The following is a 127,212-nucleotide window of genomic DNA, read 5'->3' on the forward strand; positions in this document are numbered from 1 at the left end:
GTTACTAAACTAAAATCTTTGTTTATCTAGTGTAAGTGTAATACAACATCAGACAAGCTTATGTTTTATTGTGTATGTATGGAAATGCTAATGAGTATGGAGTCCACATTTACTTTATTCTAACACTAGTCTCTTTGTTAATTTGTTATGTGTTAAAGCAGCTTCTCTTCAACACCCTTGACTTTGTCTCTGGTGTTATGGATTTGAAAGTTCTCTATGCTGAAATCACTTTCATAATGGAACTGCCTAGATAAGTATGGTTTTACAGATTTCAAAATCTGAAATGAATGTGAAGCTCCTCCACTCGTGCTTTTCTCTTGGTAGCTGAGTCTCTTTGGAGAAGGCTGGCCCTGTCCTGATCTGATTCTTCTGGTTAGATCTAGTACAGAAAGTGCTTTTTGATACTTGTTCGTTATGCTGCTTCTTAGGAGCCTGGGTTAGATCCTCTACTAGTATAACTCACGAACCAGTGGTCCTTGTCCATATCCTTACTTGACAAGCTTTATCTTGTTAGCTATACCTGATCCACTTAGCCTGAAAAGAGTCTTGCCCATTTCATTGTGGAGGATAAAGAGTCTTGCCCATTTCATTGTGTTACTGAGATGCTAATTCTAGTGTAAACCAGATTCTACATACACAGAGTGTCTTGTCATGGGGTGTTTTTCATTTTCTTGTAATACTGTTCCCAGGGAACTAGAGTTAGATCTTAGTTCTGCACTTCTACTGAAACTGCTACAGTCACTCTTTGTGACTAAGAAACCTTCAATGTCTTTAGTTAACTTGCAGAAAAGTCCCTGATTTAAAAAAAAAAAAAGAAAAAAGTGGAGTTGCTTAGAACTTGATGTCATTCTCATACTAGGGCTCAGAGTGAGGCCTGAGGGCCATGTAAAGGATCGTAGCTGCCATGGGATGTGTTTTTTCAAGGGTCTTAACACTTTTTCCTGTTAAAGTAGTAAAATGACTTTTGAATTGGGAGAACTGTTCCTTGACTAGAAATTCTTAAACTGTGAAACTTTTTTTAACTTAATGAACTGGGTCTGCTTGAATGATACAGATTCTCCTGTGAGTTCCTCTACCAACCTGCTGTTGCTTCTCCCTTTCCACTAGCCAGAAATATTCTTTTCTGTAGGTTGGGAAACTGTACTTACCAAATGTAATGATTTTCAGATCATGGCATTAAGTGTTGAATTTCCTGGCATTGTATATATGTACTGTTTATTCAGGTGGAAATAAAGAAAACTCTTTCTACCAGCTGTTACCAGTAGGGCTAGAATCAAGTGCTTGTGACCATAGGATGCAGTCACCCATTCTAGGCTTTTGCCTGGTCTAGTCATTGTTTGTTCCCTTGGAATAACTGAGCTGCTGTAAAGTTGTGGAATATTTTTTTTTCTGGGGTGTAGCTTACTTATCCATCTACTGTAAAGGTAATAGACTTATTAAAAATTTCATGAACCTTTTTACATTATTTAAAGGGCCTGTTTGTCTAGTCCTTGCTCATATTAGTGAAACTTCCTCAAATGAGAATCTGCTTTGACCTCATTAGTACAGTTGGGCACCATGTATCTGCTAGGTGGAAATCTAAAAAATCAAAAGTTCTGAGAATTACTTTCCCTTATATGAATTAGCTTAATGTAATTGAGAAACTGAAAAATGCATTACAGAATCACAGAATGGTAGGGGTTGGAAAGGACTTCTGGAGATAATCTAGTCCAACTCCCCTGCCACAGCTGGCTCATCTAGAGCAGGTTGGACAGGAACGCATCCAGGTGGGTTTTGAATATCTCCAGAGAAGATTCCACAGCCCCTCTGGACAGCCTGTTCCAGTGCTCTGTCATCTTCAAAGAAGTTTTTCTTCATGTTCAGATGGAACTTCCTGTGTCCCAGTTTGTGATAGTTGCTTCTTGTCCTGTTGCTGGGCATGACTGAAAAAAGCCCTGTTGTCTTGACACCTGCCTTTTAGATGTTTATAAGCATTAATGCAGTCCCCTCTCTGTCTTCTCTTGGCTTAAGACCCAGGTGTCACAGCCTTGTAAGACAGATACTCCAGTCCCCTGATCATCTTCATAGTCCTCTGCTGGACTCTCTTCAATAGCAGCTTGTTTTTCTTGAACTGGGGAGCCCAGAACTGGACACTACTGCAGATGCGGCCTCACCAGGGCACAGTAGAGAGGGATTATGACCTCTCTAGACCTGCTGGCCATGCTTTTTTTTTTTTTAAAGCACCTCAGGAGACCACTGGCCTTCTTGGCCACAAGGGCATATTGCTGGCTCATGGTCAACTTTTTGTCCACCAGGACTCCCAGGTTGTTCTGCAGAACTGCTTTCCAGTGGTCCCTAGGTGCAGGACCCTACACTTACCCTGACCCTGGTTGAACTGCATTAGGTTCTCTCTGCCCAACTCTAGCAATAGAAGCACTTAAATAATAAAAAAAAATAAACTAAAAAGTTAGTCCTGTGCCATTAAAATGCTGTAGTGGTAGGACTCATGTTACTCTATTACTGCTGAGCTAGCTTCTGTGATTCTGAGAAGCTGTGGCCTAGTTCTCAATAACATCTGATGAAATGAGCAAGATATGCTAAAGGACTTGTCTATCTCAGATGGAGTCTGGTCTTTCATTTTGCAGAGTGGTAGATAAATAGTAAAATATTTTTCTGTACTGATTTTTTTAACCTTTTTCTAGTTAAGCTTTATCAGAAGTAACTGAAGTTTTGCTGAATCCTGTTCCATGTGATGTTGCAGGTGTCGCTTTTTGACAAAGGAAGCAAATTTTCTTCTAAATTAGCTTTAAATATTTTTTTCACACAACTGTAAAAACTGGAAAAATGGGATGTGGTTAACTTGAATGGTGGAGTCTAACTTTGTAGTTAAAGTACAGTAACTGGCTCGTACAAAATAAATAAATGGTTTATACTTATGTGAGTATTTCTAATTAGTTGTTCAAATAAGGCTTGGAATAACCAAGCAAGTGGTTATCCAGTGGTGTAAGTAGAAACACCTTGCATGAGAGAGAAATGCTGTGTGTGATCTTTCGCTGCTTTTCACAATGTGTGATCTCTGCCTGTGCCAAAATAAGTACAGCTATTTGGCAAAGCAGAATTCCTCAATGCCCTACCAGTAGCAATTTACACCTTGCCTTACCCAGCTGCACCCGGGGCTGCAAAGTGCAAATGGAAAACGTGATCACTTCTGCTTGTGATGCAGGAGGTTGTAGAGCCCTGCACTGCTAAATGTGTGGGTTTACAGGAGAAATTACACTGGCTAGAAACAGAAATAAAATGTATCAAAGCTCTTTTTGACTCCTAAGGCACACTAATATTCCCTAATGGAATGTGTAGGGGCAACATCTTGCTGTTGATTAAAGCAGTAAGGTCCTTCAGTTGTTTATAGTTAAATGGTTGTTAGAGTAGTATTTTACCATTCAATTACCAAGTCACTTGTGTTTTGCAGTACTTTATTGTTCTGAGGTGGGGTGTGTGTGTGTGTATATATATATATAAAAAAAACTCTGAAATGTCTAGGATGCTTGTTTATGTTTTCTCAGTGTTCCCTCTTATTAGAGTACCACATGAAATACCTGTTACAGTCACAGTAAGTTTTAGATAATCTCAGCAAATCTGTACCAAAATGGTTCCGAAAGAGGCAAATAATACCAAAATATGGGAGCAGTGCTTTTTATTTTTTATTAAAAAAAATACATGAACTCTAGTGAGCCAGAGTGGAATTGTATTGGTGATGGTGTGCTATGCTTCAGCTTAAATTCACTGATACCAGGCACTTTAACCATCTTTGTTTCCTTGAATTTCAATGTAGACACACCTAAATAGGTGATATTAGAGGTGTCCTGTCCTGGTAACTAATCTGCTCCTTCTCTAGTACGCTTTTGTAGTTGGAGAAAAACACCTTTATGTCAAAAATCCTATGGGACAAAATTTTAATTCAAATTTGTCTCTATTTTAAATAAAGTGCGGAAGTGTCCTAATGGGTTGCGTAACTAACACTGGGGTAGTGGAATCTTGGGTTGAAATTAGTGCCTCAAAATACCTGATTGGATAGCTCTGAGCTTGCAGATGTGTCTGAGTGTTACTGACTCTCAGGTGGGTGGTGGAAAGATGGTTTGTAGTGCCTGGGCCTGTGCTGTGCCATCTGAACTGTGAACATTAATTGGGAACACCTTTCACCTGTGTAGGACTGCTACTTCATAGCAATGGATGGTCATCCAGGACTGTTGTTTTCTTAGTGGTGATGCCCTGATATATCTGAGAAGATGTTACACCAGCAAAAGTCTTTAATGTTGCCAGACATCCTTTCATTTCAACTCCTGAGGTGTAGATCCGCAAATCCTATGGTGTTGGCAAGGTCTGGTGCCCAGGATGCTCCTTCTGGAGCCATCTATAGCCTGATGTGTTTGTAATACAGGGAAGGCTGCACTTCCACTTCTTCCCTATGCACTTAGCAATCCTTCCCCATATGCTTTAACAGTAGTATCAGAAAAACAGCTCAATTACACGGCACCCTGATGTGACTGCATGCTGCTTTCTCTCACAGTCAGAAAGCCAGAGAAACTAATGAGTGGAGGAAAAATGGTGAAGGACAAGGAAAGAGGAAAAACTGTGTAAATAATTAAAAGAAATGGAGAGGAAAACACCAAAACACACAGAAGGAAATAGAAAAAGGAGATGGGTAAGGTTCTTGCACAAAACACAGTGCTAGTGTTTACTTCATAGGTCAGCACTGATAAGAAAGTAACTTCATTTCCCCATTTCAGATGTTTTGATGTTATATTTTTGGCTGCTGACTCCGAGGTAGTGCTGGCAGTTGTCCTTTAAGAGGACTTGAATGTGGACAGAGACCACTCTGGGGAATTTTCTTGTTCCATGTTGGCACTTGAGGGGAAAAGTGGAGGGAGTACTTTCAAATAGATTTCATCCATCACAATACCAGCCTTAAATAGAGAAATATTATGCAGGTAGGAAGGAATTGAGGTGCTAATGTAGTGTTTGCTTACATATTTTTTTAATTTACAATTTAATTTGGTTTATGCACCTGCACAGTAGGGAGAGAGATTCTTAAGTGGACAATGTCTAGCAAATGTAGTTGTGTCTGCTGGGTACAAGGGCTTCATGCAGTTCTCAGTATTAATCAAAGGTGTGTTAGAAGTTGCTGACCAGGTTTCTGGGTAATACAATGAAGGTGGCAAGCAAAGTTCCAGACCTGGTCCACAAGCACAAATTTGGTACATATTTTAATACACGTTTTTCTGGAGAGACGGGATGAGAATGGAGGGTTGCCCCCTCTGTAAAAAGAGCAGCTGGAATGTATGGAGCTGTTGGGTGGATGATGGGCTGCTTGAGAACAGTAAGGATCAAAGGAGATGGTACTGAGGGTGGCATGTTGGTGGACTGCGGACCGGCTACTCATGATGAAGGTTGATTAAATGTTTAGCAGCTCAGTGCTATCTATGGGTCACAGATCCTGATGCTTGGAGGAGAGTTTGGAAGGATAACATGATGGGATGCGAGTAATCCAGCAGATTTCAGGAAACTTTCTTGGTAGAGATACTGAATGGGCTAACCAAGGGTGTTGCACAAATGGATGTTCATCAACAACATTTTTTTAGGATTTGTGATAATGGCAGCCTTGGCTGTAATCATGACCATACAGTGGAGCTCAAGACCACAAAGGGAGTGAGAAAGGTAAGTCCTTGCGCTTCAGAGAGGAAACTTTGGCATAGTTGGGGAGCTGGTAAATGTGATGCCATGGGAGGCAGCTCTGAAAAGTCAAGGGACCATAGAAAAGCTGTCAGGTTTTTAAGGGGGACTTTCCCTGTGCAAGAGTGGCACATCCAAATAGGCAGACAAGTTGATGAACTGGGACACCAGTCAGGCTAAACGGGGAACACCTGACTGAACCTCCTTGCAAAACTGTAATGGTGGAAGCAAGAACAGATAATGGTGAAGGAGTTACTGGAAACATTGCCAAGGCTCACAGGGGATGGTGATGAGACACAGCTTGAGGAATCTCATGTTGCTCAAAACCTATGTTAACAGTAAGAGGCTGAACAAGGAACAAGGAGGCCTGTTGTTGAATGTGAGCACAGGTAGGGCTGAGGCCCCCATCTCGCTGACCCCTGTGCTTGGAGGTGAGATTCCAGCAAGTGAAGAACTACCAGCAATGGATGAGGATCAAGCCATGGATTCCTTCTGAGAACTTGATACATACAAATCTGAGAACAGCAGTGCTGTGTCTGGGGCTGCTGGAAAGAGCTGGCTGATGCCTTGAGAGTAGCAGGTCTCTGTGCTTTTTAGAGTGGGGTGAGGAGAGTCCACAACAACTGAAGCACTCTTTCAGTAAAAGCCAAGGAGGGCAATTTGGGTGAATTTCTCCCTGGCAAAATCCCTGAGTCTCCCTTGGAACAGAATTGCTTTTGTGTATTTCATGTGTCTAGAAAGGGTGCCATCATGCCTCACCAACCGTTTGCCTTCTGTGATAAAATGGTGGCATTTGTAGGCATGGGGATGGTAGAGGATGCCATGGCAACTTTAGTAAGGTGCTTAGCACTGGCTGCTGTGCTATTTTTGTGTAGTCTGGATGGGTGGACAGCTAGATGGGTAAAAGGCTTGTTGTGGGGCCTATTGTATTTAACATCTTTGTCAAGGACCTGGAGATTACAAGGACCCGACACTGGGGTGCAGTTGACAAGCTTCAGAAGGACTTGGGCAGGTTCAAGGAACAAGCCAGCATGAGCTTTTGGAAATCTAATAAGGACAAACATCCTGCCTCTGGGAAGGGAGGGCACCTTGCAAAAAGTCCAGACTGGGGAGTGCGTGTCTGTGCTGGAGCTCTGTGGGAAAGGCTGTGGGGATGGCAGGAGGCAGCAACCTGACACAACTGTAACAACAGTATGGCAGTAGCTTGGAAGAAGTGATCATTCTCTTTAATTTGGCACTCATTAGGGCTTTTCTAGACCACTTACTGTCCAGGTGTGTCATCCACCTTCACAATGTTGTGACAAAGTTGTTGGCGAGCTGGGGAGAGCTCAGGGGAAGGCCATCAAGGCTGGGCCTGGAGCACCTGTCCTGCAAGGAGAGGTTGAGGGAGCAGAACTCGTTTGACCTGGAGAAGGGAGGGCTTGCCCCCGTCTAAGGGAGGAGGCGAGAACGGGCATACTGAAAGGAGAGGGTCAGGCTCGGGATTTAAGAAGGCTGGTTCCACAGCGGTGAGCCCAGGTATGGCTGGACGGTGCGGGCCTGAGCCCCCCCAAGGTGCGGAGGGGAAGGCGGCAGCGCCGCGGCGGCGGAGCGCGGGGCGGGCTGGGGGCTGAGGCGGGCAGTGCCTGGGGGACTTCCAGCCCCGGCCGGCGGGCGGAGCAATCCCCCTTCGGGCCGCCTCGGGGGCGCGGACGGGAAGCGCCGCTGCCCCCCATCCCTGCCTCGCTGGGCGCGGGGCTCGGCCCGGCAGCTCGGAGGAAGAGGAAGTGGCCGCGGCCCCAGGCCGGCTGGGCTCGGAGCGGAGCTGCCCGGCGCCTCCCCGGGCTGCGCGGCACAAACTTTCTGCCGGGCGGCGGGGCCGTGTGGCGGCGGGGCGCTGCCCCGGCACCTCCCAGTGGCGGAGCCGAAGGGGGGAGCGGCCCCGGAGCGCGGCGGGCGGGCGGGCACGGGCGGCAGCCGGAGGAGGAGGAGGAAGCGCTGTCAGGGGGGCCGGCCGTCTCCGCCCGCCGGGCATCCTTCAGCACCGCCGGGCTGCTCTTCGCCCGCCGCCTGTCCCAGGTACCGCCGCGCACCCGCCCGGTCCGGCGGGCAAACTTGGTGAGGGGAGGGTGTCCGGGGGTCGCTGCTGGGCAGGGCCGGTGCGGCTGAGCGGGGAAAGCGGCTGCGGGGCTCTGACTCGTCCTGATCCTCCGGCTGCCGAAGTTGGGAGCGGGGCCCGGGCTGGCCGGCGTGCCCGGCTGCGGAGGGGCTGCTCCGGGCTTTCGCGGGGGCGGCGGGGGGAGGTACTCCCGCTCCCTTCCCTCCCGCCCTCTCCCCGAGCGCGATTTCGGTTTGTGCAGCGCCGGTAAACGGCCGCTCCGAGGAGGGGGCGGCGGTTCCCTCCCGCTCCGCTCGCCGAGGGGCCGGGGGAAGGCGGCGGGGCCGGCGGGTGGCGCCGTCCTGTCAGACGGTGAGGAGACACCCGGGGCTCCGGCGGGGCTTTCCGCGGCCGGGGCGGTTGCGGGGATCGGTAAGCGGCATCGCGGCGGTTCGCGTCCAGCCATCGGCGCGGTGAGGCAGAGCCGGGGAACGGGGAGGGAGCCCCGGGAGGAGCGGGGAGGGTGCCTGCCCCGCCGCCCCTCGCACGCCGGGCACCTGGGAGCGGCGGGACCGCGGCGTGCCATCGTGTGGTGGCCGGGGTTTGTGATTTTTACAGTTGTTTTCAAAGGCTGGGCTGGATATTGCCTTTCTAAGTCAGCGATACAGTTTCGGCACGTTTTTATGAGAGAATAAAGAGAGGGAGAGCGACCGTGGGTCAGCAGTTGTATATCCCAGTGTGGAGTAACCTCCCTCTCCTCTCGTTTGTCTAAATCCGTGTCGGAGTAACCGCTTCTCGCAGCCTGCCTGTTCCTGGAAAAGGGGAGTTTAGTTGGGTGGACTTCTGGAGCTTTTCGGTGATAGTTCCAACTCGGTCAGATCATTAATGGGAGACATTTGTTCTCCATTAGGACTGAGCATGTTTGGCTCCAGCTCCTTGCCAGCCCGGAGCGGGGGAAGGAGCTGAGCCGGGGGCAGGACGGGCAGCAGCCGTGGAGCCCCGCCGTGCCCTTGGGTGGCTGCTTGGGTGTAAAATAATAAAGAATTAACCATACCTGACCTCTAACACCTTCAGCCGAAGTTTGGAAGCTGTGGCGTGATTGTATAGTGCTTCTATTTTTATTCCCGTAAAAAAAAAAACAAACAACCTCAAATGTTTTTACTTCATTATTTAGTAGAATAATTAACGTTGTCAAGATACAGCTGATCTCTAGTTTACAAGGGGAAATCTTTTTGACATCTGCTTTTATGTTTTGTTTATAATGAATCCAGTCCATGTCAGCTTCTGGTATTGAATAACAAGTTACTGGCAGTACCCCTCTTTTTCACAATACTAGTGGTTGCATTTTTGTGTTTAATTTCTGTTTTTTTTTTCCTAAGAGAAGTCTCAGAATGAAGGGTTATTTTAGGAATCTAACTTAACCTCAAGTTCGTTACATTAGACAAGGGGCTTTCCACTGCTTGAATGCTGGCATTCCCCTGGTCTGAGAGAGAGAATGTTGTGTGAAATGAGTGTATACAGCTGTGATTAAATACCATGGGGAGTTCTGAGCTCTGGTACAGGGAAACGTAGATACCATATTGGGTATAATTAAGTGGCCTTAGAATCTGTGGTGCAAAAGCTGAAAAGCTGGAGCCGCAGCCTTACAAAGAATAAAGGTCAAAATCAATGAAGACTGTATTTAAAATAATTAAATAAAAAAGTCACGTAAGTGTTATTCCATCCCCCAACTTCATGTGAGATCCCACAGCTTCACACCTGGCTCCACTTTACCTTTTACTCTAAATGGGTTGGCCAGGGTTTTATTCCATGGCAAACTAGCAAGACAGTAAGCATAGGGCTGTCAAGTCTGTCTAGCTTTGTGTTTTACCGCAGTTTTACTCGCTGTCCTTGAAGCTACTGTGCATACATTGCAATATGCATCTGATTTTCATGCCTGTTTTGCTGTGGGTTCAGGGTGGTGTGGGATTAACCTTAAAGGAAAGTCGGATTCATATCTGACATTCCTATGCTTGGTTCTGTCGGGTCCACTCAGTCTTTAATTTGCAAGACAATAAATGTTAGCTGCTATAGTTTCCCCTTAAGTTCTTGAGAGTAGTTCTCTAGTCCTTTGCATCTCAGTAGTCTCCTGTCTTCTCTTGGAGACACCTTGCTTGAACATTTGCAGCGGTGGTATTTCAGGAGAAATTTTACCTGTGCTTTGTCCAGTGACATTAATACTTTGTTATCTTGACCAGAAATAGCATGCCTAAAAGTATTTTGTGGAAATAGGTGGTACTATCTGAATCTTTTACTGTACTGAAAAACAGCATCATGGTATCACCAAGTATCACATCTTCTGGATGAGCGTTGTAGGGTGATGTGGGTGAGGTAAGGAGCAAGGGTCTCTCTCCAACCTGCTGTTCCTCAGATTGCTCCCCCACACCAGCACAATGCTTGCCGTTCTTCTCCACTGATACTCTCTGATCCTGTTTGCTGTTCTTCCTCCCACCCTCTCGCTCACATTGCACCCACATCGCCAACCGGCTTTGTTTCCCTGCAGAGGGTTAAGAGCAGCTGGTGGGAGCCCCTGGTTAAGGGCAGGGAGCCCACAGAGGTATCCCAGGGACAGTGCCCTGTGTGTTACGCAGAGCAGCAGAGTTCATCCCAAGACTAGTGTTGTGAACACCATAATAAAAACAATAGCACCTAATAATATTTTGTTGAAATCACGTTATCAGTGTGGCGTGTTATTTGACATGCTGCATGCTAGTGCTGGGCCTGCTTCGTGACTTGTGTATAAGATCTATCAGGGTAATCTGTTCTAACTTTGCTGAATCTGTATCTTATTTACCCACGTATTATTTTTTTTCTTCTTAAAGTTTCCTATAGCTTAGCAAACTCTTGAGGCTAGACTAGCAATTGTCTTAATTGGCCAAATTATGTTTTCTTCCTTTTTTCCTGTAGGCAGTACGTTTTCTTGTCTCCCAGGGAGATGGTACCAAACCTAGTGCAATAGTTTGTTTTTTAATTCTAGCAGTTGGATCTGCAGTTCGTCATGACAGGTCTTCCAGAATTCTTGGTATGAGTCCAAATTAGTCCTGATTTGCGTTCCGCTTCTGTTTAGTTGTGGTGTCTCTGGCCTCTCTAACTAGGCTTGACTTCTGGCACATTTCACTTTATGCTGGTGTTTCTTGATCCGAGACTGTAGTTTCCTCTGCTGAGCTTTTTTTCCTGTCCCTTGAAAGCTCTCTGCTTATTCTACCTTTCCTTCTTTATTAGGTAATTCATCTCGCTGGGTCTGGAAACCTTCTTATGAATTCTCTTGTCACTTCCTTGGGTTACAAATTCTGCAGATACCCATATTGTAGTTTAAACGTGTTCCAGACCTCCCCTGCGCTTATGTCCCATAACTTTTCATTCCTGTTCATCTCACTAATGAGTTCCCTTAGTTTTTGAGATTTGCCTTTTGAAACTGAAAACCTTAATTGCAGATTTACTTGGGTTGCTCTACCGTTTAATTTAAATAAAATCACTCATAAAGAATAAATCTGGGATTATTCTTTCACCAGCCTTTCTATAAGCAGAGATTTAGCTATTAGTTGCAAGTCTAAAATCCTGATAGTGCTAGTTGAATTGGTTAAGTATATGGTGAAAGAAATGATCAGTTGTGACTTCCAGCAGTAGATAGGACTGATTTACAGTAATCGTTCTTTGTATTTTCAAAATAAATCTTGGAGGATCATTTAAATTAGTTACTTTAACAACTGATCCTTCCCCACAAATAAAAATTATTGTGGTGTTTATTTAGTATATGCTTACATAGTTATCTGTATGGTAGTACTCTTCAAAATTGATCAAGTAGGTGCATCTCAGTACAGAATTTCCCTCTTAATGAGTGTAATCTCGCAAAAATCCTATGTAGTGGTAAGCCAGAAAGGCAAAAATTTACTGAAAAGTAAAAAGTGGTTGTGTCCTACCTCAAACCAGGACACGGGGATATGTCAGGAGCATGGTTTTATTCTGAGAACCTATAAAGGACCATCCTAGCATACGATTCTTTCTTAGTTTACCTGTACATCCAGTTTGTCAGGTCTGTAGTTTTTAATCCTCTGCTTTGGTTATGCTTCTCTGCCTGATGTTTTCTTGCCTTGTTATTCCTCTTCTGCTTCATTGCTTTAACTGTGCTTGGACTTGGCCGTAATTTGCAGGTTCTCTCAGGGTTTGTTTAGAGCTGAATAGGGGACTAAACACTCTGCTGTTTTGCAGACTGGGAAGGATGCAGGAATTAAGTGACCACATGCCAGCAAGTGAACTGAGCTGAGCATGAAGTGCTTATTATTTTGAAAATGGAAAGGTCAGGATTGCAGGAGTGAGGGTTTAAGAAAATAAGTGCATCTCATTACTGCACAACAAATTTGAAGTCCTGTAATTATTTGTAAAAGCCTTCTAGCATCCCTGCGAGGCAGCTAAGTATTACCCGTGGAAGAAAGAACCAGGATGAAAGGACTTAACCAAAATCAAGAGAGAAAACCTATTAATGTATTGCAGTTATCTTGTTTTGCTGCTGCACTCTACAGTAAGAACACCATATTCCATAAATTTGTGAAAGGAACTTTAGCAGTAACAAATGATATGTATTTTAAAAAATAAATTAATTAATGATACAGCTTACAAAATGAGGTCACTACTTCTGGATAATAAATGCTTTAAATGAGTTAATGCAGGCAAGCTTGGTCTCACTAATTGTGCTTAAAAACAAGCTGGTAGTAGCGTAATGTGCCTGTACTGTATGTTTTCTTTTGGTGCCATTATAAATATTAAAATTACCTTGTTTCTATTTCAGGTGGCAGTATATTGCATTTACATGTGTATTCAAATTTTCAGTCTAATGCTTTATGCTTAGCAGTTGACTCCAGTACTATATGTATTTAAAATAATTGTTTAGGAAGTTCTTTTCAAATCATCCCTGTAAGCAGTCATTAACACTATGTTTTCCGTAACACTGATATAGTTGAAATAAATTGTTTAGCCAATATATACTTTGTTGATAAACATCCCTTATATTACGTAATCTGGTAATCTATTCAAGCTGCCATTAGCCATGTCGTTCTGTTACATTTCAGTGTAATTTTTATTATTATTCCTTGGAGATAAATTGTTATGGAGTTCCATGAAAGGAGTGGATGATGCATCAGAAAACTAGCTCCATTTGTTCCCAAAAAAGCCCCAAACAAGCAGAAGGCAGGGTTTTTTTCTTCTCTTCTTTGTGCCCTTTTCTTGCTGAAAAGAAATCTTGGGGCCTGAGCCGCTATTATCAAGAAAATAAGTTGTTATCTACATGATATTATTTTATGCTTATTCTTGTTTGCTAGTTCTGAACTTGTTGCATTTCATCTATTTGGAACACATGCTAATAAAGTGAGAAAGGAAACCCAAGCTGCAGAAGAGAGTATTTTAACAAAGCTTAGGTTCAGAGATGACGAGTTGAAAACTTGTCAGATCTCTAAAAGAACTATCAAAATTCCAATATTTTATTCAAGATACACTTGTTTTCGTGGATCATGGAGGTACTTAAGAATGGAAATACTGTTTTGTTCCCCCCCCCCCCCCCCCTGGGGGTCTTTAAAATGGAAAATCTTTTTTTTTCCCCCCCCCCCCCCTTGTTGAGCACAGTTTCTTGTAATTTTTTGTTTTTCATGGCAAAGGATAGTACTGGTTTCAATGAAAGTTGCACTGGGAAGGAGCGTTCAGGCGCAGGTTGGTTGCCTGCTGGGGTGCATTTCTGTCCTGTTCCTCCAGGCACTCCCCAGATCTTCTCCACCCTCTATGACATGATGAAGGACAGCAACGGGCAGGAGGAGATGGAGGCAAGAGGTTTATTCTGTGGTTTGCAAGTTGGGTGTTTGCTTGGGATGTACAAAACCTGGGTTAAATTTTTGAATTCAGTTTGCAGAAGCAAGCTGCTCGTTTCCTAACCAGTGGGGGCCTTTGCTGTCATTCTCAAGACAAATTTAGGAATTAGTTGACTGTAGGCTTTTCTGTTGTTCTGCAAGTCATCACAGCTTCCATTTTTCATGTTTTGCAAAATTAAAAAGAGATCTAGACTAAAAAAAAGTAATCTGTTGTTAGATCTGGGTTTCAGTTCTGGTTTTATCATCACATGGCTGAACAGAAGACCAATTTTAGAGATTATCAAGATCACAGAGCAGGTTTAAGATTAATTTGCAATCTAAGTGAGTTTGTGGACAGAATTAGTTTTTCCAGCATATGTAGCTGTAAGACCCCATGTAGCTAAATATTAATTTTTGTGATTAATATTTTTCATTAGGTGTTACTTTTTCTCTCACTCAAGGTATATTTCTTGTATGTATGGAATTAGTGAGTTGATAGTTAATTTTTACATTAATGAAAAAGAAAAAGTTTGTCTTAGAACTTACTGCAGAGCAAAAAATATTTGAAAATTTTCCAGTGTTTTTTAAGAATTGTTCTTTAATTTACTATAAAGTGAGTATTAGCAACATTTTGTTTTAATACTGAATAGTAGAATTCACATGTGGGTATAGACAGCCAGGATAAATATATGTACTACAGTAACCTTAAGCATCCATTATAGCAAAGCAATATGCCTGCTGAAAAAGGAGATTGAAGTGGGTTTAGGTTACTTTGAATGCATCAGTGATGAACACTTCTTGCAGCACTCTGATAACTTCAATGTAGAAAATTAAGAAGGTGAATAATGTCCTGTTGACAACTAGATTTGTAACTGAAAAGCAAGGAGTTATTTTCAGACGGGGATGTGAAAGACTCTGAGCAGCACTAACTTTGCTGCAAAGGAAAGGAAGGAAGAGAGTCATAACTAATGTTAAAGTCTTTGGAAAGGTTATAAAGCAGGCTGTCCCAGTGGAAATTTGTGGGATAACACTGAGCAGAACTTGGTGATTCAGTGATTACTTGTCATACACATCATCAGTGTCTTTGAGCAAACTTTAAGTGTTCGTACATCTCTGGAAGTTTTTAAATACATCTGTATTGAAGTAGGAACTTTATTTCTTAACATTTGTTTTCTACTGCAGCAGCACTTGTATCTTAATTCCCGTGGAAAAGACTTGGTGTTCTGAAACTTACTTGTCCTATGATGCCTCATTTTTATTCAAATGAAAGTATCCTTTTCCACATGTGTGCTTTAGTAACATAAATACAATTGTCTATACTTAATGAAATGTGGGGAAGTATTTATCCTCAAGGATGCCGCTTGAAGTTTTAGCCAAGCAGCAGGAAGGTGAAAGTCAGTCTTCCAGTAAGCAATCACTCAGTGAATTCATACAAAAAATGTATGTTTTCAGTCCAGCCCCAAGTGGGCAGGTATGTCCGTGGTGAATTAGCTGTGGGTTGGCACTGTTTGCAGAGATCACTGCGCGCATGGGCAGTGAGGGTGGACTGTTTTTCTCAAAAGGGCCGAGGAAATGTTTGCTAGAGAAGCACAGCACAGGGTTCGTGGCTGCCTCTGGAAGAGCAGTCTTGTATTTTCTAGCACTTTCACCCCAATTTACGAAAGAATGCAAAACTTGCCATGATGTGAAATACCGAGTCCCCAAGGCCTCCTTCTGCAGCCATCACTGTCTGAGGAGTCCTGTGGATTTGACATACTTTGTGTAACTAAGGGTTGCAGGCACTGCTGCTTAATGACCTCTGAAATGGAATTTTTTTCATTACAAAATGCCATTCTGTATACTTAAGATGTGTAAGAATTACTGGGCCATCGCTGAAACAAGAAATTTGAGACACTTGCTAACACATTGCTGTCTTAGTTCTTTACAGTATGCTAAAGCTTAAGCATACTGTTGGATGTGCTCCATTACAGACCATGGAAAGACTCACTGTATCTTGTTAGGCAGATTAATATACGATACACATTTAGATATTAAAATAAATAATATTTTTGATTTAAGCACAAGAAAGACGCATATGAAAGAATGATTCTCTTTTTTTTACCTAATAGTAGTAGTTGCCATTACAAAATAAATAATAGTATCATTTTGGGAAATAAAAATAGATCTTGAGGGTATTTACCTTAAGTGTCCCCTCTTCCCCTCCCCTCTCCTCCCCCCCATCCCTAAATTTAGCTTTCATTTATAGAAATTGTTAAAATAATGTAGTTTTACTTTTCTGCCAAAATAAGAAGGGAAGGTTGAGAGGGTGGTCAGGCACTGGAACAGCCTGCCAAGGGAGGTGGTGGAGTCACCGTCCCTGGAGGTATTTAAGAAACATGTAGACATGGCTCTTCAGGGCATGCTCTAGTGCCCAAGATTATTGGTTTGTGGGTGGGTGTGATGTGGTGGGGGTGTTGTGTTTTTTGTTTTGTTGGTGGTGGGGTTTTGTTTGTTTGTTTGTTTGGTTGGTTTTTTAAGGTTGGACTCGATGATCTCAGAGGTCCCTTCCAAACATGGTGATTCTGTGATTCTGTTACCTGTTGAATGTTCTCCAAATACTAAAAGTTCAGGAATGTGTATCATACATCAGCTATTTTCTTGATGCTGCGTCCTTTTAGCAAATGTTCTGTCTGCTTCCAGTTTCTGTGTGATTGGATATTTACTGTGGGATTTTTTTGAGGTTTAATGTGTTGGTCAGTCCTATTCTGGTGTATTTAGTACTGACTCTGTAATAAGGTGCAGGTGTGCACTTGCAGACTCTGCAGATGACGCGAAGTTGGGCTCCATTGCTGAGCCTGAAATAACTTCCAGCTCTCCCAGGGATGCGGGAGAATGGGCTGAGATTATTGCTGAGTAGCAGAAATGCAGTGGAATAGAACAAAGTTCTGGGATGAGCAAAGACCTCTGTTATAGGCTGGGAACACCTTAATTAGCCATGTTGGATAAAAATAAGAGAAATGGATTCTTTGGCTACTGAGAAGCTGACTGTAAACTCTGAATGTGATTTGGCTGTGCCTGATGATTTTAGGTGAAGTGGGCATGTTGTTTGCAGTAGAGACAGGGAAGCATTAATGTCATTTTAATAGACCTTGTTAAGATCTCATTTTGAGCATACGGTCACCTGTGTTCATATAGAGAACTGAAAACAGGAGTGATGCAAATGAGAGGGAGTGGGGTGATGGGGGGAGCAGAGATCCTGTTTGTAGGTGACAGGAAAGGACTTGAGCACATTGATCCTGGGAGAGCACAGGAAGGGACATGGTGACTTCATAAAAATGACCTCACAAGGAAATACAGGGGAGGGATAAAAATTACAGAAGTTAAAGCACAATGTAAGTGTAAATAAACTTCTACAATTAGATTCCAAATACATTGGGGCTGGAAATTTGACTAACTTTCCTAACCATTTGGGAAATGAAGCTGTGGCATAAGTTTATCAGCGTGTCTTTGGAGACAGGGAAACTGAACTAGTTTCTCATTCTCCGCTTAAGGTTCATTAACCGTCAAGGTAAAGGCAGCCCTAGTCTGTGACTGAAGTTTTTCAGGTGCTCGTTGGTGTCTGTCAGAGATTGCAGAGAGCCTGAACCACAGATCTTTATGATGCTTCACACAGAGCATTTACATTCCATGGATCCCGTGCCCAGGGTGGCCTGTGGGAGCCCTTCTTCATCACGGGGTGTTTATTCTGCATGTCCCTCCCCGCCGCATGAGTTTTTCCATGTAGGTGGAGGCAGGATGTTGGGTGGGTTGTAATGAAAAACCTCAGGTGCCTAGGTAGTGTGTCCTTTTATCTTCTCATGCTCACTGTTGGTTGAAATGATTTGCCTCAGTCCAACCAGTGTTGAAGAGGAATGAGAGGATACTCACCTGAGTATTTTCAACAAGCAATTCTTCCATTCTTTCATACTCAAACGAGCCATAAAGTGCAGGATATTGAGAAACATTTAATGTGTAGCAGAAATGGTTGTCAGGAGTAATCCTTTAAAACGTTGTGGACTGGCAGCTTATTAAAGTGAACTAGATTTATCTAGTCCAGTTCTGTGGTTGTGTGCCTCTTCTGGTTTGAAGATGGCTTCCATAAAGTGCTGTTATTTCCTGTGGATTACCTGAAAAAATGAGGTGGAAGGACGGGAGGTAGTTTTCTAACTGCTGGTAGTTCTCTGCAAACCTGCTTTTACCATTGAATTACCACTCTAGATATTAATTAGAATGTTACAGAAATCTGTGTAAAAGATAATACTATCTCCTCTCATAGTAATTGCATGTGCAGAAATTGTTACTAAGTTGTCAACCCAAGTTATTTTGCATTTTCAGGCACTTTTTATAATGAAATATGTCTTCCAGAGTATACCACTTAATACATGTGAAAGATGCAAAATACATGCATTAAACTGTCAATTTTCCAGTAAAATAATAGCATACCTGAGGGTTGATATGAGTGGTATATACTTAAGTTACTACCTGAGCGTTTATTTAATTATACAATTTCATATAGTTTGTAGGTAGCTTGTATTTTTAAAAGTAAAAATCACTGTAGTGTACTATTGTGTTGCATGAAACCGGAGAGGAAAAAAAAAAGCCCCAAATGAATGGTGTTTATTAATTTTTTCCCTTTTTCCTTTCCTTGTTTTTTTGTATCAGGAGCTGCTGAAATGGGTTGTGGATTGAACAAACTAGAGAAGCATGATGAAAAACGACCTGGTAATATCTATTCAACTTTGAAGAGGCCCCAGGTAGAAACCAAGATAGATGTTTGCTATGAATATCGATTCCTGGATTTCACAACACTAAATGATAGTAAGTACACAATATTTTTCTATAGATTTGCTTTTCTATTCAAATTAACATGTTAATTGTTCCGTCATGGTTTTTGAATAGCGTGTGTAATAGTAAAGTTTTAAAACATCTTCAGTTTCTTTGAGTAAATGCCTTCTCTTCAGTCATAATGCTGACATGCAGAGATCTGACAGAGAATTTTCTGTAAATTTTGAACCTTAGAGCTAATTGTAGGTTCTCAGATTTTTGGTTCTTGTACACCACATCCCCCCTCTTTTTGTTTTTTTTTGCTTACTCTAATATGGACTTTTTTCCTCCATAATTTGCATTTTATCTAGCTTTCATATGTTAAAGCAATTCAGGTCTGCCAGGTTTTTACTTTACTGCTCTTTTTTCTTTCTCCCCTTCTGGTCCCTGTGCTCCCTCAGGAGTATTTTGAGAGGTTAAAGTTAGTGTTTTCAGTTCTGCTAACTTACCTTAAATAGCTCTTGTGTGGGTACAAATACTTACAGGTGCACCCACGTGGGTGGAAACAGGATAGTGGGAGACCTGAAGATCTAAAACATCAAAGGCATGAAGGTCCAGTCTCATGTGGTTTTTACCTTTTTTTTTTTTTTTTTTCTTTCCCTATCTGAGATTCTGTAATAGTTATGCTTTAATTCCCATGACAATCCACAGATATTTCATTTCTTTCCTTTCCTGATTGACGTTGAGCATCTCTGCCAGTATTGCTCACACCGTCGCCTGTGCCCTCTTTCACTTCAAAATTAGCCTGTTCCACAAGCGATCACTCCTCACACCATTTGGAAATCCGAAGCTTGAGCAGAAGGCTGGGACCTGCTTCTTGCTATATATAAAACAACACGGTACCAAAATCTGTCGCCGCCGGCTGGCGGGGTGCCAGGTAGAGCCTCTCTGCTTTTGCCCTGCGGTGCGCTGCCACTTCTCTTGTTTTGCACGTCGGGTCAAAGGCAAAGCCAAGGCGGTACGTCTCTCACTGTGCCAGACAAAGAGCTGCTGGTGTGACACCTCTGGTGCAGTTCAGTATGCTCAGCCCAGAGTAAAGGGAATTTGTTGATTTTTTTTTTATTTTTTTTATTTATTTTTTTTTTTAAAGCTTGCTGCAATTGAACTTGAATTTAGAAAAAGGTGGAGGTTTGGAGTAGGCGGTTGGACAGGAGTGTGCTTTTGTAGGCAACGTGGGAGCTGAGAAATTTTGTCTTTGCAGACTTTTCTTTGTGCTACTCGTCATATTTGCGGATTCTTCTGTTGTTATACTAATTGGGATGCACTGCAGTTACTGAGAGCACCAAATGGAAGGGAGAAGATTTTTTTTTTTTCACATTTATGTATTGCAGTTGTTTCTACATTGATGTATTTTTATTTCAAAGTGAACTGTTTATGTAGTTCAATAGTTTGACAACTTTTACTGAGAGGTAAAAATTTTCTTGCTTGCTCTCTTTGGTTGCTGTTTACCTTTTGACATACACAGCTACAGTGATGTAAGGAAATATGCTCCCTTGTTATACATTTTTATTCATTTCCAAACTTGAGCCTTGCTGTCCAATGGAAGATAGTGTTTTTAATCACTTCTTTAAGTGCTGTATAAATAATGTGTCATTAGTGAATATGAATTAATAGTGAGAACACACAAGTATGGGCTTTTCTAGGATGCTCATTACTGTTCTGATTGCCTCACAAGCACTAGTGTGTGCATTCTCCTGGTATCTCAGGAAGTCTCATCTTTGTCTGGAGGAAGAATCAGTACATGCGATAGCAATGTGACTTGCCTCAGGCACAGAGGATGTCTGGCACAGAGCAAAAAATTAAACCCAGACTTTCCAAATCTGATTAAATGGATAGGTTTGGTATAAAGCATACTTGTACGTTTTTCTTACTCAGATTGCTTTATTATGATTTTAGGAGGCATGGCTTTAAAGAAACTGTGAGTAGTTTTATCAAATTCTTCAGTTTGCCAAAGAGTATAAACTATTCAGGTCCCATTGAGTTCTGCTTTGGCATGTTGTGTCCCCATCACTCCAGTCTCTTAAGATGCCAGTGGATATGGAGATGAGGAGGGGATGGAGTTGTTGTTCCTGCTCTTTTTCCTTAGTATCACCCACGACTGTGTCCTCTCAGGATTGGGAGGGCAAAGCACATTGTTAGGCAGCTCCCTCCCTATTCATGTCATTGGCTGTACGAAGGCTCATGTCCCACCATGTGTTTCCACGTTTTTCTCAATGGCGAGAGCATCACTGGTTCATTTATATTTTTGCTCAGAAGTAACCTCTGCAAATAACCCAAGTTGATGAGTGTTTCACCTACGCCCGCGTGGATTCAGAGGTTTCTAAAAATCAAATGCTCACAGCTGTGTAAAAAGAACGTTCGGATTGTGAAGTCTGTCTTCTGTGAATCTACTCTAGCCCTTTCAGTGTCTATATGTATCCTGACATCATTTTTTCCACAGGTTTTCTGCTTCATTAGGTTTTAGAATAAGCCATGCTAAATTATGAGTACTTGCAGAGTATTTTACTGTAGCCTTATTCTATGCCTTGTTTACAACAGTGGTGAGTCTGTCTGTGAAGTCCAGTACTCATTTTTCTCTGAGGCTTTTCCATAACTTTTACTGCTCTGATAACTATATCTCTTACGAGCATTTAATCTTAACTGCAAGAAGGGTGTGATTATCTCCATCTTGCAAGTGGGAGCTAATACACATGCTACTTACTGCCAGAAGTTTTCCAAGCCCTTAGTGTTTCTTCATGCATGCCGAAAGCTCTTGTTCACTTTAGATGTAAATGTGGATGCTGGTTGTATTTGTAGTTTGAAACTATATGTATTCTCAAATCTGATATCCAGATAATCAGAGATCACTTCCAGAATGTGGTGTATGTTTTAATTGCAGTTTCACAGGCAGCTAGGTGGACACAAGTTTTCTGCAGCTGTGTATGGGGAGATACTGCTCCCCTCTCGCGCTTCCTGTCAGCTCTATGCATGGATAACTCATGGATCTGGCAGAAGGCTACGCAGTCTTTTTGTTTCATTATCATCTGCCAGATTAGTGTCTTGTGGAAAGGTGTGAAGAATGCTGGAGCAGGTAGAAGTGGTGGGAATTTGCAATCAGGAGAAGAAAAAGGGCTGCCTTTAAATCAGCTCACACTCCTATGAACTCATTCCCTTAGCATCACTCTGTTGAAAACAGGGATGAAGTGCTGTCCTGATGGTCATTTCTCTGCTATGTTAGCCAGAAACTTAAATTTTTTTGCTCGCTCTCTTTGGTTTCTGTTTACCTTTTGACATACACAGCTACAGTGATGTAAGGAAATATGCTCCCTTGTTATACATTTTTATTCATTTCCAAACTTGAGCCTTGCTGTCCAATGGAAGATAGTGTTTTTAATCACTTCTTTAAGTGCTGTATAAATAATGCATAGATGCAAAAGACAGAATTAAGGTTGCAAGTGTAATCTTCATTCTGCCGTTTCCCAACAAAATCGACGTACTTGGAAGTAAAGTGTCTAGAGAAAGATTTCCCAAGCTCTCAAGAAAATCAGACTATGAAGAACCCATCAGCTTCCATCATGTGCCACAACACTGGTGATCTGCATGGTTTTTCAGAATTGAAGTGGTTAGATTTGCCACTGTCCTTTACTTCTTGAGCAGGTGTGATAGCTGATAGTAGTAAAGGTTTATTATCTAGTGTAGATTGGTACGTTGGGAATAAGGAGCACTTCGCTGAGGCATTTCAAAACCTCGAGGTGGGTATTCTTGGATTGAGTTGTTGGCTTTATAACGTCTGCTTATAAACCTTGTCTGTCTTGTTTGTGCTAAGGTGGCCTTTTCTAAGAAATCACAGTCTGTCTTCAATGTTTTCCCTGCAGGGACACCTCCCACTAGACCAGGTTTCTCAAAGCCCCATCCTTCCAGGGAAGGGGCATCCACAGCTTCTCTGGGCAATCTGTTCATCACCCTCACAGTAAATAATTTCTTCCTGATACCTGATCTAAATCTCCCCTCTTTCAGTTTAAAACCATTATGCCTTGTCCTATCATTACACTCCCTGATAAAGCATTCCTGGTGTACTCATCCAGCTCCTGAACTCTGCCAGCCTTGCTGTCATCTTCTAAGGCTCATTCCTTCACCGAGTTAATCTCACCTGTACGGTCCAGTATTGATCATCTCTATCTTCAGCCATTTTCTTCTGTCAGGTTTCTACCCCCAATCATTTCTTCTGCTGCTCCCTGAGTCACCCTGTCCTGACACTCCCAGTGGGGGCATGCAGTGGGTGCAGGTAAAGCCTTGGAGAGGGCGCAAGCTTTTAAAAAACATATTCTCAATAGCTTTATCTGCAGTTTGAATGTTCTTCTAGCTCTCTGCTGACTAATCCTCACTTCAGAGTTGCTCAACAGGCTGCCTTCTCACAGACTTTGAGACAATAAGTAATGTTAAGTGGCAATGATTGAATTTTATCACAATAAAAAATTTGAGGAGAGTAAAAGGCAGTAGCATTAGATTAAAGTTGCAGCAAACCTTTTGCAACTAAGCTAAAGAGACAAATCAAGTTCCATATATACTTCAGCTCTTTACCGCAAAAAACCACCAAACATCACCTAGAAGTAAAGAAATTGTTGTTTATTTTGCACCCTTCTCCGTATAAATAAAAGGAGCTGAATAATGGTTGTCTTGTGTCTCTCTCATCTCCAAGTTTTGTTGGAAATGAGGTAAATGGTGAGCCAACCTGTGGAGGATGTGTGCTGACAAATTAAATAGCCTTAGGTTAAAGCAACCATGTTTTCAACAGTGACTCTGTGGGGAAGCTCATTTGCTTTGTTATTTTGTTTGATAGAGAAATATTGCAATAATCTGCATTCCTTTCCTGGCTCTTACGTGATCTACTTATTTTGGAAAACTTCACTTGCAACGATAGGTCATACGGACAGTGAGCTCTCTCTCTTCTTCAGCCTTTATTTCTTTTTTTCCACCACTTTTCAGTTATGATGACCTTCTGAGAGAAACTGGGAATCTGGTAGTTATTTGTGCCTTTCCTTCTCCTCAGAATACTGTAGAGTTTTTTTGGTATTTTGACTTCTTTTTACTGACTTGATTGGCTGTTTTGTTTTTTTTTTTTTTGCTTTGCTTTACATTCCTATAGTAACTCATTGGCCTGATGAGTTACGACAGGTTTTGGCCTGGAATAAAGTTGGCACGAAACATATGCTAACCATGTGATGAGAATGAAATGGGGGTATAAATTTTTTTAAAATGGGAAAGGCTGTACTCTGAACAAGCCATTTGTGCTATAAAACCACTAAAATCCAGATGTTTTGACTGACGGAATGAAAAATAGCAATGCTTCACATGTCCCAAAGAAGTTCTTAAGTTATAATGTGAATACAAGGGCGTATGGTTTTTATCCTTACTGTCAAGAACTTGTCTCTTTAGTAAAAAAAAAATAAAATGAAGAAAAGTATTTAAAAAGTAAGGTTATTATTTATGTTCTAACATTTCCACCCCATTTTTTGCTTGAGTCTTCTAAGTGTGGTTGTCTAAGGACATGTATTTTGCCAGGATGGTACTCCTAGTATAACAAATTTACTACACACATAAAACCTTCTGATTTGAGGCATTTTTTGTATGTTTGTGTATATATATTTATATGCATGCGTATATATATAAAATTTCAAAGTATATCTATCTTTCAAGTTCTGACAAGCTTCTGGATACTATACGATAACATTTTGGAACCAGTTATACTGCTCAAAGGACATTTGTTACAGTCTTACTATAACTACTATGGCTGGGCTTTTGATTATTTTTTTTTTTTTTACACAAGGCACAATGTGTTAACAAACCTTTAAAAAAGACATTCTTATATTAGAATCAATAGTTAAAGAAGCATTTCAGTATGGACATATTCTTAATTTGGGATTAATTTTCAGTTATGTGTAGGCTTAAATTAATAAAACCCCCTTGATTTTCCCCTCAGAGCAGGGGAAAGAGGAAGTCTGATTGGAACTTGGGACTGCCGTGTGCTGGCAAGTGTGCGAGTTGAGGACAGAGAAGGCATTTTTCCTATAGCATATGTATGTCTTTTTTATCAGGAAGTTCTGGTTGCTACAGATCATAGTAATTTTTGTTGACTTCAGTGCTTACCGTCTCTCCCTATCAGTAATTTTTATATTACATTAAACAGTAATTTGTGCCTGGCTTCTGCTTTCTGTTTCTCTTCACCATGCACTTAAAAACAAACAACACATCAAAACCAAACAAAACCCCCCACTTCCCTGAGCAAACGGCTGCACAGCTGAAAAAAAGAACAAACCTTGCAACCCTACATTTGCAGGTGTTATTATTTGATTTAAGACTAGTAAAAGCAATTGTTTCCCCATTGGTGAAGTTATTTAATTTCCTGTTTTTATTTCTATAAGCAAAAGAATATAAATTAAATTAGCATTCGGGTTTTGTATTTCCAGTTGACCATGTCTGTTACCCTTATTTTGTCCTCTGGAGTGATGAAATAAAATTAGTAAGGCAAAATATTGTTAGGTTATTAATGTGATGTGATAGCTTGAACTACCCTGTGTATAGATCGTGTACAACAGACTAAAGCGTTGCTTCAGAGGGGATTTATTATGGAACGGGTTCACAGCAGAACGACGGTGAGCAGGAGAGGCCAATGGATTACTTCTGTGTAGCCCAGATTCTGCTAAGGCTTCCCCTTTGGTTAGGCTTTGTCCATGTGCATATCCTGTTCAATTTAGTTTGATTATATGCACATGAAAATATGCACATGATAAAAAGAATCAGCATAAGGGGTTTGCTGGATCTGGGCTTCCATCCTCTCCGTTAATGCAGACATGAAGAAATGAAATTTTTGGCTTCTCTTGGCATTTTGTTTCAAGTGAATTGCGGTCCGTAGTAATACGTAACCCTTCAGGACTTGCCACTGTAAGTCACAGCAAAATGAAATGTTCATGCTGCAGCTGTTTCTAAAAGTTATTTGTGTACTTGCAAAACTTGCAATTTGACGTAAAAGGAGCATTCCCTATGTTAATAGTTTAATAAATGCAATAAATTACATCATAAATGTAACTGCTTTAAAGAATTGTTAGGGATAATTTGAACTTCCCTACCATGGTTGGCTTTTTATTAAGGATGTGTAACCAAGTAAAATATGTTAGACATATTCTAATTACTAAATACAAGCTTTTCTATCCATAATTATTGTATCTAGATCCTTGTTATGATAGACTATGCGCACACATTCTCTCTTGTATATGTATAAGCATACCTATATCTGTACATATGTGTGTAATGCATACACACATGTATATATTGTATATGCATTTATATTATTGAGGATATGAACATTCAGTTTTTTGTGTTTTGCTTCATGTCTGTGCTGTACAACAGAAAGAACAAAGAGCTTTATCTAAAGTCCTGTTGTGACTGTGACAGAACTGGGAATAGGTCCTGAACAGTCCAGTGCTCTAGTGGCTAGATCATGGCCTTCAAAGCACTCTTCTCACTTAATCTAAAGCAAGAAGCTGGTCAATATTATGAACGAAATTTGCTAGCTTGTATCCTAACAGTTATATACCTGCAAAAAAGCTGTACCTTTCACATACTTTCAAATGGAAAAAAAAAATTATTGGTATTGCCAGTCTCCTCAAGAACCAACTGAACTGTGGCACTGCTATTTTGTGTTAGAATAATACATTACAGACTAGATGAAACCTTAGATGCAATATGGTACATGTATTAGAAGTCTCAAATATGTTTCAGGCTGGATATTAGGAAAATTTTTTTCACCAAAAGGGTTATCAGACATCAGAATGGGCTGCCCAGGGAGGTGGTTGAGGCACCATCCCTGGAGGTGTTCAAAAGACGGGTTGATGTAGTGCTGGGAGATATGGTTTAGTGATGGTGTTGCTTTTTGTTTGTTGTGTGGGTGTTTATTTTTGTCAAAATTAGGTTGATGGTTGGACAAGATGATCTTTAAGGTCCCTTCCCACCTAGAATATTCTGTGATTCTGTAAAGAGCACATGTATGTTGTGTTTGGAACGGTATTTTCAACTTGTGATTAGAAACATAGGTTTCTTCTGGATGCTTTTATGGGATCTCACCCCAATACATGTAGCGATGTAATAGTCACTTTTTTCTACATGGATTCTGCATATGTAGTTGGGCAATGGCTGTGTGTCAATGAAAAATGAACTAGGGAAGGATGTTTTCTATTTATGCATGTTCCACATTGTGAAAAAATATAGGTGCTGCAATAGTCGTCTTTTGTTAACATTCTTAGCCTGTACCAGTTATTAGACTGAATTCTTACACGGGCTGCGTACCGTACATCCCACACACATGAATGCTTTCTGTGATGCAAGTGAATTACAAATAGTTACAGATCTGTCTAAAAAGAGCTCTGAGCTTCCAAGAAATTCTTTCTTTCTATCAGCAAGCTAGGAATCACACATGATCTTTCTGAGTAGCCTTGTCTTTTCTTTTGCCCCTGGCTTTGCGCATTTTTCCGATCTTCATGTGGTTTTCATCCTCCTGATGCTGTGCAAGAGCCAAGGAGCCGGACTTGTCAGTCTACAAGGGCTGGTAGACAGGCATTTCTGATGGAATGGTGAAATTCTTCAAGCCACAGGGGCCCAATCCTGTTTTCTCAGAAACACAACTTCCCCTGTGTTTAACTGGAACAGGAGATCACACAGTGGCTTGTAATTTTAAATAATAAATATCTCATGGCTTTATTTTGGGAGAGAAGTGATTACGAGTCATCTCTCTAGTAATCTACTTAGTCTTATGACTTGGTACTACAAATTCCTTACCATCAGCCAGATAAAAGGTGATACACTGCAATATATTAATTTTAATGGAGTTCTTAGTAATTTACTTCATAAATAAGTGCTGTTGTTTGTCTAAAATTTCAGACAAATGGAAGGTTTAGAATTGAGTGGAGGATACCCTCTTTGAAAGAAGACAGGAATTGTTGGTGTCAGCTGCTCTTAACTATGAGAAGGTGGTTTTCTTCATCAATCTGAAAAGAAAACACTGAGTAGGCGTACCTTGATTGTGTGGGAATTTTTCTGTTTGCATTTATTTTTCTGATCTTCTTATATGAAGAATAATGAGTCTCTATTGTGATGGAAACAGTGTGGGCTTTTAGCTGTTTCTCATAACCTGTAAGAGTGTCTTGGTGGTCAGACCAAGGTTCCAGCTAACCCAGCAATGGCTGGTACCGGGCTGTGCGTATCCTGAGCCAGTCGTGTGCTGCAAGAGGAGAGCGACAGCCAGGCTGGAGCCATGGGATTCTGGGGAGTTTTTACACCGCATTAAATGCGTTTTGAGGGTTTTGCTTTGGATGACAGTTAGTGTGCTCCTGTATGCTGAACATCCCACTTCATGTTTTTCAAAGCAGCCTAAAGGAAAGGTATCTGAAAAATGTTTATTTTCTGGCTTGCAAGTCCTTCAGGGGGCCACTCTAGGAGATGCTGTTTTGTCCCAATGTCTGTCTCACGCAGATTGACTATAGCTTGTCATTGCCTCCGCCAGAGACACTTATAAAGAGATGTCACATGCAGAAACAAGTCCAATTTCTGTTCTACTTCTGTTCCAGGTTTGTTTTCTGTTCCTGCTTTTTCATACATACCGCTATTACACCTACTGCCTGATGATTTCTCCTGATGTTTTTGCCACTGGCAGAAATGAGCATCCTCCTGCAGCTGTGGCACACCTCAGATGAGCTGACTCTCTCCTGCTCCCTCCCCGCTTCTGTCTAAGGAGGACATGGACTGTGCTTTACTTTCTTGATTTTTCACTCTTCTGTGTGCTGTGCCCTATGTCTGCTGGAGGGTACTATGGGTGTGGGGCAAAAGATTGGCCTATGGTTGCCTCTCTGCACAGAGGATGGTGTGGTGGGTTGGTACATGCTGTTGTTACAAGCCACTGCCATGCCTTTGCCATCTGTGGATGAAATTTTGGGAGCAGAAACCTGCTCTCAGAGGTGTGGCTGTCGCCCTATGGAGTCCCATGATTGCAGTACCTGTTGGCCAGTGGCTAACCAGTTTGAGGAGGGAGGGCAAACTGCAGTGGACAAAGTCATGATCAAGGTCTGCAATGCCATCCTCCAAACCCTGTTCCAATCACTGCCCTTGTAGAGGGGCACAGCAGAGCTGAGTGTCTAGAAGTGAGGAGACTCACACTTCTCCTGGTGGCATTTGATCATTAACTCTTTTAGGTGGGCGTAGTTACTTTGTCTCTTCCCTGACTCTTGATGCCTGTTTTGACTTTTTCTTGATGTCAGCAGGTGCCTTTGGCTGCTGGCTCAATGGCCCTCAGGAAACCTAGCAGATTTAGGATGGAGTTTTTCATTATGGAAAAATGTAGCTGAAAAGTAGCAGAAAGAACACCATGCAGGAAGAGAGAGGGCTGAGGGTAAATATCTTGTGCCCTGCTCTTTTGAGAAGTGACAAAGGAGGGAGAATTGACAAAGGGAAGAGTGATAAAGTCTGTCCTTCTGCTCCCCTCCCTTGGGAGAGGAGAGACTTTTAAGGGCAAGAAAGGCGGGTAGTACAGGCTGATTAAGTTCTGCAATATGGAGATCAGCTCTCCCCTATTCTCAACAAGGAAACATGCATCTCTCCCTGGAAAGCATCTGTTCTTCCCTGCTTTCCTTTTAGCTTGCAGAGGAAATGGCCTGCCAGTCCTCTTCCTAGGCTTTTGGCTGAAGCACCCCGTTCAGAGCAGGACCGTGCCCTGTCAGCTGCTTGATAGGCTGTCAACACTCTGCTGACATGTCAGCTCATATGAAGCTCCAAAGGGTCTTCATAGCCAGAATCCTTCAATCCTAGAAACTGCCTCCACACTCTTTTCCACAAAAAATGCAGCAATCAAGATGTCTGTCAGCCTTGTGATGAGCTGTAACATCCCTAGCCCAGGCTCCCTGCCACAGCTTTCCTGCTGCTGTACCCCAGAAAATGTGAGCACTTTAGGCTTCTCTGCTGAAGAAGTGAAGGGGAAGGCACAGCTGCAGCTAAACAGCAACGGATGGGCAAAAGAGTTCAAGCAACGCCTTTGACAGCTTTTTTTCTCAGAGAAGACCAACATGACCCAAAAGTTATAAAGATGTGAAAAACAAAGGGAGGGAAAGTGGGTTTTGTAACTTCTGGAACAGGGACAAAGATAGGGAAAAAGGGTGATGGCGTGCTGATATGGCCTAGAAACAGTCCCCCAGTGGACCAGTGTGTCCAAGAGGATTAAATGGAGCAAAAACTAAACAGCAGAGGCCAGCTTGGACATCTGGCACAACACCTACAGCCATGGGGAGAAGACAAGAGCTGTGCACCCTGTCTGCAGGCTGTGTGCTGAAATAAGGAATAAAAGCAAGTCTGTACCCAACATCCTTCCAGTGAACACCACTCGATATGACGTGACTCATCCATGCTGTGGGCCCTCTGCAGAGGGTGACACACACAGCTGATAGGAGTTCCAGGAGCTGCTGGGTATTTGACCAGGTGACTTTTCATGAGTGCAGAAGGGAAGCACTCTGCCCTGATGGCCTCTGCCACCTACTGCTATGTCTTCCAGAGAGGTAGAAGCACCCTGGCCTGGACCGTGTGGCTGTAGGTGATAGGCCTTGAAGACCCCAAACACTGTGCGTGATGCCATTGTTGTGATGTTGGCCGCTGTGTTCCCTGGTGTTTGGACAGGGAAGGGGCTTCACAGCAGCATGAGAGGGTTGTGTTAGTGTGACACTTCATATGCTCTGATTACTTTGTCACCAGTGTAGATGTGGGCACTCATGCATGGTGGGAAGAGGAGATGAGGTCTTCAGAACAGAGAAGGCATCAAGAGACAGTTGAGCAGATAACATAGGAAAAGAGTGTCAAGGGACAGGAGGAGCTGAACACACAAACTGAAAAACCTTGAGGGTGATGGGTGACAGTAAAAATGAAGGGACACATATCATTTGACTTGTTAAATAAGAAGAGAAGACATGGCACTACATGAGTTTTGGGAGCTTTCCATTGCTGGAGGGATGCCTTTTTGTTGTGTTGATCTCAAAGAAGCCCAGCACGGACTGTGGCTGTTACTGTGACGAGATTTGCTATTGATTTCTGCCTGAATAGAACTTAGAGTACTGTGCATGGGACAGCACATGATCTTGTACTGAAGAAGACAACCTACATTTCTAGGTTCAGATCCATTTTGGGTCTTCCATGATAACTTGTTTTGTTTTTTGAATCTGAGAGTGACATGAAAAACCTCACCTGAGTTTGTTAGACTTACTTCTCATTACTGCACAAGGAAAGGTTACTGTAGACATTAAAATGCTATCATTTCTAGGAAAGATCAATATTCAATTTAAATTTTGTCTGAAGAATAACCAGGGAACATTTAGGTAGTTTAAATCTATCATGTCTATTGTGTGTGGAAACTGCAGGATTTTTCATTTCCTTTGCCCAGTTCTGTAAATAGATAGAATTGTTGCTTTAGCAACAAGCATAATTGTGACTGCAATTTAAATTAAGGTTATGAATATTGTACTCAGAAAAATAACGTGGTTTGCAAACCTTAATGATTGTGTCTCAAGTGTTAACTGTTCTTTAGGTTAGTCTTCTTACGGTGTTTGCATGGGTTTTGTGTGTCAACACCTGAACTGCATTTTCTTTACCTTGATTTCGTATAGAGAGAGGCATCAATCCTATGTCTGTGATAATGCATTATCTACATGAGACCTTTGTTTCTGTTTTGTTTTTCAGCGCCTGTGTGCATGTGCACAGATGATAGGCTCCCTAATAACTGTTCCGTCTGTACAAGATGGAAATGTATTGCCAAGCAAACCTCTCAAATTGGGACTGGTGTAATGCACCTTTTTGTATTAGTTCTCAGTTTAATACTGAGTGCTTCTGGCACCTGCTTGTAGGTTCATGGCCAGTCTGCCCCAATTTCAGAACTCTTCAATGTAATTTCATGGTGAAATACTGTTTGAACATTACTATTTTACAGCTGTAACATATTACAAAGCTGATAAAGATTGATCCAGGCCTCCAGATTGTGGCCTTCTCTTTAGTGATGAGGCAGGCTGGAAAAACGTTCATGGCTCCCATGGAGGACAATAACTTATTAGCATTTGCTGAGAGCTGTGTTAGTCTTGCTTCCAGTTCCCAAGCTAGCTCCTTTGGCACTCGTTCAGGTATCTTGGCAAAACCTTGGTATGTGTTTTATATTTTTGCCCCGTATCTTAAGTGCTAAACACGGTGACTTGGTTTCATCTTACTGCGGTCATATGAGTATGTGATATCCTGGACTTCAGAGGAGTCCAGGTAACGTAATTACTGCATGAAATTGCAACTTGCTCTCTGTGAGATAACTTGCACACCCAGCAAACTCTTGGTTTGTGTGCAGTCATGCTTTTGCAAATTATTTGATACTTGGGACACACTGTGCTATTCGATAAACTTTGGATCAGCAGCAGTGTCAGGAGGTTTCCCAGGGATGAGGTGGCATATGAGAAATTTCAGTCGGATGCTTACTCAGCTGCTGTAGCTGACTGGTACGGCTCTTACTGGTAAATGGTAACCCATGCATTGTGATAAGATCTTCTATGGGAACTACAAGTTTAAGGCTTTCCAGCCAATTGGTTTTGCAAACCCTGCCTTTTTCTTATAAACAGAGCTCTGTTTAGTTGAAATTGTAAAGAACTCCAGCTTCCTTCCTTTCCTTCTCCCCCCAAATAATCGTCCTCTCAACTTGAGACTTGCAGTGATTAGCTACAGATTCTTCTTGAAAGAAGCAGTCCTTTCAAGGGGAAGAGAATCTCATTAAGCCTTTGCTGTGAGCTGCAGCTCTTGATCAACACAGGAAAGACAAGCTTGACAGTCATCAGGTGAGTTAAGAACTGCAAAAATATTACCCGTCTCTGTTAAACAGTCATCAGTTGAAAGAGTTCATCTCCATCTGAGAATACAGAGGCTTTTGCGTGCTATGTGGCACATAAAAAATTAAAGACATCAAGGATGTGAGAAGTCCTAAAGGGTGCCATGCGTTTCCCAATGAATTGATAAAAGGCCTTAAATCTGAAAGAGAATGAGGTATGAGGTTTACAAATAAATAGATGGAGTTTGAGAAAGTTAGAGATAAGCCAAGACATGGTTACTGGTGAAATATAAATAAACAACAGTCTACTGCTGTAGTTCCTCAGTTGCTAAGCCCTCTATTGGTGTTCTTTTATTTGAACAATTGTTTCCTGAATTTCTTAATAACAACTGATATAAGAATTGACAAATAGTGCTAAATTGCATGGGTTAATTCACTAGTAATTATTGTACAGATTATCAGTAAGCAAAAAAAATTAGCATGTACTTTTATCTCAAATCACAAAACAAAAGAACGAAAAGAGAGTGACAGAATAGATGGTCTTTTGTTAAGTTATTGTCTCATAAAGTTTGGAACTGTGTCAGAATCGCTTTTTTGTTTTGTTTTGTTTTTGATGTTTATTTACTTAGGAATGCTCAGCTCAGATGCAGCATCTGTCTTTCTCTGCAGTCCTTCTACCCGATTTTTCCAGCTGGGTTGAATGCCTTGATGAAGCTTTTCAAATGATCAAATAGATAAAATTGTACATATTCTGTGGGATTATTTTCATTGTTCTTCACCACATGTTCTCTGAATAAAATACTATATAATTGTAAGACACTGTTTTCAAGCTGCACTCTTGCACTACTTGTCGGCTTTGTTGTTTGTTTAGGTTTTTTTATTATAGTAAATTTTGGGGAAAAAATGGTCAGCTCATCAACAGATACTATCAGAGATTACTTCCAGAACCATTGGTGAAAACTCAAGACCATTTTATCAGGGATATTTCATTATTATCCAGTAGCAGGTTTGGCCCTTCTTGACCTAAAAGGACTTAGAAATGATTCTCTGTTTTGCAGAATATGCTTAGGAGTGGAGAGAAGTGAAAGTATCTTGAACGTGGGCAGTCATATGCTTAGAAGTTAGAGCCATGTGAGGCTGCTTGTGACCACTCCTTGGGTTGAGCTGTTAGGAACAGTGAGAAGAACAGTGTTAGCCAAGGTCTGGAGGCGCTGTGCTTTGCTCACCCTCACAGATTTGGTCCCGAGGTAGCCCCCGGGCTTCCGCTGGTGTGTGCTGGCTGTGAACATGCATGATTGCACACCACTGTGCCACCTGTAAAATTTGTTTTCTACTCCTTACAAAGAGAACTGGGAATCTGACCTGTTTATTTGCTTCTGTATTTTATTATTTAATCAGTAACACTGTGCATTTATGGAACTAATTTTTTGATATCGCTAACCCAAAAGGGATCCTACCCCGGGGGTTAAGGGAAGTCTTAAATTTTAAGATTGCCTGCATAATGCTTTTTAATAACCACCTTCGTACCATGAAAGAGAATTCTGTCCCTGTTGGACAGGACATGTGTTACATCTTTATCGCATATGCTTACTACTTTGGGATTAGATTATTATAACTTCATTAACTCATTCTTTGGCAGCTCTGAAGGTAAGTTGTCTCTGCTTCTTGCATCTTTATTTCCAATAAATGTTTTAGATGCAATTTTTTGACAGAACTATGCTGAGAAATAAAGATAAAATGGTGCTTTCTCATAAACATTTGCAGAAATACCCTGCTACTCTTTGCAAACAAATTGCAACAATAACCATTTTATTGCAAATGAAAAATTAAAAAAAGACAGTTTAGCTTTGGTTGTTCCATTCTAATAATGCTTGAATTTGTGGCTATTTTCCCATGACCCGTATTAAACAATAGATTTGCATGCTATCAATATTACTGTGTGGGAATTCTTCACTTGAAAACAGAAACTGGCCACATTTTTGTGAAACGAGGGAGTAGGAGTTCAAATTCTGGAGAGTGACAGGAAAATTTGCTCTAAGCAAAAAAAGCAGGGCTTTTTTGCCAAGAAAAACTTTTTTCTTTAGTAAATCCATCACCCATGCTCTAGCAGACTTGCTTAAAAAAACAAAACAGTACTTTTGGGAAGTGCTTTGTTAACTTTTAACAGCCTTTTCCACTACTCTTTGGATTTCTATCAAGCGTTCTTGCCAAGTTGAAGTGATGTGGTGTGTTTGGCAGTGACATACTTCTTTTAGGTGCCAGTGGTGAGCTATTGCTTGCTAGTCGTTTTCAATATTCTGTGAAAGCCTTACCGCTGTTAAATACACCACTAGAGGTGTTACAAAAGGCAATAATACCTTTTGCAGGATTTTCTTTTCAGGTTCTTATTTTTGAAGGAATTTCTTTTTTTTTTTTTTCTTTCCGAGGGATTGGAGGTGGTAGTGTGATGGGTTTTTCTGTTTTGTTTCTGAACTGGTTTCCTAGGGAAACGAGAGTTAAAAAAGGCTCACAGTCTGTCTGTCTCGTTCCTCCAAATAATTATAACCACGTAATTCCAAACCCAGTTTGCTAGAAATTTTTAAAGACAATTAGGCTGCTCCTGATTATGTGGAAGCTGGCAGTTGTGTAGAGGACAGAGACCTGTATTGATCAGGGGAAGGTGAGGAGAACCAAGCCATGCACCCTCTCCTTGGCGACAGCTTGCTGGCCAGCGAGCCGGTGCATTGCTCCAGCATAGCCACAGAGTCTGTTTCTCATCAGCCTGAGAAATCCAAGGGATTGGGAAATAAAAAGAAGGGAAATCTATGGCTGTGGCAGCAATGAGGTTGGAGAACAAAAGCCTCATCAGTGGCAATCACTCTTCATTAGCTATGCTAATGGAAAAGAACTTGAGTAGGAATTTGTATAATAACACTATATACAGTGATACAGGTAGCAAAAAGCCAGCAAAAAGTATTTTATCTGGTACCGTTTTTAATCAAGTCTTTAACCACCTTTGTGTACCAACAGAGTCAGCAAATCCAATGATGTGTTGACTGTAAAGTAGGTCCTCTTTGGTATAGCTCTAACTCTCCCATATCTCATTTCTGAAGGACACAGTTGCCTAATTCATTGCAAAGTAGCTGATCCATTTGGTGGTTCTATTCAGAATTAGTTTTAGTTTATGTGGTCATTACCCTAGTCATAGATGGGGCAATACATGGCTCTTCACATGCCAAATTAATCACGAACCATTGGGGAAGTTACTTGATAGGGGTTACTGCCACCCTCTATTTCATACATTCCCGTGCAAATCTTTGCATGTGAAGTATGTCATTGGAGAGAGGGATCCCTGTGATAATTTTAAACAGTGAGGATTTGGATCACAAGATCTTCCTCTTCTAATATTTCTGCAAATATTAGAAAAGCTTTAGTTCCAGCTGGATTGTTCCCTTCAGTTTATGGGGTTGCTGAGATGCTCATATACAGCTCAACAGTGGCACTGGGAGCAAGTTTTGTGAGGGTGGTGCAAGGTCTGCTGTGACAGTAAAATTTAAATCTTGCTTGTGTACAGACACAGACTCTTCACAGGAAACTCACATACTCCAACAGAGGCATTCTTACAGTTTGCAGTGGTGGGAATATATTCCTGTTATCAATACAGCAGAACAAAAAGTAGAAGTGTGGGGCAGGAGAGCCGAGAGAAATGGTAAATACTTTCTGGAGATTGTTTTGCATTTGGTTTTTCATTGCAGTTCCCCAAGCAGGCCTAGTGATTGGAAACAAAGAGAAATCTAATTTACCTTTTATTCCTTTTTCGAATTTGGAGTTTTCCTGGAAAGTTTGATAGAGTTAGATGGATCGGGTTTGTTTCTGTTTACACTCTAACAGCTGTTGTGTGTTCTGGGTCTTGCATAGGTGCCCCTGGAAGTGTTTGTCTTAGAATCATTACAGGGTAATGTGTTTAAAAAAAAAATCCAAACAAATTATATCTCCCTTTCCTCTGAATTTAATTTACCTGCCCCTGAATATCTCCTGTTTATATTGAATTTCATCATGTACCATTCTCCTACCCAACTTTCTTTTCGAACATAACCAAATCTGGGGCCAAAATCTAATTGAGAATATATTTTCAAGTACCACTGCTTGCTTAGTTGTACAATGTATATTACATTTTTGGTTGCTTGAACATTTACTTAGTTTTGCCAGTAAAGCTGAAAACAATTTAACAGACATTTATGAAAAATTACAAGATTTCCAAAATAGGGGAATTTGATATAAAAGAGCACCAAAAGAACACTGAGAAGTTACACTTCGTGTTACCTTCCAAACCAAAAATGCACATAATTTGGAAATGTCTTCTCTTTATCTGAAAGATAAAATATTTCAATCCAGGAAAAAGATTAAAAAGGTGAAAGTTACTATGATACTTTACTTACTCTAATTTAAAATATTAAGTGCTTAGTATGTACCACTGCCTTTTGAAAAAAAGGATTGCTATTGGTTGATGCAGTCAAGAACTGGGAACATCTCAAGTAGGGTAGTATATGGACCTTAGTGACAGGATTGGAGAAAATCCATTTCTAGCTTTTAAAAAAAATCAAACAAACTTGGCAGACAGTATCATCCTAAATAAGATTTTACAAGAAAAACTGAAAACACCTATTACAACAGAAGGGGAAAATGCATGTGAAACACAGGAGATTTAATGTGAAAAGAAACAGAAACCAGCAGGTGACATTTGAATAAAGCCTTCAAGCATTTATAAAGCTATCTGTCCTTTTCTGTATATATAATGCGAAGTGTTATGTTTAAAGTATATATAGGCATGACCTGCCAAGGGGATTTTGGTTTCCCTGGAGACTATCAGTTCTCTATTGCACAGGTTGAATTGGGAAATAAGAGCTATCTTGATAAATCCAAACCTTTCTTCCTGAGGTTAGTGGATATATCAGTGAATTTAGATCTTTGTGTTGAAGGCTGAATTTATAAAATGCAAACTTCTAAATGTTCTAATTTCCAGTTATTTCTTTTGGCATGTAGTTATGATATGTAGCAATTATTTTGTGAACTGGGGAAAAGAGCCCTTTTATTTTAATACTTTGATGGCAGTTTTATCTTCCTGTTTGTCTGAGTTGGGCCAAGTCTTTGATTTTAATCACAATTTTCAGTTTGTCATGAAAAATGTACACTGTATCACAGTGCATGTATCCAGCCACAGTTACTACTGTTGACTTCTTTCTGCTCTCTTTTCCTGAAATGTTTTGAAGTGCTCTTGTCATTTTTCGGTTTGGAAACTAGGCTTCAATCAGATTTATAGCTATTAAGTACCTTGTGAGTATGGAAAAAAAACCAACCCTGATATAATGCCTGCAACCTACTTTGTTCATCTGTGCTGGATTAAGAATAAAAACAGTAATCTCGAGGTTGTTCTCAGTTGGTTTGGATGGAAATAAAAGAAAAACCAAGAAAACAAGAAATAGGTAGTGAATTAAGAGTATGAGGTGGTTCCAGCTGGACCCCCTCTTCCCGTCCCAGTACCTGTACGGTACCAAAGCACAGAAGGGTGATGAGGCTGCTCAGGAGGTGCAACAAAGGTTGAATAGATTGGGATTTAAAATCCCTATTTTCACAATTTCTGTGGAAGGCCAGGGGTGTGGAGTATGCAGGTGGTGCAAACCCCTTGAAACCTTGAGGTTAGATGATCTTTAAAGGTCCCTTCTAAACCAAATGACTCTGTGATTCTGTGAAATATGTAGATTCATATATCAACCTTTCCGCTTTTTAAACTGCTTGAAGAGTCAGCACATGCAGTATTTTATTGACAATAGGATATAGTGATTTGGAAAGCTAAGAAATGCTACAAATTCCATTTCAGAGATTTTCTCATCTAGCAGAGTCTTCTATATAATGAATAATTTCTGCATAATTTGGAACCAAAGTACATAATTTTTTGTGCTCTTCTGGGGATATTATCTGTGTTTTTTACAGTTCTTTTACTGCAGTCCAAGTTTGCTTATTGTAAAATTTGCGAAGAATCCAGTGTTACTTCTTTGTTATATTCTGCAGTTCTAAAATCTGAAATGAAAATTTGCCAGAAATATGGAAAGAACATAAAAGTGAAGCATAAAACAGGCAGGAGGAGAGGAGAAGGAAAAGGAGGGGGTTATGCCAGCAAAAAAAGATATATATATATGTTAAAAAGAATGGGAGGTAGAGAATGAGAAGATTCTGTAGGCTTCAGAGTTAGATGTGAAACTTGGTAGTGTTCATTGGTATTGCTGCTAATGGTGAGCACATTAGCTAGAGATGGGTCAAAGCGAAAAAGAAGCATCAGTCCTGCAAATCTTGTGATAACACCGGTTAACAGAAGATCTCTTCAGCATGTTTCACCTTTTTTTTCCCTCCTTGGGTAGCTCCTTCTTTCCTCCCTCTTAAAGTATTTGATTTCTGGCTGCTTGCAGTGAGAGGATCTAACTTGTCCTGTTTCACTACTTCTTAAGCTGCTGAAATGAACAGCGTTCGGTGTTTGACTTTGGCAGCTAACGGATTGCCATGAGGAGATTAACCTGGTGTCTGAAGGCTTTACGGCAGGGAACCAGTACTTTTTGGGGGGTTGGAAATAAATGTGAATTAACATGCTGGCCCTTCCTGCAGTTCAGAATTAACCCCTTCTCTCCTTTCTAATTCAATTTCATACTAGCCTTTTGGAGTTTATACAGATAATCAATCTGTATTAATTAAATATTGCAACTTTGAACACTTTCCCCTTTTGTTTAGACATAACTAGAGTTTTCTTGGATTTGTGAAATGTAAATTATCTGTCTTTGTTGTCTCTGTGTTTGGTCTGCATCGATTTAGGAAGTAGAAGCAAGAAGGAGGGAGGGACAAATTAAAAAACCCCATAATTTCACATAGCTGCTTAAGTACAAATGGGACAGGATTTGGTTCTTTTTTCTGTGGAAGGTTTAAATGAGAACACCCTCCCATTTTTCATCATCTTTCTTTTTGCACAGTCATTAACCCTTCTTGTGTCTAGTAGGTAGTCTTAATTCTGCCCATTTTGCATAATTCTGCCCACAAGCTGATATATGTAAGCTGTGAGTAATTTAAGAAGTGCTTGTCAATTTATTAAGGTAACTAAACTTCTGTTTAGTGGTTGTTTTTTCACTTAGTGGAGGTGATAGCCTGGGTATTTCCTTTTTCCTGAAACACCAAAAATGAAAGTACCCCATATATAATCACATCATGTTTGTGGCAAATATACCAAGTTTTTAAGATATTTAGCTTATACTTGCAAGATATGGAAATGAAACTTCAACTGGACAACAAAAGAGATAACTCACAGGTGCAGTGTGATTAGACAACACAATCGATGAGACGAAGTTGTCTATTCTCATTGCATCTGTGAGTTATCTTAGTACTTTCTTGATTTGACTAATGCACATATCTACTATTTCCTAAAGCAAAGAAAAGATTGTTGGTTTATGTCTACATATATGCACAAATATATGTATACATACCTATACATATACATATTTATATACATACATACTTTCAAAGGATATATATGCAGTTTCATGGTCTTTCTGTGGGGTTTGCCCTCTCTGCCGCTTTAAGATACAGTGCTTTGCTTCTGAATATTTTTAAGTTCCATTATTACATTTTCACTAAAAGTAAACACTAGGAGCTTATTGAACAGTCATCCTTCATTTAAAGTCCTGATTTCTGTTGCATATTCATTATTACTTTCTTTGATGGGACATTTATTGTATTTGCCTTGAAGATTGAAAGAAACACCACTGAGAAAGTCATTTAGCATAACCAAAAAAGCAACATGATATATTAACATCCAGTGTCTTGCTCCTGCCAATGGCCTGAACAGTAATGCACCCAGACTGTCTACTTGTCTTTGAAATTAAGTAACCTCTCTATATACCCCATGGAAGCCCAAGATCCATTAGAAAGGAAAAGAGACTATAATACAGCTTGTTCAGTTGTTACTCCAAAATACTGAGCTTTTAACTCATAAATTGTAGCTTTAGTGTGTTTCAGCTAATTAAAGCTGTGCAATACTGTCAGAAGCACCATATATTTCCTGCTAGCTTAGTTGTACTGCTTTAGCATTTGTTTGGTAGGTTTTAGTTTAGAACTAATTATTTGGAATTCCTCACAAAACTCCCCAGAAATCTGTTTACTGCTTTGTGTTCTTTAAATTACATTGTTAGTGGGTTTGTCTATAGTTTTCATTGGAGGTACTCTGATTTTTTGATAGGTTTTTGTTGGTGGTGTTGGCAAAAAGCTATTTGTGGGTTGGACGAGGAAAGAATAGTTGTAGTTAAGTGAGAGTAACGTGACTGCATTGTTTTGCCATGCAAACAATTTATGCTGCAGAAAAGAGAGCTCCTTACTCTTTGTAACTAAGAATGAAAATTTGCAATAGATGCTTTAATTTTGTTGTTGTTGTTGTTGTTTAAGATTGACGCTGATTGGAAATAACTGTTCTACCAGGATCAGTCAATAAGTGTTTTGATAATATTCAAGTAACAGTTTGCTTTCTGCTCTCTGGAGTACCGAATTGTCTTGCCAAGCCTTAATAGTTGGAAAGGATGATGATCTGGATTCTTTCAGCTGTTCCAAACCAACTGCTAAATAAGTCAGTGAAAAGTGCCTTAAAAACTTTTTTATTTATAGTACAGAGAGGGGATCTTTTCCAGTCTGTGCTGCATTGTTAGATGAAAGCCAACACTTCACAACAGATTTTTACCCTGCACCTTTTTCCAGGTGAGTTCTGATGTTTGCTCACCTCTCTGCAGGGAGCTGTGGTACCATCCAGCCCTCAGGGCCTGCATGGATAAACCCAGGGACTTTGGCAAACCAAAAAGAGACCTGACAGGATGGTCTTTCATTTAGCAGTCAGCGTTCAGCTTGCAGCGCTGGTTTGTTTGTGTAGCCTAATTGTTGTTAGCGTGTGCCTTCTGTCACTGCAGTTGTACCTTCCAACAAGAAATCGTGGTTCCAGTAATACAGGTAATGCCAAAATTGCAAGTGGAGTGAAAATTCACAGAACTGCTGCAAAAATGTTTCTTCTTTAACCGCTTCGGTCATGTAAAACATTAATGTTTTACATTTATTTGAACTTCTGAACATTATCCAAATTAAAATCTTTGCTGCCTTTGACATGTTCCTATGAAATGTTTTAATGTAGGTGAGACTGCATAGAATCATAGAATGGTTAGAGTTGGAAGGGACCTTAAAGCATCTTCTGACGGCAAACTGTATAGTTAAATTTTTTTGACTGGCCTTGATGCAAGAACACAGTTTTGCTCTAGTAGAACTTAGTCTGCTGTAGATTTGATTTCTTCAAATTAAATTAAAGTTGCTGAAAAGGAATTAATATTAAATTAAGAAACAGCAATCCTCATGCTAAATAGAGGAAGTGTGGTTGCTTAGTATTCTACAAAATGATCAGGGCTGTTATAAACAATCATAAATATGCTCGGGAAGTGCCCTGTGTGAAAGCATGGGAAATTTTGTGGACTCGGGCCAGATTTATGCATTTGCTCACACACATGCTCAGTTATATACTCTCTTCCCACATTATTCTCTCCATTCGTTGTTGCTATTTAGTTTCCTGCCAGCAGACATGCAATTACGACCACCTTGGTGGGATGCGTGAGGCACAACAGAGCGAGCTCATGCTGTTTGCCACGAGGCGGTCACTAAAGGCAGGAGGTAAATAGCCACGTCTATTATAAAGCCCTGCAGGAAATCAGTAGATGGTGTGGGGTAATGGCTGTATCACCATATGACCATCATTTTGCTTGTACCTTGTTTTCATCTTACATGCTCATTGCTAGATCCGTTAAGGACCATAGACACTAACACCTGACCACTATCCAGATTCTTTCTGTGCTCTGCAGAGTGCAGGAGGGAGATTTGGCTGCTTTAGAAGGACAGCAGCAAAAAATCCATGTTGGATAGCGAGCTGCCTGGAAGCAGCGAGTAGGATTGACTTAAGTGTGTTTTGTGCCTGAAGGTTTGCTCCTCTCTAGCTCACTGGCATAACCCTGCTCAGGGGCAACTACCTGTCTTTGGGCCTGCAGTGGAGAGATCTGTGCTGTGGTTGCCCTTCTGGCTCTTCTGTCAGCCGCCTGCCTCTTCTGAGGGCTCCATAAGCCCTGAGCTCTCCTGGGGAGATGTGAGGACACTGTGAGGGTGAGGACACACTGGAACAGGTTGCCCAGAGAAGTTGTGGCTGCCCCATCCCTGGAAGTGTTCAAGGCCAGGCTGGATGGGGCTTTGAGCAACCTGGTCTGGTGGGAGGTGTCCCTGCCCATGGCAGGGGATTGGAACTAGGTGATCTTTAAGGTGCCTTCCAACTCTAACCATTCTATGACATTGTCCTTCCCATGAGTCACCTGGAGGAGCTGTAGCTTTGCAGAAGGGCCTGCAAGGTTTGTAGTGCTGGAAAGTGGAGGTATGAGGAGGAGCACGAGTGACTCCATAGGTCGCTGGCTCTGGGTGCCTCCAATGTGAATGGCTCACAGGAACGACCACGGGCTTGGGAACATCCTCATGCTGTGCATTGAAAAAGAAAACGATTACAACTGTATTTATTAAAGGGTCTGAGCCTGCTGGTGTGTGCTAATCCTGATCGAATAGGAGTATTGTGCCTGCGGCTGCCGGGGGACCGAGTTGCTGCATTGATTAATAGTCTGGGTCCAGCGAGTTTGCTGGTCTTCTTTTTTCTTTTTTCATACCCCATTATGCACCTCGTTTTGGGCATGTATTGGTGCACAGTGCTTTCTTCTGTACCTGGTAAAGACAGAGCGTGTGTATGATCTATGTATACACCAATTTGGTCTTTGGTTGTTTTAATGCAAAGGAAAAAAGGTTACTTAATTGAGGATCATTACTTTGAAAACACAGATGAATGTGAAAACTTCAAAAAGGAAACGGAAACTAGCTAAAAGGAGTCCAGTATTTTTGTGGAACATTTTCATATGTAATACGAACTGTCATTAAGGGCTCCGCTGGTCTTCAACAGCTGTGACTGGAATAAGGGCATAAAAGCTTAATAAGGAAAATATGTTAAAAAATGTCGTCCAACAAATCCCAGCATTTAATTTGTTTTCTTGGAGTAAGCAAACTAAATAAACACCTAATACAGAATAATAGAAATTTAGAGTAGAACTGTATGCTCGTACTTTTAAATAAAGTATTAAGGATAAGCATTGAGAAACTGACCTAAATTTGACTCTTTGTCCATTTCAGTAAAGAGAAATTTAATAAATGCCATTTTGGCATTTAACATTTTATTTTTCCTGGAGCATAGCTATCAATCAAGTAGAAAGAAATTAAAAACCAATAAAGTTTCGTCTAGCTTTGTCATAAAGGTAACTAGCAGGAAGGGAAAATTGCTACTTATCAAATAGAATAGAGTTAAAAGCATCTAATCCTGTTCAATATATATATTATATAAAAATGTACTGTAGTTGATGATTGTCTTTATTAAGCACGAGCTCATAGATGGATCCATGCTTTATTTTGTAAAGCATAATATACCTTTTTTACTTAAAAGTGTAGGGTTATAGCATCACAAAGGTACCCAAATCTATTGTTTTAACATAATAAAATTAGCCCACAGTTGCTGTAACTGTATTTTCTCTTAATATATGATCAGGATACATCTACCTCCTTAGCGTGGAACATAGCACAATTGTCATAGGCCACGAGAGATGCTTCAGTTTGAAGCTGGTCGGTGGCTGTTATCAAACAGCCTCTGTGGTAGCAGCCCTGGATGATGCACTGGGAGGCAGGGAGGCAACGCAGAGGAGGAACCAGTTCTCCCCAATACCTGTCTCCCCAGCCGTATTTCTCAGCCTGCTGTCAGTCCCTCAGGGTCCCTGTAGCACACTGCACCACCACCTTCTGTTTCCCATCAATTGCTTTTTGGAGCTGCAGAGATGACTCCTTTCAAATATACATGACTCAACCTGTGGATTTTTATGTCAACACAATCCTTTTATTGATTTTTTTGTGGGAAGTTGGGGACAGTGTGAGTGTTTGGTCAGGTTTTTCCATTAGCAGCAAATAATGCACAAGTCCCTAGACCCAGGAAAGTCGTCTTAGGGATATCAGTTGTGTAACACAAACTTTCTTTTCTTTTTGAAGGATTTCTAAGCTGTAATTTTCTGTATGTATCCAAGAATTTCTGGAAGTGTTTTCAGCTTCAATTATCAGTCAGGCAACAAACTAATTTGTCTGATAGTCAGTTCCAAAAGCAGCCAGCACTTCTGTTTCCACTGTCAGCCTCAGCAAAATTGAAAAACACGACATCTGTCATTTACAATTTTTTTACACACTGGTCTTAGATGTAGGCAGAATAAACGAAGGAATCTTTTGAAGTCAGGTTATGAATGCAACAATAAATAAGGGAACAAGGTGCAGAATATCAGACTTAGAGCTAACTGCATTTCAAGAGCAACATGGAGACTGCTAAAAGAATTCAACTTTATCTCTTGGCAAAATAGAGGCTTACAATAAGCTACACACAAAATTTTATATGGTATTTCATTTGCTCTTTTACCTTACACAAAGCCCTGTTGCACGCAATTTTGATTTTCCTTTTGCTTTTGAAAGTGGCATGATTAGAATTCTCTTTAACAATTAAACCAAAAGTTTTAATGGATTTTATTGGAAGTTGTCTAAGGTTTTCTGAAAATGTTAGCATTTTTCTAAGGTAAAGTAAGGAAATAGTAGATCAACTGGTTTTATAAATTAGGTGGTTTTGAGTAGGTTGAACCTACAGGTATGAATTTAGAAGAATTAGCTGAAGAAATAATTGAAATCTTGTAATTTAAGTTTGAAGCCTGTTGAATGATGAATGTAAATCTTTAGGAAGGTGAGATGTCCTTTTTCAACCTAACTTTAAAGAGTATAATAAGCATGAAGGAGCTTTTCCATTCTACAAATCGGTGCTGAGATTTGTGCTGGATCATTGTGGTGAGGCTTAGGTACTATACTTGAAGAAGGATGTGGACCAATTGAAGATAATTGCACCATCAAAAATTATTTAGAAGTTGATAAAACACAAGGAACAGGAAACATTGAAAGGACTGAGTTTGTACAGTCTAAAGAAGGTAAGATTGAATTTTGACGGGTCGTAGGAGTTGGAAAATGCTGATGCAGAAAAGAAATATTGTAGTAAGGAAGTAGCAGTCTTGAATTTCAGAGAGGGAAATTTAGGCCAGGTGCTCGGAAAAGGTGTTGAATGTAGAAATAGAGAAGTATTGAAACATGAGTTATGGGGCTTGTGGAATCGTGATTACTAAAGGTTTTTAAAAATAGATGAGAAAAACTGTGAGAAATAGCTTAACTAGAACTGATCCTGCCTCTAGGTAATAGGATGGACTAACTGGATAATCCCTCCCAGCTCTGTTTTCTGTTGCCTTTCTTTTTAAATCATCAAATGTACATCCCAAGGCTCCAATTACATGCATTTTTACGCTTTCCTCTTGTGTTTAGCTTTTAGGAGGAAGCAATTATTCTACCATGTTAATGACTGGACTTTCTACTAGCTTTACCAAGGCATCCTCAGAAGAATCCAGACACTAGGTTCATATGCAAGACAAGCATCAGTTTTCATAGATGATTGTTAAAAATTGAAGCACCATTACCAGAATTAACATTACTGAACAGTGTTTAGTCATTCCATTGTATTCAAGTAAAACCAAAGATTCGTTTACAAAGATATTCTGGCTTTCATATTCCTTTAATGATTTAAAATATTTGCTGTGTAGTCTAAAATATTTGGAGTCTCTGAGCCACAAGACGGAAAAAGTAGTTCTAACGTGGGTTTCTTCCCCCATTTTGAGCCCTAGTAGGGTCCAGTAAGTAACAGTCAGTTTTATTATTTATTATGCATTATTCATTGGGCCATCTCTTTCTATGATTCTGAAGTGATTTGTATGCTGTTGTAGAAGGTAGAGGCCTATTGTCTGTCAATGTACACGTTGCTTGGATTTCTCATTTTATTTGCAAAAACAATAAAAATTCTGCATCTTATAGTTCTTGGTCAAAAAGTTCCATTATCCTCTTCTGGAACATGGTCTTATATGAAGCAGAAGCATACCAAGCACAGCTATTCTATTATTATTTAAATTATTCATCTGTATTACTGGTTTTGAATATTTATTAGTTTTTTGATAACCTCTTTCATTATTCATAAAGGGTAGCCACACAGTTTGATGAAAAAAAGGAGTACAATGAAACCTTATTTTGCATAGCTGGTGTCTTTTATACACACCGTTCTCCAGCCCTTTTTTTAACGAAGGGCTGCAAGGTGCTGGGAACCTTTGTCGTGTTTATTGCAACATCCCCTACCTATTGGTTTCAGTGGGAGGGGAAGCCATCCAGCACCTCACCACCCTGTATGCTCTGGCGTGGTTAGGGAGGAAATAATAAATGTCCCCCAAGGGAGATGGAAATGAGGAGGCAAAGGTCAGGAAAGAAAGATGTCTTTTCACATAAAATATGAAAAACATGTGAAGAATTACTGATGTAGAGAGGAAGAGAATGGAAGGTTATTTTAGGTGACTTATAGGATTTTCTTTTGGAGCCCACAAGACTCCAAGGAAATGAGGGCAATTGCTTTACTGGCTGCAGTATCTGTGTGTATGTCAAGTGTCTGACTGGAGTCAGCATCAGATGCCTCACAAGAAGGCATAAAACCCCCCAGTAAACAGATTGGGGATGGATTATTTTCATGCACTAGGTCTAATCCTTATCTCTAATATGTATAGGAATCATCTCCTGTATGTATAGGTTTGCTTAAACCCTGAGGTATAAAGTTTAGTGTCTGTTCTAGAAGGTTTCTCATCACTATGGGCATGCATTGCTCCTAGTGTTCTTGATACCAATAGATCTACAAAGTACTTCAGACACCTTGGTAGATAGTTGATCTCAACAGCATTTTGCATCAGTCATCTCTTAGTCTGATAATGCAGCTTTTGTGTAGATGAATGCTTTCTGTTCAATGCTTTTGAATTTGATGTATTTTACCATTATTATCTATCTTTTTTCTCTTGTTTTATATCTTTGACTCATGGCTTGCTCTCTTCAGCTTGCAATGCTGTAACAACTGCTAAACCTTAGAATGACTTATGACTGACTGCCTTGTTTTTATTAAATCCTCCACTTTGCCTCTCCCAGACTGTGTAGTGAATTTGGCATTTTAATGTGTATGACTTCTTGTTTAATTGCACTGGTTTCTTGTGTGATACAAGTCCTTCTCCAAGACAGCCTGGTTAAAATCTGAAATATAAAACGGCCTTCAGGAAAGGTCAATTTTTGTGTTAATATTGCAGATCACCGGGAAGCTTGCTTGACTCGGAAGAGCCTAGATTAGATTATTAGCCATGATAGTCCAGTGTAGGATTATTGACCAAGGATTTTAAAAAACATGATAGTCCAGTGTAGGATTATTGACCAATTTCTTTTTGTTTCCAGCTGAGCTGCCAGGATCATCTGCAATCAAGCTCTCCTCCTTGCGTGATCTTCCAGCTCAGCTGCAAGAATTGTACCAGCAGGGCTTCGTCTTGGCTGCTGTCCACCCTTTCGTGCAACCAACTGATGAAAAAGAGAAATCTCCCCAGGAACAAATCTTCAGGGCTGTGCTTATCAAGAAAACAGAAAGGTAAAGCACTTGCAGTAAACTGGGATAAAAATAGACAATGTGATTTCCTGCTGAGTTTTGACCTACATCAGGAAATTATAGCAGAGTTTACTGTGAAAGACTTGATTTATTTTTTTTTAATTTTTTTTTTTTGTGGGCTTGAATAGGCTTAACTTGTTCTTCATGTTTACAATTCATCTGTAGTTTGGCAAATGACTTGGAGAATAATGACTTAGAATATGCTGTGTATTTTGGGTTGTATTGTCCTGAGAGGCAAAGAAACAAACCCAATGTCTGACAGTTGTGAGGATGGTCCTGTTGGTACCCTTTAAGAATTTATGAGATTAAATTAAGACAGAAGAAATGTTTGCTTAGAAAAGGCATATTTTCTGTTTAGACAGTTACAGTTAATGCAGTTAGTTTGAGAACTACCACACTGATGCATACATAAATTTATGTGTAGACTTAAGGCCCTTATTTCCTCTAAACAATGCAAGTTCTTTTAATTTTTCAGTCAGTGCAAACTCCTTAAATAAAAAGATGACTCTCCTGTTTTGTTCAGTCCCTAAAGTGTATTAAGAATGTTTTACATAATCAGTCAGAACACAAATAAACAAACAAGAATACTGTTCTTTTATGTTTTAATCTGATATAAAAAAAAATAGAATGTGCTGCTAAATAGCCCAGAAGAAAATTTAAATGTGAATATTTATAAATCTATGTTTATGATTTTTAATTAATGATTTAAAACATAATGTTATCTGACCACCCACAACTTTGCAACTACCTGTGTTGTTGCAGCCGTTCTATGCAATTTTTCTACATTAGTCACATTCCCCAGTCCACCCCTTCTTACAGTGACCTGTACTGAAGTCTGAGGCTCAATTAAAGCTCCATTTAGCAATCCTAGCCCCTGTCTTTATGCTGATGCTTGAAGGAAAGGTTGTAACTGTTCTGAGCACATCTATAAAACTAAAGTAAAACTACCATTTAATTTGCTACAGCCTGGTAATCAATCGGTAGCAATTATGGACAGGCTTGAACTTCAGTCTGTGACCTAGGGAAAATGTTGTCCATTTCATTAGCAAATACACGTAGGCATTAGGCGTTGCAGGCAATTTTAGTTTCTAAAATAACTCTCAATTTACCTTAACTTGCTCTTAGTTTTATTAATACAGAACTTCATGCTGGCTTGCCTCATACTGTTGTTTAAAGGGTTTCTGGTTTTATGGTCAAAACCTAAAATGTTTGGCTGAACTTCTTGAGTAACACTGGGCTGAGCTTGCCTGGTTTTGGGGCCTTACATTCCCTGCCTACAAAATACCCTGCTGCAAATAATTAAAGTATTTACATGCATGAGTTTGCAACGTTAAGTAGGCACTTAAGCCCTTCTGCTGGATTGGGGTCCGAGGGTTCAGCATCTTCCAGGACTGAGCTGTGAAGACATGTCAGGGAGAAGCAGTGTCCTTCTCGGCAGAGCAGTGCGATCTCCAGGGCAGAGCGCTCAGTGTGTCGCTGCTGTCTCATACCCTATCCAATAGTTTACATCTGTGCAGAGTGATGGTGAAAGAGTACAAAATCTTAATTGCCTACTCACTCACTTGGGTGCCAGTGTTTCACACACTTTAGACAGCTGTAAATGACTGTACAAAATTGAAGACAGTAGAGAGTCTTGAACCAATTATATTTCCTTTTACATTCACACTCCATTTCTTTGCATTCCCTTATCTGTCATTTCTGACTGCCTGGGGGAGCGGAAGAGACTTGGTGCATTGAGAAAAAACAGAGAAGTAGCAGAAAGGGAAATGACATCAGTTTGATGTTTCATGTAGTTTAAATGTTCCCGAGTTTGGCTGAGAGTAGGGGAGAAGCTGCTTCCATAGTGTGTGGGTGCAATGACTGTCTGCGTTGCCAAGCTCAATGAAGAGGGGTGGGTGTTGCACAGATTTCAGGTGGCCGTGGCCTGCATGGAGACCAGCTGTGTTTGAACTATGGCTTTATCCCGTTCCACTAACAACCAGGGAGAAAAAATACGCAACAGGAGGGAAAAAAAGGCATACGGTTAATTTTTTAAATTAACCTTTCCCATTACACTGCTGATAAAGGATCACTGAGGACTATCAGGTCTGGCATCTGTAGGCTGACTGTATAAAACAGTTAAACTTGGGTAGAAGTTAAGGTCTGCTTAGGATATTCGTTGATCAGAGGAGCATTTATTTTTGTCGTAAGATTTCTGGGAGTATAAGTAGGTGTCCAGCTACAGTTGTAGCATCATTAGTAACATCATTTATGCTCTGAAGTACAAAGTGGTCCCCTCTGTTTTCTGTAAGGGTGGTGCTAGGCATTCATGGGGAGCCAAGGAGACATAAAAAGCTGTGTCCCCTGGTGTGGGGCTCCCCCTCAGGCTTCCTGGGCACTTTCTGCAGAACACCTGAGGCTGTAGCTCCTCTCTTGCTGCAGGTGTTTCACCACGGCTGGCTCCAACACTATACATTTCATCTGTCAGTGTCTGGCAGATACTGGCTGCGTTTTTTCACCTTGCTATTTTTGCTGCCTGAATGGAACAGAAATGAAATTGTTGTATTAGTGGCTTTTTGGTACAGTAATGTCAATTCTGTGTATACTAAGACAGAAATGAATGCTTGAATTAGTCTTTAATCAGTGTTGCCCCTTTATATGTCACTTTTATGTTTTAGAATGGATACTGTTGACTCGCATTTTGAGAACTTATTTTTATAGCACTGCCTCTCCAAAGGAGGAAGAAGCTATACCAGCTGCAGCAAATGATGTGCGTCAGGAACTACATGCTGCTTGCTGTCGTTGAGATTTGCAGTGCCTTAATTTGTTCAGGTATAAAATGGAAAAGGTAGTGCTTAGACGTGTTATGCATTAAATCTCATGGAAAATGTACTTGTTAGTATTATTCCTCCTGTTTTGCCATTGTCCTGGAGTTTTAGAATACTTTGTGTGACTTTCAGATGTCATTGTACATTTAAGGTGACTTTTAAAGTCACTGCGATAGTTTTGTGTTTAATCTATACTGGTATCTCTGTGGCTTCATTATCTTAGCTACCTAATCAGTTCTGGTAAATGAGGAAGTAGGGGGCATTCCTCCTCTAGCACATTTGAGGAAATGCATTTATAACATATATGGAAGCTGCAAATATCGAAAAGCAAGGTTTGTCCCTTGGAAATGTTAGGGAGAATATGAAAGTAAAGGACAGATTTAATTATTTTTTTAGCTCAAGAATACAATTGTTTGCACTGCAAAAAGTGGTATATTCAATTAAAGTAAATGAAGTAAATATTAGAGTGTTTGATTCCTTAAAGGCACTGGGCATGAAGGTACTCTGCCAAGTAGCTGTAGGACTCTGCCATTGCTCTCATTAAATTTGATATAATACATTTAAATAATTCTGTAGCACCTAATTGCATAGTGAATGCTAACCAGTTGATTGGAAGCAGTTTGGAAGTCAAATAGAATAAAGTCGGATAAAGGAATAATAACTTTAAAGCTCCTGTGAATACTTTCACCATTTCTGTCTTTAAATGTCAGTGGACTTTTATTTAAAAAAGCAGTTGACTGTTTTACTGGCTGTGCTGAGTTCTGAGATGGTTGGGTTTCTTGGAGAAGATGTCTCATAAAAAAAAATGCAAAGAAAAATCTTCAAGCCCAAGTTTTTAGAGGTTTTTTTGCTGAATATGGGGAAGGCTCCAGGTGTGAAATGTAGTCCCTGGCCTGCTGGTTCGCGTTGATTCACGCTTGAGAAAAGTTGATTCACACTGATTTACACTTGAAGACAAGAATCTCATGAGAAGGGATTTATGGTGGTACCCTGGAAAGCGCGAATGTGTGACAGCGTATCTGCTGGTGGAAGGGACAGGGGAAGGTCCGTGCACTTGGGAGGTTCTGGCTAACCAAGATAAGGAGAGTAGCACATATGTCACTTACATTCCCCTGAGGAACAGAGATTGTTAGCTCTTCATACGTGTAATAACCTTTCTCTCTTTGCCCTTTTATTTCCATACTCTTTTTAAATATAGCAATCTCTGTTTGGGTGTCTTGTGCACGTTACTATTTCGGACAGCTTGTGTCTGTTGCAGATAACCTCTTCCCTGCAAAGAACTCACAAAGTCAGCCCTAGAACAAAATTTACAAAACCATAGCACAAAGCTGCTTTAATTTATTCCCAGCTCCCTGTAGTGTGACACCCCTGTCTGGTGTTTCAGAGTTTAAAAATTCAATTTCAATTAAAATGTTTTAATTTCCCTTTCTAAATAGTGTGCACCAGAATGCAAGCTCCATTCTCTTCCACTGGGAAAGATACATGGTCCAGGCTCATAAACTGTCTGCTTACAGTAGTGTTTACATGTTTGCAGATGCTCCGTTTATCCACAGTAGAGTGAAGCAGGGGATATAAATTGAATTCCAGAGAGGTTTTTCTCTCTGTGGTTTCGTCTATGTCTTAGGACATACCCTTCTACAGGTTTTGCCTCAGATCAAGAAAGCAATCGGCAGGGAAACATTGCCATGCAGAAGCAGAGTAAGTAGTATAATTTAAGAATAATTTTTTTACAGTAGACTTCTACGTTTACCTCAAACAACTTTGCAGCTGTTTTCCCTTTCTGTAAAATAATGAGGTGTCAGGTGTGCCAGTGATATACTTGATGAGATGATTCTGATTCTATTTCTATAATTTCCCTATATCCATTAATCCTGATGAAATGCAAACATTCATCACTTGGCCAAAAATAACTCTTTATCTGCAAAGGAATTTAACAGACTGAGTTCAAAAGTTTAATAGTAAACCAGGATTTTTACAGTTTCTTTTTTTTGCTGGTATGCAATGTTAATTCCAAGTGATTTCAATTAATGGTGTCTTCTGAGATAGAGCTAGATTTTTGTGTCCTCTGTGTCATTTCAAGTCCGGATTTACAGAAAATATGGGAAATGGATTTACAGAAAGTCTGGACTTACAGAAAATGCAACGTAGCATAATGTAAATGCAAAAAGATTGAAATGACTTAAACATGCATTGTGAAATGGCTTGAACAAGACAGTAGTAGTTGTTATTTGTTTGATGCTATGTTTGCATTTGCGGTTGTCAGGGTCCACTTGATATTTGCTTAATTATGTTGATGGGAGGTTTCAGGCAGCTAAGTTAGGGGAAATCCTGATTTTCATACCTGAAAGACCAGTTTTTTCACACTGTCTTTTTTCAGTCCTACTGAACTCCCTTTTTAATAGTAGCAAACAGCTCTTTCCATGGAAGGAAGGAAAACTGTATTATACCATGGAACTGATGAAGTATGAAAAGCTGTATTTGCATTGAGAAGAAGCAGCAGCCTCTGGAAACGTTACGCTTTGTGAAGTCTTGGTTTGGTCCTCTGCCATCTGGATTTGCACATTTGCCTTGCGAAGGCAAAGGAAAATGTTTCTAAAAACATCCAGATAATTTATCAAATTTCTGATTCTTAGCTGTTTGAGATGCTTTCTAGCCCCAAAAAGCTTTTCTTCTCTTCAAGCTTTTTTGATAGGTACTTGAAACAGGGAGTTCTTGCTTTGACTTTGTGTACAGTTCAGTGGATAGAGCCTTGAGCCATGACTAGAGCCTCTCTCTGGCCAGCCTGTCTTTGAGTTTCTGTGAATATTATTTCCTTTTCCATGTGAAAATTTTTCTTGCCACATTTGACCTTCAGTAGCACATCGCTGTATAAAGCAAGCACAGTGGTCTTGAGCTTTCTTGGAGCACACACTCTGCCACATCAGCTGCACCCACCGTTCTGATGTCATTTGCAAACTTGACAAGAACACACCTTATCCCCTCCTCCGTGTCATCAATGAAGGTGTTAAACATGACAGGTCCCAGGTTGCAGACCTCTGGGTGGGGACTTCACTTGCCAGAGCCTCCAGGCAGGGCGTCACCATTAACCACAGAGCTGGCTTTTACTGGTCTGGTTTTCCAGGCTGTGGCACCCTTAACTTTCATAGAAATAGCTTGGGAGCCAGCGCCAAACCTCCTGCTAAAATTGCCATCGAAGACAGTCACTGCCCTCCCTACACTCGTCCTTAAATCCACTCATTTTAACGTCAAAGGCCATCAGGTTGCTCAGGTATGATGTACCCTTGCTACGTCCATGTTGACTGTTCCCAGTGTCCTTCTCCGTTGTGGGCCCTGGAATGTGCTACACAGGATCCCCGCAGAAATACAGGAATTCCAGTTGTAGGCATTTCAAAACAAAACAATCTGACAAAAAATACCGGTGATCTCCTCCAGTGCTCCTGTGCTTGCCTGAGTTGGTGAAGGTGGATACTTTGCAGTGGTACAATATATTTTTAATTTAAACGTAAGTGCGTGTGTGTGTGTGTGTGCATATATATGTGTATCTACTTGGTTTCATGTAGGATTTGGGCCTGAAGATGGCAAATGTCTGACCTTGCCTTCATGAGCATCAGGATCAAACACATTTTGTGTGCAAAAGCAGTGTGTGTTGTTGCTCTCAGCAGGCTGATTTCAGCTTGCTGAAAAAATAATATTTATTCCATGCCCAAGAGTCAACAGATATCTTCCTTTAGCCAAGGGACAATGGCTTGAGTTTTTAAAGCTTGTTATTTGTTTCAAGTTCAAACAAATACATATTTCCTCACAACAACTTTTAACATTGACCCAAAATAAATGTTCTTTCATCTGTGTTCTAAAAATTATAAACACTGCACATTAAAGATGCTTATGTATCCATACATGTCTGAATTCTTCTTGAGAAACTCTATATGCTGTCATTTTAAAAAGTTTATAAATTTTACTAACAAATAATATATATTCCAGTGATAAGGTCTCCTATGTAAGAAAATTCCTAGTAAAGAAAATGCTTAGGTAACAAAGTTAAGTGTCATGTTGGTTAGAGTTGTGGTTGTTAGGATACAATATACCTGCTTTTAATTTTATGAAAAATGGTGTGTTTGTTGGGCAGGCATCATAAAGCCCATGGGTTTTTAATTGCTGCCTTCATGGTTTTCATATACTCTGTTTTTGCTAGATTTTTAACCTGGAACTATACGGATACCAACTGCTCATGTTAATCACCTTGATGTGGTTTTATTTTTTTTGTAATAGATTGGTTTGCTATAAATGTACAGTTAGATTTTGAGCTGTAGAGCTACTCCTATGTAGCAGAACGATCTCAAAACTGCACTAACATTCCTAGCAGAATCTTAATCAAATAGCCATTTTGGATTGTGTGCGCAGCTTACAAGTTGCTTTCGTCTCTCCAAATTCATGGGCATGGGGAACTTCAGGAAGATTAGGACCAAATGTTGGCTCCCTCATTTCCTTCTTGTATCTGAATAGGAGTGGAAATCCAGTTTGTAACAGACACCAAGTTGTCAGCTTTAATAGTTACTGTGTAAGTTACTGGTACTCTACAGCTGGTTATGGTTTATCTACCATGAAATGGTGCTTAACTGCGAGCAGCTGTGCAGGAAATGACAGCCTACTGAAACAACCATCATAAAATATTTTTGGCCAGTGAACTTCCAATTATAAGTGAAAAATCTTATTTCTTCTATGTATTTTCTTCTACTTTAGTGGCACCAAAGGTCCCATTTAAGATCCAAGAAACCACTCTTTCTAAGTCTGTGGTCCTCAGCCTTTTCCATATCTGTAACACTTGAGGGGACCCTCTACCCCCGGCCTCAAGGTGCCTGCAAATGCCATCCCTCTGCACAGCACCACACAGGCTGAAATTCCCTCTCCGCTCTCGGGTATCTCAAAATGTGTTATAGTGAATACAGAGCACTGTAATGAGTCAGGGTGTACCAGCTTCTCCAGTTATCTTAGCTTCCAAGAAGAGCACGGCATTACTGTATCTAGGTGCTTCTTGCAGGACTGGGCCATTTTTAATTAGCCCAGGGATTTTTTGTTAGAGGAAAAAGGGTAATAAAAAAGCCTCAACTGTTTGCAGACAATGAGGGAAGGAAGATTCAGTTTTCCGGCTTGGGAGGAGGAAGGTAAGATAAAGAAGTTGCTGACTATAAATCCAGAAAAAAAGGAAGATATTTCAAACTGTAAGGGCTTACACATTTTTTTTTACTAAACTCATCTCGACATTTCTTTTCACTTTCTGTTGAGAATCACTTTATGATGGGAAAGTGGAAGTTAACTTTCCATAAAACCATTGCTTTAATTTGAAAGTATTTTATACATTGGACTCCAAGTAACTTCCTGTGCTGTAAAACTGAGAAGAGACTCCAGAGTATGGATTATTGGATTGTTTCTCAAACGATTGATATCGGTCCTTCTTCAGAAGAGAAGAGGGGGATGCAAGTACAGGCACAAGACTGAAGTCAGGAGATCTGAGCTCTCCTTTTGACTTTTCCTCTGACTACTGTGGTCTTGATAGATGTGTGTCTTTTGGGGGGTCCTAATTCATAGTCTCTAATGAAAGTGGTCCTAATAGTAGTCCCATTAAATAAATAAAATGAAAAATATAGTAACTTCTATTCAGTATAGAATTTACCTATATCTATATTTAGCTACTTCTGTCCAGCTATGCTAATAGTATTCAAAGAGTTTATTGAGAGACTTTTATGATATTTATGAAATACTTTGCGATTAATTTAGGAAATGCATTCTTTATTGTATAGAAGCTGGAAATAATTTCTTGCCCACCTGAATTTGCTCAGAAAATTATTTTTTTGGTTTGTGACATCGACAACTATTTATTATCATGTGAGAAGCTATGGCTTTTGTTTTGTTTGTTTGTTTTTGACAGAATAACAGACTCTTAAATGTTTCCTAAAAAGGTGAAAACTATCAGTATAGACAAAGACTTGCCTTTAACATATGTGGACATATTTCACTTGAAAGCATGGAAAAGTACTTTTTGATAATACAGAGTTCTACAGTTGGAAGATTTTAACTAAAGATTTTATTGCCTTTAGTAGGATCTTTTAATGTGTATTCTGTGAAATAATGTTCCTAACAGAGTGCAATGGTATTTGATGCAATTTCTTTTATGAGCTCTAGTGCAGAGGTAGCTCTGAGCCTCTTCAAGGAATAATTCACTGTCTCCTGGTTGCTTAAATATTTACAAGCAGCGAGTGTATTTCAAAATAAGTGCTTGTTAAAGGAGGAAAAATAAACAGGTCATTTTAAGCAATTGCAGCAAGAATCACTATATTTTTATGGATATAATCTGTATCTCAGATAACTTATAGTTAACTTTTAAAGAATTTGGAAGTAGGTCCTCCAAAAACTGCGCAAAATCAGAGTCCAGGGATCTGTTGAGTGGGTGGAGAGGAATTAGGAGAAAGTGGTTCAAGGGGAAACTTCCCTCTTCCTTATCCCTGTGTATAAAACTCACCAATGTAGGTTGAAAATAATTTGTTTTTACAGGTAGCTAGAGGGTTTAAACATGAAAATACAGTCTATCTTTTATTTTAGAGCAATTAGAATAGTAAATTTTTATGTTTGTCACAGCAAGTATTTACAGCAGCGCCGCAGTCTGCACAGAGACTTGGTTGCTATGTAAGGAATAGGCCTTGGTGAAAGAGTGGACACAGAAATCGCGTGGGCCAGACTTCATTTCTGGGATTTGATATATTAACTTTGGATTTCAGCTGTATTATTTCAAAGTCTCTGGGCTGGGTGTATGGCTTCCTGAGCTGGTCTGGAAGAGGGCTGTAATGGATACAGTGGGTCGTCCCAGTGAGGAAACTGACAGAGGTGTTTTGGTTCTCACCTTTGTAGAGGCTTAGTGTTGTCCTCCCAAAACGGGGCTGGCTTTCTAAAAAGAGCTTGGTTCCTTGCTGCCTGTTCCTGGTAACCCACTTCTGGTTTGTAATTAAACAACAAGCAAAGCACTGGGGGATTGTGTTTGTTCCACTTGATGTTGTGTGGACTTTGCATTGCAATGTCCAGTGGCAGTTTGGATGGTTTAGTGATTGCTAAAGCGTCAGAGAGCCCTGGCTCCTACTTAATTCTATCTGGATAGATAACATCAGGGCTACATTTCCAGTTACTCTTAGTCACATTTTAGAAAAAAACGCAGGTAGAGTAGTAAGTACTGTAGCAGGAAGACTTTCTTAAATCTATTTCATGGAACAGATCATCCTGAGTGCCATTATGCAGCACATGAAGGACGCTCAGGTGATCAGGCCCAGCCAGCACGGGTTCATGAAGGGCAGGTCCTGCTTGACAAACCTGATCTCCTTCTATGAGAAAGTGACCCACTTGCTGGATGAAGGAAAGGCTGTGGATGTTGTTTACCTGGACTTTAGCCAGGCCTTTGATACAGTCTCCCACAGTATCCTCCTGGAGAAACTGACTGCTTATGGCTCAGATGGGTGTACTCTGCGCTGGGTTACAAACTGGCTGGAGGGCCAGGCCCAGAGAGTGGTGGTGAATAGAGTTAAATCCAGTTGGTAGCCAGTCACGAGTGGTACTGGGGCCAGTTCTCTTTTATATTTTTATCAATGACCTGGACGAGGGGATTGAGTGCACCCTCAGGAAATTCGCAGACAACACCAAGCTGGGTGGCAGTGTTGACCTGCTAGAGGGTAGAGAGGCTTTGCAGAGGGATCTGGACAGGTTTGATTGATGGGCCACGGCCAGTGGGATGAGGTTCAACAAGGCCAAGTGCCAGGTCCTGCACTTGGCTCACACCATTCCCAGGCAGTGCTACAGGCTTGGGGCAGAGTGGCTGGAGAGCTGCCTGGCAGAAAAGGACCTGGGAGTGTTAGTCTACAGTCGGCTGAACATGAGCCAGCAGTGTGCCCAGGTGGGCAAGAAGGCCAACAGCCTCCTGGCCTGTGTCAGGAACAGCATGGTGAGTAGGACCTGAGAGGTGATCGTCCCCCCGTACTCTTCACTGGTGAGGCCTCACTTCAAGTACTGTGTCCAGTTTTGGGCCCCTCACCACAAAAAAGACATTGAGGTGCTGGAGCGGGTCCAGAGAAGGGCAACGAAGCTGGTGAAGGCTCTGGAGAGTAAGTCTTATGAGGAGAGGCTGAGGGAGCTGGGATTGTTTAGTCTGGAGAAGAGGAGGCTGAGGGGAGACATTATTGGTCTCTGCAACTACCTGAAAGGAGGCTGTAGAGAGGTGGGGATCAGTCTCTTCTCCCAAATTACAGGCGATAGGACAAGGGGAAATGGCCTCAAGTTGCACCAGGGGAGGTTCAGGTTGGATGTCAAGAAAAATTTATTCACAGAAAGGGTTATCAAGCATTGGAATGGGCTGCCCAGGGAAGTGGTTGAGGCACCGTCCCTGGAGGTATTGAGAAGATGAGTTGACAAGGTACTCGGGGATATGGTTTAGTGTTGGTTGGTGGTGTGTGAGTGTGGTGGTGCTTTGGTTTTTTTTTACGGTTGGACTAGATGATCTTAAAGGTCCCTTCCAACCTAGGTGATTCTGTGATTTTTATGTTCTTGAATTCATTGAGTTCATCTGTGGTGGAAAATCTGATCTGTAGAGAATAGATTATCATATCTAGGACTTTGTCTAGAACAGCAAAAATGGTTGACTGCAGTTCATTTGTTGTCCCTCACAAAATGATTTTGGGTTGTTTTTCTTTTTTTTTTCCTTGACAAAGTTGTTCTTTGGTGTTAAAATTAATTTCTGTGCACCTGTTAGAGAGGAGTAGATGGTGGAACATTTTTAGTCCCCCCATAAATTCCGTAAATTTTATAAAGAAGTTTGGAGGGTTTCCATGGACACCAATGTTTTGTTAAAAATTTTGTCCAGAACCAAGAACAGAATCGGGACCACAAGTTATGAGAAGAACCTAGAAAGGAGGGAAAGGACTTCAGTGTTCCCAACAATTTACAGTCTGGTTACTGCCTGTCCCACGTATGAGAGAAATGAAGTGAGAGTGTGAAAGTACAAAATCCAAGTACCAAATACAGTGTCATGTGATACTTCAGAAAATTTCTGCAGTATTGCCTAGGAAACATGCTGCCAGTTTGCAGTCAGCAGCCTACGCATCTCATGGCTCCGAGTCACTGTTGGCATCTCGGGAAAGCCCCTGGGACCATCTGTAGCTGAAGCGTATTTTACTTGTGTCACAGTCTTAGTCCTCAGAACAGGGCTTTTGAACAGACTTGCTTTGGCAAGTATGGCAAGCCTGCAAAGCCCTTGTTTTGTTGTTTGGCTGCTTCCTCAACACTCTAGATTCAAACTTCTGCACCTTTCTTCCTGTAGGTACCTAGTGCATGAAGCAACTGCTGGCCAGGGTTAGTTCTTCACTTCAGACTAGATCTTTTGATTCTCCATATAGGATGTTGAGATAACTATTTCATTACTACTTCCAAGAATTATAGGCTACCTTTCATTTTTGTACGTTCCTCCATATGTTCTCCTAAAGAACTGATAAAAAAAAAAGATTCTCTAGATTACCTCTATTGATCAGGTGTATCGGTTTCCATTTGTGGGATTCTGAAGGAGATGAAAACTGCTTTCAGTAGCACTGCTCTGCAGTGCACACCTATGGACTGTTTCTCAAGATCATTCAGGATAACTTCCAAACTTTCCTTTGACATATTTTGTCTGATGTCATGTTTCCACAGCACTGGTTTGTTCAGCAGTGTACATGGCAGATGCCATGGGCTTTGGATTATTTTAAGACTTAGTGTCTTCTGAAAGAGAAGGGGTTTCACACATAGCTTTACATTTCTCAACAAGAAAGCATAAGGTAAGACTGAAGGATGGACTACATTGATTAGTCCCTGATTTTTAAATGTTAACTTAGAATGGTGGTAGATAAGAGAAGGTATTCCTTTAATTACTGCCCGTGAAACACACCCTACATCAGGCTGCCCTGTGGGGTTCAGAGCATCTGTCATCGTATTGCATTGGAGCCTGCTTTCTGCGTATTCTGAGTTACATCCCTGGTGCATCGCATTGGCGTTGGCCATAGACGCAAGGCTGACAGAGTGTTTCTTGGACAGATACAGAAATCTGTAAGTCCCTCAGGCATTCCTCCATACAAAGTCATTGGTGTGATTTCCTTCCCTGACAAGTAGGTGAGATGCTGTAGCTGCCGCTTGTCAGAGCTGTGTTGACCTCAATGGAGTGAATGTGCTGGAACCAAAGTTTTGTCTGAGGGTTACCTATCCATAGGAAATATTTCTTAAGGGGATGTTTGTGTATCCAGTATTAAGAACAGAAACTGATTTTTTTCTGTCTGTCTCTTTAGGTCTCCAAAAGGTGATGTCCACAGTGAAGGATATGTCTTGGAGGTGGAGTGCTGCTCCTACTTAAACCAGCTTTCAGACAAAAAGGAGATACCTGATTTTATTAAAAAAGTGAGTAAAAAAAAAAAGGCAAAAACCAACACACAGTATGCTTTTATTTGCACTATAATTACTGCTTCTAGTTCTGTCAACCTGACAACAGGAATATGTGTATGTTTTGTGCAGTTGTAACACTGCACTAGAATTTGGGTTTCTCTCATTTTAATTATCTGAAGGGCAATTATTGAGAGAAGCAAGTTTGATCATATTATTATGAAAAAATTATTTGTAGTGTCACAAGAAAGTGTCCTTTCACAGATTGTATCAACTAAATTACCAATGGAGAAGACAGTCCTGTAATGGTGCAAACATTTGAAGCTGAGTCAATATAGGTAATTTCCGTTTTAGTTCAAAAATACCCTGTTGGATAGTACTGGAGTTAAAAGACCTATTAACTCCCAGAATCCCCCAGATTATTTAAATTTTGTTTCAGTAACGCATGATTTTAGTTAGAAATGGTACTGGTAATCTTTGTCATTCAGAATAGCGTTGCTTTCAATAAACTTTTATATATACTGGGGAATTTGATAAAAACACTGCAATTCTTCATTTGTTGCTTTCTTTTTCAAATTATTTTTGATGCTGTAATATTCTGCCAGACTGGAAATTAGCAGGTTATGTCCATTTTAGTGAAGACAGATTCATTGTGCATGTTTCAAATTTTGCAGCATCTGTTGTGTCCTATTGCATGTTATAAAAACTAGCATTAAATACTATATTTACTTAGCCACATGGTGTAAGAATAGTGTGAGTAGGCACACTCCCCGAGCTTTAATCCATCTTGCAGTGATAATGGCTAAGAAAATTTTGTTGAACAAATTTCAGCACAGGCTGTATTAGCTTGACAGACTGCACTTATGTTCAATCTTTTCTTCTTACTATGAATTGTAAAAGCTGGATTAAAAGTAATGCAGCTATGAGTACCTTATCATCGTCGTTGTACTTAAAGATACGTGTATTTGGGTATCAGAACAAACTGAACTTTTCTGAATGATTACTAATGCTCCAAAGGTTGAGTATATTTTGAGTTATTGAGTTGATTCTGAGTTTTGTTTCAGGGTTTATTGTGGAATTGCACTTTTATTCTGGCACTATCTTCGATATATATGTCAATATATTCACACTTGGGCAAAACTGGTGTAGTTCTTGTGTATCAGTTCCAACATGTTTGATTTTGTTCTTCAGTTCTTTGAGACAGACTAGAAATATAGACTTATCTGTCACAACTGGTAGCAAAATTTTATATCATTGCAACAGAAAATTACTTTGTATTTGTAACTTCAGAAAGAGTATGGCTAACATGAAAACAAAATGACAATCCAGGAGTCAGCTTATTTCCATAAATATCCAATTCTGAGACTCTTTAGAATGCTTTTCTAGACATGGAAATGTTTCTGTTGGTAGAAGCCATTTGATGATAAGGTTATGAAGATGCCTTTTTGAAATATAATAATTTAAATTTTAATAGCTAAAATGTATATTTACTGTTTCTCTGTGGCTGAGTATGTCGCTCATCCTCAGATGTTATTTGATGTAGAGGAATTTGAAGTTCTTTGAAGCTGTTGCTGTCAAGTGTGTGCTGTGTCACTGTCTATATCTGATTAAACACATTGTGGAAGCCTCAACACATTTATGTAAATCTAATTCAGAAAACAGGACTCGTTTGGGAATGGGAATTAATTGTTGTATTAACTAATTTGTTTGAGCAACAAAAATGTCCATTACTTTTAAGGGCATATAGAACAGATGTTTACAAACAAAAGAAATGAAAAATAAAGGACATTCTTCAAAGAAAGTTGTAACAAAAAGCTGTTAGAGAGGGCAATTGCTTGTTTCAAAAAAGAACAACCCTTTAATTCTTCTCAAACTATGGAATACAATTGAAGTTAATAGAGTGTTGTAATTGAATACGCAAATCCTTGATCACAAAGCTTTTCATAACAGGGGCTTTTAGCACAGGTTTACCATCTTACTGCATTGCAAATTACTGTATTTTTTAGAAAAGATAGAGTAGCCATATTTTCAAAACAAAATAACAAGTTAAAATTTTTTCCAACTGTGAAATCGCTAGAAAAAACTCCTCTAACCTGAGAAAATTAATTTTATTAATTTTATTATGCGCTACTGAGCAAGTATTGTTTACATGGAGTTTGAATAAGGATGTAATTTCAGTAACTTCTTTTCTTTTTGTTGAATTGAAAATGCATGTCATGTTGAATATTAACTGCTTGGTCCTGGCAAACACAAAACAGTTTTGCAGTGGTATACAGCGTAGGTAATATTTTTTTTCTTCTTCTGTAACTCCGTATAAATGTTTAAGAGTAATGAAATAGAAACAAGGAAGTTATTTCACCTGGATATTTCACTGAAACAAAGTGTCTCAGTACAGCTTTGACTATAAAACATTCAAGAAATGCCAAAGAAGACTCTCTGGTCAAACCTGTGTTCTGTTGCTGAGATCCTCTTGCGCTTTAGGACTCTGTCCCTGATGTCTACTCTCTTTTGTACTTTCTTGCCAGCACTGTTTTCCAACCACAGTAAAAGCCATGGAAGACAGGACACAGTTGAGTATTGGGCCCATAATGTTGCACAGGATATACTTTCCTGTACCTTAAAATCATGTTGACATCATGATATTCTGTTTGTTCTTTCATATCAATGTGGATCAGCAGCTCAACATATCCTAGGGAGCTCAAACAGTCCCATAATGCCTTTGTCATTTAATTTCTGGGTAATAAAAGCAGTAACTTAACTGTTGCGTATGTACTTTACTGCTATATTGGTATTAGCTCTCCTGTCTAGCTCTCAGGCAAAACAGAGATTAAAGATTTGATCATCTCCTTTTAATGAGCGAAGCTAACTTCTGAACTTCTGATCACTATGGCTCAGATCATTCTGAAGTTGTTGCGAGTCAGAGATGTTACTTCTAAGATACTGTATTTTGTAATACTTTGACTTCTGTCTCATGTAAAATAGAGTAGCCTTTAATTGCTTCCTTAGTTGCTCTTTATTTCTGTGTATCTTGTTATCATTTTTTTCATCTGAGAGTGTTCTCCTGAATCTGCTGAGACACGTAAGGGAAGGAGAAGCTAGGCTGACATCCCAAGAAAAGAGTTATTTTGGATACGCAGTCATATATGAATGCCAAATATGTTTCTCATGACCCTTGTTTTCCACATCAATCTGAGTTAAATGCTCTAGAAAAACTGTAACAGGCAGAAGGCTTTGCTCCTATGTTCACATCTTTGTGGTGTTGATGAAAGGTTAGTAAACAGAAGACAATTTCTTTACCATTTCTTCCCAGTTCTGACTTTTTAAAATTTAGGAAGCACATTTTTGTCTCCTTGGTTGCCTGCTTAATAATACTCTGTCAGAAGGAAATTCTTGTATGTTAATTATTATTTTTTTGAGTTTGACCCAATTGCAGAGTTCATATTTCTTGTCCTTGTGGACTCATTATCCTTCCCTGAGGAAGTATGATAAGCATGGAAAAGCGTGGTTTGAAAATGCTGCAGCTTAACTGAAATCCAAATGCAGATGTCTCCCTTTTATTTTTTTGACTAGACAAGGACCTCTCCCTACTGGTCTGTCCTTAATTGACTCAGAAATTAGGCTGATTTCTTCCAACAAACTTAAGGCTGTACAGACGAATAATTGGTTTTGTGTTTTCAGCAGTGGATGGGTTTAGCTTGGAACACAACTGCCATCTTGAAACACCAGCACCACACATCTTGAAACACTTATCTTGCAGCAAAGTCTGCTGTATGAGACAATGTTTGTTAAATCTTCTCATTGCTGTTCCCTCTGTTCATAGTCTTGGTGAACTTCAGTGAGTGTACAAGTGCCCTTACCAGCACTAGCTCTGAAGGTGACAGTAACATGTCACTCCTTTAGGTGATCCTCTGAACAGCTTCTTTAGTCAGAAGTACCCCAGAAATAATCTTAACTCCTGCAAATGTAGTGACGTTTTTGTTGACATTTATTTTCTAGTAATAACATAGCTGGGCCAATGAAGTGATGGTACCTCTCAGACTTAAGCAAGTGGGACCCCAGGGAGGAATATGCCAACAAAACGCATTGCAGGAACACTGCCACCCATGTACTTACTTGTTCTGGAGTTGCCATCTGAAACAGTGACCACCACTTCTCCCTGGTACAAAGGCAATTTGTGTAGGGAATTGGATTATTTTGAAAGAAAGGCCGTACAATACTAACACTTCTATGAAGACTTCACATCCTACATTGCTGAAAGATCTACCGTATTTGAGCCCTCTTGATGGCTCTATGGAATATATGGTATCAGCTGGTATTTACTGGAATTTTTCTAACTACCTTTTAAAACAGAATATGTTATCAGGAATAGAACTGGCATGAGGAATTAGTATGTTTCAAGTGTTAGTTTATACACTGGAAAGTAATGCACATTACTAGTGACAAGTTTAAACTGTAGCTGATCTTACCCAGTGTACCCTGAAAGGTGAGATGTTTCTCGGAGGGGTTCGATCCCCCCTGCCCGTCATTTGCCTTCACTCCTTTGGAGGAAGCAGCAGGCAGGAGACCGGCTGAGCTGTTGGGTAAGGAACTGCTACACACCCCCTACGACCACAGGTCAGTCTCACTGCGTGTTTCTCCATATTGATGTTCTTATCAAACTACCAAGATGCTTTTCCTGCTCTCTTTGTTTTTTCCTTCCATTCATCTGTAGCTGTTCTGGTGTTGTCATGATAGCTACTATCTTAGTTCATGCACATCGTTTTCTGGAGAGTCATCTGTGTTAAGGCTCTAGTTGGTGAAGAATTTTTTTATTAGTATTGCTGTTAAAAGGCAACTGAATTCTCCAGCTTCTTTTAAGGTGCTAGGTGGAAGCAGAGTTGGAGTATTTAGGAGGATTTCTGTGTCTCGTATAAAAGAAAAACTGATTGCATATCTGAATTCTAAAGAGCTTTTTAAAAGTTTTCCATAGATGTTCCTAGTCAAGGGAGTGATTCAGCCCAAACTTCTTACATCGTTTATTTCCTACATATTTACTCACATTAGAATGAGCATTTGTCTTATATGATCAAAACAAGGGACTTCACATATCCATATAGTGTGTGAAAGTGATATTAAATGATTTTGAACTCTCAACTTCTGAGTTTTAAAACTCTCTTCAGCATCTAACTGTGAAACGGGAAGAAGATGTGGAAGTTGAGAAATGTGTCATAGGACAAATTTGTCCATAATAATGTTTCCTTTATATATATATAATTATTTGTGTTTGTAAAAGTATGGCAAGCAAATGAGAAGACAGAAGTCTGCAATTTCCTAGAAAAAATGAATGAGAATTGCTAATATTGTAATTATTTTTACTTTTATTTATAATCGCTAAGAAAAATACTGGTTTTTTTATAGCTGTTCCAGTATTTCTGACATTCTTGTGTCTCTCTTTGTCATTTCTTATTCTTCAACTCTTAATCTTGGCATTGAGATTTCTTTTTTAGAACGAGCAAAGAGATGCACTTATGTGTTTTGAAGAGCACTAAAACCCACTGTTGGTGGATTTCTTGACTCTGTTGCTGCAGTCTTACAAGGATCTCATCTGTGAAGTCTCTGATTGCTCTGTTGGTGCCAGGGCTCCTTGGATTGTTCTTGTTATCTTAATCATTACTCTTTACTTCAGATATGTTTTAGCTGGCCTGTTCAGAAATTTCCTGCAGGGTATAAAGTCAGATCAGGTGGCAGTAAAAGACAGAAGAGGGGAAAAATTGAGAATTGAGTCTTTAATATTGCTCAGAGGAGCGTTCTTCAAATGAACAAGCAGTTCAAATTTGCTTCTGTGGCTAGAAAACGACCCCTCTAGAGTACTGTTTATTACCTAGGATTACTATCTAGATGTGATCTCCACCTCTTCTAAAATCATTTCCATCCTTAAAACAAACCAAAAAATCCCACTCCAAAACCTTTGCTCTCCAGGGTATTTGCAAAAGAACAATACAACATTATTTCTTTAGCGCATTGTAATGAAAACCATGGCTGAGCACTTAGCCAACTGCTTTGTTTTCTGCATGTTTTCAGTGCAAACAGAGCCCCAATTTTATTTTTAAGTATTTGGATCTTAGAAGTAGATATGGTCACGAAGCAGAAGTTGAAACTCCACATCAATGGTTCAGCTGTTTGTGATCTGCTGTGATAATATTTATTAAAGTGCATTTTGTTAACATTTTGTAAGTGTATATATAACAAGAGATGGTAAAAAATAGCATATACTGTATTTTAAACAGCCTGGTGTGAAGGGAAACATCTGTTCCTGGTTAAGTTTCTTTCAACTTGTGTTCTTTAGCCTAAGCCCTGTAAGAGTGGTGTTGATATATATCTTCCATGAACATTGCAAAACTATTTTCAGGACTCTCCCAGGAGCCTGGTTGTGCTTTTATAATCCTTTGCCCCCAGCAGCTTTTAGAGTCATCCTCTTGACCAAGATAAAAATAGATGTTATAAAGTATGTAGTTGATGTTTTTAATGATCTGTCTGGTGGGAAAAATAACTTTTTTAAAAAAATAACGATAAATATGATAGTATTTTATGCTGTCTTAAAATAAAATATGGGCAAATTGTTCAAATTGTAATTTTGGCTACAAGTAACAGATGGCTTGATGAAACAATGTGATTTTAAAGAAAACACTCCTTGGTTTATATAAAGATAAAAGACAGTGTTCTGTGAAGTCTGTAAGTTGTATTGTAGTTGTATACTGAATTCTTAATTTTTAAAATACTCCTGTCGTCCTGAACCTTTTAAGTTTTTGTTTGCATTGCTTAGGACCGAGATGGTCTAAACCAGTGTGCCAGTTTTGAGTCACATCAGTGCTAGTTGATCTCAAAGAAGCGACTCTTCTCATGTTCTACAAAGAGCACTGAATTATGTTCATCCATCTAAAAATGACTGTTAGATACAACGCTCAGCCACCCATCTCTATAAGTCTTTATTTCCTCCTTGCTTATGTTCATCCATCAGTGTAGGAGTTTCTCTCAAAAGATTCATACGCAGGACATGGTCTGTGTTTTGAAAATGTCTGTTCTCTAGAGCAGGCGCTTGGAACAGAGTTTCTACAGACTTTTTTTTGGACAGCATATATCAAGTGAGTTGAGTGAGCATAGCTGGCTGCTTTGTAGCAGTTTATCCCAGGTCTAAAACAATTTTTAGAGACTGTATCTTAAACGGCATGGATAAATTAAGGATTTCTTTTCAGAGTTTAGGGCAAGGATGGGAGGACACAGGTATGTTATGTGGCTTTTGGGTAGGTACCACAGTCACTGAATCTTTTTAGCCAGTATCCAACGATGTTCACCCTTTACCAGCTCTGTGAAGGAACAGATGTTAAAATAAGACAATAATTTGAGAAGAATCATCGCACCCAAGACCGCAGAGGATGAGACAGTGTGGTTTCAGGACCTGTCATCTAGTGAGATACGCTGAAAGGAACAAGTGTACTTGGCACCACGCTGCACTATGTGTTTAGTACAGTTATATTGTTCTCAGGAATGAATGTACAGCTAATACAAGCTGAAAAGGAATTTCAAGTTGTTACTCTCATCCCTGCCGTGGCTCCAGTAGCAGGAGACATATAGCTCACTGTAACTTAATAACTCTTGACAGCACTGTCTTAAGAGACTATCTTCTATTTGTCATAGCAGTAGGTTGCCCTAGCTACTTGCTTCACTGTATTTCCCCCTGTTCTGTTGGTAGCTTTCAGTTCCCTTTTGCGGAGGCCGCTACCACTGAGCATGTTGTAAAACTGCAAAGCTTGCTTTCTTTTCCCTGTTCAGTGCCTAGTTGTGCTCCACCACAAACGCAGAGAGAGCTTAAAGTGTCAAGTCAATGGTTCTGTTGAATGCACTGTGTACTGCAAAGATGGAAAGACAGTGTACATTTGTTTCTTCAAGAAACTCATTAGTTTTCAAGTTTGGGGTTTGTTTTTGTATTCTGTTATCTTACCTTGGATCTACCAACTTCATTCTAACAGTCTTTAGATCTAAAGTTCCCAAACAGTAGAATTCTGGTCAAGGTTTTCATTTGAAGCATCAATATAAACACGTTAACAACAGTGCTTAAAGGACACCTCTGTGATTTGGGTTTATGGTAACATTTTTCAAGGCATCCCTCCAGTGTTTGATCCCCAGTGGCCTATTTTTTGTAATTGACAGTGAAAATGCTTGGTCATTTGAAAGCCTGAATGCAGATTGGGATTTGCCTTTCTAAAAGCTACATTTATATTTATTTATATTTATATGAACATGAACTGCCTATCTCAAATTTAGAGCTGGTGAGTGTAAACTGGAAAAGGTTAAAAAGGCATGGGAAGTAAGGTTTAAATGACAAAACATCCTAGACAGAAAGGTTGCATGGTTTGGAAATCTGGAAGTAGTGAAACAGAGTCTCAGACTTAACAGGACTGAGAGAAATGATTAGCAGTTGCTGCTTTGCTGTTTGTTAGTAGAATTACCATTTTTTGTAACTTAATACTGGAGATGCAAAAATGCCTAAGTCACAAAAGTTTTGAGTCATTTAGAAAGAACTAAACCCCTCCTTCAGAACATTAGCTAAGCTTAATTGGTTTTAAAATAAGCAGTAAACTCTTGATGACTGTTGCTGTCTTCTCAGGAAGCAGCATGTGAGACCTACAGAAAATATCAGAGGCAAACTGTCTTAATTTTAAACATCTGTTTTCAGAAGTGAACAAACTAGAAGGGGGATGTTCAGTATTTACATGTAGTACTAAATATTAATGAAGGAGGACACAGTTGGAAGACTTGGATGTCTTGAACATCCTTTTCCAGTTCCAGCTCCTGGTATGCAATACACAGTGTTCCCCTCAAACCACAAGATGATGTTCTTTGCGTGAAGATCCCGGGTGCTATGTCTGTTGTCAAAGGAGATTTGCTTGAATCCTAAAAAGAAGGTAGAAAAATACAGTGATCTTGTTTCTGGTACACATTATGAGGTCTAGTGCCTCTAACATTGTTCTTTTAGAAACCAAATAAACAGACAGACAGTCAAGAATTTATTTTATTGGCTAAGACAGCTTTTGCTTGGCTTAAAAAAAGTTTTAGATAGCTCTGAGCAAAATTAACCCAGCTATTGTTTCAAAGGCCATATGTATTCCCATCAGTAGGACTAAGTAGCAGTTTTTCCCTTAGTTTGCTGCAGAGCTAACTAAATGCATCTGACCATCAGAAGATCAGTTCATTGCACACAGAGAATGTTGTCCTTTATCCAAGCACATTTTTGCTATGTGTGCTCTTCGTAAACTGTTTCTGTTGTTTGGTTTTATATTAGAGGCAGTCCCTTTTTACCAAGTTGCTGTGGCATCCTTTCCATACCTTGTTGTATCATGAACCATATAGCAAACCTATTAATGAAATGTTCAGTCATAATGCCTAGGTTTTGAAGGTATTCTTTTTTACAGATCATCAGGAAGTGTAAGCCCTGAGACCATTTTGGGGCTGGTATAAACTGGAGCGCTCTTACGGTGTTAGTAAAACTGCTTTTCCTCTGGGTGCATCCCAAAAATGTCCAGCTCATGGAATACCTGAGTTAACAGCAATTCCTAGCATTTGTCTTATTAAATCATTTGTTTGAAAATCCTTATCCAAGAGAGATCCTTATTATTAAGTAGTTGTGCATTATTTCCCATGTTTATTGATGTGAGTGGAATACTATCCTGAGCTTGCAGGAGGTGTTTGATTTTCTGTGTGCCATCCCATAGGAGAAATGTACAGAATCTCCCTAAAAGCAATTACCGAAGCTGACAAAAGTCTATGATTCTGTTCAGCATGGGATCTATATCCTTGAGCTTCTGTATTTGTAAGTAGTACCCTCATGCATGCTATGAATAGGAGATTATTATGGAGCTGATAATACAACATGAAGCGCAGAATCACAGACAGTATGTGGACTGTACAATGAACTTGCCAAATCAAATAGATTTGAAAAGAAAACCTGTATGTGGCTGTTCAAAATGAGCTTTCAACCTGGAATCTCTGCACTTCTTTCATGGTTGTGAGGCCTACATTTTAAAAACAAGTAGTTTTCAGAAAGGATTTAATCTTTCGGTCATGTGTGGTTTTACAGAGCTTTAGACTGTCAGCCATTTTCTAATTAGGTAGGGAGCCTTCAAGAGCACCAGAAGTATTAAAAAAGATGGGACATAAATTTGCTACATCAACATAATGTTTAGTGACACTGGTTTGTGCTGCTGATGGTTCCTGCTTTCCAAATGCCATATAAAAATAGCGGTCAGTCAGTTCTGAAATAAACAATAACACTTCACAAATGTTAACAAATGTAAACACTCAAGTGCCCCAGCTAAAATTCAATTAAGGTAGTGACATCAGGGTTGGACACGGTGCTTGTTCCTATTCCTACTAGAGTTAGTGGGAGATTTGATATTTATTTCACAGATAGCAAAGGCTAAATCTGTCATTTTTTTCCCTTCAGGGAAAATGCCAGGTTTGTAATCAAGCAAATTATAGGGATGACATTAAATTCTTTAAATGCCTTGGCCCTCTGTACGCATGAAATTTCACCCCTTCTTTAAGCAGGTTCTATTTTTAAACTGGCATAAATCCAATTTGTTGCAAGCCAGTTATAAACTGATTTGGATGTACCCACTTGGGGGTTTATCCAGGTCAAAATAAATGAGTTAAGTTCTGCTTCTGTTGTTGAACAATAACATCTTTTGTGATGAAAACTTGTTCTTGTGTTTGTGGTTAGTATCATCCAAGCAGTGCTTTGAGGCAATAAAAATGTTTCTGCTCCTATCTGGGGAAAGAACCAAAGAAATTTTTTGTATTATTATTTTAAATTTTGTTGGAATTTACCTTTTAAAGATTTCCCAATGTGTAAAGATGAAATATGTAGTCTGTTTAAAATACAAAAAAGGTCAGTAAAACAATTGAAATTAGTATGAATCACCTAAAGTAAGGGTATTTTTAATCTAGCTTTTTTTCTGATGTGGTAGGTGGTGGAGATGCAGTTGCTCTGCTCTTTATGCTTTTTCCTCTCATTTAGTCACACAGCATAGTATGGCAAGGACCTTTGTTAGTACTTTTGTTAGTGCTCTAAACTGGCACATAAAGACAAGTAATTGTAGTATCTATCCAATCTGGAATATGTTCTGGGTGACCCTGTCAGAGTAGCATCATGCTGTTCCTATTCAGTGTGGCTTTCCCCCAGCTTTCTCCCATGCATTGCCCTCTTACTGATTCCCAGCACTGCATCTGCTAAGATGGTTTCCCAAAATGCTGGAACAGACCTGCCTGTCTATGTGTACCACCACTGGATGCCTCAAAGGGTCCAGAAACCCCAGGTGCCTGGTAGAAACAGCCTTTCTGCCCTGTGTAGCTCCTGGGCACAACCTGTCTGTGTACTGATGCTTGGGCTTGTTTAAGTCTGGGTTGTTGGGTTGTTGGGTTTTTTTTGGTTTTTTGTTTTTTTTTTTATAGTTCTCATATTTAGTATTTCAAATACAGTGAACAGAAAATGTGAATGTGTACTGGATGGCATAATTCATTCTGGATGTGAAGGCAACTAAAATCTTGTACTATTTAAGCTCTCAACAGGATGCTGAAATATCAGCATCCTGTTGAAGATGTTCGGGCTTTATACTTTATTTATGATGAGAACTAGCCTCTTCATGGTTTTGTGGAAAGTTGGAAGGAAAGACTGTTTGCGTCTGCTGATACATCACTTTGCTGTTCTGCAGATTACATGGCACTGTTGATGTAACATTTCCTGCTAAATTGGCTTTATTGAAAATAATGGAATGCTTGCTTCTCCCTTATGTAATTGGGAAAATTTGAAATATAGGTTTAAATAAGATTTTGTATTCTGGATACTGCTGATTAACTTGCTGAGAGAGGATCTTGAAGGTACATTATCTTTTTGCCATCTTTCTGCTAAACTATTAGGCTATTTCGGCTTACACTGTCATTCAGTCCTTAGTTCCTCCTATTTCCATTCTGAGAACAAGAGCCTCAGAAAAAAACCTTGGAATCAGGTATTCCTTAGAACAAACACTTTCTTTTTTTTTTTTGAGTGAGCCAAGGCTGTAAAGCACTGCTACAGTAACTGTAGCAAATTACATCCAAATAACAGCGTGGGAGAGTGGTTTAGATTGACAAGCAGTCTTTATTGACTAGGACCAGTATAATTACTGCATATGTACTATCAAACTTTAAACAGTTCCACGCTCAGTTAAATTTCTATAATTAGCTGCCCTGCAACCTACTAGTCAAATGTAGTGGTGTGTCTGTCGATTAGTGATGAGAGATGAATTGAATTTGTAACTCTATCGTTGTGTAAAGAAGTATTTATAAAATTACAACAGGGATTCAGAACCATTAAGCAAGTTATGAATGCATCTATCCTTGACATTCACTTAAACCTTTCTGAGCAGGCTTGTTACATGCTAACTTTCTTTATAGACAGATAGTCATTTATCAGGGTACTAATAGTAGTATTTTTATTTGGAGGTTATTGTCCTCTTTAGTTAAGTCAGCATCCCATCGTTGCCAGATTAAACACCTGTGAAGAGTGTTGCCTTGTTTCCTGGAGAGCTCTGTTCAAGTTCCTGTGATCACGAAATCAAGAGTTAATTTAACATGGAAAATACAATAGTGGTTTGAAAGAGGAAGTTCTTGTTGTTGCTCAGGTATCATCTGTAGGTTTGTGTGTTCAGAACAGTAACACGTTACCAGGAAGTAGATGATTTATAAAAAAAAAACAAACAACCAAAAAAACGGGTAGGGAAGATGCAGAAATGAGTTTCCTCTTAGATTAAAAAAAAAAATAAAAAAACTTACAAGATTCTTCCTATTTATTTGCTGTTGAAAAAAAGGCCTGAACTGTTTCACATAAGTTCATACTAAATTGGACTTCGGAGAATAATTAAGACACTTTAACTCTGTGGAATTACATGGTATGCAGAGAAATTGAAATTATTTCTCTGTTCTCAAGGCATTTCTTTTTGAAATACTTATGTGTGCTTAGACTTTATATTATATGTAGGGTATACATTACGTGAAAACCTTTCCTTCTTGGTGGGTGATTTTGGTAAATGAATCAGGAGACACTCGTGTTCGCAGAAGCCTGGCTGTCACTGCAGCTTCTCTGGGGTTTGAGGAGTGTGAGGCTGGTGACTTGAGTGGATGGTGCACCCGTAGTGCTGAGTCTGCCTAAAAGAGATTTCTCTTTCTGCTTTGTCTCAAAACTTCCTTAGTTAATTCCAGTTTTATCTAATTGTCATTACTACTAGCCTAATGCTTTTTTCTTAGTATCTGTTGTGATTTGATTCCTTAATTTTCCTCCTTTACCTAAAGTGTAAAGGATTAATAATAACGCCTCTTTTTTCCATTTTTCTTCTTCTTAGCTCATCTCACACATTTTTCCATTGCGAGTTGTTATAATGGTGTTACAACTCTTGTTATAATGGTGCATATAACAGACAGAATTAATAACCTTTTCCTTGCATAAAAGTCATAATCGCATACCTAATACAGCAAAAGATGTAATATTAAGTCTCTGGCTTCATAACGTTGATACTAAAACTTTGTGTAAGTAATACCACTTCTGGTAATTTAGCATAAATAAACTTTTCAAACAGATACTTTATCCCTTGTGAAGACATATGCAGGCATTTTTTCTCTCTTTTTTTTTCTTTTTTCTTTTTTTTTTCTCCACCTCCACATTATTTTAGATGATTTAAGAAAGTTTTCATCCTGCTCCTCTAGAATGTAACTTTTTATGTAAATGTAATACGACAATTTCTTGTGGTAGTGGACAAAAGTAGCAAAATGACATGCTAGCTGCATTGAAGGGTGTTATTTTCTGTATTTCTGTTTAGCTAAGACAGCTTGACAGTTAAAAATCTAATCTTCTTTGACTTGTAGATTCAAGATGCTGCAAGTCAAGGCATGAAATTTGTTGGAATTATACCTCAGTACCATTCCCAAAAGAACTGTCTTGTCAGCACCTCCCTGACACCCACCAGTAACAACTCTGTGCAATCAAGAGATAATGTTTCAAATTATCCCGAGGATCACGCTTCACCGGATGGTGAGAAAATAGATGGCATTAATGGATGCAATACTCCAGCACCGAGTGAGGAAAGTGCTGACCAATGTGCCACATCCAGGGAGGGCTGGAGAGGTGAAGGACAGGCTGAGGAAGAGCTGAATCTCAAGTCTGTGAAGGGAAAGGAAGAGCAGTTTCAACCCGCGAACCCAAGTGTAAGAGAAGCAGCAGACAAGCCGAATGGACTTGCAGAGAATGAAACACCAGCACGATACTTAAAACCACTTACTGGCAGTAAGTATTGTAGTGACCTTTCATACGTAAAAGACAAGCTAAAATTGCCTCAATTATGTTCCCAGCTCCTCTAGTGGGGGGTGGGGATGCGGGGAGGACCTTACCACTGTAATCGCGATGAAAAGATGCACCAAGTGAGCCACTTAACCTGATTTCAACAGGGTTACACAGTTCACCATGACTGAGCTAAGTCAGATGGCAAATGAAGAGATGATGTAAGCGGGTGCAAGTTTCTTACAGTCCGTTTGTGTGCCTGAGCCTACAGACTTACTTTTGTCTGCTGTTCATCCGAGTTGGTTCTTTTTTTGTATTTGTTGTGATAACCTGAGAGCTCTTGATCTTTGCATCCTTTTTGTCCATTTGAATAAAAAGCCCTGCTAATCTGCCTGAAAAGGTTATGCAGCAATAGAAGGAATAAGTCACAAAGGCTTATCACAGTTGGCCCCTTTGTAGCAGGTAGACAGCTAGCTGAAATTAAACCACATCAGGAACAGCAGGAGTATATGTAATCTGGACTCTGAAGTTCCTTTGTATCCTATAGTCAGGCTACAGTCTGAATTGCGATTACTGGAAAGCAGCAGTTATTTTGGTAATGGCTCATGTTTGCTAATTTATAATAAAGGTCCTCTTGGTAATCATGCTCCTAATAATTTGCCTTCCAGTTCTCCTATTTTTGTAAGACTATTCTTCATATACCAATTTTATTTCTTTCATTTCTTTGACATATTTCTCCTCAGGTGTGCTTTCCATTTTTAAATGTGATTTTATGCCATCAAAAAGAAGTCTCAGCTGAGGTCTCAAAATACCATCCTTAAGGTGTTTGTTGCTTGGACGTTACTTCAGTAGCAGGAATTGTAGTTCAAAATAGGACGGAGACCAGAGTAATTTAGAAAATGAAAAGTCATCAGAAAAAATATTCTTGTCCCATTTCCAGTTTGAACCTCAAAATATTTTTCTTTCCTATGTTTGCTTAAATCCTAGAAAACAGTGTGTACACTCATTTCTCTTACCGCTTTGCTTATTTTCTTTACAAGCCACAAATCTATGTAAGAAAATTCCGTCTACATTCCTTTCATCTGGTACTGTCCTTGACTTTAATTTATCCCTATTCTTTATGTCTTACATAGATTCAGTGAAACAATCCTACCCCTTTGGGGATTTTGTGTGTAGAGAATGACTTTGCATTGTACCCTCTTTGGACTATTGTCTTGGTTTCCGTTGTATTTTGGTGGAATTAGCTTTTTGCATCAGATTTGGATCACACTCCAGTAACCTTTCACCATACTTTCTTCAAATTTTTGTTGGGCAAGGAGACAGCCAGATTGCAGTCAAAGCACAGCTATTATTTGAGTAATTTGTTCTGGTTTACACTAGAATCTTACACATCATAAAACTTCTCTTAGTTTTATAGTTCTAAATTACTTATCTCCAAGTCTAATCAGACCAGTTCTTTCTCCTTTTAATATCTGTCTTTAGGAGAGTTAACCTAACAAGTTTAATTATCCTTTTGATGCTATTCTCCATACTGAACAGTGGAAAGCTTTTGCTACAAGTAACCACATTCTTCATATTTCTGCATAACGTGAAGCTGATCACCTCCAATCTTCCCAACGTCTGTCTGTCTGTAACACCCCAGGATTTTATTACAGCTGCTGATTTGCCAGATAAGAGGTTTTATTTTAAAAATGCCTCTAGTTTCCTTATTTGTCTTTCTTTCTCTGAGTGCTTTTTGGCTTTATTTATTTCTCTACAGTTTTTTAATTGGTGAGTTATGCAAATACTTTCCAAGATTGAAGGTCTGAGAAAGCAGTTTTATGTGGCAGTTCATCTATACTAGGATTTTCCCAAATCTATTGCCTGTACAACATTGCTGATTTCTTTATTACTCTTGTATGAATTTTTGTTATTACAGCACTCCCTTTTCCTCCCATGGAAAATGTATTTCAGTCTTTGGCAGCAGTTCTCCATCCTTCCTTGGGAACATAAAGATAGAAAGCATCAGGTGTTTTTCTTTTCCAGTTAGCCTACTTATTCCATAGGAAGTTAGTACTCTTGAACTCCATCTTCCCTACATAAAACTTCAGAAAAAAAATGTAATATTTCTTACTATTTGTGGAATCTTAATGTTTTCTTTATTTTAGGTTTTATATTATTCAAGTGTTATTTTTCTGCTTCTCCATTGTTTGGGTTTTTTTTCCTGAATATTTTGTAGTGCTTACTCAGTTTCCCTTTTACTAAAGGGCTCTTCAATGCAGTGTTGAAAATTATTTGCTTGTGAACAAGGCACGAATATTCCAAGGGTATGTTCAAAAGTGCCATGTTACCTAGAGCCAAACCAAAGGTGTCTGTGTCCATGCTTGGGCAGCCAGGCTTGCTGGTGAAAACTGTTGTCAACAGTGACTTTTGAAGGGTGGTTAGTACTGCTGTACTAAACACTCAATAATGGTGACAAACAAAGTCAACCACTGAAAGACTCCCATGCATTTTAAATGCATTTTGTCAACAGCCCAGTCTCAAATTTGATTTATCATTTCCCTATAGGTTTCCAGTTCCATGATCTGCTATTCTTAATGTAACATCTTCATTTATACCGAAAAGGTCTCCATTTCCAACATGAGTCTATTTTGGGGGTCAGAATCAAAATGATTATAGAAGTTTTCTGTGTATGCTCTTCTGAGTTAGGATTATCATAATTTTGTTCTTTCTAAACAAGTGATAAACAGCAAGAGGATTCTTTTCAACAATTTATTTCTTTCTACTCTATTTGAAATCAACAGTTCATGTCTGAGATCATTAGGTCTCTCTTTCACGTTTGGTTACAGCATGAGCTTCCTGCTCTCTTCTCCAAGTGCTGCCAGCCTGGCTCTGAGCGGCTCCCTCTGATACCTTCTTCAACTTAACTCTACTTGCTCAGTGAAGTTTGCTAGCGAGCAGTCTTAACATTTCTCTTGACATGTCTTTCTTTACTTTAATACTTGAGATTATAATATTATAACTTGAAAACAAGAGGAGCTTATTGAATGAGTGTATTTCATATAATGTCTTTACCTTTTAAATTAGGTTATTTTGGGAGAATTTTTGGCATTTGGAAGTCAATAGAAATTTTTACCATTGATTTCCGTGTCCATTAATAAGTAAAATATTAATGTCCAACGGTTTTTTATTGGTAATTCTACTGATGGTTGTACCCTTCTGAGAATTTGGAAGGTGTATCTGCACTTAAACTTGTTTCCAAAGTTTTAGGGCTGTGAAAACTCAGCTTTGCTGTCAACAATGACTTTCTTGTGGTGATAAGGCCACATTAACTGCTGCTGTGGTATACTAGGGGAGGTATGGAGCGGAGTCTAGGAAACGGTCTCATTTGTAAAACCCTTCACAATTCTACTTTTCAAAGTTCATTTACTGTTGCGTTAATGTCTCGCCTTGGCTCAGACCCAGAGTAAATCAACCAACCAGCTAATGTCATATCTACAGTAATGTTTCATCGCATTTTCTTCAGATGAGGCTATTCCTTGCTGTTTCTGTGCCATTGTATTATCAAAACCAAGTTATTTAATACTTCAGTTTAATTGCCATGATGGAACGGAATGCAGTTTCTTCTAAATTTGCAGGAAGATTTTGTATTCAAACTGTCCTGAGTGTCACAGCTCTTTTAACAGTTCATTCAGTAGAAGAATACAGGTACTCTGAGCATTATTTTTTAGTGATTTTTGTGACTGCTACAGTACTTAAAGCAGTTTGTGGAGTATGTTTTCCTGCCTTGGTTTACACTGATAACTCCAGTAGGGAAATTATCCATTAGTACTCAGGTATTTCTGTCTTTAAATGTTTTATTATCAGCAGTGAATCCACAATTAGTAACAAATTCTGTAACAGCAATTAAAAAATTGTGTTGGGTTTGGGACCCTACTGTGTTGGGCACTGCAGAAATGTATTCAGGAGATAACCATGACCCAAAGTATTTGTTGCAGTTGCACAGTGTAATTAGGGAAGGGCAAACAGTGGCTTATACATTGCTTTAGCTGAAATATCATAAAGTGGTTGTTGCATTATGCCTTTTTTTTTTTTTACTTTTTGGTAGAAGCAGAGATCTTCGCTCTCTTCAACAAGCCAAAAACCCCACAAAGATGCAGCCAGTATTACACAGTGACTATCCCTATGAGGATCTCCAGGAATGGGCAGACTGTCAACAGCTTGGAAGCAAATTGGCTGGAGCACATGACAGATCACTTCAGGAAAGGAGGCTCATTGGTAAATGCCATCTTCAGCCTTGGAATGGTAAATGGTATGGAAATTACAGAAAGCATTACGCTGTGATTATTTTCCTTTCTCCTCTAATAGAGGTCATTATCTTTGAAGAGAAGACATTTGGGAGGTGCTTTAATATAGGCTAGGGGCAGATTTGGTTTAGATCAACCTATTTCAGTGAAATGGAATGAAAGCAGAGGAAATATTTTGGCATTTGAATAAGGAAAACAGATCATGTCTTGTATTTTATAAACGTACTAGAGATGACCCTGTAATTGCAGGAGTACACAGAGTTAATAAACAGTACCAAGTAAAATGAATTAAACTAATAAGATTGTAAAGCAGATGACATAAATGGAAGAGTGGGTTTCTTCTTAGCCGCCCGGCCACACACTGCAGCTGGGTCTGATTGAAGGTCAATGTAAGGACTCTCTGGTTTCATCTGTCCAATGTGTAGCCAGTCACTCCCAGTTCTTCCAGAGACTCCTTCCACCTTGATGGCACAATGTTTTATAAAATAGTCTTCTGTGTTTGTTTCACCCTAGCTAGTGTGTTCAAATAAGTGATGATTAAATGCTGGTCTTAAATTATGAAGCGAAGATTAAAATCCAGATTTTTGCATGTTGTGAAAATGTGACACTGAATCCAGCTTAATATTGTAGCCAGTCTGGACTACACAACGTGGCCACCATGGTGTCTCTGAAGACAAGCCTGCTGTACAAAGAAAAACTTTGGTGCATAGTAGGGATCTGAGACACATAACAAAGGGACCACAAAAACAAACCAAGGGAAGTACTTGAACATAAAAATGTTGGAAGTTACAACCAGATTAATTTTACTGGAATATTTCGTGACTAGTGTACTTCATGGTTAAAGTGCTTATGGCTGAATCTTTCACCTAATTTTGGTTTGTTTTGCATTCTTCAAAAGGAATGTGGTAACCCATAGATTGGGCACTGCTACTAACATTCATGGGTTTATGCCTTAAAATTATAGGGGAACTGCTTCCAGAGCATCTTCTTCCCATTTTGTGCTGGTCAGAATTCCAGGATCCATAATAAAACACAGTAATGTGAGTCGGTTCTGGTAAAAGTCAATCAGGAAATTAACAGGCAATCCTAATTTTTCATTTTGCAAGCAAGTAGCAAAAAAAGGAAGGTCTAAAGTTCAGTTGATGGAATGCTTTCACACAGCTTCCTGGAAAGCCTTGTAATTGCTAGTTAACTTACTTAAAAACAAATGTTCATTTACTTTATGTGTATAAATTGCAACTCATAGAGCAAATCTAATTGGCTCTATCAGGCCCGGTGTTTTCTTTAATAAAAACTGCTTATCAGTGCACTCTAAAATGCTTTAAACATAGCATTTTTCTGTTATTTAAAGTTCTAGAGTTCATTTACATAACAGAGGCCTGGGGGAAGTTCATGTACTTGGATACCAGAGTGAGGAGGGCTGGATAACTGCCTGCAGACATAGATAAAGTAGGCTGGAATGATGACAGTAAAGTTTCAACGTAAACAGGATGATGAATTGTATAAAAGTGGGCAGATTCTGGATTAAGTTAGATGAGAGATTGAAAATGAACAATTAATGAACATTTTTATTAGGTTTTACAGTTACAGATTTAGAGGTCAAAAAGCTCAGTTAAGGTTTCTAAAAGTGTATGAATTAGAATACGTTAAAACACTGTGAACGTGCCTGTGCTATTAGGAGAACTTTTGCTAAGAACATCTGTAAGTTGCTGTCAGTTGCCGTTAAATGTTTATGATTTAAATTACAAAATTTTCCTGTGCTTCAGAGAAACGGAACAGCTTTTTCACTCATATGCCAACCAGTACAAAACAACCCAGGGGAGGGAGGAAGGGAGGGGGAAGGAAGAGGGGACTGAGGGCTTCTCAGTTCCTTACTTTTTTCTAGACCTTTACGACAGCCTGTCCAGCTCCTTGTAGCTGCTTTCCTTATTCACTGATTAATCCTCTTCCAAATTAAGGTAATATTAGCATACTTTCTTTAATTGGTTGTATCACATTTCTTTGTTCTGGGGGCTGGTTTTCTCTTTGGCTTAAAGTATGAATTCATTATTTTGCTTATTAGACTTAAAAGCAGGGTTATTATCTTCTTTTCCCCCATGTCCTTGGAATGCCCAATGAAGTGAAGATTTCCAGATTGTCAGTAGTCATAAATCTGTTTCTTCCTTCTGCCAACAGTTTATTAATTAGTCTTTAAAAGAGTTTTAAAGTTCACTGATAACAATTGTTTCTTTTTGCTTATTGTACCAGATAATTATAAACAGAAATATAGCACAGTTGCAAATTACAATATGTAAACCACACAGAGTTACACCATATATTAAATGTATTCAGATTTTGCTAGTAAGTTAGAAACAGCAGCTTGCTTGGCTCTTCAACATTCACAGATGTTGACAAATAACAGTTACTTAGATTTGGAGTCCAGTTATTTGATGGTGTTTTTCATCCAACTGGAGTCACTGCTAATTCTGCCTGTAGTCCTGGGTGTAAGCTGGTCATGCCTAGTGATCTCAAGTGATCATAGGACTTCACCCGTGCCCCTTTCTAGTGAGAAGTGGAGGCTGTAGCAGCAAGCTCCAGATTAATACCACTGCAAATGGAAAGGATGTGGGCTCTCTTCCCTTCCTATGACAGCCAGTCTCCAATCAGCACTGTAAGAAGATGAGAGTGAGGAGGGCAGAAGAGTCAAAGCTCAGGTTATGTTTTGATGTCTTAACAGAGTAATCACAAGCCTGCTCTCTTGAGTTGTTTTGAACTGCAGGTCTTTAAATGCCTGGCATTCTTGTATTTGTTTTACCATTCTGTCTGTGAGTTTCCTGCCTTTCAAACTTAGAAAAAGCCAGGCAACCAACCAGAAAACATTGACAGTACTTAAAGCAAATGAAACAAAATGTGAGACGCTCGGAAGAGGAAAATAGGTATTTTTTTAGAGGGTCAGATTGATTGTCTCTGTTATATTCACACTGCCTCTGACAGAGTTAAATCAGTGATGCATTTTGCCAATTATAGTCACCTTATCCACTGAAGTGGCTGGGATTTTTATCATCCATATGGAATTATTTTTATCTGTGGGTACTGAAGGTGAAAAGACTCAAGAGGAGGGAGGAATATAAATATGAAGCAAAAGCCAAGATTCAAGTCACATGCCACACAAAGCCACAGATAGCTAGTTTTCCTCATTCAGAACAATGGCAGCCTAAAGGTTAGTTTCCTGGATAAGGGAGATTTGTAGTTCAAAAACAACAAGGGGAAAATTGCCCACTAGGAAAGCTGTCATGGTAAAGTAAGAAATCTTTTCCCTTATATCTCTTGTAAATCAGAAGCAAGAACATCAAAATAGCTTTTTGTCAACCAAGCTACATCAAATATTTATACAAGCCAGTGAAAATAGCTTTTTGTGCACAGTAGGATACCTTAATAAAAAATGCAGTGGTAATGGAACGTTTTCAGAGGAAGGACAGTGATTGTAACCTTTGCATTCAGAGCCTTTTCTTTAAGGAAGAGTGAAGATATGTCAGTTCAAGAGTAGAGATTGGGAAATGATACCACAAACAGCAAAGTCAAAAAGGTTTGTTTTATTGGCATTCCTTACTGCCCTATTGCAAATGAACTAACATTTGATTTTAGTAAAGACCTTTTTAATGTAGGCTAAGTTCCATGAGCTAAATCTTGTTAAACAAAGAGATTATCCAAAGAGAATACAACTTTATCAGAATCAGGAAATACTTTGCATGAGAAACAGTGGAAACTGGAAAGACCAACTCACCGTCTGAAGCTTTGGATGACTGATCTTTGTAGATAGGTTAGGTAAGATTCATCTGAATAAATGTAAGCATCTGGCCTGCAGGTATCTACATATGAGTAATCACCCAGAAGTTGCCACTATAATCAGTTGAGATCTTGGCCTAGACCATTATAGTCAGTAGGATTTGTGTTGTGATGCACCTCATCCTACATCAGACATCTAAAAGAGATCACGTAGATTGGAGTGGGTGATTTAGTCACAGCAGACCTGGGTAAGACTGAGGTACTCAGTGCCTCCTTTGCCTTAGTCTTCACTGATGCAGTCTTCCAGTCCTCTGAGCTCAATGGCAAGGTTCAAGGAGGTTCAGGAGTAGCAGCAGTGGATGAAGATCAAGACAGGGATCGCTTGAATTCCTGAGATGGAATGGTCTGCATCCAGGGGTGCTGGCAGAGCTGGCTGGTGTCATAACAAGGCCACTGTTAGTTACCTTTGAAAGATCACGGACATTGGGGGAAGTTTCCAACACTTAAGAAAGGTAAAGTTTGCATCCATCTTTAAACAAAGGCCAAAAGGACAATCCAGGGACCTAGGGGGTGGTCAGCCTCACTTATTCCTGGGTAAATCACTGAGTCCTCTTTGAACACATTTCTTGACACATGAAGGAGATGAAAGTGACTGGGGACAGTCAGTATAGATTTAACAAGAGTAAATCATACTTGATGAAACTGATTGTCTTCTGTGATAAAATCAGTGGATTTGTGAATGAAGGGAAAGCAGTAGATGTCGTTTTGGGTGAATTCATTAAGAAGGTTTGCCATTGGCTCCCACAATATTTTTGTGTCCAAGTTAGGACCTTGCAGCCTTCATGGGACTAGTTGTCCTCCCATCTTCAATGGCTAGGCTCAGGGGGTGGCAGTTAATAGGTTGTCGGTTTTCCCCTTCCAGTTTTCTCATTTTCTATAGGTTTCTTTCCTGGCCAAAAGGGTAATGGATTTTAGGATTGGCTGGATATAGTATTCAACAGTAATCATTATACATTCAATAAGGAAATGCAGTCGAGCTTGTCTGCAGCCTGTAGGGTCTCACCAGCTCAGCTATTAGTTTCTAAAACATTACATATGTGCCATAATGTTCACATATGTGGAAGCTGTGAACTGCGCGAGTGGAATGCGCAGCAGAGCGAAACATAAAGGATGATTTACGAGTCAGTGTAAACACATGCATGCTGATTGTGTTTTGATCGCTTATTAATTAGCTGGCAAACGCGTGGGGTGAGCTCAAGCTGCGGTTGTGCCAACAGTGCGACTCTGAGTTTCATGAAAGAATTGACGGTAGAGGAGCGGTACAGCAACGCTGCATAGAGCTTCCTGGAGGGACCTGGGTGTCTCTGTCTGATTGCAGCCTTAGGTCCTGCCCTGTCATCCCTGCTTTGGGAAATTAAAGGGCTATTTGTACATTATGCATTCTAGAATATATTTGGATATGGGTGTGGGTGTTGGAACATGACAGATTACACAGAAGTTGAGTTGATTCTGGCTTTGGAATGTGGAGTCTAACAAAGTGCCATTTCTGAATGAAATGCTATCATTAGCTCTTGAACCCATTTGTATGCAGCAAGCTTGCTCTTGCTGTGTTTTCTAATCTGCAACCCAGCTACTTAGTGATCTGGCCTGTTATTTCATAACAAAAATATCTGTTCTCCTCACTCAGATGAAAAATTCATGTAGATGACAGCAGTTGCTCCTTTGTAGTCCTCCTTGGAGCGATGTGTGATTCTGGCCTACTGTAGTGGTGAGGAGTCTTCATCCCTCTTTATTCTAGATGGACTTGCAGGAAACCTGTCTGGGGAGATAGTCAGCTTGAAAGTACACAGTGTATTTGTATACTTCTTTGAGTCTCCCAGTCTGGTTTACAACTTCTGTCCTTCACAACCAAAATGAAAAAAAATAATAAAATCCTGTTGTAGTTTAGGTAGGAGTATTTGCATCTGCTCACTTAGAACTTAATAACTTGATGGAAACTGCAGCAGGAGAGAGTAGTGGAGCGTGCAAATGGCAGCAAAGGGATGTGCAAATGCTTGATGCTTGCAGCAACAGTCCTGCTACGGTGTGTTTGTAGTCATGAGCCTTCAACTGTACGAGCCTGGTTTGTTGTGGGCAAAGCCCACAATAAATTTGTTATTTCCAGATAATAAATTGAATTTAGATCATATAATGACATCGGAAGATGTTGACTGAGATTGTGTCTGCAAGAGGTATGAAGCCTCTTAATCCTCTTTACTGTCTCCTTTGTGAAAATTGGTTCTGAGTTTGATATATGTTTTCCCTTGGAGGCAGTGATGCCTTCCCACTGGCATTTCTTGACCTCCTAACATCCACCAGGGAAAGCAGGAGGACCTGATGACACAGCTGAGCAGATTTACCCAGAAGACTCTCCTGTCAGCTCAGGAATCTGTCAGTTTGGCCTGTGTGGTTGCAGTTCAAAAACATGTATCGGTGCAAGGAGCATAGCTTTCCTAAAAATGCAAAGAAACTATCATGCAAATTACAACACTTGGGGAGGAGCAAGGTCTTCATCATCATTTGTACAGCGTAACTGTATTATTTAAACTAGAAAGGCTGAAAACACACTTTGTGACATCATGAGAGGAGTTTTCTGTGTTTGTAAATAGTACGGCACTGCTTATTTACAGTTTTTCTAAGTATAGTTGTATTGCTTCATCATTTAGCTTATTTTAGCAAAGAAAAGTAATTTTTTTTTTAAATTATTCTGATCCTTTTCTGTCGTGGAGCTGACAAAACTTGGGTATGGGAGTGATTGCCGATTATACAGCGAAGTTGAAGGAGAAAGTGCTGCTCGAGTAACTTTAATAGTATGTGTTGTCTGAAAAAAGGCTGAATGTGCTGGGAATGCAAATGAGAATAGAGAGCCACTAAACCAGATGGTCAAAATGCCTTCATAAATTGATTAAATAGTTATGAATGTATCTTTTCTTTCACACCATTCAGATACGCCAGATCATCCTTAGTCCATGTAGATCACTCACTACAACGGCTGATCCATATGTAGGGTTCTGACTTGTGTGAATGAATGGGTATAGTCATTAATATCGGTGTACCTTCCAAAGCTCTTGAAAAGTTGACATAATACATGGTCTTTAACCCCCAAAGTGCGTGCATGACTTCAAATCGGTGAGCTGTACTGCTGAACTGAGGACTGAATCAATTTTTCCTGCTTAAAACGGGAGAGCTGTGTTTTTTGAGGACAAACTCTGGAGAGTGAGGTTTGCTATTAAAGAGTAGGATTGCTCTTAAAAGCTGCTGGAGATATTAGTCTCATTCATTTAATAATGCCTAGACCAGAGGAAGGTCTAGGCACATTTTATTAACATCCTTGTATTTGTATTTGAAGTATTTGTGATTTGTGATTAATAAATTCAAATGCCTCGCTACACATGGGTGGCCTTCCATAAAGCTTACAGATAACCCTGTATTTTCACAGATTCTTTGCATGGGACAATGGATGGAGTATTTCTCTTCGAAGATGTTGCTGTGGAAGACAGTAAAACCACGCAGAGCTATGATGCAATTGTTGTAGAGCAGTGGACTGTCCTGAAGGTATGTGCACAGTTTTAATCCTTTGATTTTCTTTGTTTTTGCAAATCAAAACGCTCCAAGACCGCGAGGCAGACTCTTCTGTACTGATCTGTGCTTCAACAGCACCAGAGAGGCAACTGAGGTAAAAGGATGCAACAGAACAGTAACACCATTTAACCACACTCTAGGTTTGTACAGTGCACTTTTGGTTTTTATAATCTCTGTGCTTTAGTGAGGTGGGTTAGGAAATGTGAGTGATGGTGAGCAATGAAACTCAGGGCGGTCTGTCCCCAAAATACAGATGTCTGCTCGACTAACTGCAGAGAGGATCTCCACTGGTTGTCAGGGCAACGTGATCACACGAGTCACGGTAGCATCGCAGTTCTAAAGGCGGCGTCCCTTTAGGTAGACATAGCTGCAGCAGGAATGCACAGATAACTGCATTTGCTTCTCTCTGACCTCCTTCATACTCTGAAAGCACTCTATGTCCTGGATAGGTCCCTATAAACAAACCACGTGTGTCACAGAGTGGCTTTTTACTGATCCAAGTGCACACTCAGATCAGCAGAAACACCGTTTAGATCAGGTCAGTACCGATCTTCCACAGCAAATTTGATACACAGGTACTTGAAAAGCTGGGCTTAAAATTCTCTGTGACTTGAAGCAAAAATGGATGGGGGGAAAGAAGTAGTCTGCCAGAAATAGATGTTATGTGTCTATAAAGGCAATGCCTGACCTTTTTGCTTGGAATATATTGGAAGTGGTGTAAAATCCTAAGACAAGCAAGGCACACACATGCCAAAAGGATGGATTAAAGGAAAATTGGACAGATGCTAGACCAAATGTGTAAAATTTCAGGAGACTAGATTTAAGAGGTTGGTTATTAGATTGATGACTTTGTAATCTAGCAAGAAATGGCCATATAATAATGGCTAGAAACTGCTTGAAGAATAATGTAATGCATTAATGGCAGTTTTTCTTGTGATAACGTGCATCTGAACAAACGATTCCTATATTACATTTAATATTATTCCAGTTATTACAGACTTGACTGGAAGTTCTTGTTCATTTTTAGGGTCAAATTGTGGTGTTGCCACTCAGGAGGAAGGTTTTGGAATAATGACAGATGGTTCCATGAATGTATTAGGTCAGTGCTGATCAAGAAGGCAAATGTTAAGAAGCTTTAATGTTAACCATATGTTAAAAACTGTTAGGAAAGGAACAGAGAGTGAAAGCATATACTACTACATACTACTGTATAAGCCATGATTTGACAGCGCCATATTCCAGAAGGTTATGTTGGCATGGTAAAAATTCAGAGAAGAGCAGTGAGGAGGATCAGAGATACAAACGGCTTCTGTATTGGGAAGACTTTACATGGTGTGTCCTTTCAGCCTGGAAAAGAGAAGAGTTGCAGGGAATGGAATAGGTAGAGGTCTCCTAAATCACGTGAGGCACATAAATAGGGATTGGCTGTTTGCCATCTCTTCCAGTATAAGAACTAGGAGTTGTCAAATCACACTAGTAGGCACCAGGTGAGAAACAAACTAAAAAGAGATAATTCAGGTAATTCTTTATACAGCAGGCAGTAAATCTGTAGAACTCTTTTCTGGAGAATGCTGTGGGTTCAAGAAGTTTAGATGGGTTCAGGTGGAAGCAATGTTTTTTCCTCTATCTTACCTATCTCTGTATTCATACAAGCATTTTAATTCAGATCAGGAGGGCTTTTTTGAAGTAAACTCCCTGATTCTCTCCATATAATATACCTTGCGTCACGGAATGGTCTCACGTTGCACAAACTGGATTCCTTTCAGTAGAAACTAAATGAGACCTGCTGAGAGGAAGTACACAAAATAATTGGGCCAGGTATCCTACCTGTTTACCCAGATATATATTACTCTTCCTTAGCTGTCACTTACAGCCATGTTGAAGACTGCATTTTGTGTTAAATGAAGGACAGAGTGGAAGCCAGGGGGTCTGTAGACACATGCCCAGTGTCATACCCAGAAGACCAAGTCGCCTCTCTGTAAAACCCTATTGGAATTCAACCTTTATTTACTGTAAACAATAATGCAGTGTCAGAGGAAGGGATGTAAAATGCAGGATCTGGATGGGAGGAGATAGAGTTCAGTAGTGAGAGAAGATGTCCAAAAGCCAGTAAAGGCTTTGTTTCTGTTATGAGTACTTCAAAGTATAATTATAACAGAGATCATTGTGGGCTAGTGGAATCACTCATTGATGTAGACTTTTTTTTAATATAGGTTCAGCTCTGATCTAGATTAACATTTTCCATTTGTCATTTTTGTTTGTACCAAGGTAGTGGAAGAACTGATGAGCAGCATGACATAAATATGTATAATGGATACTTATTTTAAATTTGTATCAGATTTGATTATGTGGAGGAGCTATGGAGTTGTTCAGATGTGGTCTGAACTGAATGTAAATTTATTGCACTGTATCCCAATTAAGAAGGAGAAACAAACAAAAGAATCCCAGCCACAACAAAAGAAAGCTGTTTTAAAAAGGAAGACATGTAGCATGTATTGATGCCCTTTAGTAATAAAAAGATAGCCTTTCTAAATGAAAAGGTAAACTTTTGCTGTTTAACCATAAAGGCAAAAAAGGGTCTGGCACACCTCTTAGCAGAGAAAGTGCTGCCTTTTTAATTGCTAAGGCTAATAGAGAAAACAAGCTGAACAGTGTGATGCAGTCGTATGTGTGTAAAATGTCAGTTTGTAGAGGATGTAAAGCTCACAGCTGTCACAGTATGTGGTCCCGCCAAGCAGCAGACAGGATGTAATAGCTCTGAGTCATTTAACTCTTTCTTCTCAAAGTAGAGCTGTGGCATCCTCTGCAAATGACCACAGGACACCTAATGGCAAAATGCTGCTCTCATCCTTATCGCTTTAACTCTAAAAATGTCAGGGCACATTATTTCCACCGCAGCCTCTGAGATCTAGCACTAAAACTTGTTTGATGGTTTTAATTCTGCTTGTGTAGGCAAATGTGGGTAGACAGTTCTGATTAATCAGAGCCTGTATGATTTCCCTCTCCCTAACTCTAATCTGTCACCTTCTCTTCCCCATTACCCAGGACAAAATAGCTAATAATGTCTTTAAAATTGAGTGCTATGCCATCTATTTTAAATTTCTGCATTGTTCTGCTTCTGAAGCCTTGTTCATTTTGAAAATATTGTCCTTAATTTACAGGTATTGTCTCATTGAAAATCTTCAGCTGGTGATTCATCACTTTTTTATTTTCTGCTATACCATATCTTTGGGGTACTGACATGAATTAAAATCTCAAATACATCACGGTGTTGCCATTTCCCTGGCAGAACTGAATGGGGTCAGTGTCTGCTGTAGACATGGTAAACCTTTCAAAGTACGACATATCAAACGATTTAAAAAATGATCTCTGCTGAGCCTAGGTTGCAAGTTGCCTTAATGTAAGCCTTGAAACAAATTCCCTGGAAACGAGGATTTGATTTGTCTGTAAATCTGATTTAGGTCATATGTCAGTTAAGCTACATTCTGCCGTCTCTAGCCAGGGGAGAAAGGCATGACCAGGTCAGCAAAGGAGCTGATGGTGATGGGTATGAAATGCAGCTCTGTGAGTGCCCCTCTTTACCACCCAAAAGACATATGTGTTGTCTGGACATAATATTTCAGCATTTCGTCTCTTGTTGCTTTTTAGGAAAAACTGTGAAAAAACCACCACTTTCAGAAGCCTCTTCAACAGATTTTTATAGGTTTTTTTCTTTTATGTAAGACATGAAAGCAGCATGTATACATATTTGTCTGCTGAACTCAGTAGACATGTGCTCTGTGTGGGATTAAAACGCACAAGCTGATCTTTCTTTGGTTTTCTTGATAAATTTAGTAGTAAAATCTAGCAATACACACTTGGAACTTTCCTGATACTTTCTTGTGGCACTGGAAGTATTGAAAGTCTAACAAAGCAAACCTTCTTCCACATGAGTAAAGGGCACTTACACTAAACAGGCAGAAGAGCACAGGATTTAAAACAGTCTGAACAACAACAAAAAAAAATCACTTCCTATCAGGGTTGTGACAGGCTCAGAGATAAGAAGTATTTCTCTGCTCACCTGTAAAATCTTTCAGGAAAAAGCAAGCATACCAAATTTGAACTTTCCACTTAAGAACAAGCTGAGAAAAAGTATCTCAGTCCTCTTTTATACTTTCTGAAAAACCACACAGGGCACAAGTCGTGCTCCTTTTCCCCAGCAGATCTCCTTTAGCCTGGCAGCAGTGCCCTGGCTAATGCACCCCTTTGGCTCTGTGCTGCTGCCAGGTGGGTTTTGGGAGGTGCCCTGAGCATTTTGAGGGGAACAGGAAGCAGGTGCCTGGAGCCCCACAAATGGTACACGCAGCCTGCACCTCGGGGAAGGGCAGCACCAAAAAACCCAGCTTTTGTCTGAGAATAAATATCACCGAAGGAAATTACGTTGGGGAAGCTGCATGGAGATAATTAAGCTGTGTGTGGAGTATACAAGTTCTCAGGTAGTGTTTTTCTGTGTTGGGTTTTTTCCCCAAAACGGTTGATGGGCAAACAGTAAAATCAGTGCTTACCTTAAGGTACAGTGTGCAAGTGTTGCAGGCATTGTGAAACTAAAAATTCCAGAGTTATTTAAGGGAGCATACTGATGGATTGCTAGATCACATTCATTTTTTGTGCTCTGTGGCCAATTATGTGGAGTTACCCTATCCCATGTACATTGCCTGTGTGACAGTAAGCTTAACCCATTTCGTAAGATGTTTCCATGCTTCCTTTGTAGAGAGCCCTCTGTGTCAACACGTTCAGCTTGTGGAGCTTTTGCTACCTTTCTTGTGCTTCCATAACTGCAAAATTCTGTGCAAATGTGCTTCTGCGTTACAGGCAATATCAGGAGCACACAAATGTTTTTGTTAGTTTATACATACAGTAGAAAGTAGGATTTGCATCCACAGAAGTCACTGAGAGAAATGAGTTTTGTGGGCACAGGAGAGTTCTTTGGTTGTTTTTTATTTACCCTGTATGTAGGGAGAGATGTGACTGCTCCTCAGCAGCCTATTGTGTATTGAAATTGTGCCTGGAAACATCTTCAATCACAGAAGAACTGTCTTAACAGGATGCTGCCCCGTACAGTGTAACAACCTTATTATATTCTCAAAAATATTTCTCAGTGCATGAATTCACATATCTAAGTAATCATAAATAAGTCTAAATTACATGTGCCCAGAATAATGAGGAAAAACCCTGCCTGTGGACTTACTTATTACTTTTTCTTCTATTAACTTTCCACTAAGGTCCCAATTTGGCAGCTGTTCTGTTGGTCAGTGACCCATCTGCTGCCAAAAGCCACCGGTGGTTTCTGAGGGTGCAGGAGCCATCCCACACCCCTCTGCTGTACAGCTGAGGGTTGTGTAGAGTGTCTGCTAGCGAGGTGCTGTGCTGTGTTACACAGGAACATTTAGGAGCAGCTCAATACTAGAGGAGCATAGTCCAAGTTCTAGTGCTGAAACACTTGGAAAATTCTCTTTTGCTTCCAATAAGTGTTTTTAATGGATAGATAATGTTTTATTATTGGCAGAAATTACCTTTTGGAAGAAGTCTGAAAAGGAAAAAAAGGCAAATGATGCACAAATTTAGGGCCTGGATTTAGTCGTCTTGTCAGCTGTGTTACTGCAAACATAAAACATTTGTAGCACGCTTTTACGGGGTGATTCTCAAGCAGCCCATATATTCAATTTTTCTCATTTGATTGTCCCTCTTCTCCACTAAGGTGCAAGTCCTGCCGTTGCCACTTCCTCGCCCTCCCATCAGTGCCCAGGAGAGAGCTCTGGCTTTGGCAGTGGTGGGGACCAGTAGCCAGCCCTGGCTGGGGGGCACAGTGCCACCCTTGTAGCCTTTCCCCTCTGGTTTTTTTGGAAGGAGCTGAGTTTGAATGTGGTGTCCCTTTCTTTTAAAGCGACTTTTCTTTCCCTCACTTTTAAAGCGACTCCTGTTTTTTCCTTTCCATCCTCTTTGCCATCTGTCTGTAGATCTTAGTACACAGTCTGTTAGGTTTTGCTGATAAAGGTTTTATTAAGATTTATTTAATGATACTTTCAATCTTCCCCTCTTTAATCCACATTGGAAAAAAAATATTAAATAGTGACAGTCCATAGCTGCCTTGTAAGTAAATCACATTCACTTAACCCAGGAAAAAATGATTTCTAAAGAACTTCTTTCTGTCTCACAAGAGCTTAGTAGTCGTCTTGTTTATTATCTTGCTGTGGTTAAAATTGCCGCAGTAGGGGGGAAAAAGAAAAGAAAAATTGTTAATGCAGTTGTTTGTGTAGCTTGCCCTAGATATTATCGTTATCATTTTTTAATCTTTTTTTTTTCTAATGAGCAGAAGCAACTGTGAAAGGAGGAAATGCTGAAAACAAACAGTACAACTATAAATAAAATGAATTCTTTTCATGTGATGCAAGTCAAGGGAAAATCCTAGCTCAATACGCTCTGGCTTCTTGACACTCAAGGTGTGATCAGAGATTACTTATCATCCACAGGAGAGTGGGAAGCAAGTTAATTAAAATTTTCCACCTTTTCACTGAATGAAATGTCTCCCAGTTTGAGACGCATTATTTGAACACTTCTTTTTCAGTAGAGCTCTGGCACGTACTTTCTACTTCTGCTGGTGTTCAAATCCAATATTTGCTAGCTAGAAAGAGAATTGTAATTTCGTCTTATGAAACTGTATGTTTGAAATCTTATTTCCATTGTCTCAAACATGGTAGATAAAATAATTTTAATTATTGTATTAAATATAAAATGAATACAAGATGACTCTCTTCCTCTGCACCCGTCCCCCGGTGTGTTGTTTGTTTAGAAGCATTTTTGCTTTGGAAAGCATTTAATATGACACCAATTAAAGGTCTGTGACTCCTGCTGGCACACAAATTCCAGTCCTGGGATAGGATTATGACCAGCGATTCAGGAGGGGGAGGAAGAAGTCATTTCTTGTGGTCTTAAAGAAAGCTTCAATTACCTGTATTTGCAAGTAGGGAGCTAGAAGCCCATGTGAATTACACCTGTTTATTCAGGAGTGACTTCTTTCTCTTGTCTGTCATCTTCAAAGGCAGGGGATTGTTAGGAGCAGTTGATTCCCCTGGGAAGAGGTGTGGGGTGTGTGTGTGTGTGTGACTCCAGCGAAGGGAGCGTGTTACGGAGCGTGCAGAGCCGGGAGGAGGCGTGTGGACACCCTGCCTCCCTCCGGGCAGCCCAACATGCAGATGGTGGTGTCAGGGACCAGCACACACCAAAAATACGAGGTCACCTTTTTGTCACAGTTGTACAGCACTCTTTCAACAGGGTTTTTTACATTTCCAGATTATTATTTTTTTTTAATTCTTTAAGCCTAATCGACTCTAATTTGATCTTAAATTTATTTTCCAATAACTTTGCCCTTTTGAATGCATTTACCTGCTCTTTTCCTTTCTGCACCTGTGGGATTGTGCAGTACAGCATTGTCTGCTGCAGATGATGCTGACTCCTGACAAGTCAGACAGGTGGAAGCCAGCCGTGTCTCTGCTCAGAGCCTGCAGGGACAGGGGGCTGTGGCAGCACCGACAGCGCGTCCCTCAAACCATCGGGCTTCTGCAGCAGCCAAATGAGCTCTGCGTGGTATTGGTGTCCTTCCTCATTGCTGTAATCTTCCTCTGGTTTTTGACGTGTTCTGCACATCCTGATGCAAGGAGAAGGTTCCCCTTGCTAATGAACGACCTCAGGCAATGAATTCAAAACAGAAATCCTCTTTGCAACATCAGATGTTGCTTGGGGCACAAACAAGGTCTGCTGTGCCAGTCTTTCCCGACCTGCTAGTCTTCCACCCTCTAAATGAGTGAGCTCCTTCTGGTTTTTCCTCTACAAATGCTGTTTGATGGAGGGAGTGTTTTGGTCAGATGCTTTTAAGTGTTCTTCCAGACGCCTCATGGTGGGCTTGTCATGGTGGATGCTCTGACCTTATTCACAGTGCTCATGTTGCGTATTTTTGTCTTTATTTTTGGAAGGCGTTGGTGACCAGTCTCATAAATCTCAGCATGTTATTAATGTGTTTACTGGAGACATTAGCTCTTAAAGGCATCTAGATATGTCATAATTTTTGCATTAGCCTTGGACACTCTATTTGAAATACTGGAAAGAGGGCAGAAATATCCATCTTATGAAGGGAGGTGGGAGTCTGAGGAGACTGAATCTACCATGATCATGGCTGTAGGATAAATCCTGATTACTTCAGGGGACATGAGTGGTATTGCTCCCTTCTTGCAGGACACCTCCTCTCCTGGAGGTAGCAGTTCTGGTCTGTATGTGGTGATGTTCTAAGTAGCAGTATCTTTGTAAGTCCCTGAAAGCCTCTGTACAGAAATCAGAAGTAACATGAGTAGAGTGTTCTCTTGCGTGCAATTTTTGGAGTAGAATGTTTAAACGTCCTGCTTCTTAAGCAGGAGTGATACAGCTTCTTCAGCTATTTGCATTTGTACTCATGATCTGGTTTTTAATAGGTATAGTCTGGCAGTCATTCAGTTATGAAGATATCAAGTGACCTAAATTACATTCGTTGGAAGAAAGGAATAGCTGAGATTGGAATTCACTAAAATACCTTGAAATAACTACAGGAGGATTTGGATTAGTTCTGATCAAATGACTATTCTATTACTGTGGAATAAATGGATTTTTGGGAGCTGCAAAACTATTGTGCCTTACCCAGTGTTGAGAATTGGCAGTTAAAACTCCTTACGTGCACATGAAACCAGTGTAAGTGTCTGAGCTTTTTGGCAAATAAAATTGTTATTCCAATGGGATATGGTTACATTTGTAGAGACTAGTACTTACCATTTCCCTGCGTTGTGTTTATTAAAATCAAAAACTCGTAAATACGCTCTTGCATCTATTTGTTAAATTATTGGCAGTCTTGGCAATTAAACACCTCACTGGAGCAATCTTTGTTGAAACCACCAGTGGTTCTTTCTGTGCGAATTACAGGGTCTGCCATTTAGTAGAAAGAGAATTATCAAGGCTCTGCTGGGTAGATCTGCTGCTGCAGCCAGACTAATGCACTGAAAAGCAACATTTTTGGTCTCACCCACCGATTTTGTGATTCAAAATAACAAGGAAGCAATGTGCATTTGTAGGTGATAAAAGGAATAGACCTGTACTTACATTTTATTTTTGTCGTTGTTGGCTATTTTGCTTTTGATCCATCACGACAGAGTAACCCAGCTGATTTCAGGACAGATCTCCAGGGTTTACTCCAGCCTAGACAAGAGCAGAACGCAAGCAAAGCAACGGTGTCATTTTTTAACTGCTTGGATATCTTTTTGCTTGGGAGGAGATAATTGATAAAATACAGTGGATTTGTCCTGCTCAGATCTGGAATCGTGTGAAGCTAGATGGATGACTCAGGCAGTGTAAAAACAAGATCACAGATGTTTACCATTTTAAACAAACTCATTTAACAGTTTGTGATGTTCGGGTGATTGGTCCCATCTCTCATGTTTTCGAACGTTTTCCTTCCTGCCTCGCTGAACATACAAAATGACCCACTAGAGTACAAAAAACCCTTTCTCCCTCCCAGAAAACCCCCACACGTATTTTTCCATGGTTGTTTTTGGTTTTTTTGGTGTCATGCTGGATGTCACACTCCAAGTGATGATGCTAACTGTTGTTTTTTCTTTCCCAGGGAGTGGAAGTGCAGACAGATTACGTCCCGCTGCTGAATTCCCTTGCCATGTACGGCTGGCAGCTGACCTGCGTCCTTCCTACTCCCATCGTGAAGACAAACAGGTGGGGAGGGGACGGGCACTGCCTTCTGGCCGGGGGAGTCGCTGTGTGAGCACCACGGTCCCTACTAGGGATTCTCTGGGGAGTCAGTGTGGATTTCCTTGCTTGTGGGGAGTGGCTGCCCTTGCAAACGCTGCTGCAGCTTTCCTCTGGCTTCTCTGAGCATCACACGTGGTGTGGGGCAGGAAGCACGTGTCTGGCGGGCAAAATACTGCAGGGTGGCAGTGTGGTTTCTGCATGAATCTTCAGGGTATTGTTTCTGCCTCTCTATGAACCCCTTGATTGTAAAAGTCCTGCTCCGAATCCCCCAGTGACTCCTCTGAGAGCAACGACAAAACCTGTGATAACATTTGGTGTGAGATGCTGCTCACCTGAAGAAAAGTGATTTTATTCTTAATCAGTGTTTGTCTAATGCTGCTGGTATTCACCATCTTAACTCAGCAGAACCATGCAAGATTGGTGTATTACTCTAGTGGCCTTGTTGGCATATGGAATCGTTCTGTGGTCTACTTCACTAGTATTAAAATTCTGAGTTTTTAAATATAAGTGCAAGTAATTTAAAAATAGTCTTCATAACTGTGGTGAAAAATAATCATCCCACTTGTCAGTCATGAAGATGGTGCATTCTGGATTTTCACGGGTCAGGAATGGATTTGTATATTCATCAGTAATCAGTCATGGTTTTTTTGATCTTAAAAGACTAAAAATGTGCCCAGTTCTTTCTAAGATGTAGATGAAGTCTACTCCTACACATAAGAGCCGAAAAAGTAAAGGCCATCTGTGCGGGGGGAAAAATGGTATTTAAGTTTTTCGTATAGGTTTAAATATAGAAATGAATGGAAAAACATCATTGTGATTTGTCTCTTAAAGGTAAATATGGTTTTCTTTCTCCTGTAGCTTCCTGTATCCCATCTACAACTCAGTGACACAGGTCAGGCGGTGCAGAAGGGCGCCCACCCAGCCTGACCATTGGTGGTGTTTGGTTGTGCCTCCTGCCCAGCCTCCTGCAGCCCCACGGGGAGCCCCCAGCCCCGTTCCCCATCGGGAGGGAGAGAGGGAGCGCTCCCGTGTCGCGGAGACGCTGCTCACGCAGGCACCGGGGCCCTTGGGTTTCTTGATTTTGTTCCAAACAATTTATTCCATGTTTACACACTAACGCTAAAACATTCAGCAAAAGTGTGTCACAGGCTGACAGGCTCTATCAGGCTGAACAGTTGCTCTTTTTTTCCCCCAAAAATACCGGGCTGCTCAAAGACACTGGGGACAGGCAACGTTTAGGGCTTTCTTCATTTTGTTCTTTTTTGACCTGCAGAAATAAATGACTGAGATGGATTTTCGCTTTGAATGATGCTGGATATGAATTTAATTCATTCTCAGGAGTGTGCGTTTGTTTCTTTTCAGGGAGGGGAATTTATCTACAAAGCAAATTGTATTTCTTCAGAGACCTTCTCTGCCCCAGAAAGCAAAGAAGAGAGAATCTAAGGTAAATAACCTTGAGTTCCTGGTTTCTTTGGTTTTTGTTTGAGATATTTTAATATTGTAATTGATTTCCTGTCAAAGTAAAAATGGCCTGTGCAACGTTTCTGTGCTGCAGTAACAAGATCCAAGGAATTGAACTGTTCAAGTGAAACAAAAAATGCTCAAATGATATAAAAGCTCTTGCATTTCATTCTCTGTTGGACTGATGGCAGCAGAAGAGATGTTGACTTCTCTTTACAGCTGGGCCATAAACCTCCATACGTGACCTATAGTTCTCTGCCCATGTTCTCTGCAAAGTGGAACCAATACTGATTTCTCTCACCCATTGCCTGTCTTTTCTATTTAAATTGCTCTCTCTCTCTTGCTGCATGTTTCAATAGAGCCAGCTCGGGGCAGGCCTGATCTTGGCTGGTGTTTCTATCTATTGTGTGAATGTTAATGAATTCTACTAGAATTTAACCAAAAAAAGCTCCCTGAATCCAGCTAAATTGTCTAGGAGCATAGCTGTCAGCTAATGGTGTGGGTATATGGATACACATACGTATTCCCATTTCCATTTTAAAACGTGTGTCTGTGGGAAGGGCTGCCCAGAGCCGTCACGCTGTGCAGCTGAGAGGGAAACACAAGGACTGGTTTAAACTGGAAACGGGGAAGGTGCCGACCTTCCTACAGCATTTGAATTTGCCTTTCGGGATGTGAGGGATCAGAAAAGCCAGGTGAAGTATGGAAAAGCTCTCTGAAACCACATGGTAAAGAGGTTGCTAATTAATGCAGGCTGGTTTTCACTCTAGCTCCGTGCACTTCCTCGAGCACGGGCCGGGCAAATGTCCCCTGGAGGAGCAGCAGGCCTGAGGCCCTGCAGGCCCCGAGCGAGAGTAGGAGATGCTAAGCAGAGCTGAGCACAAGGAGCATTTCACCCAGCATTTTGGATAACTACAGAGAGTTTTCATCTCTAAACCCCTCACTGGTTTGGAGCCAGGCTCTGTGAAAGTCGTTGCAGATACAGTGGAGACCAGGGCAGTGTTTGAACTGACTGAAGGAGGAGAGCACGACTGAGCTGGGAGCACAACTGTGATTTAGGATTTACCCTCTCATTGGCGAAGCTGAGGCCCAGAGTATCCTGTGAACGTGTTACAAAGCTCATCTCTCTTGCTTTTTCTCTTTGTTTCCAGATGATTAAAGGGATCTTGGGATGAGGGTTGGGGTGCCTGTATTTGGTCATTCTTTTCCTACCACTGTGTGTGGCTTTAATGGGAAGGGTGGGAACCTGTAAGCAATTGTGTGACTTCAAATAGAGAAATTAGTGTGATACTGATTTCTTGCATTATAATAACAAATGCATACCATCCAGATGACTCAAAACTTTGTTTAAATTTTTTCATTTGGGGATATAGAAACTTATTTAACAATGTCTGGTTGACAAAACAAAGGATTTAGTTGTTGGCAGTATTAAATATACAGATGTATTTCAGGGCAAATATTACTACAGCACATTTTCATACCAAAGGTCAAGGAAGTACAGAATGAAGTACATTGATTATAACTAGATAAAGAATTGTAAGACCAGTTCAACGTCTGTAAGTGGTGGTTGCCAGTCACTTCAGAGATGCCAAACCCAGCATTTGACTAAGTTGCTGAATATTCTACATACACAACGTCACAGGCTCTCAGGGTTTTTTTTACTTTGTGATACAGCACATCTAAAATGTTTATAGATAACCCTATGGAGGACAGAATGGGCTGATAAGAATAAAAGGCCATTGCAGGTTTGGAAACGGATCCATCCTGTGTGTGCACAGCAGCTGCCTGCTGTTGGGTTTAGCCACAGGAATAAAAAACCACGCAGGGAGTGGTACAACTTACTTTTCAGTAAGACAGAAGCCCTCACAGCAGTGCAGTATTTGGTCAGTGCTGAGGTCATTGTCTTCATTCACTTTATACAAAAGTGATGCTTATTTCTGCAGAAGTGGGCTGTGTGTGTTTTTGTGAAATACAGTATGAACACCCGACACAGACATCTGCCCATAAAACACAGCGGCTCCTACAGCTTGATCTTTATCACATTTAGGGCCCTGATCTTACCTGCCATCAGAGAGAGCTGTAAGTTGAAGGGGAGCTGTGGGTGCACAGCACTTGTGCAAATCAAAGAGGAAAATATTCAGGTGTCTCTGAATTTTAAACAGTTGAGCTCTAGAACTGAGATGTTGTCTTTCCTCTTTCTCCAAATTGTAATGATATTCAAGACTAAGATGGCTTCCTCTAACTAAAACTGCCTTGTGAAAGCCAGTGTGTTTTTTTTTCTTTTTACATTAAGTTCTGGGTAGCAGAAGGAAAGAGCATTACTCCGTCTTTGTAATCTAATAAACTTAATAGGTTTTGAATGGCTTTTTGACTAAGGAATAAATAGCTACATCAAAAATTTATGAACACGAGTCCTTCTTTTGACCAACTTTGGCACAGATCTGGTTCACTGCAAGAAATGGCTTTTGGCCCACAGCTGAATTTGCTGCATGTGCCAATGGGGCTATTCCTGCCATCCCAACGTCAGCTCCCAGCCCATCCCTGAGCTTCCACCCGCGTGGACGCTGCTGCTGGCAGGGCTGTGCTCATGCTCTGTGCTGAGCACAGGTGGGGAGGGTGGCTCCGCAGCGGCCTGGGACATGGGCTGGCTTTCCTTGGGAAGATGCCTTTATTTTTTGACAAATGAAGCAGATATATTAGTGGCACGTTTGTCAGCCTTTATATATGTTACACCTGCCAAGGCAGTATTTCACGGTGGTGCTAGTTCCCTTTTTTTTTTTTTTTTAATAGTAGTTGAAGCGGTTCTGAAATGGCAGCTGTGTTAAGTCTTGTGGCGAGTGCTGCAAGAGGCAGCTTCGTGCTTTCTTACTAAAAACCTTTCATACAAATGGTTCAGAATATTTCACTGTTTGGATATGGTTTCAGGTGTAGTGTTAGTTCTGCTGCTGACATGGTGAAAAACCTTGGAGGAACGCCATGAGATCGCTGCCTCTGTCTGCCCTCGTGCAGCTTTGCATATTCTTGCTTTACACATTGAATTAAAAGTAAATAGTTGGACTAGGGGATCTCTAGAGGTCCCTGCCAACTCGGACAATTCCATGACTCCGCGAACCATTTCTACTCAGGAAAGCAAATGTCCATGTGAGACTGGATCCAGTGCTCTTTAACTTTTGGATCTCTTACTTACAGTTCCACTGGAGGTTCTCCAAAGACGACATGCACAACAAACAAGTGAAGAAATCCACGAAGGCCAAATTAAGCACTAGGGAGAAGCCAGTGGCAGAGGAGAAGCAGGAATTTGAGGTGACAGAGAACACAAGAAACTTGGAAGCGCAGATCTCAGCAGCAGGGAAGCCGGATCCGGAACAGCAGCTGGATCATGTCATAGACTTGGGAGATGAGGTGGCAGGGACCAACGACAGAGGTGCCCATCAGGACGGGGCGTCGGGAGAGACGTGTCCTGCCGACGACAGTGACACACAGGTGGGGCTGAGCCAGAGCCCGCCCGGCTGCGGTGGGGACCAGGGACCTGAGGTGGGCGACGGCGGCAGCGACGGGGCCGGGCAGGACACGGGCTGCCCCGGGGAATAGGACCCGGCCACGCGACACCGCTCCTGTGAGTATCCTCTGAGTCCCCACACTTGGCCAAGACACAAGAACAGGTCTCGCTGGTCACCACCGCTAACTCCATTGCTCGGTTCAACGTTTCTTTGGCTTGGACTCCCTTTGCTCCTTAGCACACCCCTGCCTTGGTGTTTTAAGGAACTGCAGGGCCCCGGCTTTTTACCCCACAGAAATCAACTGCAAAATTCCCTTTTACCCACTTTACAGAGTGGGAAATGCCCGGCGCCATCTCCTGCAGCTACACTCTACATTAAAAAGTAGGGACAGAAACTATCCTGGGGTTTTACTGTGACCGACCTGGGCAAACTGGGTTTGGATCTAGGTCGGGGCAGAGGTTCCGCTGGGTCAGACGTTACCTGTAATGCTTTCTTGTCCACCCATCTCTGCTGGAGAAGTTATGGCGCCGTATGTTACTTTGTCATTAAGCTTGTAGTGTCATGGAAATGGTATTTGGGCTTAAACAGGCTGAAATTGGAAAGCTTAGCTAAGATGGCTGGTATCTGTATTTATCTCCAATAGCATACTTACGGAATTTTATTAACTCTTGCAGATCTTTAAGCAATAAGGAAATTGTGTGCCTACTTGAGGCATGGTGGGTAAACAAACCCCACGGTAAACTTGTGTGAGGAGGGTGATTCCAATTTAAAACGCAATTTCCTGTTCCCTCACGTTTATGTTCTCTTTGCCAATCAACAGCTCATCAGTAGCTGTGGGGGCTTCAGAAGATAAAAAAACAGAAAACAGGTAAAAAGCAGGTAAAATGTACTTCTTTCAGTGGCTCTCTCCACTAAAATTGGAGTTAGATGTTCCCCCCGAGCCCTGCAGCTGATTCTGCAGCTCATCCTCACTGCGGCCAAACACAGGTGGGGAGGAACTGAAATTGTACACAGGGGTCCGTGCCCAACAAATGTCACTCAATGACCTTACAAAGCGCAAATACCTTAATAGAGGGGTTTTTTATACAAATAACCGTATTTTAGGACTGATACCTAACAGAATTCTGTAAAATTGCCAACATTTTTATGTTTGGAGCTACATGGAAAATATTTTCAGGTGAATGTATGCGTGTAATACAGCTTCTGTGCCAATGTTCATGTACTTCAGTATTCTTAAAAATGTAGGAAGTAGTTATTTCTCTCTTCTTAACCGCCTTCATCCCGACGTAGAAGTGGCCAAGTAAGCTGGGAACAAGGTGAGAAATACATTCTAAATTCCCCTGATTTTTGTTTTTCTAAAGCGAGAGCTCTGCAAGTGATTTGGTGTTTTTTTTTTCCCTTGACTCATTCGCTTCTGATAATTTTCCTGAGTCTTCAAATCAAAATGTTGTACAAAGAACTACGCTCTGCACCAAATGTGCACCTAGAGTGGTTCAAAAGCATCTTCCACACCTCAAAATTACACAGTTGGCAGAAGAGAAAAATGACAGCACTTTGAATATTCATCTAATTGGGACAACGGCACTCAAGTTGAAACCATTTGATTTCACACACACAAAGCACGGTGGTATTTTTTTCATTGCTTAAAGAGTTTTTATTTTTGATTCAGTGGTTTAACCGCAGGACTGTAACTGACTTCAATTCCTAGTGGTATTCTGCAATTATTGCATTCTGTTTCTTGAGATAAAACTGAAGTTCCAATAGCCCCCAAAATAGGTTGTTTCAGTTGTTCTACCTAAACACAAGGTCTCTGTTCTGTACAGTTTTAAGTACTTGTTTGCAGATTTTATTAGTGTAAGATCCTTCTACTGATGGTTTCTATCTCAAGGACTAGCTTTGTATTAATCTTGTTTAAAAATATACTGTATTTAATGAACATTTTACTAGTAGAAAGTGTTGCAGTAGAAAGAACTCTCCACATACTTTTGAATATAAAGCATTTATTGAATTGCAGTTTGACCTTGTTTAACTGGATGCCAACTGCTTTACAAAACGAAAGAGAAATAAAGGTCATGAGGAGATTTCTTATCTGTGGTCCTTGCGCCACCACCAACAGCTTGTGGGCAGCAGGAGGCTGTGGGGCCCTCGGGGTGGTGCTGCAGGTGCTGCAGGGAAGCCGCTCGCTGCTGAATGAGCTGAAGTCACCAGCGCTGGAGAACCCGCTCCTCGGTTTTCTGTTGCCCACCTGATGGAGCATGTGAGGCTCGATGGGGAAGTAGCACTTGTTTAAGTGAAAACTTGACGTAAAACTTTGTTCCTTTAAATGTCGGGGTGGCTTAGGGTTGGTAAGATTCATTTCAGTGTAAAAAGGGTGAAAGGTTTGGGGTTTATAGTCACATAACCAGTTCCTACTTGTGACTTTGAGTGACTCTGGGTTAGCTGAGGTGCCTGGAGTCGTGTGTCGCTTCCACCACCATCTCCCTGTGGGCTGGGGGCCGGGAGGGCAGCGTGGGGCACAGCAGCGGCTCCCACCACCTCCAGTGCAGCCACCTGCGCCATGCTGGGGCTTGCAAAAGCCAGGCCACCAGGGCGGCCAAGGAAGTGAAAGCAAGAGGCCATCACCTTATTGAAACCTGAATGGAGAAGAGAAAGGGCCGGGACAGAGCTTAACTCCTGGGTCGGAAAACACCTGGAGAGCGGAGAGAGCGACCGGATGCGGGAGAAGCTGAAACGGGAGTCTGGCCACAAAGGTACAACCTCAGTCTGCAACTCACGGGGGGAGGAGAGGGCTCTGTACCGACTTCTCCCTGGAGAAGCCACAGTTACTCTGGGCCACCAGCTCCATAGCGGGTTTGTCACCCCCAGCAGACGGTGGAGAGAGAAGCCAGGCCCTTTCCTTTCCCACAGAGAGCCACCATTTTAAACCCAGCCCATTTTTCCCCCCAAACTGGGCAGAATCTCCCAGTAAGGGTGCGAACTGCTCTTCCCGTGCCCTTCTCCTGAGGGAAGGAGACACTGGTGTGTGTTGCTGGTGTGCTCAGGGAAGGAGCTGATGGTTGCACTGCCACGTGTTACCAATGCCAGCTGGTGCCAGCGACACAACAGCCACGTGCAAGGGGCACTTGGGTGAATTGTAACAGGAAGGTGTCCTTGTTAGACCAACAATGCTCAGGTGTGTAGAGCGGTCCTGAGAGTGGCCTCTCCTTGAGGGAGGAGCCCACAGGGTACTCTGACAGGAGAAGGAGCTGCACTGGTGTCACCTCAAGGTGATAGTCATTAAATGGGGTAAGTTCAGAGGAGAAAATCCAGCTCAGGCAAGTGAGGGAATGTGAGAGGCTGGATGAAGATGGCAAAGAGGAGCAGCTGAGGCTGGATGAAGAGGGCAAAGAGGAGCAGCTGAATTAAATGAAGGATGGGGGCAGAGGGGTAGAACTTAAGGGGTAGGAAGTACTAAATGTTGAAGCATCATAATTAAAATAGTGTATGTAGAGTTTAGGAGGGGTTAAATGCACTAACGATTTGACTGGCACTTCATCTCAATTATTTGATTTGTGCACTTGAAAACAGAATCATTGAAATACCTCAAAGTGGAAATGAAGTGAAGCACAAACCAATATACTTTTTTTTCCCCCTAATTTGGCTCCTGCCGGCCGCAGTCTCTGAGGTGAGCAGAGCAAGGGCTCTGCATTGGGATCCCCTGCTTTTGCTTTGTAGTTGCTGTGAGGCTGTAGGTTTGCCTCAGGGAGCCAATTATGGGGCAGAAATAAAGCACCATCAGCTTTTCATGCAGGAATTCCCTCCTCCCAGAACTGGAGAGTGCAAGAAGAGCAGGTACTCACTTCTTGCTGATACAAAAGTAGGAGGAACGTCAAGGCACCCAGGAGTTAAGAGTTGTGGATGCAATGCCCGTGTCTCCGAGGCTCAGAGATGTGCCTCTGGCTGTGGATTCCTGCCAAAGCCCCCGTCATGAGAGGTGCCCAGGGTGTGGGATGTGGCAGCTGACGCCAATCAGCACCTCACTTCTCTGCCCAAGGGGCAAAAAGAGGCTTTTCAATGTAAGTGCTTTCTGTTACTCACTCTAAAAGCACCCTACTAACTAAGATGATGTAATGATAACTGAACAGCCACTCTTTTTTCCAGTAATGAATGTGAATCCTATAGGAATATGTCATATTTGTTGTACCAGATGAGCACACAGCAAACTGGTAAAATAAATGTCACAGGAAGGAGAAGAAGATTCAGTCTAATAAGGCGGTAACTCACAAACCATCTCACTAAGTTAAATATAGACGGACACATCTCACTCATAGTTTGTTGGGGAAAAAAAAGTGTCTCAAATCACTGCTCAGCTGGTAACAGAAATCTAAGAGTAATAAGTCTAAGATTCCATGTTATGATTCAGCAATGTGATGAGGCTGTTTCTCCAGGTCAGTAGCTGCTGAAGAGCAGGCCTTGCTCTCCGCTCCCCTCAGCATAAGCTCGTATCACAGGTAGTTATTTGTACAGCACATGTTTGCATAGGTTAATTTTTCCTGGGTTTTTTCTTTCAATTATGGTAGAGTCAGACCAATAATAGACTTTAAGGTAAAACTGATGTTTCACTACAAGACCACTAGTTCTAGAAAGAAGAGTCTTCTGAAAGATTCGTGTCAAGAGGAAAAGGCTATGGAGATCGGGGATGTTCACAACTTTCCTGGCTCGGAAATGGCATCTGTGCCCATTGGGTGACGGTGCTCTGTGCCCTCCGGCAGGAAAGCGGCCCAAGGTAAGGAGAAACAACTTGTTAACAGTTGAGATGGGGGTTGCTGCTGTTTGGGGGGAGGTATGAGACATTATTTTTCCCCATCTTTTGGTGCAGTGAGTGTGTGTGTCTGCGTGTGTGTTTCATACTCTTTAGGTGGGTGAGCCTGTACAATTAGAGAGATATCTGTAGGTGGGTGAGCCTGTACAATTAGAGAGATGTGTCCTTGCCCCATTGGGCTCAATCTGAGTATAACAGGGGATGACAGAAAGAGGTTAGAAGGAAAGAGGCTGGTTACAGAAGCAAAGGGTTTTGAAATGCCTTTTGTTAAATGGACGTTTTGGTGGAATCTGAGAAGCGGTTTTTGAAAGAGATGTTATTCGCACTGAAGAAAGCATGTGCATTAAGGGAAAAAAGGGTAAAGCAGTTTATAATCCACTTAATGATTTAAAAGTCATCAGGAAAACAACATTTAAAGGCTTCTCAGAATCTTTTTGTGATTACACTGTTAAAACATGCAGGAGCCTGGTGTGTGGTTTTTATTTTAGGGCACCAGTGCTTCCCGATAGCAATTTATTGCACATTTCTAGGAGAAAAACCTGCTTCCTTCAAGCATCAAGCTCTGACATGTCAGTTGCAATCTCTGTGAACACAAAGCCCCTTTGGTTTTATTTTTTGTGACAAGCTCACTGTCCTATTTACATTCTAGACTGAAGGAACAAGGAGCCATTCCTTGAAACAGAGCTACTCAGAAAGACTCTTCCTCTCATTCCAGCAGGAGGGAATTTGATGAGCCATCCCCTCCGGCTCCGCAGGGACTCTGAGGGGGCACTCCCGGTACAGAAGCACAGGCAGAAGTGGAGGAGGCTGCAGGCACCAGAAGATGAACACCTACAGGCAAACCCTCATCATAAAATCACAGTATCCTCCCCAAAAGGCAACTCTTTAAGGCCCCTCATTCAGAGCTCACCTCTTCTGTATCCAAAGTACAGCCTGTTTCCTTAAGTTGTGTTTGTTCTAAGCCGTAAGTATGGATTTTTCTCTTTGAAGCTCAGTTTGCTGAAAAGTTCTAGGGTTAGTTCAGTTAGTTGTTCAATCAACTTCTGCAACAACTACAGCAGTGTTCTTCCAGCAAGGGCTTGGAGTTTCCCAGCTGGGCTGTCCCACTGATCTGTGAAGATGAGGTGAATGTGGATGTGGCAGCAGGTATTCTACAAGCTGTAAAACATACCAGAGACTGATAAAAAGAGGTTAAGACTAGAGGCTAAACTCAGCGTTAAAGAAGCTGAAATGATGTCTTGGGAGAGAACGACAGCTGGGCCAGAGGCTGCTCTGGCCACGCACTGGGATGTAATCCTTGAAAAATTAAGTGCTTCACACCGAGAGCACTGTTCCAGGCTGGAGACCAGCTGATGGGCTCGGAATCTTTGCAACCTCTGTTTAAGGCAGGTTGGAAGGATGCTGATGGCAAGAAAAGTTGCTGTATTACCTATTAGACTATTGTCAGGAAAAGAGCTACTAATGAAGAGAAGGTCTTATCTCTTTAACGTTTTTAATAATTCAATAATAATTTAGTATTTTTAGTAATTTACATTTTCCTTCTTGAGGTCTTCAAATGTACAGTAGGAATCTCTGCTACGTAAGTAAGGACTTGAACTGTCTATGCGAGATAATTAACTCATCGTGGTTTTTTGTTATTCTGAACATTTATATGATGGGTTTTTCTACAAGTTGAGGGAAGCAGCTTTGTTCAATAATAACAAACCACAGAGAAGTGGTTTTTTTTCTTTTAACAAGAAGTGGTAAGAGAAGGAAGTCAGAACACAGCAACTCTACTTCTATAAAAATATTAATTTATTAATGTTTATATTAATTAAAATATTAATTTATTATCTAGGATGGGAGAAGGCAGTGTGTTGACACATTAGCACAACAATTTGGAGCGGATTCAGAAGTTGTGGCCTGAATTGTTATTTATTCTAAGCTGACCTGGCGTTGCTGCACACCCCATTCTCAGGCACTGGCAGGCTTCTAAAAGCTGACTAACAAAGCAAGTGGATGAAGTGAAAATAGGCTGCCACCCGTAAAAAGTCAGCAAACCATCAAAAACCCCAGAACAGTTAACGTCTTTAATATAAAATCATTTTTCCCCAAGAGCAGCAGCACTGTATGACAAGTGTATTACAGTTAAATTAAAGGAACGCCACCATGATTGAGGACATCTTCATGTATGAAGTAAAATCTTCCAAATAATTCATAGTCCATTCTCTGTACATTCCAGTGTATCAAATAAACAAAATTATCTCTTTCCTGTTCAGCAGGTGTCACTACCACCATTTCTCAAAGAAAACACAGTTTCTAGGAACACCAATGTTGAACAGTAGTTTGGATATAGATTCTATCATTGGAGGTGGGCCACAGATGTACCATAAAGTATCCTTAGATACATGTTTTTCTAGATCCTTTTCAGATATTCTTCCCTCTGACAAAGAAAAAAGTAGGGAATGAGAACAGAAATATTAATCGTGAATTAATTTAAGGAAGAATGACTGATTAGAGATATTTCAAGTACTCATTTCTTAAAAATGCCAGGCCTCTTTAAGAATAATAGCTATCGAGATTTGAAGCTTCCAAACCCATTTGTTCTTCTGGGAATTAAGATCAGTATTTCCAGTTGGAATGCATGGGATATTAGTCACTGAAGAGCAGCATGGCTTACATACAACTAGAAATCCCACATTCAGATGGAAAAAAAGAAAGTTATCTCTAACACAAACACGACAGAAATAGGAACACAACGAAGTATCTCTTACAAGCAGTCAGCTTATCCTTCAGCAATCCCGCCTCACGCAAAGCAAATACTTTGCTTAATAGTTTCTGGAATAAAGTTTGCAGCGGGAAATAAAGCTTAGGATTATCAGAGGAGGTTACTAGAAATGAAAACAAAAACTGCAAAGGGAAATTTTTTCTCCAAAGTGTAGTATGTACACTGAAATTATTTAGGTTTAGCTGACATCTCATTTTGAAACTTTAAATGTAAAAATACTAAATTATGCATACACTAGAACGAATTATATTAAACTTCATCCTCTAGGATGTAATCAAACTTAGATGTTAGATACCATCTCTGTGCATTGCCATTATATTTACCTGTAACATGTGGCTGAAGTTCTTTACAGATCTGTGAACTCTGCTGGGTAACGTGGAAACGACATGTGATCTTTCCAGGAAATGCATTCACCAAACCGAGAATATTTTTCTGTAATGTTAAACACACTTGCTTATACCACAGGCCAGTAAATCAAAGCAGATGTTTGCATTCCATCCCACCCCACCAGTCACCTCTTGCATTTCAGTGCTGAGAACCTGGTGAGCTTGGTTTCACGGGGCTGACCTGCACACGTACACACAATTTCCACAGCTGGAATGCCAAGGCACGACCAGCTACACTGCTAGTGCTCTTCTCCTTTTTTACAAGAGGTTGCAATTTGTAAGATTGGGATCTAAGAACCGGTTATGTCCTTGCCTGGTTCTTCCCCATATAAAGGCTCACATTTCCTCCTTCCACTTCCATATGGGGTTTCCATTTAAAAAAAAAAAAACAACCCTGCAGATGGTATTTACCATTTGTTAGGACCTTTTTGAGTACTGATTGCTTTATCTGGTAAGATGACTAGACCTTTACTCTCTTGTGTTCTCCAAGTAAAACCAACTACAGTGTAATGCTATTTTTACCGGAGTAAACTGTAATTTTCATTTCACTAAGTCACAACTGTGGCTTCAGTTCAAATCATAGTAAAAAAAAAAATAAATCTGTCAGTCAGATGCTGCAGTTAGCGCTGAAACGGAGATTCATTTACTGTCTAGAATCTGCACTAGTTGGGATTTTCACTGCTGGAAACAACACTGGAAATTCCTTCTTAAAATATTCTGAAATAAAAATAACTTCTACTCTGTGAATAGGTAAATTAGCTCATTGTGTTTGCTTACTAACTAGTTACTACACTGCACAGTCTGCCGTGGGCGGCTTAACAAAAAGAAACCCAGACAGATTCTACTTAATAGACAAATCTGTTTCTGATTTCTTGAGAAGAGCTGGAATGAAGAGCAGCACAGACAGCCGCTGCTGGACATTCTCCCACTAGTACCTCCAGTACTCCTACCCTGCCCGGCTGTCACTGTCCTGTCCCCTTTATATGGAACCACATACAATTTGATAGCACTTTTGAAACTAATCATGTCCTGTTGAGTTCAAGTCCTAGGACCAAGCCAGAAAGCATGCCTAAGGTGGGACTCAACCTGCTTAAATAACCCTGCAGTACTATTTTCTAGTATCCTAGGACAAGAGACAGACTTAACTGAAGGAAGGAGTGAACCTGCTTGCTCAATGCTCTGCACAGAAGTGAAAAATGTTCATATCCATGTTCTGGATTTGAGGGACACGTGAAGAACGAAGGGAATGATATATTGTAAGCACTGCTTACGCTACATGTCATTGCTTCTGGGACAAAAGAGCACACAGTAATGCAAAAGCTCTGCTGTCCTAACACTGGTGAAGCGACGCTCAGGAGATGCTAGCTCCAGAGCACGCTCGGGGCAGAGTGGAAGATCAGTAAGTTGGCCAAATGGAAGAGCAGGTAGGTTCCAGTTTATTGATCTGCTTCCAGCAACAAACAAATGACTTTCCAAAGACAGCAAACAACTTCCTATCTAAAAATATGGCAGAAGTACAGAAGAAAAACTCGTAATGGATCCTATACACAGTTTCTGGAATCACGATAAGTTTTTTTTGCCTTTATCTTACAATCAAAGGCTTTCAATACTTCAAGGAAATCTAAATCATTAGGGATGCTTCTTTACAGAAGCTGTGCTAATTTGACCCTAAAAAGTTATCAGTGACCCTTAATTGCTGAATGTGACAACTGATCTTTACCTGCTAAGGAAACATTGATTAAGTATTATGACAAGCAATTTTACACAAAGTACTTATAAATCCTTCATTCCTGGACTAACCCAATATTAACCAATGCAGTATCAATAAAGCTCCTCTATTATTTTACGAAGTATTTCCTTTGGATATAATTGCTCTCACTAATCTTTAAATTCAGTAAAGTCTGTACTGAGATGATGGGGTTATAGCATTATGCATACTATCAGCGTGTATATACACATATTATAGTATATATAATCTTTAGTATACTGTATAAGACCATACTATGATGGTCTTATAAGATTATACTCAAATGCAGACATGTAGGGCTGACTTACCAGTGAAGTCAATGAGGCCAGTGATGTCCAATAACATCCTCAATTTGTACAGGGGCATAAGTAATTAAACCACACATGGGGTTTGAGGTAGGAAGGAACTTTTGTCTCTGTTTCTACAGTGTCTTACACAGAGGGGCTCTCTGGAATTTGGCAGCAGAATCAAACACACACTAATAGCTGTGATCTATTTAAAAAAAACAACTTTTAATTTACCTTAAATAAGAGTTCGCTTGTGTTTTTTGCACTGTAGTACAGCTTCACTGTTCCCATTTTGTATCCATTTCCTTTACCCTCTTGGTATCCCTGAAGATCTGCTATATGCAGCAGTATAGAAAACAATGGGTTAATTCCAACACCCCCTGCTATCAGCACTAGGTTTACAGGGGAGTCACCAGGCTGAGGATCAAAGAAGAAATCACCTCCCACTCGCAGAGCCACTTCTGAGTCAAGAGTACACTAGGATGGAAAAGAAGATATTTAATTTCAAAACTAAAAGCAAAAATTGAAACATAATTCTTCTTTCACCACAGTCACAAGACTTGTTGAGCTGTGATTGTTTTTATTTTTATTGCCCAGTGAGGGCAAACTGAAGTCCTTTAAAATCAACGCAGTTTCAGCTATCTGCAGGAATCTGCTTCAGTGTCTCTAGGGATCTAGTTCCACTTTGAGAAGTTTCAGTCTTCTGATAAGCCTGGGTGGTGACTCCCCTTCCCACTCCCATAAGAGTTGAAAGAGGAATGATTCATGCAAGAGTTTTTCCACCAGCAGTATGTGGTTGTGAAAACCCAAGGTTAACATGTGAGATGACACATTTACCCAAACCCAGTCATGTCAAAAAAGGCCTTGCTATGAGATCACAAAAGGAAGTCAGAATGAGCTGCACAGAGGCAGAAGGTTTTTCCATCCCTATTCCTAAAAAATAAAAAACACCCAGAAACGAAGCAAGTATCCAGAAGAATATTTCTTGCAAAACCACTTCTGCATTTGCAACCACAGAGCTGCAGAAGAAAAACTACAGGAAGACCTTCTCTCTTCCTCTCCACTTGTACATAAGAAATACTTCTTAAAGAAATTTGCCAATACATGTTTTTTGATACATGGAAAACCAAAGCTACAACAACTAAAACATCTGAGTCAATATATTCTTGGTAAACTAAACTGCATCCCTGTATGAAGGGTGAAACTGCAGTACAGAGAAGTCTGGCCAGTTGTCCCACATCGCTGTAAGCCAACAGAACAAACAGAAGCAGAAAACAGAACTCATTTCAGATCATATTTAGGGTTTAAAAATAAAAAGGATAAGGAAGCGAAGGGAGGTGGGAAAGAAGGAGAGGAAAAAAGAAGTAGAAGCTACAAGAAATGTTGAAAAATTAGCAGTTAATAATTTACAGAATAAAACCACTTGATACAAAAAAATCCTTTTGCTATCAGGGAACAGTCATGGAAACAAAAGGATTTCCCTTAATGACACCTGTATAGTAAGCAAAGGTCTAAACATAACAATTCCACCAGGAGTAAGAAGGAGGCCCCTTGACACAGAACTGCACACAACACAGAGATTCCTACAGTAATGGTCTCATGACCATTAAAAAAAAGTTTTTTGCCTTCCTTAATTATTGTTTCAAGTTTTATCCCTCAATTATAGCATAAGACAATCAGAATTTATTACCTGAAACTAATTTCTCTCTCCCTTTTCAATGTACACTGCCAGGCTTTCCCACCATGTTCTCCTTTGTTTTAGAGAACACATGAATCCAGAAGTGTTCCAGATTCATGAGGCAGAAGGACGACATAGAATATGGCATCCTTTGTGGAAATAAGCATTTTTAGAGAGAAGCAATCTCATTCTTGTCCAATCTGCCCCCTTAACCAGCTGTAGCTCATCAGGATGGAGAATATGACACAGGAAGACTCTCTCTTACCAGCAGTCTCCCACCTATTTCAGTCTGTTAACCATGGCAATGATGTCAGTTTTCAAAAAAAACCCAATAAATTGTAGAGTAATATGGTAAGAATGCATTTTCCTTTAACCTAGTTTGTAAGTACAGCATTGAAACAGCTTATAGAAATAAAGCAATCTTTAAATGTACATTTTTCTAAATAAAAGGCTGTATTTTCCTAAGCTATAAAGTATACTGCACTGAATTTTATCATTTTATATACAGTAATATTAAAGAATAAATATAAATACCTTTGAAAAAAGTGAGTAAATGAGTACTAACTATTCCCATAACATCTTTTACCCTGACATACCAACTTCATTTATAAATAACTTTAATTTACATAATTAAGTTTAAAATAAGTACCAGAGATTTTTCACCATATATACAACCTTTTCAAATTCTAGGTTGCTTTTTTTTTTTTCTTTCCTAAGGAAAAGCATATGCTTTTGTTCAGCTAGAAGAATCCATATATACCCTGGAGATTTCTCCACAGCATTGGGTTCAACCTAGACTTACCCGCTAACTGAAGATTTTCCTATAAGTTCAACCAGAAAACTCAGCAACAGCAAACCAATTTAAGACCTAAAAAATCCTAAAAGACCCTTCAGAGATTGGGAATTCTCCAAAGAGCAATACCAAACCCCACTCAATCCTTTTAGGTATGATGTCGTCTGCTGGCACATACACTACAAGTTCTACACAACACCTCCAAAAGGTTATTTTGTTTATGTTCCAGAGCAGATAACTTGCTATAATTAAAATACTGGGGATGGTCACATGCCAATTACGAGATTAGCACCACTTTGGATATTCTCAATTCTAGTCACTTTGCATCAATCTTTACTTTGTCAGCCACTGCACAAAAAGGCAGTATTTATAAACCTGGAAGAAAGTGTCAATCTAAACCTTGCAGCCACATTTAAGAAATACAAATGCCAGGCAGTAAATAGGACAGATCACAGGGGGTTGTGAAAAGAACAAGAGCTGATAGGACAGGTCATCTATGAAATATGATCAGCAGCAGAAATAGGACTCTTCTGACTGTAACTAAATGGGGTAAATGCACGAACAAAACATTGCAAGAAGTCAGTGTGTCAGACTTTACTTTTAATATTGCAAAAAATCGAGACTTGGGTTATGTCAATATTATTAAAATATTGCATATTTAAAAGAATGCTGTAGAAATTCTGAAGTAGTCTCTTGTTTTATCATTTCAGAAAAACTGATGTAAGTAGCTCCCTTTGCTCCCCCTTAATAATCTATATTTGTTTGTATCTGACAATGATTTCCAGTTTGTATTTGTAGAAATGGCCAGGAACGATGGCAATTTATCAGATATAATTTTGCAACGTGTAACACAGCCTGTTCTCAGGGACACAAGTTAGAACAGAGGTTTTTCACCATTTTTCAGCTCATGAATTCCAAAGGAGTGAGAAGCCTTAAAAGCATTAACTACAGTATCACCGTAAATCCACCAAGCACAAGTGGAGTCAAAAGATCACAATAACCATATTCCCACATAAACATCCAATTTTGGTCCCTTACTGAATAAAAGGTTTTAAGATGTACGTTGTATTAAAAATGGTTGAACAAATCAACAGGAGTTTTGCAGTCAATAGTAAAAAGTGGTCTAAAATGACACACATCACCCTCTTCACATCCCTCCCCCACCCCCAATAATTAAAAAAATAATAATCCAAATCTCACAATCACAAATCTCATTTACCTCAGTGTGAATCCAGTGAGCAGGAGGATGAACAGTGTGCTTTACTGCCAGCTCTAATACTCCTTCTTGTTCCAACAGGCGAGGGCTTGAACATATTGAGAATCCTCCAACTACAGATACTCCAGGAATAAAGAAATCAACCCTAAATATAGACCAGAAACAAAGGTTTAAAAAAAAAGCCAACAACCCCAAACATGGAAAACAATAACAAAAAAAAAAGGCTGCCTTTGTTCCAATTATCCTTCCTTTACAAAGACATCTTCATTTCCATAACATAACTTTTCCAAAAAAGGACTTAATCTTGAGTAACACCATTTCTTTAGAATTATTTTCATCTAGAAACCTGTCATCACCTTTGTTAAATAGCAGGTTTTTAAACCATTCTGCTTTTAGCATTAGACGCCACATCTAACAACAGACTAGAATTCTAAGTGTTTAAATAAATTATTTGCATATTAAAATAAAAATACAATATGGTCTGACAGAATGGCTTAAATCTCACTCTTTTCGGTCCCTTTGATGGGCTCTTCAATTTTCAGACATAAGAAGATTGGAAAACTAATTTTAAGGAAATGACTTTTGATTAAACGCTTTATTTTCTTAGGAAGATGAAATATCTGAAGTAAAACCACTGTCAGTAACAAATTTTCTTACGTGAAAAATCAGTTACTAGAAGCAGAATTGCTTTACATATTGAACTGCAGTGCCCTCTGGTGGCAGGTATCTTTTCCTAGTTGATAGAAAACTGAACTAGTAATAAATTACTACAATATTTTTTAAAATTAAAGTCAACCACGTATGAGCTTCTACAGATTGGAAGCTAACATATAGCTATGCTTTTGCAACACCAGCAATTAGAGAGTATGGAAGGCAAGCCATTACTACACGGGCTATAATTAATTTTCATCAAAGTAAAGCTTTGATATTCTAAATAGTATCAGAAAAAATTAGGAGTCTGTTTATGATCTAAAATTTAAACTCCTTGGTGTTGCATAAATCTTGAAATACTTCCACTTTCTACAGCACATAAAATCCCTGTATTTCAAAGAAAACTAATGTTTAAAATGAATTTTGCTGCTCAATGTAAGAAACTGCCCAGTACTAGAGAACCATTATTCGATTCGAGCCCGAGTTAGGCTGGCTCGCTGTTAGTTAAATGAGAATGCAACAAGAAAAACAGCCTCCACTGCCTTCCACTGCACAGATACATTCTTTAAACAGCAAGGCTGTATTCTTCATGGTGATCACAAATTCTTGAGGGAGGAGAGAAGCACTTTGAATAGTTCACTCTTTTTATAAGAAAAAATCTTCCCTGCTTACTCCACACAAAGCTTCACCCTTCAAAGAAAAATGTCCCTTTTTTCTCTCAAAAAAAACATACAAAGTGTGATAGACACAATACTATAGTGATAGGATTTTTAACTTTATGCTAATACCTTTATACACAATCAAGTTTATCTGAGTGCAAATGAAAGGTCATCAACCAAAAAAGAGTTGAGAAGGCTTGTTTTGCCGTCCTCACCATCTGCAGCCCTACTGACCATGGGACTCAGCCTTCCTGGGGTAAGGATCTAAGAGATTAGAAAGGACCACTCCAGTATTGCAACATTTATTGTATCAAAGAACACCTCAAGATGCTACTAAAGCTCTTCACCACCCTCTGGTGGAAAATAATCTTACTACTTACATTACCGGAAAAAAAAATAATAATTGCATTTATGCTGTAAAGTAACAATTTACATTCAAGTCAAAATGTTCTGCTTGATATATAAGGGAAATATTACTGGTGCCTGGTGGGGAAACATACAAACCCAAACATTGCTGTGAAACTAAACCAAACATAGTTTTTACCTTTCTGAAGTACTAATGTACATATGTTTCTTTCTATTTAAGTATTTCTTTCCCAATTACATAATTATGAAAGATTTCGGTGCATAGTATACTATATTATAGTGGACTAGCTTGTATTTCTGATGGCTTGTCTCAGCTGTGTGTAGGAAGGATAAGAGACTCCTGAAGAAACGCTACCTGTTGCAGCTTAACCACTAACAGTAGTTGTAGGGAAAACAAACAAAAAACCAACCTATATAAACCCACAACAGAGAGGCACAAAAAGATGTAAAACAGAGATCTTATAGTGGTTTTTCATTTCCCTCCTTTTAAAGGCTACCTCAGCCAAATCTTTAAGAAAAGAAGAACCATTAACCATTGCTGGAGGAAGAGATCAGAAAAATTAAAACCATAAAGCTACTTCTTCAAAGTATTTATAATATGCATATATCTCAATGCATGTTTTAGTAAATCAAAATGAGTAACAGTTCATTATTACTTGAGGTCAGATAAGGACCGATTTGTGCTTGTAAAACAAATTCACTTTTACTTCTGAAAAACTTGATAATTAGAACATTTTCAAAAAAATATATATATTTTAGTGAAAATCTCTGGCTATAACATCTTCCTATATCAAATTCTAACAAGTTAGCCTTCTCTACTCAGGAAACTGTGGTCTGGTATTTTGTACTGCTCATCAAAAAATGCAACCGCAGTTTATAGCTAAAAGTATGTAAAAGTTGTTGTATCCCTTAGAATACTTTCAAGGAAGAAGAAAATGAAAAAGAGTAATTATAATTAAAGCTTTCAGTTTTCAGCATGATAATTTCTAAACATTTCTGGAGGGTAAATGCACTTTCCAAGTACTGGCAAGCAAGAATTTAATATGAGTCACTGCACATGTGCAAAAACTGCAGCAAATTACTCCACAAACAAATTATTGCAATCAACATCTTGTGTTCTGGTTCTAAATTTAAAAGCCAGCATATTAACACTACATGAGTAACATATGCTGTTAATACCCTAGCAGCTATACTTTGATTCCAGCAAAACCACTTTCAGATGGCCCAAGCCAATAAAAAGTTTAAGAACATTTAAATCACCAATGCCAAAAGCAAATACTCATAGTTTGAAATTAATTTTTATGAAAAAAAAAAAAAGAAGTGATTGAGTGGGAGAATTTTTAACAAGGAAGGAAGACAACCATGAAAACCCACTATTTCCCTGGGAAAAAAAGGTTGCTTAAACAAACTACCAGTTATTTCAAAGGCTTAATAATTCAAAGGTTTTTATTTTCAAGTTTGCCTATCTATATTTATACATTAATCTGACCAAACAAGCTTAATTTTCAGTGGTAACTTCTAGGGGAAGAAATCAAAGTCAACAGGCAATTCTGACTTAATTATAAACCTAAACTAAGTAACTTGCAAATCAGCAGCAGTCCTCCACTGTAAAGATAACTAGTAAATAAAGACAGCTTGCAGTGTACTTCAAAGTATTGTTGAAGAAACAACATAATATATATAAACCAGAGGAAATTACTGAAACAATCAAACAAAGCATTTAAAGAATATTTTTTTCCCCTTTTAAAACTAATTTTAGCATATTTAATAATGGCTATTTTAAAATTATGTGAAATATCAGCTATTTCACAGAGCACTCAATAATAAACATCACATTATATAAATTAATATTTCTTCCAAGGCTCAAGTATCAAAGGCCTTTTAATATTTTGTTACAGTGGACTTCTGCTAGTAATTTTCCCCATATATATCAGAAGATCTTACCACTGTCCGGCTTTGAAAGTAAAATCTTTATTTGCAATAGCCAAACGAAGTCTTTTGACTGTCTCCGATTCATTGGTGATTCCACACACTTTTGCTTGTGAAATTACCTATCAAAAGGAAAATGAAGCATTGTGTTACACGATATCATTTGCAGCAAAAGTACTCAAGAATCTGTGTATGAGAGAATATGCGAAGCAATACGTATCTGTGGCATTTCATTACCTAAAGCTCCAATATTATTTCACCAGGGCAGAGAAATAAAAATGAATCCACTTGCACAGTCACTGTATGGCGAAATGGTTTTCTACTTACAGTCCACCATGTCTGTCACTTTTGTCAGGGTTATTCTAAGATTACATACAAACTTCTTTTATTTCAGTTGAAGAGAACATACCGCTAAAGAAAAGTGATTGCTAGTTACCAGTTTCCAGATTCTTTTGACATCTATACAAGGCAAACACTCCTGTATCTTTCCAGCAACAAAGATCTCTGATGTAAAGACTGACAAAGGAAACTGATAAACTATCAGCTGCTACTGAAGTCCCAGGGAGAATTTTGGATCTGTATCTGGTTTTATTTAAGTAATTAAATGCACTACTGAAAGATAATGCATTAATGTGTAATGCATTAATGAAATAAAACCAACAAGCCTTGTGTTACTGCTTTTAGACACGTACCCATTTGACCACATGTGTGATCTATGAACATGGGGAAACATTGCAAGTTAACACAGAGATTTTGTTTGGCAACCAGATGGGAGGGGACGCAAGAGCCATAGTTGATTCCACTTTTAAAGAGTCTTTTAAAAAGTAAATCATGAAAGATGATGTTTTTCTAAACAAAACGCAGATTTTGCACCAGAGCCATTGGGGAGGACCTCCCCACTTAACTCTGATGCCCATCAATACAATGTGGATTTTTATCCCTTCCCCTCCCTGCCCTTCCTATTCAAGTATTTTTGAGTTCTAATTATGAACCTTTTTCCTCCTCAAAGAAAGTAATGCCCTAAATATTTTCTACACAGGCCATTATACAGATTTCACTCCCTTAAAAAAGGCTGATGTAATTTACCACACTAGGAAATAGTAATAATACCACCACAAATCTACCATTTCTCATTGTATAAGATCAAACAGATAAAAAACATAATTAAACTTTAAGGAACTATGCTCTAATTTAAAACACATGGCAGGAAATTAATTTATTCATAAAGCAACATCTGAACACGTCCACTGTCCCATTAAACAGCAGGATATTTGCCAATTTAAAATAATGTAGTATACATTTCTTTTCCACTTTAGCAGACAGTACTAAATGGGGAATGCAATCACTCTAAGTTAACAAAAGAAATGTCAGATACATGACTTAAATGGTTATTCTGATGGAGAAACCTTAAGTGCAGGAAATGGACATTAAGTTTGGACCTTCTTCATTCCCTTCTTTACTCTTCAGTACCCTCCCTAATTTGTTCTTTGGCTGATAGATCTGACAGAGCACTGGAAAATTAATTCTTATAAAGTTATTACAAAAATTGAATTTGAATCAGAGTGATCAAAGACATTCAACGAGTATTTTGGACCAGCACAAGAGTATCCAACTGACCCAGAGCAAGGCTCAAGTGAGAGGGAGGAGGACACAGGACTCCAGACTTTGCTGTTGTATTTCAAGAAAGCGTTAGGCACTTTTTCTTGACCTGGTCCTTCCCATTACCACTCTCCAACAGGCGATATTGTGTAGCAAGCACACTAATGCAACACAGACCTATGATTCTTTCATCTTTCTACAGGACTGAAATGGCCAAATAAGGCAGCACAGACTGAGGGAAGCTAACTGCTGATTATATGGCATTTAAAACCAAGCAGAAGATTTAAAATAAACTGATTTTAAAGCAGTCAGAAATAAAGTAACAAAGAATAAATCAAGCATTGAAAAAAGAAACAGCGTAATCCTCTGATATGCAGGGAATTTGCGGTACCAGAACTGAGCCCTTCTCTTTCACCTATCCCATACAGCTTCTTTCTCTTCCTCAGACCTTACACAGTTCCCTGTACCACCTCAGAGCTTTCAAAACCTCATAAGAATCCATTTTCCACATATTTTCCATCTACTCGGCATTTATGTTGAGCAAAAAAAAGTAAGCAAGCCAAGCAATCAGAAATACCCAAGATAAAAAACACATGGTTGCAAAACTCAAGTGCAATAATTTTTTTCATGTCAGAAGCAAACAAGAATGTGCATCTGTCTGTATCTGTTTCCACACTCGTTCAGTCCATGTACTGAGTTAATTTGGCATAAATCGGATCCACCTGAGAAGCTGTAAATCCACAAGCAACACTAATCCAGGCCTGTGACTTATTCTCAACTATACTCATAGTAAGGGAAAAATGCAGCAGAGGAGTTAATGATGTACATATATGCACATTAATAACTGTATAGTGCATTTGAGAATGTTGAGTGAGATACACACAGGACTGGCCTGTCACAAATGGCGACTCCTTCACACAGAGAAGCTCGCTAAACAGCAGCGAAATATTGGGCACTGTTTCCCAATGTCTGGGAATCAGATGGGATTTTTTCAGCCAAAAAAGTGCCATACTTCTCCTGAAACGTCTAAGAAAAATGCAGAATTGTTTCACTAGTGAAATGCTTTTGAGAACTGAAGTCACATTCCTCGAGTATTTAAAAATTTTAAACATCTACTTTAGCTAATTACAGAAAGGAAATACCTGTATGAAGTACATGTTCACCTCTGACCATAATGAAAAAGGATGCTTATTGCACAAAAACGAGATTCAGAATAAGCATTTTTAGATTTTAGCATAGAACAATGCTCTATCTTCCTTGTATTTGTTAATTAAAATAAAAAAAAAAAACTAAGATCCTTTTTACAACTATCATCACTCCCTTCAAAATGTCTACACTTTTAATCTTATCTCCTATGTTATAAAAAGACGTTTGTCACATTTTTTTCATCTGAGATAAAAATCCGAGAAGCCTGTGTAGAGATGATGGGTACCGGTGTGCTTTCTTTACTTACCACAATCCATACTTGACCAGAGTTCTATTAAATTTCTCGTCCAACAAAGTAAACGGCAAAGTAAAATTGCCACCAACCATTTTTATAAGAAAATACATTTATTTTACAGCAATATCAAATACGAAAAATAAGGAGAAAAAGAACTAAAACAGACTCCATTAAAAGATAAAATGAAGCCTAAGAATCAAATACAATTATCCAGTTTCTTCTTACCAAAAATATTAAAAATAAATTCATTACATCCTAAAGTACAGAACACTAACCTCCTGGCGAAAATTATTTGCTGTCCTCTCTAGATGATCCATTTTCCTTTTTGATTTTATTGTGCTGCAAAAAAAAAAGCAAACAAAGATAATTGTCATTTTGACAGCTGTGCTACTGTCCCTTCCTGACAGGAATTTCTATTAACATAACAATTTAACAGTGTAGTACAGACAATGGATGGCATAAGTCTAAATAAAAATTTAATATAAATATATAATTGGGAGTTAAGTAAGTATTTATAGGTTTGTAATAATTTGTCAGCTTCATTTTGACAGGGTTACCATGACATTCTTTAAAAAAAAAAATAAATAATAAGTTTTTGTATGTGGATAACCTACCCATTCACTGTGCAGTAACAAAAAGCAGAGTGTCTCAACACCACCAATGCTGAATGACTGGGAAAAATTCTGCAGGCACCTCTCAATAATTGAGGAACAGCAAACCCCACATAAATAGTAGCATTAGCCATGATGACTAGGCCGTCTTCAGAAACACCAGCACCTGAAAAATCCGTACAAATATTTGTTAAGTAAAATACCCACTGTTTGACATGGCTTGTTTTCACCCTACTTCTTCCACTCAGCTGGAGTTAAAAGTAGCAACAGACGTATAGAGTAGCACTAAACAATTTTAAAAGTATAAAAGAATCATAAAGAAGTGAAAATACACAGCCAAGGATTGAAGGGGTAGACAACCTAGTCACAGATGATATGGAAAAGGCTGAAGTACTCAGCATTTTTTTTGGCCTCGGTCTTCACAGGCAAAACCTGCAGCAGGACCTCTGCTGGTACCAGCAGTGTTGGGGAGAGGGATGAGTAGGGCCAGCAGCTGTTTAGAAAAGCTGGATGTATTCAGATGCACGGAGCCAAATGGGTTACACTCAAGGTTGCTAAGAGACATAGCAGACATGCTTGTGAGGCAACTGTCTATTATTTACAAAAAACAGCAGAGAAAGTCTGAAATTAACTAGAAAAAGACTAATGTTTTTATAAAACGCAATAAGCAGTTCCTATGTCCAGTCAGCACCACCTCAGTCTCCAGAAAAATGCTCAGAGCTTATCCCCGTAGCCATGTGAAAGCTAAGAAAGTAATCAGGAAGATTCAACACAAAGAGATTTACCAAGGGCAAATTATGCTTGGCAAATCTAAACACTGACTGTGATGAAATGTCTGGTCACAGAGCTAAGGGGACAGCAGTGGATACAGTCTATGACTCTATGAATATACCTTTACTTTCCTGTGGTTTTCACACCATCTCCCATAGCATACACATTAGGAAGCTGAGGCCAGATGGGCTGCTGGAACAGCTGAAAACTGGCTGGGCACAGAAGAGACTTGAAGGCTTGATGGCTTCAAGTTGCTTCAGCTGCTGGCTAGTAAGAGTATGCTGAGGTTGTTATCAGGGCTGATACTGTTCAGTAACTTTATCACTGACTTGGATGAAGAGACAGAATGTACCACACTAAATCAGAGGGATGTCTGACATGCTGAATGACAGGCCTCACTTCAAGGGAACACTGAGACACTGCGGGACTGAAAAACAGAAACCTCATGAACTTAAAAAAGTACAAAGCTCTGCACCTGGGGCTGGCCTAGTCCAGTGCTGGAGCTTTGACTTGGTGACCCTCAGAAGTCCCTTCCAGCCAACACATCTGCGATTCTCAATGCTTAAACAGTAATTTTGGTTAAAAGAAGATCAGAGAAACATTTTATTCATAAAGAAAACATTCTGGTTTTCTAAAACTGTTTACAGGTTTACTTAAAAACACGTAAATCCCTCATACTTCCATATATCCTATGTAATACCTACACCTCTACAGAGTTAAGCACATAGCAGAGACATGCACTACAGTGGAAACAGGGTGTGGACCTCTGAACTGCATACTCAAATGGAGCTATGGCAGAGAGAAATAAACTGACATGTACAATATTAAAAATATAAAAATATAGGGAGCAAAGAGATATTTCTCATTGCTTGTAAATCTGCCTTTGTTTTTCCTAAAATGGATTAGCATAATTCTCTATCATATTATCATCACCTATCCAATTATCATATTATTTCTATGATGCAGTCCATTACTTCTTTAAAAGATTATTAATCTTCTACTTCCATTTAAATCTCTTTTCCTGCATTCTTTTAAAGCATGTAATTTATTTTCAAAATGTTTTTGTTTTTCATTTTGAATCCTTTGAAATGGCAACGATCCAGCTTGTTTAACTAATCAGGCCTATACTCTCTAGGCTTTCACTAACAGCTGCGTTGGCTGGTCACTTAGTAATTTGTCCTGTTTGTAATCTTGTACAAATGGGAGGCAGAGCTTTCATCAATTAAGCTGCTCAGAAATGGAATACATTTACTATAACTATTCAAAATGCTTACTTCCAAGCATAAGAAATACTTCCTGCAGCTTTTAACTGTCCATAATTTTTAATAGCATTTTAGCATTTAATTCCACAGCAGCTTGCAACTTTTCAAAGTGGAATCATTTAAAACTCATCTCCCACCAGTGAGCAAAATTACTTGAACATTTTCTTGCCACACCATATACAGAGTACCATATTTAAACAAAATACTTTAGCACTTTCTCCATGCAGATGTGTAGGAGCTATCAATAACAAAAGTATTAACATTCTTAAATTATTTTAGCAAGACAAAGTACATATCTAATGAAGAACTCACATTCCTCCACATCAGCGTGTTCAGTCCATAAATGCTGAGCGCTTAGAAATCATTGCACTACTCAAATTCATGAGATCATTTTATGATCTGGAGCATCCTAGATAGCAGATCTATATAGCAGATAGTTATATCCATCTGTATTTCCTTTTTTTAGGCTTCCAAGTGCTTTTTGATTCATCTTTTCAAGCTTTTCACTCTACCATGTTAACTAATTCAAAGTAAAAACAAAGGATGTTTGAAAGTAGACATTCCTATGTAAGCTGTTTATGCCAATAGCTGTGACTAATTAAATAAGTACAACATCAAATGAACCACAATGTCCAACTCTTTGCTTCATAGGCCAAGAACCAGGAATAAAGATTTAATTATTCTTTTTTCATATATTTTTTAAATCACCTTACAGTCTTCAATACTCTTTTCGCAATTAATTGCTACTAAACACAGCGACATCTGCTGGTAAATTAAGTGGCATAACTTTAAAATCCAATGCAAAGATTCTGGATTGGTTTTTTACGTACTTAGTTTAATTCTGCTGCTAAAGTTGACAGTCACTTAAAACCAGCCTTATTCTCATTTCCACTGCTATCACTTTAGAAAGCAAACGTTCAGTTCTACACATGAAAATGTAAAATAAATTTAAAAAGTTCAATATTAATAAATAATACTGAAAACAAAATGTCACCCTTATTTTATTGTAGTAGCTGCAACTCTGAAGTCAGAGCTAAAAGATCCTGTTTTAACTATTTAGCCTGAGAACCTACCCTAAATTAAAAATAACTCTTAAACAGTAGTTCAAGATATTGTTCCATTCACACTATCATCAATCACTTTCTAATCCTTAAAAAGCACAATAAAAACCAACTGTAATTTTTACTTTGTAACTAATAAATTCCAAAATCTCCTGTAAGTAGTCCTGATTCTCCTCTACCATATACAAGTCTGAGTCATGCTTTTACAAAATGTGAACAGCCTCTCCCCCATCTGCCACCTTGCCAACTTTCTTGGCTCATCCAGCTCTTTGGCAGCTCCCTGCCCTCCAAAACACACAGTGCTTCTGTCTGGTGGGATGTTCTCCCTTTATTTTTTTCTTCTCTTCTTACCCAAGCCCTTACAGAAACAGTCACTCCAAATGCTCCTTGTCTTCCTTTGCTCTGCAGACAGAAGTGAGTGGTTCTTTTGTATATGCGTCTTTCCCTTCTTCACTTAAAATTAAAACCAAGCAATTAATTCATTCTCCTTACCCTCTGACCCACTGGCCCTGGGTTAGTATCGCTTGAGATCTACGACTCCATCTCTTCTTTTCCTCAGTCCTACATCAGTATCTGAAGGGAGAGAGTTACTTTTAGTCAACTTTTACTACACTGAGGAGCAACATACTACCTAAGTTAATGCAAGAGAGCACTGAAGGGGAAGCAAGGACACTGGAGCAAGCAGGACAAGACGTCTTTTACCAAAAGCAACTGCATAGATCGGCAAGGAGCACCCCTCCAAACTGTCCCTCCTGTAAAAATCATTACCCAAAAAAGCTTTCCCCCCCCAACCTAGCATTACGGGGCACAAGGAAAGGGGAACACGGGAAAAGCCTGCGCTTGACTGGAACGGACGGGACAGTCCGAAGGAGACTGGAGGGCCGCCCTCCAGCCCCGGCCCAGGAAGACAGGGAAAGACAAAGGGGCGGTGTGTCCTACCATGTCCCCCTCAGCCACTCGGGATCTGGCGGACAGGAAGGCCGGGTCGGGGAACGGGCAGGGCCGAGGAGCGGAGGGCACCGGCCGCCCAGAGTAGCCCCGGAGCCGCCGAGCCGCTTTCCACCGCCGTGAGGGGACAAACCGAGGCG

At 39.9% G+C, this 127,212-nt stretch overlaps 2 protein-coding genes across 10 annotated transcripts in view; one reads left to right on the forward strand and one right to left on the reverse strand.

Annotated features, from left to right (window-relative positions):
* Positions 1–7,651: 7,651 nt before the first annotated feature.
* On the forward strand, positions 7,652–104,180 carry RFTN1 (raftlin, lipid raft linker 1). Of its 3 annotated transcripts, none has more exons than XM_014937890.1 (10): positions 7,652–7,767; positions 18,340–18,495; positions 47,855–48,041; positions 61,213–61,321; positions 75,236–75,653; positions 79,735–79,938; positions 87,177–87,292; positions 96,999–97,102; positions 98,501–98,582; positions 101,789–104,180. In XM_014937890.1, exons 2-10 carry the CDS (start codon positions 18,351–18,353, stop codon positions 102,188–102,190), a joined length of 1,767 nt encoding a protein of 588 aa, XP_014793376.1. In that variant the 5' UTR covers positions 7,652–7,767; positions 18,340–18,350; the 3' UTR covers positions 102,191–104,180. The 3 variants fall into 3 exon arrangements, with proteins under 3 accessions (XP_014793376.1, XP_014793378.1, XP_014793377.1); XM_014937892.1 differs by lacking the exon at positions 7,652–7,767 and adding an exon at positions 8,064–8,158; XM_014937891.1 differs by lacking the exon at positions 7,652–7,767 and adding an exon at positions 8,092–8,218.
* Positions 104,181–107,030: 2,850 nt separating this feature from the next.
* Positions 107,031–127,212, reverse strand: part of OXNAD1 (oxidoreductase NAD-binding domain containing 1) — a 20,322-nt gene continuing 140 nt past the window's right edge. For 2 of the 7 annotated variants that reach the window (XM_014937881.1, XM_014937883.1), the window contains exons 2-9: positions 126,617–126,697; positions 123,034–123,196; positions 122,695–122,758; positions 119,395–119,501; positions 115,778–115,919; positions 112,322–112,564; positions 109,991–110,099; positions 108,674–109,322 (exon numbers count right to left, since the gene is read on the reverse strand). In XM_014937881.1, the coding sequence (XP_014793367.1) occupies positions 109,168–109,322; positions 109,991–110,099; positions 112,322–112,564; positions 115,778–115,919; positions 119,395–119,501; positions 122,695–122,758; positions 123,034–123,164 (951 nt within the window). In that variant the 5' untranslated portion in view covers positions 123,165–123,196; positions 126,617–126,697 and the 3' untranslated portion in view covers positions 108,674–109,167. Of the gene's footprint in view, positions 108,059–108,673; positions 109,323–109,990; positions 110,100–112,321; positions 112,565–115,777; positions 115,920–119,394; positions 119,502–122,694; positions 122,759–123,033; positions 123,197–123,922; positions 124,069–126,616; positions 126,698–127,063; positions 127,207–127,212 lie in introns of those variants that run through there. The other 5 variants (XM_014937885.1, XM_014937888.1, XM_014937887.1 and 2 more) reach the window with 5 other exon arrangements.

Source organism: Calidris pugnax, unplaced genomic scaffold (genome assembly GCF_001431845.1).
Source record: "Calidris pugnax isolate Ruff unplaced genomic scaffold, ASM143184v1 scaffold11, whole genome shotgun sequence".
In the NCBI taxonomy this organism is placed as follows: Eukaryota; Metazoa; Chordata; class Aves; order Charadriiformes; family Scolopacidae; genus Calidris; species Calidris pugnax.

What these genes read in the sequence shown, in the direction of transcription:
- RFTN1 (XM_014937890.1), top strand. Translation starts at nt 18,351, where the DNA reads ATGGGTTGTGGATTGAACAAACTAGAGAAGCATGATGAAAAACGACCT. An exon ending in AGCAGTGGACTGTCCTGAAG is followed by an intron (nt 87,293 to 96,998) that starts GTATGTGCACAG and finishes TTTCTTTCCCAG; the next exon opens with GGAGTGGAAGTGCAGACAGA. An exon ending in CAAAGAAGAGAGAATCTAAG is followed by an intron (nt 98,583 to 101,788) that starts GTAAATAACCTT and finishes TCTTACTTACAG; the next exon opens with TTCCACTGGAGGTTCTCCAA.